The following is a 144,179-nucleotide window of genomic DNA, read 5'->3' as shown; positions in this document are numbered from 1 at the left end:
GAGTGGAAATATTTCCCAGCGCCCTTCAGTCTTTGCTAGTTTAGCCACATGGTTGAGTTTTCACCTTGACATCATGACACGTCCATGCCTATTATCCTAGGGAAAATGTGCACTAAGTGACATTTATTTGTAGACCCCCCAAAAAACATTAGGATTTTGTGCTAAACATCCGTGTATGTGACCTACATTCAGACAAATAGCTACTGACATTTTCTTCCAGAAAGCTCTTACTCCAAGGACGACAGTCAGCAACCGCAGCTCTGACGATGTTTCTGAAGCACAGAGCTTCACTTTCTAAAGAAGATCTTAGTTTTCTGCGAAATGCTAATTTTATCTTTCTAGAAAAGCACTTTGGCTCTGCCTTCATTTTTGGTTTCAGGCCTCATCTTTAGCAGCTTCAGCCATCGCTCTGGCCCATGGGTCCTGCCTTTAGAAACAAACCTGGGATTAGGGAGATGCGTCAGTGGGTAAATTGAGTCACCAGAACTCAGGAAAAGCTGAAGGCCCAAGTCACATGTCCGTAAGCCTGTTGAACTCAGGGCACAATGAATGAGAGGTGGAAGTAAGAGAATCTCCTGATATTCTGGGGCCAGCTGGACTGGTGGACAGAGGTGAACAAGAAGACGCCCTGTTTCAGCCAAGATGGAAGGTGAAGAACCAACACCCAAAACTGTCCTGTGACCTGCATCCCTACACTGTGGCTTGCGTGTGCCTGTGCACACACATATCATATACACATGAAGGAGGAGGAGAAAAATCTTTTTAAAAAGAGGGGGGAAAAAGTTCAGGAAATCAGTTAAAGGGACTTGAAATTATAAAGATTTTCCAACTGCTAACCAGGATCGTATTTTATTTTATTTTATTTTATTTTAAATGATCTTTAATATTTTTTACAATCTAGTCGTTATTCCTCTCCCAGTCCACATTCCTCATCCCATTCCTCTCTCCCCTCCCGCCCACCCCCACGGCCCCCTGTCTCCAAGAGGGTGTCCCTACCATCACCCCCCACCCTGCCAGGCCTCTCCACTCTCTGGGAACCTCAAGTCTCTTGAGGGTTAGGTGCCTTTTCTCTCACTGAGGCCAAATCCTCTGCTGTATATGTGTCGGAAGTCTCACATCAGCTAGTGTATGCTGCCTGGTTGGTGGCTCAGTGTCTGAGAGATCTCAGGGGTCCAAGTTAGTTGAGACTGCTGGTCTTCCTATGGGGTCACCCTCCTCCACAACTTCTTCTAGCCTTTCCCTAATTCAACCCCAGGGGTCTCTGGCTTCTGTCCATCAGTTGGGTATAAGTATCTGCATCTGTCTCAGGCTAACCAGGACTTTAAATACTAATCCTTGCCCCATAGTTGATCTCATAGAAGTTGACCCAGAAGTAGAAGCCTAAGGATTGTCCTCTACCTCAAATGTCCTCTCCAACAAGCCTCAGTGTGTGTTTGCCCCAAGCATGTCAGCTGAGCTCATTTTGGACTACAGCTAAAGTTGTAGAGACCAGTATCGGCTCAGGACACCCCAAGACTAGGTTCTCAGCAAAGAGGAGGAGATTTATTTGCCCCATGGGGACAAAACAAAGACAGGAGACAGAGGACAAAGAAGAAAGGGAAAGGAACAAGGAAGAGGGCTAAGGGGTATTTGTACCAGAAGACAAAGGACTGCCTCTGGATAGAGAGGAGGCAAGTTTAGGCTTATAAAAGTACAAGGAAAAGTCCTGTGTTAAGATGAAGAGTTTAATTTTAATTGGCCACATTAATTAGGTATGTCAAAGGGAGTTTTTGGTTGCTCGACTTCAATACTTTGATAGCTGGGTCTTGGTAGTTAGCCTCTGAAGGAGGAAGTGGCCAGATAAGGGTGGCTAATTTTAAGAAAGTAATCTAATGTTTTTTAACAAGGCAGAGGGAATAGGAGGATGGCAAGGCCTGCCAAGAGACCCTTCAAAAGCTACAAGCAAATCCTGGAGAAACCCAGTTAGATAATGCAGCCTCAGACAAACAGAGCCAGAGGCAAGGGAGGCTGGACATGCAGTATTTTGTTGTTGTTCTTGTTGCTCTTCTTGGTTTTTCCTCTCATTTGTAAATGTTTCATTGTTGTTGTTACAATGTCTGTGTCACTTACAGGATATGTGACAGTCTAACAGGGGCATCACTACCATGGGGACTTACGTTTTAGTGTAGAGTAACAATGTTTTAAATAAAGCAGAGATCTATTGGTGCCATGCAAAGTTTTGGTAGAACCTAAGGTTCCAAAAGTAAAAAATATCCACCCTGTGTGCATGGCTTTTCATGTTTTTAAAATGTTTATTAGAAGGCCTGTGTTTGAAATTTTTATGTACCTAGAATTTTTCTTTTCTAAAGCAGACTAAAAATACTTAACTGATATCATGTCATGTTTAAGTATTTAATTCATATCCAGAACATAATTTATTAAGAATCTGCCTTCATGGCTTTAATGGAATCAAACTCAACGATATTAAAACCAAAAGCCATTCTTAAGTACACACAGCCATTCGATGCGTTAGACAACACACAGCACACCTTCTGCCTTTCACGCCGACTCTAAAACAGCTTAGTACAGTTCTGGCTCAGCTGTGACCTCTGACCCCTAGCCTGACACATTTGGAGGATTTTGTAAATGGCAGCAAAGTCTGCCTGCTACCTGATAACGTCTGACTCCTTGGGGCTCCTGTTGCAGCTCCTTTGGGTGTTGTCTTTCTTCTCATAGGAAGGTATCACTGTCAGGCTGACTTTTGCAGATAATGTCCCTAGAGGACAATAAAACAAACTTATGATCTCACAGCAGCCATTATAAATCCACTGCATACATCACTGATGTCCTAGGACTCCGGTATGGCCTCCTAAATCAGGGTTTACTGTCTGAGAGTTACCATGTCCCGAATTCTTCCAAACTGGGCATCTGCATAACTTTTGACAACGTCCATTCAACAAACTCCTCTGAGCAACACATCCCTACTAAATAAAGCAAACCATACCTGTGTCCACAGTTACGTTAACCAGCCTCAAAGCTTCAGAGTATCAGAGGTGTGTGTGTGTGTGTGTGTGTGTGTACACATACACACCTATGTGTGTGTGTATATATATATATATCAATTGCTTCATAGCAGTACTGTATACTTTTTGTGACTTTTCACTTACATTTGACACTCTGCAAAATTCTACAACTAGATGTGTCTCTTATAAAAATCAATCTACAAGCTTTGCAAAGGGGTTTGTTTTGTGGTTGTTGAGACAGGGTCTCGAGGAGTCCAGGCTGGCCTGGACGTCTTTATATAACCAACCTTGAATTTCTGATCCTCCTGCCTCTACCTCCCAAGTGCTGGGACGACAGCCCTGGACCACACCATGATCAGTTTTATTAATTGCACAGTGGTGATAGTGATGGTGATGGTGATGATGATGATGTAAGTGTGGTTGCATATATGCCGTGACACATTAGTAGATGTCAGAGGACAATTTCAGGGATATGTTCTCTTCTTCCACATTGTGATCTGGGGATCAAACCCAGGTCATCAAGTATGCACAGTGTTTTTAATCACTGAGCCATTCCTCCAGTTGAGTATAGTGCTGGGGGTTAGGGAGAGTAGATAGGGCTTCCTATACATTCTGAACGGAGCCACCTCTGCAGCCCCCAAATTTGTGCCCTGACCTGCATTGTTTGGGGATCGCCTTAACGGTTATAAAGGACCACCAGCAGAAGAGCTGGGATGGAGGGTGCGGTGTTCTCTGGTGGAGATGTACCAGCAGCCCAGACATTCGGTTCTTCTATTAAACACAGCTGGGTGAGGCTGGATGACAACTCTGGGTAGCAGGGAACCAGTCTCAGGCGCAGTCATGCTGGAGGACGAACCAGTGATTGACATACTTGCAGGATCTGTCAACATCCAAACTCGGACCAGGGAAGGCCTTGCTATCCTCATGGGTCTGAGAAAGCGGGGTCCTTGCCGTAACTGCACTCGTGTCTACAACGCACATTCATTCAGTTTCTTCCTGTCCGCACAAATTGGTATTTTTTTAAGCTGGTGATTGTCTGTTCCAGTCATCTCTTTCCTTTTTCCCTAGATGAAGCAATGGAGTCTGGAGCAGTGACCGCTCACACATTCGGTCACTCAGTGCGTGAGAGAACCGTGCTCGTCAGTCTCCCATACCGGACCCAGGGCTCCTTCTCTCTGCCAAGTCACTTCCTCCAGCCAGTATGCAGCCCAACAAAGTAGGATTCTAGACAGACAGGTGAAAACAGAAAGCGGAAATGGAAGTTTGTAGGTGACAAGGACAAAAAGGACAAAAGGGAATACAAAGGATGTATGGGGGTGGGGGGAGTGAATTTTCTGTAAAGGCAAAAGGCAGCCCCAATCACAGCGGCAGCGCTATGGACGAGCAGGCCTGCCGCCATGGTAGTTTGAGTTATGGGATCACAGGGCTGGGAACGGAGCAACTGTCAGCACAGGCAAACATCAGAGTGTGGCCAACCTGACCAGAAGTGAGAAAAATTAAGCCACAAATATGGCCTAATCAGAATCAAGAAACAGATCAACACCGGGGATAGCTGCCACTGAGAAGACCCAGCAAGGGGCTGGAGAGATGGCTCAGTGGTTAAGAGCTCTAACTGCTCTTCCAAAGGTCCTGAGTTCAAACCCCAGCAACCACATGGTGGCTCACAACCGTCTGTAATGAGATCTGATGCCCTCTTCTGGTGTGTCTGAAGACAGTTACAATGTACTTATATATAAGAAATAAATAAAAATCTTTGTGCCTGTGAAAGCAGGGCCAGAGTGAGAAGGAAAAAAGGAGAGAGAGAGAGAGAGAGAGAGAGAGAGAGAGAGAGAGAGAGAGAGGATGCAGCAAAATCATAAGTAAAACAGACTACATGATTTCTTCAAAAAACCCAGGCAGCGAAAATAAAAGTGTTCTGAAGACAGATACTGGTACCAGTTTCACAACAATATGAATATTTAATGCTGCTGAATTACACACTTAAAAGATGGCTAGAACTAGAAACTCCTTATATACGTACTTTAAAACACAATTTTAGAAATGTCTTTAAAAAAAAAATCAAGAGAAACTCAGGTTGACCCCTTCCCTCAACCTCAGAGGCAAAATCTGTTAAATCAACAACAGTCAGAGACTTCAGGCTGCTCAAGGTGCTGAGAACAAATGACAGTTAAAAATGCTCAGTAGTCCTGCCGGGCGTGGTGGCACACGCCTTTAATCCCAGCACTTGGGAGGCAGAGGCAGGCAGATTTCTGAGTTCGAGGCCAGCCTGTTCTACAAAGTGAGTTCCAGGACAGCCAGGGCTATACAGAGAAACCCTGTCTGGAAAAACCAAAAAAAAAAAAAAAAAAAAAAAAAAAAAAGCTCAGTCCTAACTATGACATTTATACTATTACCCTCTTCTAGAGCCCAGGGAATAACCCAGAAAAGAAAGGCTGTGGCAGCCTTTGCACTCACAAACTCAACTCACAACAGCTGAGGTCACCTGCACTGGGCCTGTACAAGACTGGCCTTGTCAACAGCCACTCACAAATGAAGGAAGGGCTTATGTGACCCTGCTCCTTCCTGCTGAGCTACTGATAGATTGTGGGTAAAGGGGAGCCGTTTCTTCTGTGTATCCATTGGTGAACCCACCAGGCCCCAGTTGATGGTCACATAGATGGGGCTGGTTAAACTCAGGAGGTCACAAAACAAAACAAAAAGACATAGAAGTGTGAAAAGGACTTGGGCGTGGGAGTTGCTGGAGTAGGAGGGATGCGGGAGGATGGGAGGAGGGATGTGGGAGGAGGGATGCAGGAGGAGGGATGTGAAAGGAGGGATGCGGGAGGAGAGATGCGGGAGGAGGGATGCGGGAGGAGGGATGCGGGAGGAGGGATGCGGGAGGAGGGATGCGGGAGGAGGGATGTGGGAGGAGGGATGCAGGAGAAGGGATGCGGGAGGAGGGCAGAGAATAGCCAGCATATATTATATTACATATATGAAGAAATGAGATAACAAATTTAGCTGATTTTTTTTAAAATGTGTAAACTTTGTAATGAAATAGCATATATGAGACAAAGACATAAACTAGCGATTGAATAAGACTTGAGGAGTATTTTTAAATGTCTGTTTAGAATAAATTAGGAAAAGGGTGAAAGGTGCTGAATTATACACTTAAAAATGGCTGGAACTGGTAACTTCCTTATGTATATACTTAAAAGCACAATTTTTTTTTTGTAATTTTTTTTTCCATTTTTATTAGGTATTTAGCTCATTTACATTTCCAATGCTATACCAAAAGTCCCCCATACCCACCCACCCCCACTCCCGTACCCACCCACTCCCCCTATTTGGCCCTGGCGTTCCCCTGTACTGGGGCATATAAAGTTTGCGTGTCCAATGGGCCTCTAAAAGCACAATTTTAGAAACGTCTTTTAGACATCAAGAGATAACTCAGGTTGACCCATTCGTTCAACCTCAGAGACAAAATCTGTTAAATCCGAACGGCAAAATAAGAAGACAGAGAAATATAAACAAACAAAAAACCCACCCAGCAGCTAAAATGACTCTACTCACATATTGTGTATCTGAAGAAGCTGTAATAAACATATATATTTTAAAAACAATCAACATCTGCTAACTCAGACCTATAATTGAGATAAAGGTGAGGGCCCTCCTAAAGGGGACATTTTGTAATTTTGAGTCTGGCAAACATAGGACATTGTTTAGCTTGTGAACCCATTTCATTTATTTATGGATTACCAACCTCCTTTTTAATAATACACTTGGCGGCCTCCTTCCTTCACCCGCATGAACTATGCATGCCCCTCTCTCCAAACTAGCAAGTTCAGAACCCCCTAGGCCTCCTGGCTACACCACATTCAAGCAATAGAAGTTTCTCCACCCATGGTAACAACCATATGCAGGCAGTTTCTTATCCAGGTATGAATAGCCAATCTAGCTTGGACTGGTTTTATATGCATGCACAGCAAAGCCAAATTGATTTTTTTTTATTAATCTGTTAGTGAGAATGCTGCTTATCATTTTATACCTATGCATAACCGGGCATGCATATAATTAAAATCAGATGCATTGTGGGGAAAGACATGCATAGTAGGAAAAGTATGACCTAATCTATAAATCAAAATAGAGAACCACAAACTGTGGCTCTTATTAAGCCGCACGTCTGTCCTATTGGTATCCTTTCCTTCCTTTAGACTGTATAAGAAATCAGGAACCAGAGCATAGGCCCCTTGAACACTCACACTCACGTTACATACACAGTGTTGATCTTGAGAGTGTACCCCTTTATAATATGTACTATTGCCTTGCTCCAAATAAAATTACCTTCTTTTGCAAATCTTTCTGCCCCTGTCTTTTCTTTCTTTTGTCTTTCTTCTTCCTTTCTTCTCTCTTCCTTCCTTCCCCTTTTCTTTCTCCCTTTCTTTTAAAATGTGCATTGGTTTTGACCTGAATGTGTTTGTATGAGGGAATTGGATTCACTGGGATTGGAGTTACAGAAAGTTGTGAGCTGCTGTATGGGTGCTGGGAATTGAACCCTGGTCCTCTGGAAGAACAAATAATGTACTCAACCATTTCTCTAGCCCCATGCTTTCTTATTTTCAATTCTTTGAAAAAGAGGCCTGGAATGGAGAAACACTTGGAACAGCCCCTGACCATTGTGTGTGTGTGTGTGTGTGTGTGTGTGTGTGTGTATAAATATATATGAATACTTATATGAATACTATTATATAAATATGAATACTAGAGAGAGAGAGAGAGAGAGAGAGAGAGAGAGAGAGAGAGAGAGAGAGAGTTTGGCTCTAACAATGACTAGGCATAACCAGCTAGAGTCAGGGCACTAGAAATGTCCAATAATATTTAGTGTAATTCTGAAAACAAAGAGCTGTCATGGGTTACAGACAAATCATGACTGTTGTATACCAAGACTACCAGCCCAGAGATGGTCCCACCCACAAGGGGCCTTTCCCCCTTGATCACTAATTGAGAAAATGCCTTACAGCTGGATCTCATGGAGGCATTTCCTCAACTGAAGCTCCTTTCTCTGTGATAACTCCAGCTGTGTCGAGTTGACACAAAACTAGCCAGTACAACCTCTTTCCCTACTTTCTCCTTGAACCTAGTATACTGCCCTTTAAAAGTATATGTGAGGTTAGCTTACACTTTTATTTGTTTTACTTTAGAGAAAGAGTATTTTTGAGAGAAAATACTTGCAATAAAAGTGTTGAGACTGCAAACATGCATGTACACCTAGCTAAGATGTCTTGGAGTTCATAGCTGCTGGGGTTTTCCTAAACACTGGGACAATCTATATGTTCTACTTCATACTAGAGATTACCCCTTGCTCTGGCCTTCTATATCCTTTTCCTGCTGGTCTCAAAGTGCAACTTTATCCAGACAAGTTAGAAATCTTGTCATCTCTTCCAAGAAATGTGCAGGGGCCAGGAGTGATGGCTCGGCAGTTAAGCACACTGGTCCCTCTTCCAGAGGACTTAGACTTGATTCCTGCCATCCATCAGGGAGCTCACAACCATTCCTAACTCCAGGGGATCCAATGCCCTCTAGAGCAACCTCCACAACTTCCCATGGACATTCATGTGGTACACAGCCATACAGTAGGCCAAACACTTATACACGTAAGAATAAATGCATAAATCCTTTTTTTAAAGAAGAAAGGTAGAGCATCTTTGCTGGGGAGGAAGGAGTTCTAATGCTTGAAACTCTTGGAAGGAAGAGTCAAGGGCAGACAGGGCAGATACTAGCACAGAGTGTAGTCTGCAGAAATATGAAGAAGAGGGCAATGGTCAGTCAAAACAAGATAGTCTATCCCTTCCTATCCCCAAAAGTTGCTTCTAAATTAAGGAAAAGGTTTAAAAGATGAATGTAAAAGATTCATTGCACACAGTAAAACAGGAAGTTGGATTTAACTACAGTTGCACTTATTTACAAGGCGGATCAATCCCTAAATCATTCTGGAGAGCTGATAACATTTTTATGCCCCCTTGAGAGGCATTGAAAAGTCATTAAAGCAAAGGAACCCCATTAAGAAATGTGGTCCCTGTCCTTGGCGAAAATGGAGTGGCTCAACTCACAGATAATTTCCATACTTCTTTGTAATAGCCATGCTAATTTTCTTTAGTATTGCTTCCCTCCAGTATACACGTCCTTATACCTTCAAATGAAAAAGAAAAACCATACATTTATTTCAGAGCACTTTATAAACATCCCTATTTGCATAATCATCTTTTAACTATAAAGCATATCCAAATTTGACTTAAGAATCAAACTGTACCATGAAAAAAGCAACAGATAATTAGGGAATTTAAGTTGTAATTGTCTCATTGCAGTGTGGTCTAGAACAGTTAAAAATGGGAAATGGGGCTGGAGGGTGGCTCAGTGGCTACAAGCACTTGTTAATCTTCAGTTCTTAGCACTCACAACCCCTGTAACTCTGGCTCCAGGGAAACTTGATGCCCTCTTCTGGTCCCCACTGATGTATGTATGCATGTGGCAGATACACAGATGTACGCATCCACAGGAATGAAATATAAATCTTAAAAAAATTGGGCAGGCAGTGGTGGCACATGCCTTTAATCCCAGCACTTGGGAGGCAGAGGCAGGCGGATTTCTGAGTTCGTGGACAGCCTGGTTCACTACAAAGTGAGTTCCAGGGCAATACAGAGAAACCCTGTCTTGAAACAAACAAACAAAAAAACCAAAAATGGAAACAATTGGAAACAGCTTGACTATTCTACAACAGGAACACAGTTCAAGAGAATACAGTGTATTTGTAAATAGAAATCTTCAATGTCCAGACTGATCCTCTAGAGTTATTATTATTAGAAGAAGATATATAGTATATACTTCATTATGAAAATATTACCCAACTTATTGTACTTGATATTAGCCAAAAGGCTACAAATTGAAACACTACCCAACTTATTAGGGAATATGTGTGTGTGTGTGTGTGTGTGTGTGTGTGTGTGTGTGTGTACAGACACTAGATAATAAATGTTAAAGTTAGCTTTCTTAAAGTCTAACCAAATTTTCTAACTTTTCTACCCCTCCCCACCCCTTTAAAGAATTTTTTGTTGACCCTGTTCAGCCAGAAGTTATGAAGAATCATCAGCCCAACACCCTAGGTTTGGGGGTCTGTTAATGGTTATTTATAAATTATAGAAACATCATTTTAAGGAATAATTTGGGGATGGTCATAATTTGAACAGGGAGGAAATAGGTAGAATTTATTGTATAGCCATAATCGTAATTGGTAGAAATTTTTATAGTTGATACAAAGTTGAGGTTATAATTTTTACATTGGTACAAAATGTATTTTGATACAGATTTAAAGTTTTCATTGGTATAAATTTCTTATATTGATATAAAATTTGAGAATACTATTACTCTTAGACAGGCATTGTGCCTATGCAACTCATTTAAGAATACAAAGCTTAGATCCTGTCCTTCTAATAACTGCTAGTACAAATTGTTTTTAGATGATTAAACAACATGAGTTAAGGGCCAGATAGCAAACTCATAGTTATGTTAGATTTTGATTTAATTATAAAAGGGTCTTTTGAATATATTTCAATGAGAAGTAGTTAAGAGTAGTCAAGTTTTAACAGTTCAGAGTACCAGATAGATAGATAGATAGATAGATAGATAGAGTCTTCAAAAACATCACAAATCCATAGAGTGTGACCTTTAATGTTATTTAATCATTTGACAATGAAACATATCTCTTCCTGGCAGCACCCCCTTCTTGGTGCAAAGAAGATATTGAACATCTTCACCTCCAGGTAAGGTTGCTTATCATGGCAATGTAGCCACAGGGCAGAAATTGCCTATTTCATCTCCAGACAAAATACTGTCCAGGAAAAGGACACAATACACAGAAGAGTCGACTGCTGACTCTGCCAATACAGGGTAAGTAGTCCTTTAGGGGTGGGGGTGTCTGTCAGATGATCCTGGGCTAGAAGGCTAAAGACTGATGCTCTAACGTTTTAAGGACTGTCCAGGTAGTCAGCTGTCTCTACAATTGTTTAAGTTTGAGAAGCTATGGTTGTTACTTCCTATATACCCAAGTGAAATTGAACAACTGTGTGTCTGTCTGTGTCTCTGTGTCTTTTATCCAAGGATTCAAGAAAGTTAGGAGGGGGCTGGTAGCACAGCCACTTCCCAGAGCAAAGGTGGGTAAAGCATAAAATTACACACAACATATATACACCAAAATGTTTCATATCAATGTAAAATTATTTTGGTAACAATTTTGAAATGGGGCTTGTTTGTGTTATTCTAATTTTATGCAGATATATCATCTTACAATGGGAACAATAGCCTTTACTAAAATTAAAATCATGTTGGATTCCTATCGATAAGTATCATTTTCTCTGTGTTTTGCTCTTCTTTTCTTTTTTGTTTTGTTTTGTTTTGTTTTTTCGAGACAGAGTTTCTCTGTGTAGCCCTAGCTGTCCTGGAACTCACTCTGTAGACCAGGCTGGCCTCAAACTCAGAAATCCACCTGCCTCTGCCTCCCGAGTGCTGGGATTAAAGGCGTGCACCACCATGCCCGGCTTCTCTGTGTTTTTCTAAGGCCACAAAAAAACCTAAGCAAGAACAATGAGGTAAAGAGCTAAGCTGGGTTTCTTTGCCCGTGGTGATCAGCCTCTGAGGTTACTGCTCCTAATGCACACACTGGTCCCTTGCCAGTGCTCCCTGTCTTATGAATGACATCTCTTAACTAGCTGTCCAAGTATGTGTCATTTAGCCCCCTAACCCAGGTGTCCAACTCCATCTAGTGTTTCTCCACCACAGCTCCCACGGTGACCCCTTCCTCCCACTTTACTGCCCCTGCCTCATGGCTGCAGCTAGCCCCTGAGTAGCCTCTCAAATGCCAACCTTGCCCTGGCTGACTTACTCATGGTGCTGTCCAAATGAGGTTCTTAAAATTCTCAGCTGCTATGCCACTCTCTGCTTAAACTCCTTCCTGATCCTCCACCAAACCACAAATGGAGGAATGTTTGAAGCTTCTAGTTCATCCCTTGCTTGTGGCTTCCAATCCTGTCTCTTATTTGTATCAGACCTGTCAGTCACAGAGAGCTAATTCTTACCCTTCCAATACTCAGTGCTCTCTCATCTTGAACATAATTTCTCCTGCCTCCAAATGCCTTTTCAGTCCCTTACCTGACTCTTCATTTCTTGAAAATGTACCACCTTCACATACTGCCCGGGAAAGCTCCTTTGGCCATGAAGTACCTCAGATTGCAAACTCCATGCATTCAAGCTAAGTCACTGTGGACCTCTTCTACCAGAGCATACTGGGAAAACCCATAGGCTAGAGTCAAATCAGCCTGGAACTGTTGCACTGTTCTGACTATCAAGGTGGGTCTGGGCAAAGTATTTTAATCAGCACATCTCACATTTATTCTCATTGTTAAAATGGGAATAAAACTGCAACCTCACAAAGTTGGTCTGAGATCAAGAGCTGACATATTCATGTGTGTGAGTGTGTGTGTGTGTGTGTGTGTGTGTGTGTGTGTGTATCTCCACCCCACCCCCATGCTTTATATAATTTCCTTTTTATCCTGCTCTGATTTTAAGCTAACCATCCCTTCCTTCTTTCTTTACAATGTAGTATGACAGACACACATGAGCAGAAATGCAATTGCGGAGCTCCTGTCCCCTTAGGGATCCAGAGTTTATTGCCACCTCCAGAAAATCCCTTCCTGGGCCTCATGCAGATGAGCCCCGGTGAGTTCCCATATCAGCTTGCATACCTCAACTCTCACCTGGTAAAATAATTGCTTCCTTCCTTTGCTGCCTTTTCTGACTCTTTTTTTCTCAAGGGAATGAACCTTGTCTCCTTTTATTTGGCATCAACGGATCTTAGGACAGTGCTCTCAATAAACATTTACTGAAGGAACGAATAAATGGCTGCTGACAACCCAGGTCTCTCAGAACTCACTTAACTTGCTTCTGGGCAAGTCTAAAGTTTTCACATTGCAAACAGTGTCATCATGTACAGAGTTCACACTTGAGACTCACACAACCAAGTTAACCACTCCCCAAAAGAAACCTCTAAAAATTCATGTTTAAGTTTACAATTTGTGTTGTGCCACATCCATGGCTTTCCACAACCTCATGTGACCACATGCAATAGGCCACAGGTTAGACCTTCCTGAGTTAGACCTGTCCTAAGCAGGGAGGTGGAGAGATGGCTCAGCAATTAAGAGTACTTGCTGCTCTTGCAGAGAATGTAGGTTTAGTTTCTGGCACCCAACCAGAAGCTCACAAGAGTCTATAACTCCAGGATCCAACACCCCAACACCCTCTTCTAGTCCCTGTGGCACTACACTTACATGGGACATGGACAGACATGCAGGCAAAACATCCACATGCATAAAATTAAAACAAATAAATCAGAAGAAGAAAAAGAAGAAGAAGAAGAAGAAGAAGAAGAAGAAGAAGGAGGAGGAGGAGGAGGAGGAGAAGGAGAAGGAAAAGGAGGAGAAGGAGAAGGAAAAGGAGGAGAAGGAGGAGAAGGAGGAGGAGAAGGAGAAGAAGAAGAAGAAGAAGAAGAAGAAGAAGAAGGAGGAGGAGGAGGAGGAGGAGGAGGAGGAGGAGGAGGAAGAAGAAGAAGAAGAGGAAGAAGAAGAAGAAGAAGAAGAAGAAGAAGAAGAAGAAGAAGAAGAAGAAGAAGAAGAAGAAGAAGGAGGAGGAGGAGGAGGAGGAGAAGGAGAAGAAGGAGAAGAAGAAGAAGAAGAAGAAGAAGAAGAAGAAGAAGAAGAAGAAGAAGAAGAAGAAGAAGAAGAAGAAGAAGGAGAAGAAGGAGAAGAAGGAGAAGAAGGAGAAGAAGGAGAAGAAGGAGAAGAAGGAGAAGAAGGAGAAGGAGAAGAAGGAGAAGAAGGAGAAGAAGGAGAAGAAGGAGAAGAAGGAGAAGAAGGAGAAGAAGGAGAAGAAGAAGGAGAAGAAGAAGGAGAAGAAGAAGGAGAAGAAGGAGAAGAAGGAGAAGAAGCCAGGAGGCACAAGGATGTTTCAGACTGGCACCTGTATTCTTGTTCATGCTCTTTCCCAAAAGAACCCAGCCTCTCCCATACTCAGAGAAGTTGCACAAAGTTCAATCCTATTCTATACTTTCCCCCTTCTATAATCCTTCAAACTGTCCCAGCCAATAGCAACCTGTTTACTTCCAAATTCACTTAGCACCTTGACTCTGTACCACCACTGCATACGACCCGGCACCTCTCTCATATGCGTGCTCAGCTGTTTCGCAGCCTTAGGTTAGGGGTTTACTTTCTTATGGATAATGAATGTAATCCCTAAGTTGCATCCAAGTCTGGCTTTATTCCTATCCAATGGTGATTTGCATGTATATCATATAGCCCACACGCCTGGGTACCTCAGCCTATTCGGAAAGCTTTTCTGAGCTTCCCCTCCAGATCGCGATGATTTTTTGGCCAGGATTCTTTTGCCGCCATATTTGAATTTTGGTTCAGCCAACAGTAAACAAACAGGAGGTAAGTAGGTAGGGAGACAGCGGTTGGGAGCATGACCAGTTCTGCAGTGATCAAGACCTTCTGAGACCGTGGCATCTCCAGTGCGTCCCGTTCTAGGGCTTTATCTCTCTACTGGGCTCCACTAATGTTATTACTTCTTTTCCCTTTTCAGGCTTTGTATCCCAACATCCTTTCTGATGCCCTTGTCTGAACCCACACATCTGTAAAATGTCCCTTCCTTAGAGTCTCCTCAGAATCCCTTAGAGACACCTCAGAATCCCAGTAGACTGAGGCCTCTCTTGTTGTCATCCTGATAGACATGGGTGTTTTCAGTTTCATTGGAATAAGACTAGAGCAACCCTGTCAACTAAAATTATTCAAACTAAGACATTTCTGAGAGTAAAAAAGTGACCGATGCCTGGTTAAACCATCACAGCAGGCATTAAAAAACAAGAACTGTCCTGGGTGATCTAGAAGGAGTGGATATCCAAGCTAAGCGAGACACATAAGAAGTTAATTGTTATAATGAAGAGACAAAAAAAAAAAATGTCTCAAAGAGATAATATTACAAGACAGGTCTAGATAAGAGCCAAAGGGTGGAGTCAGCTTTCAGGGCCTCGCCATTCCAAGAAAAGAGCTCATTTCTCTGGGGAGAAGACATCTGAGATCACTGAGCTGCTCAAAACTTCTTTTCCAGCTTAGATGAAGTCACGCTGCCCTCCTGCCCTTGGCCTATTTTGTGCATTTTCTATCATTCCTGGTCCAACCTTCTCCTCCACTCCTCACATCTGAGCATGAACTTTTTACCCTGTCTTCCTATCACCTAACTCTAGCTTCTACAGAAAAATCAAATTAAGCTAAATCTCAATCAATCAACTACCCTTTCCAAAGATATCTAGCACACTCTTGTTGGGGTTAGCTTGGGTGCTGCTACATATTCAAATGCTAAATTCTGTACCCCCAAGATCTGCTTGCCCCAAGACTACTCCCAGTACACCAGGTTTTGTTGTGTAAACCTTGCCCCCTAATTTAAAACTATTGGTTAAATAAAGATGACTATAGTCAGTGACTGGAGGGAAGAGAGGTAGGTGGGTTTTCAGTTACCGGGCTGGGGTCACAGGTAGGGACAACTAAGAGGAGGAGAAAGGAAAAAGAGGAGAGTGAATGAGGGGAAAGATGTAGAGAATACGAAGTCTCCATTAGACGTGGGGGACCAGCAGCACAGGACATAGTGAAATGACCCCCCCCCCCCGCCCTCCAGCCCCGGACAGACTGCTCGAACAGAAATAACTTGGAAGATTCAAACAGCAAGTTCTTGGGGAGCATGGCTGGGAAAGTAGACAATCTAGCAAATAGGAAATTAGACTAGGAGTATTTATTTAGCTTTTGCACAATTTCCTCAGTAATTGTGCAAAAGCTAAATAAATAAATCATAGCCTGGTTGCATAAACTTGGAAGCAAGGTGGGGACAGGTATAATTCATTTAATTTACACACTCCTAATTTATCATTATGGCTATCATTATAGATATCTGGCCTCCTTCCCTGACTTTTTTTTTTTTTTTTCCCTAACAAGACAATTCCTTGCTATGTGGTCTGAGGCTGGCCTTGAACTCACTATGTAACTCAACATGGCCTCAGACTCTCAGCAGTCACCCTGCCTTGTTTTCTCATGTTCTGGGATTACAGACCTGAGCCACCACCCCTAGCTCTCTGTCTGATTCTTTGTACCTTGTTTTAGCTTTGTTTTACAAAGTTCTCTAGGAGGTGATTTTTAAGTTTTACTTGCAAACTCAGACATCAGCATTACCAATAACATAAAGACTAACAAGGAATCTAGAAACCAATGTTTGCTTTGCCTCTTAAAGGGGTGGACAATACCACAGTACTCTAAAGCAGGCGTGTCCGACCTTTTGACACTGAAACATGACATTACCTCCTACAAGGCTCATACTCGTGTACAAGAACAAATGCCAAAAAATACCTCTCGCGTTTAAAGGACATTTATGACTTTGTGTCAGGCTTCACGTACGGTTCTCCTTGGTGACATGTGCCCCGCGGGGGACACATTCTTTAGGGCAGTAAGCCTACCATTCCCAGCAAAGTGAACCCAGACTCATTGCTCTCATTTCCACCTGACTCAAAGCTACTTAGTGGGGGACTGTTTCTAATCCTCCCGTTGCTACTAGGAGCAGGTTGCTATGAGCTCAGTGTGTGATTCCAGGCCTGCTAAATCACCGCTTTGTTCAGGCATTTCATACTCATGGGAATAGTTCACGGAAAAACAAAAAAACGCCCACACCCCAACCCAGGAGCAGACAGCGCTGTACACAGGGGCGGTCAGAGCTGCTGCTCCCTCCTTCTCAAGCCAGGATTAGATCAACAGAGTTTGGGGCTGAAAGGTTCCCTGTTACGAAAGTCAAAAGGAACCCTGCAAGGACAGCCGATTAGGAGAGGGAGGCAGGGACAAGATAAAAAAGCAGGGCAGACAGACAAATCGGACGCAGGAAAATGGTTCAAATTGAAGCAGGCAGGTGGGAGCAAACAGGGAAGGACTGTAAGTGATGCCGGTCACGTGGGCAGCCTCTTCTGCCACGCTGGCAAGCCATTAAAATCTGCAAGGAGCAATGCATCCAGGACGATTTTAGCAGGGTGCCTGTCATAGGCACAAGAAAGGGAAAGCTGCACAGCGGCTTAGAGACCAGAAAAATGAGAAAATGACCTAAGAGGTTTTACAAATCTATTCACATTCTTAAAAGGTACTTTCGGGCTACTGCCTACCTATCACCGGGGAGTATCTCCAGCTGCAGCCCTGATGGATGGGGGAAGCTGTCTCTCTAGTACTAGGAACGTCCAGAGTTCTGTAGGAGGGAAGGGAGTCCTGGAAACTCCCCGATGAGAATAATCTGGATCCATATGGGGTGTAACATTCTATCAGCTTGTGAATTTTAAAAACTATCCTAAGGCCCAAAACTAATCCTTCCATTATGGGCCGCTGCCTGCTGTGCTTCGCATGCATTATGTGAAATGGATTATAGCTAGTTTTTCAAAGTCAGCAGATTGTTATTCACCCATATGTTGACAATCAGTTTGCTGGGCTCTCTTTGGCTTTCCTAACAGGGACCCTTCAACCCCCAACTCTGCTTCCTAATCCTGGCTTGAGAAGGAGGAGAGCCCTGGCCGCCCCTGTGTACAGCGCTGTCTGCTCCTGGGTTGGGGTGTGGGCGTTTTGTTTTCGTGAACTATTCTTATGAGTATGAAATGCCTGTGGCTATTCTGTCAGGGCCTCCATGGAGAGCAAACATTCTCCTCACTCAAAAGTCCCCACCAGCAACACCATTACCTTTTCCATTTACAAACTGCATCAGATACTTTTTATTACAAATAAAATGTTATAGTATCTATAATTTAAATATCATTACTTTTATAGGATCTATAATTTATCTAGCTATAGAAACTTATATCTAAAATGATAGATTATGTGAAGTATATTACAGATTTCCAATTGTGTAATTTACATAAATTATGTGTTACATATAACAAATACTATATATCATAAAATCATAAGAAACTAATTTTATAATATATATAATCTTCATATAATTTATGATACATATAACTTTTAAAAATTAAATAGCCTCTGAACTTTTGACAGGTTTTACTCTTAGCTTTTTAACTATTCTTTATTTTGTTGGGAGAGTTTGAGCACACTACAGTACAAGTGGGAGAGTCCAGTCTCTCTTTCCATCATGCGGGTTCCAGATACTGAACTCAGGTTGCTAATCTTAATGGCAAGAACCTTTGCCCACGGAGCCATCTCACCACACCATATATAATTTTTAAAGTAAAAGCCAAGAGATATTAATATATCTGTATGTAACTAGTACTATTGATTTTTTTTTATCTAAAAGGTTCTTACATAGCATTTATATGGAAAGATGTACATGCACATTTTAGAAACCTATTGAAATAGTTCACTAAAAAGTAATGGCACAGGGCTGGAGAGATGGATCAGCGATTAAGACTGACTGCTCTTCTGGAGTTCAAATTCCAGTACCCACATGGTGGCTCACAACCATCTGTAATGGGATCTGATGCCCTCTTCTGGTATGTCTGAAGACAGTGACAGTGTACTCATATAAATACAATAAACAAATCTTTAAAACAAACAAACAAACAAAAAAAGTTAAAAAAAAAAAAGTACTGGCACTCTGACCAAAGAAACAGGTAGGCTAACTGCAGAACTTCCCCTATCCCCACCCCTCTCCCAGTCCTTCCCTACCTCAGCAGCAGACCACCTGCCAAAGCCTCATTTCCTCACCCTCACACCATCTCCAGAAGATTACAAAGATCTTCCCCTCCTAACCTCCCTCACCCACAACTCCAGCAGGTTCTTCCTGGGAACCACAGGTCATTCCTGCCTGGGAAGCAGGTAGGCCACCTACGGATCTTTGCCTCACCCTCTGTTTCCCCAAGTCCAACCTTCTAGTCCCATCCCCAACTCTGTAGCAGCCTTCTGCTGTAGCCTCCCTTCCTCTCTGCCACCTCTAATGGATCCCACAGAGCTATGCTTCCTAACCTCCTTCCACCAATTACTTTACCCCAGCCCCAAAATCCAGCAGGCACCCCCTTGGAACCCATAGGACACTCTGACGAGGAAAGCAAGCAGGCTAACTGCAGCCCTTCGTCTTTCCCTCAACCTCTCATTCTCATTCCTAGCTCGGTTGCAGACTGCTATGGCCTCTCCTCACTCTCTGCTTTGGATCCCAAGGCACTACACAGATCCTCGTGGAACATCCTGCTTTCCTCACCCATGTGAACCCCACCACCACCACCACCACACTCACACACCACAGCCCATGCCCATACCTAAATGTCACCTCCCAATACCCAGAAATGCATTTTACCTAGAACCACAAGGGATCACACCCATTAGGACCCAAGAACAATTTCCTACCAGGCAACACGCAGCCACCACAGTCTCCTAAAAATACAAGGAAACAAAAACCAAGGAACACAATACCCACATACCAAACAAGGAAAAGATAAGACATAAGAACCTACAATCACAGGGGCTGGAGAGATGGCTCAGCAGTTAAGAGCACTGACTGCTCTTCCTAAGGTCCTGAGTTCAAATCCCAGCAACCACATGGTGGCTCACAACCATCCATAATGATATCTGATGCCCTCTGCTGGTGTATCTGAAGACAACTACAGTGTACTTACATATAATAAATAAATAAATAAATAAATAAATAAATAAATAAATAAATAAATAAAAAGCACTGACTGCTCTTCTGAAGGTCCCGAGTTCAATTCCCAGGAACCACATGGTGACTCACTTCTGATTCCCTCTTCTGGAGTGTCAGAAGACAGCTACAGTGTACTTACATATAATAAACAAATTTAAAAAAAAAGAACCTACAATCACAATCTTCCCAATGCTAGATGTCTAGATACCAGCATAAAAACACAGTAAGAGCCAGGACAATATGTCTCCATATAGGCCCAATAACCCTGCCATAGCAGGCCCTGAGTATTCCAACATAGCTGAAGCCCAAGAAAAAGCCCTTAAAACTACCTTTATGAATATGACAGAGGTCCTTAAAGCAAAAATGAATGAACCCATTAAAGAAATCTATGGAGACACAAAAAGTGGAAAGAAATAGACATAACAGTTTAAGACATAAAGGGGGAAATGGAAACAATAAAGAAAACCCAAAGTGAGGGAACTCTGGAAGTGAAAAATTTAGAAATTCGAACAGAAACTACAAAGAATAGAAGAGATGGAAGAGAGAATCTCAGGTATTTGAGACTCAGTAGAAGAAGAAAAATGTTAAATTAAATTAAAAAAACTCCAGGCACAAACCATCCAGAAAAATCTGAGACTCTATGAAAAAAATCAAATGTAAGAACAGTAGCAATAGAGGAAGGAGAAGAAACTCAGGTCAAAAGCACAGAAAATATTTTCAACAAAATCATAGAAGAAAAATTTCCTAATCTGAAGAAGGAGGTGCCTATGAAGGAACAAGAAGCATACAGAACACCAAATAGATAGGGCCAGAAAAGAAAGTTCCCTTGGCATATAATAAGCAAAATCCTAACTCTAAAACAACAATAACAACAAAAAAAGAATATTAAAAGTTGCAAGGGAAGAAAAATAAGTAACATATAAAGGCAGACCAATTAGAATTATACCTGACATCTCAGTGGAAACTCTAAAAGCCAGAAGGGCCTGAACAGATGTACTGCAGACTTAGGAGACCACAGATGCCAGCCAGACTTCTATACCCAGCAAAACTCTCAATCATCATAGATGGAGAAAATGAGATATTCCATGATAAAATAAAATTTAAATAATATCTATCTACAAATCCAGACCTGCAGAAGGTGATAGAAGGAAAACTCCAACATAAGGAGGTTAACCACACTCATGACAACACAGGAAACAATTTCACACCAGCAAAAAAAAAAAAAAAAAAAGGGAAGTGTGAACACACACACAAACTACCGCCACCACCACCACCACCAACAACAACAACAACAATATCAACAACATAACAGGAATTAATTAACAGGAGTAATCAATTGCTCATTGATTACTCTCAACACCAATGATGATTTCCATTCCCCAATAAAAAGTTACAGCCTAACACAATGGATGGCAAAACTGGATCTATCCTTGATCTGCATTTGACAAACACACCTTAATGTTAAGGACAGATATCACTTTGGGGTAAAAAAGTGGACAAAGCTATTCCAAGCAAATAGGCACAAGAAGCAAGCTAATATAGGCATTTTAAGTTCTGACAAAATAGACTTCAACCCAAAACTAAGTGGAAGAGACAGAGAAGGACATTACATACTCAAAGGAAAAATCCATGAAGAGAGCGTTGCAATTCTTAACATCTATGCACCAAACACAAGAGCACTCAGTTCACAAAAGAAACACCACCACAACCTAAACCACTGATAGTGGGAGACTTCAGCACCTCCTCTCAGCACAGGCAGGTCATCCAGACAAAAACTAAACAGATAAATGCAGAAGCTGACTGCTGTCATAAACCAAACGAACCTAATGGATAGTTACAGAGCCTTCTACCCAAACGTGAAAGAATATATGTTTTTCTCAGCACATCATGGGACTTTTCCCAAAAGTGGTCACATACTCTGATACAAAGCAAGTCTCAACAAATACAAGAAAATTGCAATAACACCCTATCTGTATCCTATCTATCTGACCAGCAGGGTCAGATATCAACAACAGAAAGTTTACAAACTCATAGAAATCTAACAACTCATTATCAATTGAAAAAAATGGATCAAGACAAAAATTATGAAAGAAAAATACTTTCTAGAATCAAGTGAAAATGAATATACCATATACCCAAACTTATGGGACACATTATAGGCAATTCCAAAAGGCAAGTTTAGAGCAGAAAGCTATGAACATTAAAAATTGGAGGGCTCTCATATGAGCAACTTAAGAGCACACTTGAAAGCTTTAGAACAAAAAGAAGAAATCACACCCCAAAGGAGTAGATGACCAGAAGTAATCAAACTGAGGGTTGAAATCAATAAAATACAAACAAACAAAAAAGTTGGTTCTTTGGGCAAATGAACAAGACTGACAAACCCTTATCCAAATTAACGAAAAGGTGAAGAGAGAATATCCAAATTAGCATAATTAGAAATGAGCAGAGGGCACATGACAACCAACACAGGAAATCCAGAGAATCATAAAGACATGCTTTAAACACCTGTATTCCACAAAAATGAAAAATCTGTAAGAAATGGTTGGTTTTCTCAATGCACACCACCTGTCACAGTTAAAGCAAGATCAGATAAGCAATTTGAATAGACCTATAAGCCCTAGTGAAATAGAAGCAGTCATTAAAAGCACCCCTGGCCCCCAAAAAAACCCAAGGTCAGAAGGTTTTAACAAAGAATTCTACCAGACTTTCAGAAAGGAATTACTGTCAATAGTCCTCAAATTATTACACAAGATAGAAACAGAGGTAATATTACTGTAGTGGTTTGAGTGAAAATGGTCCCCATAGAGAGTGAATTAGGACAAGTGGCCTTTTTGAGGGAGGTTTGGCCTTGGTTGGAGGAAGTGTGTCACTAAGGATGGGATTTGAGATTTGAGAAGCCCAACCAGGCTCATTGACTTCTTCCCCTCTCCCCTCTTTCTTCCTGCTTCCTGTGGATCTGGATGTAGAACTCTTGACTCCTCTTCCAGAATCATGTCTGCCTATATGTAGCCACGCTTCTCACTATGCTGATAACGAACTAAACCTCTGAAATTAAACCAGCCCCAATGATATATTTTCCTTATTAAGGGTTGCGGAGGTCACGGTGTCTCTCTCTTCACAGCAGTAGAGCATTGACTAATGAATATACCTGCAAAAATTCTCAATAAAATACTTGCAAACAGAATCCAAGAACACATCAGAAAGATCACCCACCATGATCAAGTAGGCTTTATCCCTGAGATTCATGGATGGTTCAACATATGTAAATTGATAAATGTAATCCACCATTCAAGCAAACTGAAAGACAAAAACTACAAGATCCTCTCATTAGGTACAGAAAAGACCTTTGACAAAATCCAACATCTCTTCATGGTAAAAGTCCTGGGAAGATTATATATATATATATATATATATATATATATATAAATTACCTCGACATAATTTATAACAAGCCAGCATCAACTTGAGTAGAAACTCCACTAAAATTAGGAACAAGACAAGGTTGTCCACTTTCTTCATACCTCTTCAATATAGTCTTAACTAGTAGTCTTTTTTTTTTTAAGATTTATTTATTAATTATATGTAAGTACACTGTAGCTGTCTTCAGACACACCAGAAGAGGGAGTCAGATCTCGTTATGGATGGTTGTGAGCCACCATGTGGTTGCTGGGATTTGAACTCAGGACCTTCAGAAGAGCAGTCAGTGCTCTTAACCGCTAAGCCATCTCACCAGCCCTTAACTAGTAGTCTTAACTAGATAACTGAAGGAGATCAAGGGATACAAATTGGAAAGGAAGAAGTCAAAGTATCTTTATTTGCAGATGAGATGATACTATACATAAATGACCCTAGAAATTTCAATAGGAAATCCTTATATCTGATAAACACTTTCGGCAAAGTAGCTGGATATAAAGTTAACTCACGAAATTCAGTAGCTTTCCTATATACCACTGACAAATGAACTGTTAGGGGAATACCACTTTTCAAAGTAGCTTCAAATACTATAAAATATCTTGGAGTAACCTTGACCAAACAGGCAAAAGACTGGAAAGCCAAGACAAATGAAAAAGCCAGAAAAGGGGAGCTTATTGTTTAATAAACATTCACTATACTTTAGTAAACATTGAAATGAGAAAGGAATTGTTTCTGGTATGGAATTAATTGACACATTTTAATATACAGCATTTTACTATTAAACATCCATGAAACTGATCTTCCTATATAATTATTATATATACTTATTTCATATAATTTACTTATATATTTATGTGTATTCTGCCTATATATTAATTACAAGTATATAATATACATATATATTCTACCTTCAAGTGACAGATAAGGGGTTATGCCTTCACAAAGGTAAAACTGCCTTAAAAGTGAATTGCTTTATGGGTGTCAAAGTTTGGGTTTTGTAGAAGCAATTGCCAAGATGATGTGAGATGTTTGGTGTTCAGAAATCAGTACAAGGAAGAAAAAACAGAGAATTCTAGAATAAGATGTTTCTTAGACTGGACCACATCGGGCTGAACTGTCTGGGTTTTGCTCTCCAGTGCAAGTCATTGGCTATGACTATATGTAGAAGGTATGGCATCAGAGGGTGGCTCATTGTAGCTGAGACAGTCCTTATGGGGCCAACAGCTTGAGTGGCTGTAAACAGCTGAAGCGACAGTCCACATCTGGACAAGTCCTTTCTTGAAGAAGAACTGAGATGTGTATATTGTTCAACCACTTAGGGCCGGCAGCCATTGTCAAAAACACTCTAAGCTATGTGACATTCAAACGACAGTGCCTCAGCCAGCTCTGGTGACTAGCTGTTGAAACAGCACCTACATCAGCATTCTGAGCCATTTCTCTGTCGTTATAAATATGAAACAACTTCCAGTAGTAACATATATGTGTTAAAGTCACCTAGGTTTAGATGAACGACCATTTAATACCACTTTAAAAAAAAAAAAGTATTCTAAATTGAACAGCCCGGAGAAAAATGAATGAGGCAATCAATTATATTTGGTTATACATTGCATTTATGCCACTTGACATCTCCTCCTTTGCAAAACAAATTTCTCTGTGCCAGCTGTAATTAGGTGCTGAGATAAAGCTACCCTGCTCTTCTGCATATTTGATGAGGCCTGCCAGCAGCTGTCGGATCACCCGCTCTGTTCTCATGGACAATGGAAACATCAAAGACATCTGTGCTTTGCCCTAAAATTAGTGCCAGAGTTGGCCCTCTCTCCTGCATTGTGTAGCCAGCCCTGCTATTTGCATAAGTTACAAGGGAACCTGAACACACAGTTGCTGAGTCCAACTATCTTCCCACCATAAGACGACCTTGGACAGTGGCTGAAATGTACTATCTATCGAAAATCTCACATGCTCGAGGGCAGAGTCTCAAAGACCTAGGACTCGGTCCTTAATGTATACTGCTCATAACTTTGAGAAAGTTACTTGAATTCCCAGCAATGCCACCTTTCTTGGTAAAGTATGTGTGTGGAGGTGGTGGGAGAGAGATAATGTTTATTTCATGTTGTCTTGCTCTTTCTTTTCCTGGGACCAAACTCAGTATGAATGGCTGAGCCAAATCTCTGGCCTCCATAGAGTCTTGTTTTGTTTTTTAAAGACAATTAAGATCATGTTTGTAAAGCACTTAGCATGTGCTCAGAACTTAGACTGTGTTCATTAAATGTCACCCGTCTTTATAGCTTCACCAAGAGCCCTTCTCTGACTTAGTAACTGCAGTGTCTATAGAACATTCACTCACTGGGCTATGCAGCTCAGTTGATAGAGTATGTGTCCAGCACTCATGAAGCCCTGGGCTCAGTTCCTCAAACATCAGACATCTAGGTATGGTGCTGCCTGACTGTATTCCCACTATTTGAGGGATGGAGGCACAAGGATCAGAAGCTCGAAGGTGATGCACATCTTCATGGGAAGATGGTTCAGTGGTTAAGAGGGCTTAATGCATAAGTGGAAGGAACCAAGTCCAAATCCCAGGCATGCCTGTAACTCCTGCACTGGGGGGTCAGGAGCAGAGAGAGGGAGATCCTGCTGATCAGATACCTCAGCAGAAACAGGGAGTTCAGGTCCAGTGAGACACTCTGTCTTCAGTTGAGTGAAAGTGATAGAGCAAGACTCTCAACACGGATTCTGTGAGCACACACACACACTCACACACACTTACAAGTACACTCACATACTCACACACACACATACTCAATACACTCTCACATTCACACACACACACACACACACACCTTCACACTCATCTGAACACTTACCCACATATACTCAATACACACACATACACACTCACCCTCACATATACTCACACACACACCCTCCTCACCCTAACACATACTCACACACATAAATTCATACACACCCTCACAATACACACACACACACACACACACATTCACACATACTCTTACAGACACATACACACACACACACACACACACACACACACACACACACAGGTTAATAATAAAATTTAAAAAGAAGTTCAGGGTCACCCTCAGCTACCTAGTGAGTTAAAACCAAACTGCAATATTCTATCTCATAAATTTTTTTTTCATTCATGCTGGGTGGTGGCGGCGCATACCTTTGATCCCAGCACTCAGGAGGCAGATGAAGCAAAGAATGATAATCCTTGGTCCTACTGTTGACAATTCTGTGACAGATTTTAAGCCTCTATATCCTTCTTAAACCATGTACTTACTATTGAGTCACACTAACAGGAACTCTACTCAAAGTATCAGTTGTTGACCTTTAACTGCAGGTTGCAGGAAGCTTGGCCAGACTGCCTTACACGACAGATATTTATTATCTCACATAAGTCGTCTGCTGCAGCCGGTGACTCAGCAGTCAAGGACAGGCAGATCCCAGATCGCTGCTCTCTACCTTGCCTCTGCACGTGGACTTAGTTTTCAGGCTAGGTCTTACATGGTCACAAGATGACTGCCATACACAGTTATAGCCATTTTTCCTGTGTCTCTTTTTAAGAAGAAAGAAACCTGTCTCAGAAGCCCACCAGCCTATGTTTTCTCAAGAGTCGGCAGCCAGAGGAGAAACCCCATTCATGAACCAATCCATGGCAGTGCAATGGGACCCCAACCAACTCAGTGAAGCCCAGGGCATTGTCATAGGAGATGCTCACCAGCAGGGCTGCTGTTTCACAAAGGGGCAGGTGGAATCCACTGCTCGTCCACAGTATGAGTAGTTATACATAGCTAATTTTTAACTGAAAACCTTGTTTTCTTCAGGCCTCCAAAAGCTACTACACCAATATTTATTTAAAAAAAAAAAAAACAAGTCTTTATGTATAAAATAAGTGAATTTCTCAAATCCCAGGACTGATACTTAGTTGCACAGGTTGGTATGGCATAATGGCTGACATTTGTTCTAGAGGGGCACATGTGTTGTTCTAGCTGCTAAGTAGCATCACCATCACTATCACAAACCTATCAAACAGCATGTTCTCTTAGAACAAGTCACCTGCATGGCCTTGAGTGCCATTGTATCCTCTGTTGGACAGCAGGCAGCAGAGAGTGTTCAATAAATATTTGTTGAGTAAATGAATGCAAGCCTTGCTGCAGAAATGGGAAAATAATAAGACACCAGGTGTCCTGCAGCAGGACTCCTGCCCCCACCATCTTCTAACAGCACATGGAGGGTTGGCCCAACCCCCTTCTATAGCCTCAGAATCTCAGAATTAAACGCTAGTCTTTCTTCCTTCCTTCCTTCCTTTCTTTCTTTCTTTCTTTCTTTCTTTTTTTTTTTTTTTTGCCTCTATGGTTAAATACTTTTCTTTTTTTCCAATTTTTTATTAGATTTTTTTTCATTTACATTTCAAATGCTATCCCAAAAGTCCCCTATACCCTCCCCCCACCCTGCTCCCCAACCCACCTGCTCCCACTTCTTGGCCCTGGCATTCCCCTGTATTGGGGCATATAAAGTTTGTAAGACCAAGGGGCCTCTCTTCCCAAAGATGGCCGACTAGACCATCTTCTGCTACATATGCAGCTAGAGAAACGAGCTCTGGGGGTACTGATTAGTTCATATTGTTGTTCCTCCTATAGGATTGCAGAACCCTTTTAGCTCCTTGGGTACTTTCTCTAGCTCCTCCATTGGGGGCCCTGCATTCCATCCAATAGATGACTATGAGCATTCACTTCTGTATTTGCCAGGCACTGGCATAGCCTCACCAGAGACAGCTATATCAGGGTCCTTTCAGCAAAATCTTGCTGGCATATGCAATAGTGTCTGTGTTTGGTGGCTGATTATGGGATGGATACGCTAGTCTTTCATATGTTTATTAGGATTCTATTTGTTTTGTTTTGTTTTGATTTGAGACAGATTTTCTCTACCTCTACAGAACTAGCTCTGTAGACCAGGTTGGTCTTGAACTCAGAGATCCACCTGCCTCTGCCTCCCCAGCACCAGGATTAAAGGCGTGTGCCACCACTTCTGCCTCTAAACACTGTTCTTCACACAGAAGAGTAAATGATACTAAGCAAGAGCTTGCCAACTTGCATATTCAACCACAGTACTATGTTTTGGTTTGGTTTGCCTGAAGAACAAAGGGGGTTGATTAATGGTTGACACTCAAATCTGTCTCCCTGTCTGCTAACCTGACAATATTCAAGAAACTTAAGGTGTTGAGGTGAAAGGAAATAGAACTGATAGCTTTTGATCAAGAGTCGGAACAGTCAACCCCGGATACAAGGAGCCAGGTAGAAATCATAACTACCTTGTGTATTTATCTTGTCAGGGTTCTCTCAATGAACAGAACCAATAGAATTAATAAATACTAAAGAAGGGTTTATCGTATTGGCTTACATGATACAATTGGGTAGTTCAATAGTGGCTTTCTTCACACTGGAATAGCTGAGCACAAGTAGCTGCTTGGTCCATGAGACTGGATGCCAAGGCCTGAAGGATTTCTGGAGAGCCACTGGTCTCCAGTCCACATTGGAAGACCAAAGAAGTAGAGTTCTGACTTCAACAGCAGAGGCGGCTGCCGCACTGACAGAAACAGAATAGACGACCTTGGGAACATCTCACCAGGGAGATGCCAAGACAGGCAGGCAAAAAGCTTTTCCCTCCTCCGCACATCTTTATATGTGGGACCATGTAGAAGATGCTGCCCAAATTCAGTGGGTCTTCCCACTTGAGTTAAGGTAATTGTAGGAATGCCCACAAGTTAATCTAATTGAGATAATTCCTCACAGTCGTCTCCAGAGTCTTGCCTCTTCGATGATTCTAGATCCTACCAAGTCAATGGTATTAATTATAATACTTTATAACTCAGGAAATTCTGATCCTTCCATTTTCTTTCTGGCTGGTATTAGAGACTTCCCGAGGCTCTTTTGAGGTTTTTTCTTTCTGTTCTCAGGAGCTTCTTCGGGAGATGGGGTGTTTCCGTCTCAGAGGAAACTGCTCTACAACACTTCAAGCAGGGAAGCCTGGTGGCTGGACACAGACATCGTCCTGCAATCCGCTCAACATCTTCCACACACTCCTGAGATGCCCCAAGAACTGCGTGGTTACTTGCTCCTGTTTATCTGGATTTCGTGTTCTGTCTTTTGTACTATTGACTCTGTACTGTCCTTGCTCCTGCTGCCGGCATAGAAAACTACATTCCAGGCCTCAGTTGGAGCCATGATGAGGATTTCAGGACCCTACGTGGCTCATTCACCTCAAATTCTGCTTGGATTAATGTTGCTCAAACTCCCCACCAGTCCTCCCTCTGATCCTCCTCTCTATATAGCTTTCATCACATTGGATTTTTCTTTCCATGGTATGTGATGTCACTAGACCACCCTAGCCATTTCTAAAACAGGTATTTCTCACCAGCCAGCCCTCATAACTCTGACTCTATACCTAACTATTAATTTTTAATAAATCATTCTATTTTGAACCATATGTTAGAATTTTTAGGTTGCCGTTAAAAGTATGTATGAATATACACACAGAGATAGGCTACATAATCTTTAAACATAGGAGGGGAGGTGACTTGAACCCTCCTTAGTTACGGTATAAATCGTACATCCGTGACTATCTCCAAGTTCCCAAAACTTTCAGAAATGTTTTGCCTTGTGCTGCAGTAGTTCTCTGGCTCAGTTCCACTTCAGTCTCGCTAAAACAGAAAGGATAAGGCAGGCACCGATCACATCTCCTGCCAGCCTAGGGCTCAGCTGCAGATAATGGTTCAGAGCCTTCTGGAAGCTCAGGTGCCAAGTGGTGAGCTGAGGTTCCATTTGCTTTTGCAACAGCGGACTCAGATTCCATTATCTTCCCTTCCCACTCAGGAGCAGGGTTCAGTTACTCGTTAATTTTGAGTGGGTTTCCTAAGAGATGCAGGAAAAGATTTCCTGCAGATGTGAGCTGACAGCCTGGAAGCACTAACAAGGGACGTCATAAAATCCCTTCCTTGGGAGTCTTTATGAAAAGCGAAGCCACATGAGTCTTGTTGAAACGTCACGGAAGTACATAGGAAACGTGGAAGGGGTGAGATGTCATATAATTCAATTATTTTATAGCAACAGATGGACTATTAATTTAAAATAAGAAGCAACATCCAATTAACAGCAGAGTTGGTGATTCCCAAATTCCACAGGTCTTTGAACTGGGAATTGATGGAAACTTCACCTCACTTTCTTGCTCAGCCAAAGTTTTGGTCTCTGTGTTACACAAGCAACATGCTGCAATTGCTACTCAATATCAGAAGAGGCTGCCTGCCTTCTCCTGTGTGGTTCTGCTGCTTGGAATCACGTGGAGGCTTTCTGATGTGGGTAGGCTGTGGGATGTGGGTTTTTTATTGCTCAAGTTCGCCTCTGCTCACTCCCTCCCTGTATTTCTTATGCTGAAAGAGGATGAGCAATGAATACCTGTTGCCCAAGTCTCTCAGTAGACAAAAACAGAGTTCTGCTTTGGCACCAACGCAATCAGGTTCCACACTTGGCTGTAGTGATTTCATACTTCAACCATCTTGTCAACCAGAAGGCATAGCAACAGTCCACATCCTAAGCTGTGAGTTCAGATCCCTTTTCATTTGTCGGCTCATATAAATGCAGTTTCATTTATGGGTTGTTAATGGCAATCCCTCATTACATGAGCAAATGCCTGTGGAGAACACACACCATGCTCTTCTTAGGAAGTTTATTTAAAGTCACTAGGTTAATAGGGTGTCTTACTTAGGGTTTCCATTGCTGTGAAGAGATACCATGACCAAGGCAACTCTTATAAAGGACAACATTTAATCGAGGCTGGCTTATAGGCTCAGGGGTTCAGTCCATTATCATCAAGGCAGGAACATGGCACTGTCCAGGCAGGCACAGTGCTGGAGGAGCTGTGGGTGCTACATCTTGTTCTGAAGCAGACAGGAGAAGACTGGCTTCTGGGCAGCTAGGATGAGGGTCTCAAAGCCCACCCCCACAGTGACACACTTCCTCCAACAAGGCCTAACAGTACCACTTCCTATGGGCGAAGCACATTTAACCAGCCACATAGGACGTGGTTAATCAAACAGCTCAAGTTTTTCACTTGGCAACTGCTAAGACAAACCAAGCCTCCAGAGCCATATTCCACAGTCATCTTCCTTCACTGGTTCCTTAACCAGACCTCTTCCCAGTGATGCAACAGGTATATTGTCACTTACTACAGACTCGAGGGTTTTGTTTTATAGTTCATAGTCATGTAATATTCATTTATTAAGTGCCGCGTCTGCTCTCGACCAGCAAGAACGACACGACCACCAGTCCTTCTAACAGCAGTTTATTCAGCAAACTTCAGTCTTCATCTCTCTTCTTTCTCTTCATCTATATCTCCCTCTAACCCCGGGCCTCTCACTCTTATATACTCTCAGTTCCCATCCACTCACAACAGGCCATGTCACCACACCAGGCACGCAGCTTCAGCCAATCAGGTTGGCAGGGGCATGTCTCCACCAAATATGGACTTGTTTACACCGCCAGCATCATGGTACACCTGCGCAGTTCTCAAGATGGTCTTGGCTATTTTCAGGTGTATGAGGAAGTCAGGTACAAGTCATAAGACTTAGCTGCAGTCCCGGGCGCCATCTTGGGACTGCTGCCACACCCACTCCTCACAATTAAGCACTGGATTTAAACTAACAATGTTCACATGCTTTGTTTATATCTCATTTAAATCTCATAACAATACTATAAGAGAGAGGTACTATTATCCCCCAAGTAGGAAAGAGAAACAGAGACATTTAGTAACTTTCTTAAAGCCACCAGGGAGTGAGTACTAGACCCAGGATTTGTTCAGAGGTGTTTATGTTAATACCCATGGAACCTTGCTGCTCTCTGCGTTAGCCAGAGAATCACCTTTCTGCCGTGGGAAGAAGTTAATGTGATGGCTCACAACCTGCCAAAGTGCCTAGAATAAGTGACTGTTGAGACTCTGCACCAAATAGGGAACTTGTAGCAGTCCCACTCTCTGCCCTGCCAAGGCTCAGGGAACATGGCAGAAGAGGGGACAGAAAGAATGTAAGAGCCAGAGGATGGGAGAAGTACTATGCAGGCATGAACTCACTGCAGCTATGGCAACCTGCAGGAGACTCGCTCAAGATCAGGCTATCTGTCAGGATTCCAGCATTCATTGCTAACTGAACTCAGTAGATTACAGAAGTAACAAATAACTAGAGGATATGAAAGTGAGGGGAGGGGGTATCCTGGAAGTGATACAGGGGCACGGAGGATGGGTGTGATCAAAACACATGGCATACATGTATTACATTATCAAAGAAGATATTATTTAAAAGATTTTAAATAAATTAAAGATATCCTAAAAGTGAAAAAAAAAAGCTTTGTCTCAAGCAATTTTATAAATCTAATGAGTCAGATATTTATATTGGGATACCTAAATCTGTTTAAGCCCAGGAAGCAAACTATTCATAAAAGTGAGTTGATTACGTATTTGGTTATTGAATGTGTTCTTAGATATAACCTTATATTTTTCAGGTTTTGATTTATCAGTTTGTTGTTTTCATGTCTCTCTGAGCTCATAAATGTGTATACACAGGCTGAAGGGTCACAGTTACCCTTGAGAGCAGGGCCCAGCTTCTCAATGAAGCATGGGTTCATCTTCCAAGACTAAGGAAGTAGTCCCCATGTCTACACTTCCTAAGCCTATGCCCTTCCCTATCAAATGACTACGCAAGATTCCATTCCCCATAATCCTGTGATTTTTTTCAAAATACTTCTTCTTCTTTTTTTTTTTTTAAACACTGGGGACTTTCCAGGACACCAGGTTTTGATTCCCTTTTAAACTGCAAACTGTCTTATTTAGCCCTGGGTAATACTGGCATTTTAAATCTATCACTATACCCAGACTTCAATTTCCTCTGCAGATTTTCTTGTCTTCATTATCAAATACCATTTTTATGGTTACATTTCCCCTTCTCCTGACATCATGAAAGTGACCAAAATGTCACTAGCTCCTGCCTGTGACTAAGTAGAGTCAGGCCATTTTACAAAGGCATACCCTTGAATGCCTCAAATAGTACCTCCAATGTGTACAAAAATGTGTCGTCTGTTTAGTTTCTTTCTCTTCCCACCGTGAGTCCTCTTGAGGTTGACACCGAATGCCACCCTGTCTACTATCAGCACATTCAACATGATGTACAACAGTCTTCACGACACTATGCCAGGGCTGGAGGTACGATGCTGTATGACATTTAAGTTTTCCAAAGATCTCCCCTAACAAAAACTTAGCATGTCAACACGAAGTATATTTTCTGTGGTTTTTGTGGTAATAGTGGTTGGGGGCTCTACTGCTGGTAATCAACAGGAAAAATTATTGAACAAGAACACACACACACCCACATAAACTGTAGTTGCTTCAATGTGAAATCTCCCCCAGGAGCTCATGTGTTTGAACACTTGGTCTCCAGCTGGGGCGCTGTTTTGAAGGTTATTGAACCTTTCAGAGCTGGAGCCTTGTTGGAGGAAGTGAGTCACTGCGGGGAAAGGCTTTGATGTTTGTAGCCCAGCTCTATCTCTTTTTCTGGCTCTTCCTGACTATAGATGCAACTTGACAATCAGGTACCTGCCCCTGCCGCATTCTACCCCCATCCCCCATCTCCTAACACTCCCCCACTCCACCCCCAACCTACCCCTAACCCCGACAATGATGGACAGCATTGCTATAAACAGTAAAGCCAAAATAAACCCTTCATTCCTTAAATGGTTTTGTGAGCTGTTTTGTTACAGTATTGAGACAAATAAATACACGTACTATCTCCACGAGAACAAGGGAAAAAGAGAAAGAATGAATACCGGATTTTTCTTAAGTCAAATAGAAGAAAATAAAGATTTCCAAGGAATTCTTTTCTGCCGTGTGGTGCTGATAGTGTTTGTTAAATGTTGTTTGGACTTACAATGTCAGACTCTATTGTTTGAGAATTTCTGTTATCAGAGCCCGGACAAGTCAAACTTTAAACAAGGCTTTCCAGTAATTCTTCTGTACACAGAAGTCTGAGGACTACCTCTCTGAGGCAACACTAATAATGACATTTGTGGTACCAAGGGCAAGATGTCTCCCTCCATTCCAGTTCCATCCTATATCTCAAGGTGGTCACTCCATGCTGATGTCCATCCTAGGAGTGTTCTCAATAAACCCGACTCAATAAACCAGTAAAGAGGCCTGTGTAGACCCTACAAGAAAGCTATTGGATATTTGGAAAAAAATTAAAGTCCTTGATACCCAGAAAGTGGAGAAGTGGAAAAAAGACCTCATGTAGATTTGCTTTGGGGCCTGCAGATAGATTGGACACTGAGGACCTGGAAAAGGGCCAGACTAGAGACCTAAGAGCTTTCTCTAAGGGAAAGAGTGGGGGGGTGGGGGGAAAGACCCAGGATTCCTAAGAAATTACGTCCCAGAGTTGCTCTATCCCAGGCATCTACTCCTGATTTAAGGGGTCTCCACCACCACCACCACCACAAAGGACAATGAGAAAATTTTAATTTGCTTTGTGGTTGTACTTTACCCAAAACAAAGGAACTATGAGGTAAATTTACAGTGGTAAAATAGTGCATTCATCAACGTTAAAAAAACCAAAAACAAAACAACAGCAACAAAACAGAAGCAAACACGACGAATCTGAGTTATGACCAACGATATCCGTTCCATGCACTGAAATCTTTTTCAGGCAAGTGGCCTTTAAAAAGAAGAAGCACATGGTGGTTAGTGACGAGTTTTGGTGATGTGAAGCATTGGTATTGATGCTTCGAGCAGATGTCTGGCTCTACAGCAGAGGACGACAGAAATCTTATCATGTGTAACTTCTTACTCGGTAATACTCTCAAAATCCTTCCTTTATGTAGGATGAGTATTAGTAGGGTGACGGCCCTAGTTCACTGTTCCCATGATAACCCTCTGCTTGGCCTCTGGGCATTGCCTCTTAGCAGATGTCACCACTGGGCCACATATAGGGTTTTTATCTCCAAAGCCTGTTTTCTTCAGATCATCCTTTACCTTGGAGCGTTTCCTGGATACCAAGTTTGTGTTTAATAACCTTGCATCCTTGGCAACAGTTCTCCTGGAGACACCTGGCTCCGGCTGGGTCAGTTGAGTTGCTGCATGGGGAATCTGGAATTAGATAGAAAACATCTCTCTGTGTAGTTGAACTTGAAATATGCAAAGTCTGGAGTTGGGATCAGCCATGATGTCTGTGTGGGTTGGAAGCCAAGGAAACCTATCTTCACACACATAAGTGAACAGATGTTCCAAGATGACAGGAAATGCTTCCTGGACTCCAACAGCTGCTGAATTTCTGGCTGTTAGTTCTGTGGTTCACCCCTGAGACTTAAGAATAACAATAAATTCCTTCGGTAGAGCTTGAGTTGACTCGGAAGGTTTTCTGTTTTGTTTTTGTTTGTTTGTTTGTTTGTTTGTTTGTCTACTAAACTGTTCTAGCTAGAATCTCAGCGACAGACTCACATGCCTTGACTCCTTTCTTTCCTTAGTCCTCTATTCAAACAGTAGAAAGTGTGTGTGTGTGTGTGTGTGTGTGTGTGTGTGTACTTGATGGTGGAGACAAGAGGACAACTGTGGATATCATTCCTTGGGATCCATCCATTGTTTTATTTTTTGCACTTTCTTTTATTGGTATTTTATTTATTCCAAATGTTATCCCCCTTCCCGGTTTCCCTTCTGTAAACCCCCTATTGCATCCCCTCTCCCCACTGCTTCTATGAGGGTGTTCCCTCACCCACCCACCCACTCCTACCTCACCTCCCTAGCATTCACCTACACTAGAACATCGAGCCTTCGCAGGACCAAGAGTCTCCCCTTCCATTGATGTCAGACAAGGCCATCCTCTGCTACATATGCAGTTGGAGCCATGGGTCCCTCCATGTGTACTCTTTGGTTGGTGCTTTAGTCCCTGGGAGCTCTGGAGGGTCTAGTTGTTTGATATTGTTGTTCTTTCTATGGGGCTGCATTACAAACGCTTGACATGGTACTTGTTAGTTTTATGAGACAAGGACTCCCTGTGTATCTCTGGCTGTCCTGAAACTGACTATGTAGATCAGGCTAGCCTGGAACTTACAGAGATCCTCCTGTCTTTGCCTCCCAAGTGCTGGAATTAAAGGCAAGTGCCACCACATAGGTATTTTTCTTGTTATTGTTTTAAACATCTTGTGTGTGCATGTGCAAGCATGTAGAGGTCAGAGGACAGCTGAGGGAGACAGTCTCTCTTTCCAGGTGGATCAAACCCTGGAAAAAGCACCCCTTTACCCACTGAGCCACTCTTCTAGCTTCTGTTAGTTTTTGATTAGCCTTGATGTTTTCTTTGTTTGTTTGTATATTGTTTTGTTTGGTTGGTTTGGTTTGGTTTGGTTTGGTTTGGTTTGGTTTGGTTTGGTTTGGTTTGGTTTGGTTTGGTTTGGCTTTTAGGGTTTTTTTTCGAGACAGGGTTTCTCCATATAGCCCTGGCTGTCCTAGAACTCACTCTGTAGACTAGGCTGGCCTTGAACTCAGAAATCTGCGTGGGATTAAAGGCATGTACTACTACTACCCAGCAGCTTTGGTGTTTTGTTTTGTTTGTTTGGTTGGTTGGTTTTGAGACGGGGTCTGACTGTATAGCTATAGGTGGCCTGGAACTCACAGAGATCCACCTGCCTGTCCAGAGAGTGCTGGGATTAAAGGTGTGTGCCATCATGCCTGACCTCTGTAAAGTGTTTAGACAGGATCTTATCTAGGCCAGGTTGAATTTGAACTCTGTAACTGAGGATAACCTCAATCTCCTAATACTCCCTTCTCTCTCACTCTCAAGTGCTTGGATTGCAGGTCTGTGCTACCATGCTCAGCTTTTTTCTGTTTCAGAGTTGGAGGAACAGGAACTCAAAAACATGAACTTGTCAAGGTGTGGGGGAAAGTGGAACAGATCTGGAGTATAATCCAAATATGTCTGACTCCAGGATCCATAGTCTTTTTAGTATATGACTGCATCTCTTTGATTCCTAGGTATATTCTTATATCAGAAGGAAAGAACAACAATTGTGGTATAGTCTTTTAAACATATATCTTAACCTACTGTGCTATCCGTCCATGTGTTATTTTTGTAGTGAAACTGAGCACGTTGACTCCCACCCTGAAACATTGCTGTCTTTTTCAAAACCCTTCATAACATATTATATATATAAACACGAAATGTCAGTTGTGGGCTATTAGACAACACTTAGGGCAGCTTAACCATAAGCACAAATCTGAATTGTTGGTATAAGAAAGGGGCATGTCGACGTGATGAATACATGACTGATAAATGGTTAGATAGGTAGGTGGGTAGACAGAGACACTCACAAGACAAAGAGCCACACAGGACTTTTGTAACAGCTAATTAACTTAAATCTGAAATCTGTTATAGAATGTCCTTTGTAACCAAACTTAGAGTTCTGTAATCTTTTTCACACGTTGCTTTCTTCCAACTGGAACTACAAATATGATCACGTATGAAATCTATAGATTCAATGCGCACATTGCATTCAGATGATTAATTGTTAAAGCTTAAACAACCTAGGCATTATATTTAAATAAAAGAACCAGCTGGGCAGTTGTGGTGCATGCCTTTAATCCCAGCACTTGGGAGGCAGAGGTAGGCGGATTTCTGAGTTCGAGGCCAGCCTGGTCTACAGAGTGAGTTCTAGGACAGCCACTGCTATACAGAGAAACCCTGTCTCGGGAAAAAAAAACAATAAACAAAACAAACAAACAAACAAGTATTTCTTTATTCTTTAGCGATTTTTATTAGCATGCACTAATTGTATAAAACAGTGGGTCTCTCTATGACCTTCTCACATATGCATATAATGTATTTCAGTCGTTTCACTACCCATAACCCTCTCTTACTCCCTCCCAGGTATGCCTCTTCTTGAATCCTTTCAAGAACGAATGCTGCAGATTTATCATAATGATTTACACTGAAATGAAACATTCTTACCTTTGAGTACAAAATCAGGTGACATAAACTATTGAAAACATACACTGTGTCTTTAACGATAATCAGTGTCCTTAGCAGTAAGTGGAAGAGGAGTATAGTTGTTTTCTTTCTTTAAAAACTTGGCTAGTAGGCAAGTTCCTTGGCATAGTAATGTTAAAAGTGCCCGTCCTAACACACAAGGTTTATGTCCAGTCCTGAAGACGGCCTTTTGTGTCTTCGAAATCCAATGACAAAAGATGCTTAAAGTGCATTTTTGTTCTAATATTAAAATAAAGTTTCAGGTTATTTTAAAGTGGTGAAATATCTTTAGTTAAGCATGTTGATTATTTTGTGACAGCTGGTATTTTCTAATCCTATTTTCCTTGTACATAAGCTTCTTCCAGTGTACATATTCTGCTAAATTTGAGAGTCAAGAATCCCACTCCTGCTTCCTGCTGATAGCTTGAACTCCCAAAATAGCAGCAACCAATGAAGGCAAACATCTGTGAAGGCTTAGGCAGAGCACAGTTACTAGTAATACTTCCTAGCCTCGTTGTTTTTACTTTCAGAAATATTGTCACTTGCTTCTTCGAAGGTCTGACCAACATCCTCTAATACCTAAACTAGTCCCCTAGGATATACTGAAAAACAGCTTCCTTCAGTTTAAGTGGGCGCTAAGACTGCATGCAAAGGGTATGAGAATTCACCAATACAAACCTTTGTTTTCATGGTTTGTACATGCAAATATCACCCCAAAGCTTCATGTGATGTAGGCTTGCTCACCATCCTACCCTTGGGATCACTGGATCACGTGATCTTGGATCCTGTCATTGGATTTTATTGTTACCAACCATTGGATTGTGTGATCTCTGACCTATTAAGTCCATTGATGGATTCATAATTCGATGGCATTACTGAGAGGTAAGGTTTTGGGTAGAGGCAGCAGGTCCCCGGAGCATGCCTTTGAAAGGTGTGACTCCTCTCTGGTCCCTTTCTGTCTGGTTTTCTGCTTCCTGGTTGACATACGGTGGGTACTTTCCTCTAACGTCATGACATCATCTGCCTTGCCATGGGTCTGAAAGCAACCAAGCCAGCAGACTACAGATTGAAACTCCTGAAGCCAGAAGATAAAATAAATGTCTTCTGCTTTAAGTTGCTTTTCTCAGTCATGAAAACTGACTAATACATGGCCATCAGTGAATAAAAAGGAGAGCATTGCAGAGATGGTTCTGCATTAAGGCCATTGGCTGCTTGTGGTGGTCTGAATAAGAATGGCTCCCATAGGCTCATATATTTAAATGCTTGGTCAATAGAGACGACCATTATTAGGAGGTGCGGCCTTGTTGGAGTTTCAAAAGCCCAAGTCAGGCCCAGTCTCTGTCTCTCTGTCTCTCTTTCTTCCTCCCCCTTTCTCTCTGTGTGTCTCTGTCTTTTTCTCTCTGCCAGCAAATCCAGATGTAGAACTCTCAGCTACTTCTCCAGCACCAAATCTGCCTGCATGATGTTAATGCCTCCCTACCATGACAATAATGGACTAAACCTATGAAATTGTAAGCAAGACCCAATTAAGTGCTTTCTAGTGTCTGTATGTCTATATGATGCTAAGGGTCAAACACAAGACTCCACATGTGCTAAGTAAGCACCCTACCTATCAACTAGAAATGTTCGATATGTAAATGTCACTAGTCAGTGTGACATATTAATATTCAATACTAATTATTAATATACATTAACTATTCCCCTAAGAAGAAAGCTTATTTTCTCTGTCTGTCTCTCTCTGCCTGTCTCTTTGTCTCTGTCTGTTTATCTGTGTGTGTGTGTGTATGACAGAGGTCTTCCCTAACTACTTCTCTAGCATCTTTGGAGACAGGATCTCTCAGTGAACCTGGAGCTTAGGAACTAGGAACTAGGAACTCTCTTTTCTCTGTCTCTGTGCTCCATGGCTCTACAGATGTGCCCCTCCTCCTTTTCCTGTTCTGCTCTTTAATACCACATTAGGAATCCCAACCCAAGTGCTCATGCTTATGCAGCAAGCACGTTAATGACTCAACCATCTCCTGCCTCCTTTATTTCTTAGCTTTAAGGATACTGATGCAAAGATTGACTCCAAAAGACAACAATTCTTCCTTGTAGATTATTTTTTTCAGAAAAAATAAATTTAACTGTGAATTACATCACATTTTCCAACATAGATTCTGAATAGAAAGAAAAATTCCTTCCAAAAATACATTTGCAAAATTGGGTGTGGTAGTGCATGCCTCTTCCAAAAATACATTTGCAAAATTGGGCAAGCTAAGGCATGGCTGTACTCCCAATACTCAGAAAGTGAAGGTAGGAGGATTAGCCATTCAAAGTCATTCTCTGACACAGAGCAAAGTCAAGGCTAGCCTGAGCTCAAAGAGAGCCTGTCTCAAAAAAATAACAATAATAATCCAAAAATAGTGCTAGGGTAGCTAGGGTATGCACACACCTTTAATCCCATCACTCAGGAGGCAGGTGGATCTCTGTGAGTTCCAGTCCAGCATGTTCTACATAATGAGTTCCAGGATAGTCAGAGCTATACAGGAAGACCATGTGTGTGTGTGTGTGTGTGTGTGTGTGTGTGTGTGTGAGAGAGAGAGAGAGAGAGAGAGAGAGAGAGAGAGAGAGAGAGAGAGAGAGAGAGAAGAGATTGCAGGATCCTGGATGAAAGGAGACTCTAAAAAATAAAATAAAATAAAATAAAATAAGATAAGTTTTTTTTTTGGTTTTTCAAGATAGGGTAAAAATTTTTAAAAATCTAAAAATAAAGTAAAAGTCAGAGCAGTTCTGTCTTCCCTTTAGTATTAAGTGCAAGCTGCACCATACAGGTTCCAACACTGTCATAACATCTGTGGAATCCGCTTATTCATTCAGCAAATATTTATTTGAGCAATTGAATTATTATTGTTTTTTTAAATGTTGCAGAAAATCTTTCTCCCAACCTTGATAATTTACAACTGGATCTGGTTTCATCTTGTACTTCTAGTCAACGTACTAATAGTATTACAAATATTTATCCTACTTGAGAATTTATTTTGCCTAAGACCTGAAATCATACATTTGGATTTCGGTATCTCAGCCACACTTAGAGGCACCGGGAATTAAACAGTAAATACTCTTTGCTGTGTTTGTTTGGTCTCGATTTTGTTTTTGTTCATGGGCGATGGGTACAGGATCTCATGTATACAAGGCTTGCCTCAAACTGACTATGTAGCCACAGTGGATCTTGAACTTCTGATTCTTCTACCTCCACCTACTGAAGATGCAGGCAGTTATAGATGTGCATCAAGACACATGTTTTGTAAAGTGGCGGGAATCAAAGCAGGGCTTTGTGAATGCCAGGCAAGTGCTCTACTGTCTGTGTGAAGGACACTCGGTCCTTGTGCACACAGATGACTATTGAGAAGCTTGTCTTCTTTCTTTCTTTCTTTCTTTCTTTCTTTCTTTCTTTCTTTCTTTCTTTTCTTTAATGTAAGTACACTGTAGCTGTCTTCAGACACTCCAGAAGAGTGGCATCAGATTTCGTTATGGATGGTTGTGGGCCACCATGTGGTTGCTGGGATTTGAACTCAGAACCTTTGGCAGAGCAGTCGGCGGCGCTCTTAACCGCTGAGCCATCTTACCAGCCCCATCTCACCAGTGAGGAGGAACAGAGGAAGGGATGGATGGAGAGAGGGGGCAAAGAGGAAAGGATACTGATTAAAGAAATTAGTTCATATGAGTGTGGCAGTTGTCAAGTCAGCTTCGGAAAGCCAGGAAAACATACATGATATCCTCTTAAATCCAAATCAGGAGGCAGAAAGTTTTCCTTCCTCCTTGGGTGACTTCAGTTATTTTTGTCTGAAGGTTTTCAACAATTGGTTGAGACCTACCTGCATGTGGAAAGTAATGTGATTTGCTCAAAGTATCCTGATGTGAGTCTTAATTTCCTCTTTAAAATATACCATCATACGTGTGTGTGTGTGTGTGTGTGTGTGTGTGTGTGTGTGTATTTTTAAATACATAGCACAACCTTCTCCGTCTGTATAGTGTTACTTGTACATATAACAATTAAAGAAAAAGAGGCCACAGATTTGAAGGAGAGCTTTTGCTCATGAGAGTCTTTGGAGGGATGAAAGGGGAAATGGTATAATTACAGTATAGTCTCAAAGTAAAAATTAGTTTTAAAAAACACCTTCATAGCAACAACTAAAGTTGCATTTGACCAAACAACTCCACACCATAATCTGTCTGTCAAACTGTTACATAAAATTAACCACCTTACTGTCTGTTCAATCCAGGAATCCACTGGAAGTAATATGGGGAGTGTGGGTTCTAGTTCTCCAGAGAAAAAAAAGAAAAGATTTGAATGAAAGACACTAAGAAACTGAGCTGCAAGTTGTCAAAGAGAACAGAGAAAGCTGATGTGGTGTGTAGAAAAATCTTAATCTGGCAACAGGGCTGCTCTGGCAAGGCATCACATCCAAAAACCTTCTAGGTCTGTGTATCCTGCTGGATTACAGACACAGCATTAGTACACACACCTTTAATCCCAAGCAGTGAAGGTCATTTTGATTTGTAAAAGGAAGCAGCATGTTTGAAAATAATGTCTAATTGAGGGGAAGACAAAGTGGTGAATCAGAGCAAGATTTGACAGAATGTGTCAGAGAATGGATACACCAACTCTCCTGAGAACTGCACAGGAAAAAGATGGTGAAAAGAGTAGGAGAGGGGGGGAGGGGGAGGGAGAGGGAGAGGGAGGGGGAGGGGGAGGGGGAGACGGAGAGGGAGAGGGAGAGGGAAAGCAGTTTTACTGGGACAGTTTTACAGAGACAGGTTACAGATGAAGACAGAACAAGCCAGGGAATGAAAAGGAGCCAGAAGATTAGAACAGATTGCCAAAATTAGTTTGAGACCAAGCAGAGCAATTCAGTCAAAAGCTGAGAGCAACCAGTTTGAGTCAGTCAGCTTGGAAAGGAGTTTGGGTCAGAACAGCTGAGTTGAACCAGCCAGACAAAGTTCAGAAAGAGCTAGAGTTTATTCCACAGTAAGCCTCAAAGATGACAATTACATCTGGCAAATAAAAGTTACTTTCGCAGTGGTGGCTCACGCCTACAGTTCCAGTTCTTGGAAGATGGAAGCAGGAGGATTTGGAGCCAATCTGGGAAATGAAGTGTGTTAGACACCAGCCTGGGGCTAGAGTGAGGCTCTCCCTTCTCCCCCACCCCCAAAGATGGAGGCTACTGAGGAATGAGCTCTGGACTGTATTTGCTACTTTAAATGTTGTGAGGCTTTCAGGAAGTGTTTGTTGCATGCTCTGTCCTAAAATGTAGTTTTAACCCACAGATCCCCTCTATTTTTGACATTAAGATAAAGGTGGTATCCTGGTGAGTTCAGATTCCAGCCTGCTAAATGATTTATACAATAGACAGCTGCCAGGATTCCACCAATGCAACTACTGAGCTATGACATCAGGAAGCATAAGAAAGCAGGATCAACACCCAGATTCCAAAACCAGGGCGACTAAAAACGAATCCCAAATAAAAACAATGGTACTCAGGAACTCAAAGCAAGGACAAAATTAGAACTCTGCCTTCAAGGCTATAGTGGATAAGTAAATACTGCTCAACCAATCTAAGGTATCATCAGTAGAGGATAAAAACAGAGAAACTTTTGAGAATTGCTAGCAGGAATAAAAAGTGAAGGGTAAAAGCCTGGCCAGGTGGTGTTAGCACATGCCTTTAACTGCAGGCACAGACAACTAAGAAGGACAGAGGTCAGCCTTGGGTGTTGTTCCTCAGGGTCAATGCATCTTTCTTTTAGAGACAGGGTCTCTTACTGGGATGTGGGGCTTGCTAGTCAAGCTGGACTGAACAGTAAGCCCCAGGGATCTGCCTGTCTCCACCTCCTCAGTGCTGGAACTGCAGGCATACGCCAGCTCCGTACTTGGCTTTTACACGGGTGCTGGAGATGGATCTCCGGCCTTCATGCTTGCACAGAAGACGTTACCAACAAAGCCATCTCCCCAGCATTGAAGCTTCAACTTTTTGAGAGACCTTGGGCACAAATAGAGTTGCTTTACAGCCCAGGTAAGAAAGGATACATGTCCAGCGTCATAAACTAGATGCTACCAATATGAAGGTGTCATAGCAACCTTAACCTAGACATTGGCACCGAAAGACTCAAGTATTTTCATAACATCACACGTGTAATAGGTTCTTCAGAACAGTATATCACTGATTCAAAGTTTGATAATTTGGGAACATGAAAGATTATTTTATTTACTATTTTATCTAATTACTAAATTAGTTAATAAATAAATTTATTTATTTAAATAATAATGTTTGGCTACATGGTTATTTTATTTCAATTATATTATTAATATGAATAATTTAATAATTAATATAAATACGTAACATGTGATAAAGAAGTCTATGTATTACTTGTATCCATTTTCAATACCTTTAATTTCTTTTGCAATCCTGTATAGTTTATCGCATTCATTGAGCCATTGTTCTAAGAAGCCGTCAAAATTGTTTATTACAATTTACTTTGCCCAAGCCAAAATGCCTAACTTTAAAAGTGCTTGGGAATAATTTAGGGGAAGAAGATGTAGAACATATTAAGGCATTAATTTGAATCACAAGAGATAGGCCACAAAAATAATGATGAAAAGCAAGCTGTAAGCTGGAGCAGGACTCTGTTTGAAAGCCTTCCTAGCACTATATAATTTCTTACTGTTACTGTTCTGACTACTCTATAATCAGGCTGATAAATGACTAGTACAGGGCTCATCCAAACAGCCGAATTCTGCTTTTCTTTGGAACTCTATCTCCTCCTCTTTGTGCAAAGTCTTATAGAATTGTAATGGTCCTGCCTACCTGTGGGCCATCTAACCTCTGTATAGCTGACAAAAGCTTGGTAATTTTTCTCACCTAAACTACAGAGACTGGGTGTAGTAAATGACCCAGAAGCCTAGAGAGCATTTATTACCTCCATCATTCACTTTTTAAAAACTCATCTTCACAGCCATCACAAGCACACCAACTTAAAATTATACAGTGTTCTGACAATAAAATGCATGGCGTGAAAGAGGAGATAGAAAAAATTTAAGTCTGCCAAAATGTGTAAAACTTACCCTTGTAGGTTGTTGATTGATTATTTAATGAAATATAATTGTAATTATAGTGGACAAGGAAGGTGCTGAAATGGGTCAGAGAGATCTCAATTTGTCATAGTTTGAACCTCAAAGTAAAAACTAAACAAATGAATACATAAGACTTCTGGTGAAGGCCAGTCCCTCGTAAAGAGCTAATGGCACCAATGTCACTCTCCCTATTATGAAAAGCATTGACCGCAAGGATTCTCAACCTTCCTAATGTTCCAGCCCTTTAATACAGATCCTCGTGTTGTGGTGACCCCCAAGCATGAAATGATTCCACTGCTACTTCACAGCAGTAACTTTGCTAGTGTTATGAATAGTGCTGTAAATATCTGATAGGCAGGGTATCTGACATGCAACACACAGAGACTGAGACCCACAGGTTGAGAACTGCTGGCCTAACGCCAGGGACCATAAAAGCCCTGTAAGTAAACAGAGGGAGCTGACCCAACAGGCAGCAGGGAAAGCTGGTGTGTTTCCTTTCTCTTCAGATCCACGTGGTGGTACAAATGGGGTGAGGATACAGAGGTTGGTGAGGTCACACTTCCCCCTTTTATAACACAGCCTTCCCTCGACTGATCTGAAACAAGTGGTGGAGAACGTTAGGGACAATGGAATGCAAAGTTTGCATTTGAAGGCTGTGAAGAAGGAAACTCTTCATTCTCCCTGATCTCTCCCCATATACACAGCACAGGATCTCCACTGACTATGAGCCATTTCCCCAACAGCAACACTTTCAGGGATAATTCCTCTCTGATCATTATCTCTTCTTCCTGAAAATCAGGTCAAGAACATATCCATCCATACCTTAACACCCAGTAGTGATTTGTTTATTATTTAACCATGCAGACATTTGAAATCATAATCTACATACCTTTACTCGAAATGAAACAAAACAATCCTCCCCCCTCCAAAAAAACCCAGTAGATAGCATTTAAAAACTGATGTGCAGCTCAGCCTGTAAAGTGGTGTCTCACAAGGACAAAGGGCTCAACCCACAGCTCCACCTAGACCAGCTATGTAATCTTGGTCCTGGGAAGTGGAGAAGGATCAGATTAAGGTTCTCGCAGTGAGCTCCAGGACATCTTGGAGCTACATCAGATCTTCCCTTAAATTAAGAGAGAGACACAGAGAGAGAGAGTGGGTGTCTAAACAGGTACTCGTCTATGTTTATTGCTGCACTATTTGAAACAGTCAGGAAACAGAATCAGCCTACACGGCCATCTATTGATCAATGGATAAAGAAAATATCATGTGCTGCAGCCATAAAGAAAAGTAATATGACAATATTTCATGAAAATTTATGGATCTGGAAATCACTGTTACATAAAATAAGCCAGAAAATCAAACACTGTATTTTTCAGTTATATAAAGAAACTAAAGTTAGAATCATAAGTGTTTGTGTGTGTATCTATCTATCTATCTATCTATCTATCTATCTATCTATCTATCTATCTACTTACCTACCTACTATCATATCTGTCTGTCAGGGTGATCATGAAACTAGAGAGGAGAAACAGGTCTTAAGGAAGGGAGGAAAGACTCAGTAATGGATTACATACCATGAGAAGGCAGAAGGGAGAGTAACTGGGGGAAGACAGAAAACCAGCCCCTTTCTCAAGAAGAGAACTGGTGAAGAGGAGGCCAGTGGGTATGGGAACAAATGATCAAAGTATAACGATACTTATTATGAAGCTATCATGACGAAACCCCTTACTTTATATGCTATCCTAAAAATTAATTGCAAAGAATCATAAGCATCAACTCCCAGATGCTGAAGTCAGCTATTAGCAAATCTACTACAGCTTTCACCAAGCCCTTAAGAGGTAGGTGTTATGAAAACCATCTGAATCCTCTTTAGAGCCAAATAGTGTAGTTGAAGCTGTAATCCTATTTATCTCTTTGAAACCTTCCATAACATGTCAGCAAAGGAAATTAAAATCTTAATTACGCCCTTTTCATTAGATGTAGCAATGAACACAGCCCAGTCATACTAGCCAGAAGAATGTAATAAAACAACTACAGCCCAGGAAACTTCGCCCTGTCTCAGTCCAAGAATTACATCCAATCACTTCTTACGGTGAGACCTGGAATACCCCGTGATCTCATGCCAAAATCCAGAGATTATTGCTGGGCTTTGAACAACCGACGTGGTTTATTGTGCATCTGTCATGCCTTATCTGAGCCTTCATCAAACCTATTGTCTTGTCTACCTAGCAACTCTCTTCCAGGAATTGCCTCACTTCCTTGCCTAATTTGCCAGGTTGCACAGGATTTGCAATATTCCTGTGTGAGACTGCCCTTAGCTATGGTTAATTCGTCTGAAGGTGAATGCCTGACCTTATCTGTGTCTAGAGTTTCCTCCCTCGTGAGTTTTTAGCTGAGACCCAGAAACAGATACTCTCCCCCGAGGATGCTGGATCCCAAGTGCTAACCTGGTGACTATTCCTACGGACTGGCGCGTGGACGGCCAACAGGAAGATTACTGAGAAAGTAAGACTGAGCCTAAGAAAGTAGCAGAGACGTGGGAGAGCTTTTAGATTTGTTCTTGTGTAGCACCTGGCAGTCAATCTTTCTTCAATCCCAGTAATAAGGCCAGTAATTCTGCAATAAATAATCAATTTGTTTTTAAGCTCATTTGACTTGCACCTCTGTTCTGCCTAAAAATAAAACTAGCAATTTATACTGGTTTTTTCAATAAAATTTTAGTTATGTAATATTCAACATATAAATTACTTGCATTTTAACAGTTTGTAACTCAAATGGAAATTTTGTAAGCTTTTAATCTGATTCTTCTAAAGAACACATCATGGCAGAGTCAAGAATCCCTTTAGAGACTGGGTGTCAGTGGCATGTTCATACTAACCACATCTTTAAGATTTTTGCTTGTGGCCTCTATGTCAGTGGTTCTCAACCTTCCCAGTGCTGTGACCCTTTCATACAGTTCCTTATGTTATTGTGTCCCCAACCATAACAATTCCCATTGCTACTTCATAACTATAATGTTGCTACTGTTATAGATCGTAATGTAAATATCTGTTTTCTGATGGTGTCAGGAGACCCCGTGAAAGGGTCATTCGGCCCCCTCAAAGGGGTCGAGACCCACAGGCTGAGATCCACTGCCCTAAGGTCTCAGCTCAAGTCACATGTCTTAAATGTCCACTTTGAGCCAGACCATAAACAGGTTGATGTGTACTCAAAAAAAAAAAACAAAAACAAAAACAAAAAAAAGAAACGAAAGCAGGAACCTGACAACACTATGGAGGAGAAACAAGTAAATATCAGTATGAGACAAGAGGTATAAATAAAGTTATTTACCCCCTGGCTAGTAATGTAGATTTATCTTTCCTAGTTTTTTAAAAAATTTTTCTTCATCTTGTCCTCTGTATAGTAATGTGATTCCCACCCCCCACCCCATCCAAGAGAATTGAGTCTTCATGATCTTGGTGATTCCACACCCACTCTGGTCACCAGGACTAGGGGAAAAAAGATAACAACAACAACAACAACAACAACAACAACAACAACAACAACAAATCTAAACTTCGAGATGCTGGTACACACCTTTAATCCCAGCACTCAGAAGGAAGAGGAAGGCAAATCTTTGAGTTCGAAGCCAAGGCCAGCCTGGTCTACAGAGCAAGTTTCAGACAGCTTCAAAACAAACAAACAAACAAACACAACAACAACAACAACAAAACAAAAGGAAAAAAAAAACCTAAAGTAATCTGTGTAAATTCCAGTGCCTTGGAATGCAGACCCTGAAACTACTCCCAATGGTTCCTGGCCTATCTTTCATACCTGTGTGTAAAATACTTAAATCCCTTTACACTGAGTGGGGCTGAGCCCAACCTCTAATGGCCGAGCCATCTCTCCAGTCCTGGGGAGCTGATTTATGTAATAGTTAGGACACTAAGGAAAAGCAGAACATGACCACGATGGCTTGGTTATCACAGGCATTACATTTTTACCTTGCTTTTTCCACTGGTCATGTGGGACAGTGGTTCTCAACCTGTGGGTCATGACCCCTTTCTGGGTGAATGGCTGTTTCACAGGGATCATCTAGGACCACTGGAATCCACAGACACTTATACCACAATTCATAACAGCAGCAAAATTATAGTTATGAAGTAGCAATAAAAATAATTTTATGGTTGGGGTTCACTACAACATGAGAAACTGTATTAAAGGGTGCGCATTAGGAAGGTTGAGAACCACTGGTCTAGGAGAAATCAGATACCATCTCGTGAAAACATTCACGACATCTTATGAACACCCTCATGGAGAGGAACTGAGGATTCCTGCCGACACACATCACTAATGTGCAGAGCTGTTAGGGAGTGGCTTTAGAAACAGATCCTCTGACTTAGTTAAGTATTGATTACTGTCGTACAAACTCACAAACTCACCAAGCTAACCCATTCCTAAATACATTTTAATAGAGACTATATGAAATAGTAAGTGCTTCCTGTTATTTGAAGCTACTAGGTTTTAAGGGGTAATCTGTTATACAAGAACAGATACCATATTCTATCCTGCTGCACTACTTAATGGGTCCAAGGATGAGCAACTAACCCAACTTAGGGCAATGAGTAATTTCTACACACACACACACACACACACACACACACACACACACACACGGAAAGCAATCCTCATGCAGCCTTAGGCTGGCTTCAAACATGCTCAGTAGCTGAAGATTGACAGTGACATTTGCTTTGTTTTGTTTTTGATGAACTGTTGCATAGAACATAATTATTGTTTCTATGGAAAGGCTATAAATATATAGAATTTAAATCCCACAGTGAGCATGTGTCTACTGAATGAAGAAAGCCATTTGGAAGCAAAAGAAGAAGTTAATACAGAAAGAAACAGAAAGGCAGAAGAAGGCACGGTCACCATGCCAGGGTTCTCAATTCTAACATCCCCCAAAACTCAGCTCAATCTTGCCCTTTTCTTAAGAGCCTTTTCTGGAGACCTCCATCCTAAGACTGTTGCCTCAAGGCTTATGTATATACTGGACATCTCTCATTTACTATCATGGCTCAATCTCTTACCTCGGTTGCTGTGCAAAGTTCATCTCACCAGTGAGATTGCTCTCCCTCCCTAACACAAAGCATTTAGTGTCCGATAATTGTGCAATGGATCTTGGCTAGGTGGAATTCACTTTCTTATCTGCTTCCGCTAGAGTGGACCACAGGAAGGCTTCCTGTGAGATTTGTAGGGTTGAAGGGCAATAACAGAAAATATGTAACTCGTGTACATTGCTGCTGAGCTGATGACTTTCTTCATCACTGGGAAGCAGCAGCAGACCAGCAACTGCTCTATTGCTCCTTGGTTCTCCCTTCATCACCCCCAACCCTTCTCTAGTTTATGTGTTTTACCACAAAGGCTGTTGGCATTTAGCATCAACATCGGTTTTCACCTATCCTTATGTGAGCATACATGCGTATGTGTGGGATTTTAAAGATATATATATAATAGATATTATTTATGGGATTCCAATACACTTTTGAAGGATAAATAGTTTTTTATCAGAATGAAGTTAGTCGGGGGAGAAAAGTGTTCCCAAGCTAAGGGACATTTAAATCCGAAAAAGTATGATATGATATCTTAGAAAATTTGTTTTTCTTAAAGCACATACTGCAGAGATAATTGTAGGATGAAAGCTTAAAATAATATTGGATGCAAAGTACTTAAAGGTTTTATACATGCCCCTAAAGAAATTTAGACTTTAATCTCATAAGCATACACACATAAACACACACACACACACACACACACACACACACACACATTTGTTCTTCAAATTCCCTTCTAAAACTAAAAGTTAAAAATGTGGACTCCAAAGTCCTAGCCCCATTCAAAGTCATTAAGTCTATACCAGGATATGCGAATTTGCATTTTTAATATACCATTCAAATGATTTAGGTCAAAGGTGACTTAAGAAGTGCACTTTGCCGAACAGTGTTCTATGATGGAAGCTAGCAGAGGCATACAAGCTTGAGATGAGCTCTAAATCTCTTAAACGTCACTCTGCATGAAATGCATAAAAAAGGAAAGATTCAGAAGGAAGGGAACCTGCACACAGACTTATTAGGGTGTTATCATAATGATGTAAATGAGAGGTAGTGTCTGTTGATGCAGGCAGAGCCAAGTTATACCGAGAGGTGATGCTTAGAAAATGCTGTGGAGCCATGAGGTTCTTGGACTCCTTATCATCCTGCCTCTGCCCCATGAGTGATGAGATTCCAGGCCTGTGGCACTAGACCCAGATTCTATTTTTAAATCACATTTTATTTATTTTGTGGGCCATGACACACTTGGAGGTCAGAAGACAACCCTTGGAGGAATCAGTTCACACTTCTCACCACATGAGGTTCCAAGGGTCTGAGATTGAGGGCCTTGGCAGACTGCTGCGCCACCAAACCAACCCTCTCCTACTTGTTTTAATCAACTATCACTGGGAATTTCTTAGCACAGAGAGGCTTCTGGTAGGTGGATATGGGGGAACAAACTGAAGTGTGTGTAGCTCAACCCATTCTTTCCTCTTCCTTTGAGTGCTCTAGTCAAGAGAATGAAAATATTGTAAGTATATGCAAATCCCAAATACTGACGGAGGCTGGAGGGCAGGGCAGAAACTGTAAAGCTGCCTGGATAGCTGCCGTCTAAAAAAGGTGTTCTTCTAGAGAAGGTATACGAGTGAAATGGAAACAGTCTTTACACAGGGAGGGATAAGGCGGCTGAGAAGGACTCAGAGAAAGCCTATATCATGGTCTATAAGGCAGAGCCCATCACTTTAGCAAACAGTCTTTGGGGGAGCATCATTAGGCAGAGACAGAAGGGGACAAAATACAACAGGCAATCCCTGCCTTCTGTTCTAGTAGTAACCTCAACCTAGTGAGCCAGAACAGGGAGACGCGTGGAAGAGCTGGCTTTGAAGGCACCTGAACCCCTTGGATGATAGAGAAATGTAGAGTTGACTAAATGTGAGATCTGATTTGGGGTGGGGGTCCCCCGCAGGCTTTACAGCTAGCAGGGATATATATATATATAACAATTTAACTCAGTTTCATAAGGATAGCAGAATTTAAGACATGTTTACATTAAAAATTCCTTACAAAATACATCTGGCTTCTTTTACAAAGATGGGTACTGGTGAGTCAGAGATAGTGTCCTAGCTTTAGGGTCCAGGGAGAATGACTGAGAACAGTGGGCGTGAGTGTCAGGATTAGCCCTAAGATAACACAGAAGTCACTTAGGTCATTGTAAAGGACAAGTGACATCACTCATAAAGATGGATTTGATGGCCTAAAAACAATGCTCAAGATTTCGGTGGAAAGGATCTGGGATAAGTAAATTCTGGGGGATGGGGGTAGAGCCTGGTTCGTGGGTAGCAAAGCATCACCAGGTTGTAAGTTACACCCTTTCCCAGGAGTCCAGGTGGTAAACAGGTAGCCATCTCCTTCTTCTGAAGGAAGCCTGTGTTGTGTGCTTCACTTTCCTGGCTCCTCCAGTGCTTATCTGTGTGCACAGGGAGCTCTTGCCCTCTACATGTGACCCAGGAAGACCATGTCTGTAGAGTCAAGCTAATAAAGCAAACAGAGGACAGGGGTGGTGAGAAAATGCCATCTTTAATAGTCATTCCTCCAACAGGTTCATTCAGCCCAATCAATGGGCAATGTTCAAATAGACTTTTTTTTTAAAGATTTATTTTATTACTGTTTCTAAGTACACACTGTTGCTGTCTTCAGACACACCAGAAGAGGGCTTCAGATCTTATTACGGGTCGTTGTGAGCTACCATGTGGTTGCTGGGATTTGAACTCATGACCTTCAGAAGAGCAGTCAGTACTCTTAACCGCTGAGCCATCTCTCCAGCCCCCCCCCTTTTTAAACAAAGAGTTATATGGGCTAACAAAGGTAAATAATGCATTGTAAGATGACTAAGGACAAAATCCAGAAGGACGCCATCATTAAAGAGCCAAAAACAGGGAGAAGGGCCAGCCAGTAAGGACGAGTCACAAATACACGAGCCCAGCCAAAGGGTGCGGTAGAGGCTCAAGAGGAAAGCAGTGATTTGTGCCACATAAAAGCACGAGTGACCGATCCCGATGCACCACCAGCATCTGGATGGGCTGCGTAATTACACAGATCTCTAATTTCTCACGCTCAGCCTGATCTATCTGGGTGCTGTCATCTTCCCAGTCACCCCTGCTATAAACCTCTCAAGGGAATATTCTTGTTGTCTTTAAATGCCCAATTATCCTAAAGCCCCAAATCCTGAATGGACTAAACACAGTGCAGTTTACTTACTCTCCCATGCTTGGGACCTACTCTCCTCCTTATTCAAACTTAGATGGTCACAGTAGCAACGACTGCTAGCTACCCGTCAGTGTGGGTTTTTTTGGTTAATGGTCACAGGCCACCAAGAAAAATGTCTACATAACCTGGATCATTCTCTCTCTCTTTCTCTCTTTTCCTCCCTCCTTCCTTCCTTCCTTCTTTTAGAAAGGAGTTTCACTCTAGGCTGGCTTTGAACTATGTGGCTCAGGCTTGCCTCAATATCTCTTTGAGGTTGTGATTTTATGTTCTGATGAGACAAATAGTCAACCTCTTGAATGCTGGAACTACAGGTCTGTGTCATACTCCTGCCACACAACTTCGCTTTGCTTGAAGTCACACATGGCTTGCAATAGACTCTGACACTTTAAGCAACTAGCAGGATAAACCCCATTCTTTCTCTCCTCTCATTTAGCTAGCTGGAATATCAATGCTGAAGTGGCAGAGCTTATCTTAGGCTATAAGTAACCTGGCAATGGGGAGGCCACAAAAAATGGACACCGACATGTCCTTCCTAATTTGACTTCAGATGAAAGCTTTGGGAAGAGATGTCAGTAGGTCTCCTATAGCTGCCTTCCCTTTAGCTAGCTCGTCCAAAGTCTATTGGAGGGTGGCCTGTATTTTATGACACTGCAATGTAGGAACACAAAGGTCTGGCTATTTATACTAACTCAAGACAACTCCAAGTGGCTGTTTTAACTCTAGTTTCCTGTGGGGTTTGATATGGCTATTATTAAGTCTGCAAATAGTCTTATTTCCCCCTCTATCTCACCACTTATTCCTACTTCTCTGTAGAGCAGCCAGATAAGGTTTTGTGTGGCCGTTCCTTTAGGCAGCAGTACTCTTTGCCCAGGCAGTCAGAGAGAGCTTCCTCTTGCCTTTGCAGTCTTTGTCTTAAACTCTCTTTCCCTGTGAGTCTTCCATCAGGAGATTAGCTATCCCATCAGCACTCTTGATCTTCATTCTGCTCTGCCCCCCCCCCCAAGCCCTGTAATACAATCACTATTAATTGTTGATTTACTTACTTTCTCCTCTTACAGGGCCTAAGGACCATGAGGGATGTTGCTTACACACACTTATGCATCAAACCACTTTTGATTGTGACTGGCATGTGAATTTGGTGAATATTTGTTGAACGAATGAAGTGACTAATTCTCTGTGGAATTTTGCAGATATTCACTTGACAGTATTCTTTATTTAAAAAAAAAAAAGCAGCTGAAAAGGGCTCTGGCAGCAGATTCGCCAAGTGTTATAACTTTTATAGTATTCAAAATGAAAGATGACTCATGTATGTTTATAGGATATTTGAAATCTCTCTTTATAGTATTTATTCACACACACATACACGCCTATCTTATTTCACAATGAGGTTGTGATTTTATGTTCTGATGAGACATCCGTTGAAAAGAGTGATTTTCCTTAGAACTAGAAACTTTAAAAAGGCTAACCTGAAATTCTCAAGTGGGGTGACCCAGGACAACTTGCTGGGTGACATTATAGGGTACAGTTACTTCTAACCGGATCTGTCTGTTCCCAAGCACAATTCATTGCAACCGAGTTGCTGGAAAACGCTGTTTTTGCTTCATGTTATCAGCTTCTGAAAGAGGTCAGGATGGGTGAGGTTTCAAGAGTTGTCCTTTGAAGTTGACAGGCAATAAACATGAACTTGATCAACTGAGCACCCATGGAGCTGGCCTGGGGATTTTATTTTTGTAGTTTTGAAATCTCAAGGGGGGCCTTATCATCCAGGGGAAGTCCTTTCACTTCTGATTAGTAAAGGTTATGTAAATGTCACTCTCTCAATTAGAAAGTCAATTATGATATTATAACAAAGTATCATTCAAGACACTCATTTGGATTAAAACAAAATAATTCCAACATTATTTATAAATGTATTGTAAACATTATTTAAAAACACTGACTTGACAATAATACATTTTTATCACTATTAACTAATTAGCAATTTGTTTCAAATTATTAATATTTTGTATCTATTAACTAATCCTGGAAATTGATGTCAGCAGTTACTCCCTGACCAGCTAGATCCCCAAATAATCACAAAGGGACACTTTACTATTTCAAAGCTTAGGCCTTATCTGGGCAGACTTTCAACTAGCTCATTAAAGTTAACCTGACCACCTCACCCCATCCATCCACGTGGAAACTATACCTTCCAGACTCAGAGTCATACCTGTTTCTTCCATGTTTTCTGGGGGAAAGGCCTTCTTCTTCTTTCTTCTTCCCAGAGTCCCTTTCTCCCAGGAAGTCCCACCTATTTCTCTCTACTGCCCAATCATAGGCTTTACCCTTTTATTGACCAATCAATGTGGGGAGCAAGGTTTGCACACTGCTGTTTGTGAGAATTCCTTCTCAGGGCAAACAGATCTAGGGGTACAGGATTTAGCATTTGAATGCATAGCTGCACTAGACCATCCCCAATTGTAGTTTCTAGTAAGAGATGGTGAGAATAAAGATGGTAATGTTATTATTTATAATACTTTGGTTTGGTGTGATTGCTTTGAGCTTTGAGGCAAAGCCCAGCCTCTAACACAAGTGACCCTCTTGCCTCAGCTCCTGAGCTATACAAGTACAAGCATGCACTCCCATGCCCTGGCTTTCAACATCCTGTTGATAGGTTAGCAATTCAAGAATGAAAAAAAAAAAAAAAGGCAAATAACCCTCAAATGAAGTTTTGGTCTTCTCTATAGCTCCCCCCTTGCCCTCCCCACCTCCCCTTCCACCCCTCCTCCCCCATTCAGGAGCAATGTTGTTCTTAGTTAATCTACTCTTTACTCCTTGGGCTCAGGGAAGCAGAGTTTAGAATTTAATTTTAAAACATTAAACTTAAATTTCAAATGAAATTTATCTTTGGTCAACTTTTTTTTATTCTTTCAAGATATTTTTCTACTGCAAATAAAAAATCCATTAATAATAAAATTGCCTTCCTTTTAAATGTATTAATATGATCAAGTTTTAAGATACTCAATGCATCCATTTTGGTCCTTTGACTTTTTATTGGTGTCCAAGTGATTCGCTGTAGAACTTGATTATCATCACCAAATGGGTAACCATTTGATGGTAGACCCTTAGAGCTGATTGCAGTTGCCATAACCGGCCCTTCCTTGCAGAAGTGTTCTTTGTTGTCTCCAACAGGATTCTCTTGCTTCATTAGTATCTTCTGTTGTCTTGATATTAACATTCTTCTCAAACTCATTGGCCTCAGTAGTCTCTTAGGACCATAAATAGATCTCTGCCCTATTTAAAAAAAGCATACTATGGGCCAACGAGATATCTCCATATGTGCCACAGTGTGTGTAGGTATCTTACCACTCACAAAACAACTTCTGTAGTAGTCCTGAAATGGCTACACTGCACAGGCCTACCTTTAAGACGGAAGCGCTGATTTTGCTAGCCATAGCAGTTTAGTTACCAAGGGCTCAGAGGTGGATCATCAGGAGGAATTATTTCTCTTCTTTTCCCATGAGTACCCAGATCCAAAACCTGGCCCTTGGGCGGGAGAACAATGGCCTCACATCTCAGCTTGAGACACGTCTGAGAAAAACATCTTACCTCTAAAGTTCCCTTGGAGCTGGCAGAGGCGTTTGTCCCCACTGAGGCACTGTTGGACTGCAGTCTGATCCTGCTGCTTGCACTAATCCATAGATACTGATCCAAAAGCCACTTCCATATAACTTTCCTGCATTCTAATCTTCATTTCAGCATTTTCGCCTTTGGACTCTTGATCTGTGAGAAATATTTTTGTGAGTCAAATCGCTATCTCAATGATCTAAAAAAATCTCAAGTTAAAAACGTAAACTGTTCATAGTAACCTGTGTATTACTCACAGTAGTTCAATCTCTGTAATAAACACTCTCAACATGGTCAGTAACTCAATATAATACAATCTGCTCCGTAGTCAACCCATGGTGCCCTGCAGCCTAATGGGAGAGGCTTCACCCCTGTCATTCAGGACTCTGTCCTTACCCAAGAACCTGCCCTTCTGACAGACCAGGAAAGAAAATGTGTGTGTGTGTCGGGGGAGGGAGGTCTGGTGGGTGTGTGTGTGTGTGTGGAGGAGTCTCCTGGAGGCCGGATGGCTTGGAAGGGTGTATGCACGGATTCTGCTATTTTGTTGACTTCGCATTAGGAAGAAGAAGTCAGTCACATAGCCAGTCGAAACCAAGCAAGCCTGAAGAACACCCTGAGTCTCTGCCTCCCGCGTATACGATTGTGAGATGTTTCTCAATATTCCATTCATTACCCATGCCCTATGACATTTTGTACTTTCTACCACCCTTCAATTTACCAGATTAAAAAATTCCATCTTTATCAAAGAGTCAAGAGTCATGATGTTGCTACGTCTCTAGAGGGTTTGGGGACTTCTTTAGTTTTCTCTTGTAGAGTCCCTCTGTATCTTTTACACCTTTTTTTTTTTTTTTTTAAGAAAAAGAACATAATAACATTATAATGTTTAATAGAAATGATGCTTTTTAATGTATCAAGTAATATGCACATATATTGACAAACCCAAAGACCTGCGTTTCTTCGTATGTTTCCCCCTTCTCTTTGTAATTCTCTTAATTCCAGACATCTCCTGACATTTCTGTCATGCTGGTCCCAGCACAGGCCGTGCCTCTACTCCATCTTCTGAAACTGAAATGGCTCAGTTCATTTTCTGCTGTCCTAACAGAATATCTTTGTTTCTCACAGTTTGGAGGCTGAGGCATTCCAGAGCTTGGGACTGATGTCCCAGCGAGGGCCTTCCAGCTGCTTCAGGTCTTGGCTGAGGAGATCACCTGGAAAGGAGGTGTGTGAGGGAACACAAGGTCAGGTCCCCTCCCTTGTAGGCGCTGTGCTTGTGTGAATGTGAACTCTTGGAAAGATTTTGATGACAGTATACTTTTTTAAAAAATTTTATTTATTTATTTATTTATTTATTTATTTATTTATTTATTAGCTTTTGTGGGCTGTGGATGTAGCTCCACAATAGAATGTCTGCCTAATATATACAAGGGTTTATCTCATCTTTGCACATTGAAAAGTGGGCAAAACAGAAAGGGAAAGAAGAGGAGGGGAGAGAAGGGGAGGAGAGGAGAAGGGAAGGCAGGGGAGGGAAGGGGAGTAGAGAAGAGGAAGGGGAGGGAAAGAGAAGGAAAGGCAGGGGAGGGGAAGGGAGGGGAGGAGAGAGAAGGGGAAGGAAGGACTGGGAAGATGGTTCCTTAGATAAAAGCTCTAGCCATGTAAGCCTGAGAAGCTGAATTCAAACCCTGAAACCCATGTAAAAAATTAAATGAGGCTGTGAACATCTGCAGTCCCAACTAGGCCATAGCAAAAACAAAAGGGCCTCTGCCTCCACGTGGCGAGAGTGAAATCCTGCTCACACAAGTACAGGTGTGCGCGTGTGCCAACTCACAAATCTAAAAAGACAGAAAAGTGAAAAGCGAATGAAAGAAAGAAAGACAAAAACTTCCATCATAGATAAGGATTTCTTATAGATAACAAACGTGGTTATAAAATGTCATATTACCATCATTTGCTGTTAGTAATCATAATAACAATTTCAAAAAACCTCCACCTGCTATTGTATCATTAACTGCTACTTTAAAGTACTATCATAACTGTAAACTACTTCTTACTTCCATTTTGCTGATTGCAGCTTTAGACCACACCTTTTATAGCGATGGTAACATAGATTCTTTCCTACTTTGCATAATTGTATCCCCAAAACTTTCAACAATCGCTGACGACTCTCTTCAATTTTTAGTAATGAAATAGCTAAATGTATCACTCTTCTGTAATTTCATCTTTTCAAAACCTATTTTTAATGATGGTTTAACTGCCCTTGTGGTCCACCACCCACCAGAGATAGTGGAAAACAAAGGATGGGGGGGGTGCGTAGGGAGTGTAGCAGGGAAGTGGACCTGTTTAAAAAAGGTTCTTTGGGTCAGGCAGTGGTGGCGCACGCCTTTAATCCCAGCACTTGGGAGGCAGAGGCAGGCGGATTTTTGAGTTCGAAGCCAGCCTGGTCTACAGAGTGAGTTCCAGGACAGCCAGGCCTACACGGAGAATCCTGTCTCAAAAAACCATTAAAAAAAAAGTTCTTTGGAGCAATTCCCATCTGGGTTGTCTAGAAATCAGCAGCTCCATTCACTCACAAACACTTTACGGATATATCAGCAGTCCAGTTCCGTAGAGTTGGGATAGCAAACAGGAATCACTGCCCAGCAGAGACAGCCAGGCCTCAGCCTCGCCACAAGTCAGCAGGAGGGACCAGGGTCCAGAGACACACCAGGAAAAGTTCTCAGCTGTGCCTCTCTCAGCAACGGGAAGATCAGGAAAAAGTAAAACCAACAAGCATTTTGCCATGCCAGCAACCCAAGCTCAGCCTCTGTCACTGTCCATGGAGTCCAATTTATACTTCCCCCAAACATCACATGCCCTCCATGGGTCTTGCCTCAGGATTTGTGTCTATCTCAACCGACATCTCTCTGCCAATCAGCCTCAGAAGCGGCAAGAAACTAGTAGCACCTCACCACAAGTTTTTTTTTTTTTTTTTTTTTTTGGTGTGTTTCTCTCTATGGGGTCCCAACAAACAGACCTCAAGAATGAATGTATGTAAGGCAGATCAATTCATGTATGTCTTTAACAAAGAATCCTTCATCACGTGTCCTTTCATGTGTTTGCTTCAGCAGAGCATCCTCTTTCCTATGTCTGCTTCAGCCAAAACCTTCCTTTATGAGTCTGCCTTAACCTTTCACCTGCGTCCACTTCAGGAAGACATTCCTTCTCATGTTTGCCCCAGCAAAACACCATTCGACTGGCTTTCCAACGAACCCATAAGTTTCCACTCCACTTTTGGTTATCCTTCTCCTTCCTCTTTCACATGCAGTTTCCATCATCTCTCTCTGTCTCTGTCTCTGTCTCTCCCTCCCTCTCTCTCCCTCATGTTTTTGGTGCTTTTTATTATTCACGGTCACCATGTAATCCAGATGTCAATCATTTCCTGCCTGACTTCCCATGCATTTCCTCATCACTACCATCCTGACGAAAAAGCTCTCTTCCATTGACTATTTGGCAACATACTTCTCTACTAACATCAGCTGTGCCAACTGTTTTTCTTCAAGGACGTGCTCCAAGCCAAATGCTCTATCATTCTGTCACGGATCTAACTGTTTCCCTCTTTGAGGTGTTGTATGTATGTGCACATGTGCATGTGTGTATGTGTGGAGGCCCAAGGACAATGTTAGATGTTGTTCCTAGGATACTATCCACCTTGTTTCCTCTCTTTCTTGGCCTGACGTCCACTAGAACTGGCTTTCCGTGAACCCCAAGTATCTGCCTGTCTCCCAGTTCTTCCCAGTCTGGGATTACAAGGACATGTTCCCATGCTTGGCTTTTTTATGTAGGATGTGGGGCCTGAACCCAAGCTCTCATGTTTACAAGGCAATGCTCTTTACCACCTGAAATATCACCCAGCACCGAGAATTCCCATTTTACAGATGAAAATAATGTAGAGTAAGAAAAGTCAGCGACTTGCCCAAAGCCACACATAAGAAGCAGCCAAACTGGCCCTGGAAGCCGGGTCAGTGCCACTTGGGAGCCTGTGCTTCTTTTGTCGCATCGTGGTGCCATGACTTCATGCTATGTCTGGTCTTCAAGGAGTTCCCCATGGATGTTTTTATCAAGAGCAAGCATCTTTCTTTGGCTTCCACTGCCTGCCAGGATTACACCATCTCTAATGATTTCTTGAGCTACTCAATGGGTACAACTCTCATCAGGTGTGTCTCTCCAAGGTCCCTCCTAGAAACCAGATTGCCTTCGTTTTAAAATACTTTTAAGACGAATATAATTTTTCAAATAGTCTACACTAACCTAAAGGTCAATTAACATAAAGGGCATTAAAGTAGGAATGTAGTCCACAGTTGGACTAAGCTCTAGGGCTAAGCATCTGGTGATTACACATTTTTAGTTAGAAGGAAAATATCTTTACACTGTGATTAAGTATCTTAGATTAGCATCAGAATGGCCACATCGGAGTGATCATGAAAAAATACCCTCTTTTAGATTTCTTACTTGGTTTGGTTTGGTTTGGGTTTGTTTTGTTTTGTTTTTTTCCTTACCAACTGCCCATTTAGAGTCCAGTCATCCATGGAAGGCTGGCAGAAGCCACAGGAGCACTGGCTCCTTTTTTAAAAATTGGTCTTCTTCATTACTCATAAACAAACAAACAAACAAACAAACAAACAAACATAAAATGCATTTTAAGGCTTTAGCACCAAGAACTCTTGCCTGACTGTTCTAGTTCTCATTGGCTGCCTTCTAGCATATACTTAAAGGCGGAATCACACAATCAGCATTTAATTACAGTGTTTGCATTGTTCGTTCCCAGTGTGAGAGTAGGTGACAAGGATGTGGGTGGAATTGGATTATGGGGCTCTGGGACAGAGTATGGACTTACTGAGTTGATGAGCACAGAGGGACAGGAAGGGAAACAGCTAACTCTGAGAGAGTACAGAAAATGGTACTGGGAACTTAGACCATAGATCTGAGTAGAAATCTTGAGACAGAATTTATACATGAGCTTGAAGTCAAAGCAAAGCTGTAGGTGAAGACCAAGAATTTGCATAAAAAATTGTCTTAGTCTATTGTCAATGGCTATAAGAAAATGGCTGAGGCTGTGTGCTTCATTAAAAAAAAAAAGTAGTGTGGTTTGGATGTGGAACCTCTTCCATTGTGCCTGTGTTTAAGCATTTGTTTGGGAAGATTGTAGACCCTTTAGGAGACAGAATCTAGCTGGAAGGAGTGGATTAGTGAGGCATGTCTTAAGGTTTTTTTTTTTTTTTAAGATTTATTTATTTATTATATGTAAGTACACTGTAGCTGTCTTCAGACATCCCAGAAGAGGACGTCAGATCTAATTATGGATGGTTGTGAGCCACCATGTGATTGCTGGAATTTGAACTCAGGACCTTCAGAAGAGCAGTCAGTGCTCTTAACCGCTGAGCCATCTCTCCAGCCCCATGTCTTAAGACTTTATACCCTGGCACCACTTCCTGTTCTGTCCCTACTTCCTGACTGAAGATGAAATGTGACCAGCAGCTATACATTTCTGCTGTCATGAGTTCTCCATCATGGTGGCTTGCATTGCCTCAAACTGTGAAACAGGGGAAACTCTTCCTCCTTCAGTCTGCTTCTTTATAGCTATCTTGTGACAGCAGGAAGAAAAGGAACTGATATACTTGGCATGTAATACTGGCGTAGAAAGTCCAAAGAGCATGGTTCGGGCATTTGGTGTGGAATTCTCTGATGCACCATAGCAAGGGGAAAAGGAAACACATGTAGAAAGAGCTATTTATATAGGGTGGCTTTGCTTTATAACGGTCTGCTTTAAAAAAAAAGATTTATTTATTTATTATATGTAAGTACACTGTAGCTGTCCTCAGATACTCCAGAAGAGGACATCAGATTTCATTACCGATGGTTGTGAGCCACCATGTGGTTGCTGGGATTTGAACTCGGGACCTTTGGAGGAGCAGTAGGCGTTCCTATCACCAGCCCCAACCATCTGCTCTTAAAAGAACTAATTCAGTCACCTAAGACCCAACCCATTCTCTGGAGACAGTTGTTAATCTTTTGGAAGGTGGTATTCTCATGATCCAGTCATCTCCTACCAGGTCCCAGCTCAGAATTCCAACCACCACAATGACTTTAGTTTGGGGACCAACCACCAATCACAAGAATCTTTGTAGTGGGAAAACAAAACAAAACAAAACAACACAAAAAATCCCACATTCAAACCATAGCAAAGATACAGAAGGTATGATAGATGGAAACCAAAATGAAACCAAACACTAAACCCCACTAAAACAAACAAACAAACAAACAACAAAACCCCAAACTAAAAACCAATACAGGACAAAAAGATTGTTAACTCGGCTTAGTTCAAATACCATATGAAAGATTTGGTGGGGGACATCAAAATAAGTCAACCACAGTGGCACATAGATGCAACAAGAGCAGGTAGGAAAATGAGACAGGAATTAGGAATTCCAAGTTGTCCTTACCTCCATAGTGAGGATAGTTTGGGCTACCGAAGATCTCATCTCAAAAAGCCGGCAAATCTAGGGGATGAACAAAATGTAAACAATACAAAACCAAAGAGTGAAAACGGAAAAACAAAAATGTATCAATTTCTTTATGGTGGTGGTGGTGGTGGGGTTGTTGGATAAAAGCCCAATGTTGATACATTTCCACTTTGTTTTATAATAAACTATTTTTAATGATATTAGATAAATATGATGAGTATCATACAAAACACCCAAGCAAGTTTACTTCCTTATTTACTAGAAACTAACACAAATGAAGTCAAGCAAAAAACCTCAGAATTCTAACAGAAAACTGAATCCGAAATGCTTTAAGTACATTTATACTACTTAATGTTAACAGCATGTTACTTTGTGAAAGGATATTTGAAACTGTTTCTAGTTAGGGTGTGGCTCAGCCCTTTGCACACATTTTTAATCCCTCTGGCTGGAATACAGACATGCCCTTAGTATTCACCTTTAATCTCAGACAATGAAGGGAAAGTTCGTTGGGAGAAGGAAGCATCCGAGTTTGTAAGTGATGTCTCATTGAGAGGACAGAAAAATGATGAGTCAGAGAAAGATCTGACACAATAAGATCTGCCCAACTCTCATGAGAAGAGAGAGGAAAAGGAAGCCACTTGAGGGAGAGACCGAGAGCACAGGAGGAGGGGAGTGTGGTACAGGAACACAGTAGTTTGTGGAGAACAAGACAGAATTGAGAGGGAGAACAGAGCAGCACAAAAAGAGAATTGGAAAGAAGAGGGCAGTTTTCCTAGGACAGTTTTACAGAGACAGGTTGAAGAGAGAACAAGCTAGACACAGGTGAAGATAGAATGAGCCAGAGAATGAGAAGGAGCCAGAAGATTGCCAAAGATAGTTCAAGACCAAGCAGAGCAAAAAGCCAGACATGCAGAGAAGCCAGATTGAATCAGTGAGCTTGAGAGGAGTTTGAGACAAAACAGCCGGCCAGAGATCAGAAAGAAAAAGGAAGGGTGAGCTTAGTCGCTTAGTCGGCACAAAGTCTCAGGGGCTGAAAACACGCTAGGTCTAGATTAGATTGTAAGGAGGCTAGAAGCTCCTGGGACAAGGCACAGGTTAGCAGTCGGAAGCAGTAAGCCTCCGAGATGACAATTATTACAAGAGAGTAAAAGTTACTTTTATATTACTTTATGCGACCTATGTTCCATTGGCATTTCAGAACTTTAAACATGGAGGACAAATGACCATAATGCTATGGTTTGAATATGACACAGGCCCCATGGGGCTTTGGCACACACGGTCTTCATCCAGCTGGATGGTACTGTTTCGGTAGACTATGGAAACCTTTGGAACATGGGGCTTAGCTGGTAGATATTGACCAATGGACAAAACTTGAGGCTATATCTCAGCCCAGGGACCAGTCCCATTCTCTGCTCCCTGATCTTCCAACAGGTGAGGTACCTCTGTCACACACTCCCACTGACATGTCTTCCGCACCACAATGGACTGTATCCTTTGAATTCTGGGCAAAACTAAACTTCTCTCCCCTTAAGTTGGTTCTGTCCAGGATTATTCCATGCAATAAGAATTTGTGTGTGTGTGTGTGTGTGTGAGAGAGAGAGAGAGAGAAAGAGAGAGAGAGACAGACAGACAGACAGAGAAAGAGACAGAGACAGAGACAGAGACAGAGAGAGGAGGAGGTGATGAGGAAGGGTTGGAGAGAGGCCCAGTTGTGGGAAGCCACATGTGCCGTTGCAGAGTGGCACTGACTACTGCTGGCCACCACGCATAAGTTTGGACAAACAACCAATGTGTACATATGCAGTAAAGTTTTTTGCAAAGACACTGCCTGGCCCGGGCATGATAATGAGGTTCTGTAAGGTACTGAGAGTATAACCAATCAGATGTGAGACATGCAAATGAGGTATGATAATGAGGTTCTGTAAGGTACTGAGAGAGTAACCAATCAGATGTGAGACATGCAAATGAGGTATGATAATGAGGCTCTGTGAGGTACAGAGAGAGAGAGTAGCCAATCAGATAAGGAACATGCAAATGAGGCGTAGTGCATAACCAATCCGGGTGTGAGACACGCCTCTCCTAGGCCTATAAAAGCAGCACCAGTTCTGGGCTCGGGGTCTCTTCGCCTCTACAATCAAGCTCTCCCAATAAACTTGTGCAGAAGGATCCTGTTGCAGCGTCGTTCTTCCTGGCCAGTCGAGCGCGCGCAAGACCCAGCGATTAAGAGCATTAATCACTGGCTGCTCTTCTAGAGGTCCTGAGTTCAATTCCAGCAACCATGTGGTGACTCACAATCTCCTATAATGGGATCTACTATCCTCTTCTAGTGTGTCTGAAGACAGCTACAGTGTACTCATATAAATATTAACAAATAAATCTTTGAAAAAAAAGAAAAGTTCCTATGTATACATAGTTATAGATCAAACATGTCTATTTACAAAGTGATACTTACCACTTTGCAAGAATCCCTAGGCAGAAGAGTCATCTAGGCTGGAGTGGGTGGAGCAGGTTTTACAAAGACAGTAGGCTTTCAGGGCTAGCAGTTTAGCTCACTTGGTAGAACACTTGCTTGTTGGTGTTGTAGTTGCCTCTCTTTCTGGGATAAAGCACCATGACCAAGACAACCGACAAAACAAAAGTGTTTCACTGTGCTTATGGTTTCCTAGGTTTGAAGTCCATGATGGTGGAACAAAGGCATGCTGGCCTCAACACCTGAGCGCTCACCTCTTGATGCACAAGTAAGAGGTCTAGAAAGCTAACTCTAAATGGTGTCTTTTGAAACCTCAGCGCCTGATCCTAGTGAAACCCTTTCTCTAATAAGGGCACATTTCCTAATCCTTCCCAAACAGTTCCAACAATGGGGACAAAGTATTCAAGCACATGAACCATTCTCATCCACAATGCTCTCATCACGTACAAAGTCCTGGATTCTATCCCCAGTACCACATAAACTAGAAGTGATGGCTCACACCAGTAAGGCATTCAAGATTATCCTCACTACATAGCATGGTTAAGGCCAGCTTAGGTCAAATGACACCCTATCTAAAAAAAAAAAAAAAAAAAAGTAAATAACAAGTGAAAAATGTAGGGAGGTGAGAGGAAGATTTAAATAATCAGGGGGAAGGAGAAGAGATCATATTATCCTAGATCATGGGGGAAGATGAAGAAACCAAGATGCAGGAATGGGCAGGCAGGGAGTAACTGAGGAGAGTAGTAAGTCATTCTACAAAGAATTTACGACAAAGCTGGTGGAGGTTACACTTCAGTTTACACGCTTGTCTACCTGGCCCCCTCTGCTTGGCACTCTCCATGTTGCTGTAGTCAGCTCAGCCACATGACTGCAGAAGAGGCTCATTATTCAACGTTCTTCAAGTCTCTGCTCTGATTTTGAGTCATAGCTGCTGGAGTTAGAGACTAGGGCAAGTAAGCCTTGAGCTCTACTGAAGCAATAGGATAGCAGGACAGGCCCGCTGGTAGCCCAGGAGGGCTTCGCTTTGAATTGCAATGAGCTGGGAAGTAAAGGGCAAGGGGAGGTCTTCGTTCCTACTCAGGGTGGACGACACCCTTTCGACCCTCCATAATTGATGGGAAGCCTGAACCAGGCATGCCCCGGCCTTAATAAGGTTCCTCAAGGACCGGCTGCCCCGGAGTGGCATGCGATCTGACAGCCACAGAAATGCACTGAGCCAGTTCTTTAATCGGTCAGTGCCCCTCAGTCCCGCGCCCCGAAAGCCTCGATCCCACTCGGCCCTCAACCCGTTCCTGCGGCAGCGTGCACGCGGAGCGGGAGCTCTGGAAGGACGTCGCGAGTCGTTTCCCGCGCCTCGTAGGCCGCCGCGTGCGGAATCAAACCCGGCGCGGGTTCGTACCCGGCCGGGCCGCGCGCGCTCCCGTTCCCGTTCCCGTTCCCGCGGACGGCTCAGCCCCGCCCGCCGCCAGGCCGCAGCCGAGCTGGGCGGGGCCGCCTGCAGCCCGAGCGCGCGGGCGCACGGCAGGAAGCCGCGGGCCGCCGGGTGTGCGCAGGCGCGCGGCGCCCCGCCTCTCCAGCGTCCGTAGGGGCGGGCGGCGCGAGCCCTCCCACTCTTCCCCCGCGCCGCCTCACGGCTGCGGCCCTCGCTTCACCCGGACGCCCGGCGTGCGCGCCCGCCCGCCCGCCCGCCCGTCCGCCCGCCCGTCCGCCCGTCCGCCCGCAGGCCCGGGGCTTCAGCCCGCTCGTCCGCCGCCGCTCTCGCCGCGGCCCCGCTCGCGTCCACGCTGCCTCCCGGACCGGCGCGGACGCGGGCCACCGCTGCCCCTCCCGCCGCCACCCCGCCCCCTCCCCGCCTGTTTCGCCCGCCTGCCGCCGCTCCGGATGAGGTGATGGCAACGGCCAACTTCGGCAAGATCCAGATCGGGATTTACGTGGAGATCAAGCGCAGCGATGGTGAGCCGCGCCTCTGGCCGCGTCGGGCCGGCTGCCCCTTTGATTGCTCTACGGGTTGTGGGGGCGGGAAGGCGGCGGCCCGGCGCTTTTGTGTGCGGCGTTGTGCGGGTGAGGCGGGCGTGGGGTCCGCCCGGGCGCCGCTGCAGTGCGGGGCCCCGGCCGCAGGGCGGGAGCCGCTCCCGGGTTCGCGGTCCTCTCCCCCCAGGGGACTCCGTTAGGGTTGCCCGTGCCTCGCGCTGCCTCTACTCTGCCTTTTACCGGTCTCTGCCTCGGTGGCGTGGAAAGGGTGGTAGCGTGAAGATCGGGGATGTCGGCACCGAGAGACCCGACTGGCAGCCAGAGGCCATTGGGGAGCCATCCGGTTGTTGTTAAGTGCTATCCGGTTGTCAGGCCTCTTTGCCTGTTCTCCCCCAAGCATGCTGCTTTCTTCTGCTGATCCAAGTGCAGAGAAGGCTGCACTCGGCCATGAAAAGGGGTGGGGGAGTAACGGGAAAGAAATACTCGGTACGCTTCACCAAGGTGATGCTACTGAAAGGGAAGGAGAGGATGGAGAGAGGATGGACGCAGTCCACGGGAGACACTCCTGAGAGGGTGGGCGACCGGATGTTGATATTTTCACACCCTGGGGAGGTAACTGAGAGAAGTGTAAGGCGAGGGGAAGAGACATGTTTAATTCATTTAAAAAAAAAGACCCATAGGCTGCTTATGGATGTTGCTGTAGGTTCCTCGTAGGGGGGAAATATTTTTATCACTTCTAAGTGTAAAGTGAAAATCATCCATATTGTAAATGAAATAACTGAGTAGAAGGGGATGAATGAAATGCTAGTGTTAGGAATTGATTCTTGACTGCATCTCACTTGTACCCAATTCCTTTTACTTAATTGTGGCCTATTCACCATCCTTTACCGCAATTAATAAGGGCATGGCCAAAACACCCATTTCTTGGTTTCTACCAAATTTGATCAAGTCACATCAGTATACATGAGTAGATTGGTTTTCCTGTTATTTATGATGTGTTGGAAGTGGTTAGTGATTTTTTTTTTCTCTCCCTCTTTGCAGCTGAAGTAATTTGGTAACTGGAAGGATTATTTTGTGTATTATATATTTTTGAGAAAATACATTATAACTTGTAGAGCTTTAGAAGTTACCAAACGGAAAAGGGATACTTTCTTTACTTGGATTGGAGTTTGCTTTATCAATTCTCTGAAGATGACTTTCTTGCAATCATTATGCTGTCTAATGCCATTTTATTTTTTGGTGAATGTAGGTTGGCAGTATGTTAACAAATATAGGACTTACATGTTAATTCAAAACTTGAAGTATAATAAACTGTATATTCTTTACAGTCTTAAAGATCTTAACTAAAATCATTACAAAATAGCTCTATAGTCAAGTGATTTTATCTGAGATGCCATTTTTTTAATTATGCATTGAAGTAATTTTGGTTCTTTGGTGATTCTAGGATATAGGTTTATAATATTCTTTCAGTCTTTAATTTCAGCCTATAGCAGAAATTGTGATACACAAAAGCTTTGTATTTTCAAAAGTATTTTCCTCAGGAAGTAAGTGTGTACATTGTGTATTGTCCTAACTGATAGTGTAAATGCTTATACATCATGTAAATACTTACATAATGCCAGGGAGCCAAAGTAGGTAACTTTGTAAAAACAACATTTAGAATTTCTTAGTTTGGGAGACCTTATGATCTCGGGCTGGCCTTGAACTTGCTTTATAGCTGAGGACCCTGAACAGCTCCTGCTTCCTGCCAATTTGTGAGGTTTCCAGGATCAAGCATTCACTGATTGAACTACATCCTCAGCCCTGAAAATCGGGTGACTTTCAAAGGAAATCACTGGGATTAAAAGTGTTCAGTTCCGTCTCCATGAGACTCTTCCACGTGCTCCTTCTTTTCACTTTCAAGAGGCTGCTTTTGTTTTCCTTCCTTCTATAACAGATCTGTGATAGAGAAAATACTAGTGGTTATTGTAAAAAGTAAAATTAAATAAATAAACCTAGTTGTTGAATAAACACTGATATCCTGAAAACTCAGATCATAGGAGTAAATAAAGAAGGGCCACTTCAGCCTGCTGCTAACCAGGTAATAGATACTGCGCTGCATGTATGATCTTTGTCCCTGATTTCTCTATCAGTGACAGCCATATATTAAGAGATTCCAAAGGCCAAATCATGAACCAAAATGGGCCTATTTGTATCTTTGAGGATCTTCAAAAAATTCTAACCCCAGTAAGTCCTCACTGATGATTAAAAGCAGCTTACCAGTGGGTTTCTGCATTCCTAAGTCCTGCTGTCTCATCCATGAGACAGCATATTTCCTTAAGCATTGATACTCAGAACTGGACTGCTTTATGTTTTCAAACGATATGACTAAAGTAGACATTCACTGGAGAGCAGTGGTCCTCAGCCTGTGGGGGTTACAGATCAGATATTTACATTGTGACTCATAACAGTAGCAAGATTACAGTTACGAAGGAGCAATGAAGTAATTTTATGGTTGGGGGGGGCACCACACCATGAAGACATATACTAAAGGGTTGCAGCCTTAGGAAGGTTGAGAACCACTGGGATAGAGAGGGCAGTGGAGGCATGTGAAGATATCCACTCTCACTCCAACCACAGCCAGGATGTTACAGGATTACGATGCTTAATGGCGTTAGGAATTGCTTCAATACATCTGCATAACCCCCCACACACATGTGGGTGACAGGTGAGTTCATTGCTCATTATTGGATGTTTTGTTTTCAAACTTTGTTTAGGGCTGGTGAAAAGACTCAGCCTGATGATCTGAGTTCAGTCTCCAGGACATTGATGGTGGCAACAGAGGAGCAACCCAACCCCTTCCAATTGTTCTTTGATCTCCACATGTGCCCATGGCATGTGGATGTACACATGCACACACACACTCACAGAGGGCAGGGGTGGGGTGAGTTTGTGTGTGTGCATAAATGTAACTTAACAAAATTTAAAGACTTTTAGCCAATCATCTGGAATTTATCAGGAAGTGGAACCCCGTCTATCTCTGCTCATTTTGTACTTTCACCTTCACCTGGGGAATCTCCTTCCTCATGGCCTCTCAGGTCAGGATCCTCAGAAATGAGTAAAATTGAGGGATCTAAGGCCAGGTTGGTTTATCAGTTGTTTGGGTTTTGTTTTGTTTCATAATGCCTTTCCCCCTCAGTATTCTGAAGTCAGATATGGCAGAAATTTGGCTCTGAGTCTAGAGATTGCTGTCAGTCGCAGGCAAACTGGTATGAAATTGGAAGGTTTCTTAAATTAGAGACCTCCATTTTCTTGCCTTTGTCTTACTATTACTTGATTCCAGTCTATTTGGAGTTCATTGACTAAAACTTTCAGTTATATAGCTGCATAGCTAGATAGTCTTCATTGGGAAAAATACGTTTTAAAGCTGCACTATTAAAGTAAAAGTTGTCATATCAGTGACTGATTTCCCTAAAGGGGGCTGGGCAGAGCTGAATACCTGAAAAGCGCAGCTGAGGTGGTGGTGGTCAATGGAGGTCTCTTAGTTGATGTGTTATCCAATGGGAATTTTACATTTTTCAGCTAAGAAAGTCTTGGAAGATTATTTAATTCTCATTTTGTATAAATGGAAACTGAGTCATAGGTCAGCATGGGTAAACTGTCTAGATTGTGTATCTTGTCTGGGGGAAGTTAACCTGTTTTGCTAACAGAAACCTGACTGCCCAGAATCACATTGAAAAAGGAATTCTCTGTTCTTTAGATTTATACAGCTTCCTGCAGCCTGGTCAGTATGTAGAAGATTGTGTCTTGCTCATGGAAAAAGTACCACAGAGCATTGTCTAGAGCCACATTGTGTGATAAATAATAGTTACTAGAGTGTCACAAGACTTAAAACTGTGGGAGAAAAATATTCCTGTTTCTTAAATAAACGCTGAGAAAACAGTGTCTTCATTAAAGCATCTGAGAAGCAGAGGAGATGGGGATTTTAACTGCTGAGACATCTCTCCAGGCCCTGAGGTGGGGGGTTTAAAGGGCAATTAGGAATGTGGAGCTTGGGGCAGATAGTCTTACCAAGATTTTAAATGACCCAATTCTTTACATGCTTTGCCATTTATTCTGGTTCATCCTTACATACCATTTAATGGGCTTCTAATGAACAGTCACACTTCAAATGATAAAAGTGGACAATATAAGTATACAGTCATAATTATGTGACTTGTGGCAATAGGACAGAATGGGTGGTTTTGTAGATGGTCATTTCCTCTTGCAGGTGACTAAGGCAGTAATGCTTTGGTGGTGTTTTTATTAGGCATAGTTGTCCGTGTGCTTCTAAACATGTAATCGGGTTCTCACACGGCATAGGAAGTGAAGAGCAGGGAGGGAAGACCAGGGATGCAACATTTCATGGGTGTAGAATCAGGGTTTGCCAAGGTCACATGGTTCAAAGAGGACCTAGCCTGGTCAGAGGCTAACTTGTCTTTACTAAGTGTAGCAAATTATGAATATCTTCAGTTGGTATTTAGAAAAATACTTATTTTTAATTGGACATTTTATTTATTTACATTTCAAATATTATCCCCTTTTCTGGTTTCCCCTCTGGAACCCCCCATCCTATCTCCCTTCCCCCTGCTTCTGTGAGGGTGCTCCTCCACTCGCCCAGTCCTGCCTCCCTGCCCTGGCATTCCCCTACACTGGAGCATCGAGCCTTCACAGGACCCAGGGTCTCTCCAGCCATTGATGCCTGACAAGGACATCCTCTGCTACACTGCAGCTGGAGCCATGGGTCCCTCCATGTGTATTCTTTGGTTGGTGGTTTAGTCCCTGGGAGCTCTGTGAGGTCTGGTTGGTTGAGATTGTTGTTCTTCCTGTGGGGCTGCAAACCCCTTCAGCTCCTTCAGTCCTTTCTCAACTCCTCCATTGGGGACTCCATGCTCAGTCCAATAAGGGAACATCTGCCTCTATGTTTGTAAGGCTCTGGCAGAGCCTCTCAGGAGACAGCTATATCAGCTCCTGTCAGCTATGGAAGGTTTTTAAAAGTCACCTTTGCTCCCACCAGTATCATAAAAAGTATGTATCTATCGATTGATAGATTAATTGATTGATTGTCTAGCCACTCCATTCTGTGACAGATTGGGGGGAAGTTTGTATATTAACTTTCATTGTCAAGTGCATGTATTTTTTAATTTTGGAGGAAACAGGAAGGAGCCAGTTAAACTGTCCTTGCTGGAACACAGAAAAGCAAACTAGTGTGGAAACCCAGAATAGATGAGGCACTCAGGATGCATTCTTTGTAGTCACAGGTATACTTGCCTTTAATACAAAATTGACCAGCTGGTTGTGGTAGTTTATAATCTCTAGAATGCAGCACTCCAGAGGGAAGCTGAGGCAGGAAGATCTCTGCACGTTTGAGGCCAGTCTTGGCTGCAAGGTGAAGCCCTATCAAAACACAAAACAGCAACAAAATTACGGTAATCTTTGGCCAAGCTCTGCAATTGAACTCTGCCACTTTTTGATTTCACATACTCTGCTCTGTAACCTAAAGTGCCTGCTCTAGTTGTTTGCTTGTTTTGAGGTCAAAGCAAATTCTTTCCTTAAAGGATAGACATTTAAACTCTGGATAAAAACCAAGTTTTACTCCACTGGTCAACTTGTGGGGGAAAAAATGCAGTTTTCTTTCTGTCACACTCCAGCTTTTTAAGAAAAAACTAGGCTGAGAGTGATGGCGTACGCCTTTAATCCCAGCATTCGGGAGGCAGAGGCAGGCGGATTTCTGAGTTTGAGGCTAGCCTGTGCTACAGCGTGAGTTCCAGGACAGCCAGGGCTACACAGAGAAACCCTGTCTTGGGGGGAAAAAAAAGAAAGAAAAAAGAAAAAGCTAAAGTACTATTTCAGATGGAACATCTCTGATATGAGACTCTGCAGTCTGAAACTATAAAACCTGGAATTTTGAATACTTGATGTGATGTTGAAATTTGATATCTGGTCTTATATAAAGACTTACACTCAAAAGATGGGCACATTAAAGAACAATTATGTGTGTAAGATATATATGAAACAAGTGAACTTCAGGATAGGGTCTTCAGTATACCTGATGATGAGTGTGCAGATGAGCATTTCCATTGAGGCACACTAAGCCTGTTTGGGTCACAACTGAAGAGGAAGAAAGTGGCCAGTACTCTTGTGTTCAACTTGTGACAGCTTACAACAGGCTATGATTCGTTTCTGTGTAATGTGGCATCCTCTTCTAGCTTCCATAGGAACCAGGGCCCCCATACCATACCTGCAGGCCAAACACCCTTACACACAAAGGCACATTTTTAAAATTAAATAAAAATATCTTTAAGAATAGACATTAGTGTTTTTTCATTCTAGACATGTAAGTGCTTAGGAATGCATAGATGTTGTAAATGCCACACAGATAATATATAGAACAAAATAAATGAAGTGTGTGGACAGTGAGATCTGGCCTAATGAGAACACAGAATGAAACGGTATATCTACTCACTGTTAGTTAATTTTGTTAGCTTTTTGTTGTATTACATGTCTCTCTTAGAAGTCATACTTTTACCTCATTGGTAGAGTGCAAAGCCCTGGGTTCAGTCATAAGCACTGTTGACTTGTCCCAGGCCGAGAGCCTAGGTTCAGTTTCCCCACACTGGAAAGTCGTGTTTCTAAATAGGACCTTTTGTAGGCCTTTCTTATTTCTGATAATTTTTCCTCGTTACCCATTATAATAAAACTTACAAATTCAAACACTTACTAGAGTAAGAGGTATTTTGAAATATAGACCTTAAATGATTGTAGCATATCAAAATAATGAAATATCTATTTCTGTTTTTTATAACATTTCATTAAGTTATTCTATATCATACATTCAGATGTGTGTAGAAATTTAATGAATAGGATTCTAACAAAGAAATAAATCATTTACTGGTATGACTAATCCTAATAGACACATGCTATTTTCTGTGTACATCTGTGCTGTTTTGAGTTAGGCTCTGCAGTTACACTTCCTGTGTCCCTCATGCTATTGCTTTCCTCAAGGACCCATGTTCTGCTTCATACAGCACTGTCATTCTTGATAGCCCATGCCAGTTAGATGCATTGGCATTGTTTGCCACTAGTGATCTACTAGTCTTTATTTTCTACATTTTAACCTTTGTTCTGATTTCAAAAGGTGTAAACTGTACTCTAGTTATAGGTTTCTGCCAGCCTGTCATTGGCTCCTGACAGCTGTTTTTTCCTTTAGAGAACCTGGGTTGGAGTCCTTCTAGACACAGACTAAGGAAGTAGGACGTGGAAGCTGACAGAGTGTTCTGTCCACTGCTCAGTTGAGTGTGATTTGAGAATAGACTCCCTTCACAGGTGTTGTGCAGTGCTTCCCTTGAATACTTTATTTACTTTAAAAGTCTTTCCCTTAATTTGTAGGTTTTGGCATTAGTCTTTAACATGTCATCACTGCAAAAATATTTTTAAAGATAGGACCAAGAAGGAATATGTGTCTGGTTACATTTAGTGAACAAAGTGTCTACCTATTTGTTAGCTTCTGTCTTTTACACTTGCTGTTTACTTCAATTTCTTTCTTGAAAAGTTGACCCAAGCAGGAGGATCTGTTTAACATGGAGACCAGCCAGCTATAAAGTGAGACCCTGTGTCAAAGAGTTTTCAAAAGTCACTCGTTGCTTTGCTATCTGAAGACATTTATTATTGATGCTTTGTTAAATGTCTAACATACAGTCTTTGATTTTCACAACTGGCTGTAAGGTAGGCTGCATCTTCTCTACAGAAGAGGACCCAAGCCTCACACAAGTTCTAGTGTGGGCCAGGATTGTGACCCATTTTCGAAAAAGTTGGCTCTCCTAATGAAGGAGACCTGGCAAGACTTCATGGAGAGTAAAGTGTAAATAGTGGATCATGATTGCCTTGAGGGCTGGAGGAGGCAGCAGTCTGGCTCATGGCACAACATGAGAGAAGCCCCTGAGCTGGAAACACAGGGCTGTTGGTAAAGGGAATTTCAAATGTGGTGAAAGGGTGAGAGATGACAGGGAAGGGGGAGGGGTACCTAGAATTCCTTGTTAACGATTTGGAAGCAAAGGTAAGGTAAGGATCTTGGAATTAGTTTCTAGGACACTTGGAAAGTCCTGTACGACTTAATCTCCTGAAGTCAGTAATAGGAGTTAGCCAGTGATTAGTGATAGATTAGAGAGACAGTACTACAGAAAAAGACAATTGGGTTGGATAAGAATGCCTGGGTCTAGGAGGATGAACAGTGATTAAGAAGCAGATGAGATGAAAACATGGCAAGAAGAACCTTTGTTATATGGTGGGATCACTTGTGCGAATGAGTTTCACATTTGGAAACTCTTGAGTGCAGCCTGTAAATATCTTTACTTCTGTTTAATCAAGCTAATCCTATTCATGAATACAAGGCAGAGTACTATAAAAGCCTGGGTAGCTGTGACAACAAAGAGACTAACTCTGGCTGCTTTTTGCCATTGATATCTAAAATGAGCTTAAGATATGAGACACTTCCAATAATGTTTACAGACAGTAAGCTTTAACAAATTGCTTTGTGAGCTATCATGGGTGGAATTGAACCCAGAACCTCAGCAAGAGCAGCCATCTTTCCAGCCACTAAAAGATAGAATATTTTGATCTTGCAGTGGGACTGGATGTGTGGCTCTCTCGGTTGCAGAATGCGTGTTTAGCACCGGTGTTTCCTGAGTGATGTCCTCCGCTTCCATACACTGGCTGCCTCTTTAACCCTTTCTCTGCTCTTATTTCGGCTTTTGTTTTTTCTGTGCAGGTGTTTGCCTGCTCTCCTCTTCCTGGAGACTCTGAATACGTTCTGAGTGTTTAGAACATTGTAATTGCTATTTAAATGATTTAGAAAGGGCTGGATGAGTAGGCAGAGCACAGAGGGTTTGGGGGCAGTGAAATTATTTTGGATAATAGCATAATAATGGACATTTCCTAAAATCTATAGAAGTTATGTCACTAGGAACAAGTCCTATAAGCTAGATAATGACGTGTGATTATAGATTAATTGTAACAGATGTACCTGATGCAGGATATTGATGTCAGAGGGTATATGTGAAAGGGAGGCCTATGGGAAATCTTTGTGAATTTGCTGTGAACTTGAAGGGGAAAGGGACGTGCAAACTTTGTCGAGGCTTCTTTTGAAATCATGGGCCAATTAATGCTAATTACAATAATTTAAAAGTGAAGATGAATTAAAGCGTGGAATTTAAGTTTGTTGCTTTTTTTTTTTTTTTTTAAATTATACAATCTCATGTGTGCTAGGCTGGCTCTGGTTGAACTCACGCTGTAATGGGGATGACCTTGAGTTTGCCATCCTCCTGCCTCTCCTCTCAGGGCTGGGAACTGAACCCAAGGCTTTGTGTTTGCTAGGCCGTTACTTGCTGAGTTTTGTACATGCTAGGCAGTTCTCTATCAACTGAGCTATACCACAGCAGATTTTGTTTTTTGTTTTTGTTTTTAAATCGCACTAATTGTTTTTAAATCGCACTAATTCTAACAAAGATAATTTCAAATGAGCTATGTGTTATTGTGGGAAGGATTCAGATACGTTTAACAATTGGAAGAAATAAATTCTTTGATTTTAATCTGTGGACATAGTGAATTTATAGTTCACATACTATGATGAATGCCCAGGCTTTGTGTCTTGAAGCATTTTTCTTGAGATCAGACAATACTGAATATAAACCAGTTGAACAATTAGCAGGTCTCTGCTATAAGATAGCAGAAATCTGTTAATAACATGAAATGTTTTCTGTTTAAGTTTGGTGTGCAAACAGCTTTACAGTTGTGGACTTTTGGTTTGGGGGTTACTTTTACACATAAAGCCTGTAATATACTGTGGGGCACTAAATAGAAGTGGATATAAGGATTTACCTTTATTTAGGAAATGAGAAAACTTAGGGGCTCTTAGATAAATCTTGGAATTTAGTCACAAACAGCTTTTTGAAATACTGTTATCGGTTGTCTTAGGATTCCTGTTGCTGTGAAGAGACACCAACACCACAGCAACATATATAAAGGAAACCATTTAATTGGTCCTGTTTTAGAAAATTAGTCCATTAACATGGCCGGGAGTGTGACAGGATACAGGCAGACATGGTGCTGGAGGAGGAGCTGAGAGTTCTACATCTTTATCTACAAGTAGTAAGAGTGCCACACTGGGCATGGCTTGAACTTCTGGGACCTCAAAGCCTACCCTCTAGTGTCACACCTCTTCCAGCAAAGTCACAGCTACTCCAACAATGCCATACCTTCTAGTACTAGTGACACTCCTATGGCCAAGCATTCAGGCAGATGTGTATGGGGGACATTTCTATTCAAACCATCACATTGGTCAAAACTTGTATTGTTTCAATAAAAAAAAAAAATGACTTGTCAAACATCATCTATAGATTAACAGATAGATGCTTAGCAATTGGATTGTCTCTAAAGATTCTATAGTTAAATTCTTTTTCTATGCTATGCCTGTGCTAGGCATCAAAAGTCTAATAATTAGTTATATGTAATATTACCATTTTTCTTCTTAGGGTTTCGTTTGCCTTCTCCTTATAGATGTTGAAGGGGTTGGAGGGGCAGGGGAGTTTCTGTTGTTCGTTTGTTTTGTTTTGTTTTTCAGTTACTCCGACTAATATTTGGTGAATGACTGTGTATCCTTTTAGTCAGTGCTTTGAATGAAGGGAAGGGCTTTGGAAAAGTTTATCCTGTCAGCAGTAACAGAATACTAAACTGCTGTTGTGCTTATTTAAATGCTACCTAGCTCTGTGACGTCTTTCAGAATTGGGACACTAATCTCCAGTCCTTTAGGCCTTCCTGCTCACAGGACTCCCAGGCTTAGATAGGCAGATATAATCTGTCATATGAAAGACTTAATTGTCATAAATGTGCTCAATTACAGCTTGGAAAGAGTGCTGATAATTGATCAGTTCGGGTCCCTGGTCCCCGTCTAATTTCCATGGTCTTCAGTTTTTAAACCTATTGTTTTAGGATTATATGTAGATTTTTGATGCCCTCCCCCATGACCCTTCCCAAACAGTGGGTATTTTCTATGTTCTTTAAGTTGCAGTTTTATTTTGAGTGATACATTGCTCTTAATCTTACATATTCTTATGCCTTTATTAAGAGTCATTATTTAAACAAAGTAGAATTTCCCATTTTCCTGCTATTCCTCAAGTTTTTCCTTCCCAATCTTTAAGGGTGCTTTAGCTATTCTCTGAGAGTTGATGTATCTCAGGTTTTGCTCCTAAATCTGAAGTATTTCTCTCATTGGTCTCTCTATATGGGTAAGGTGAATTCTCTCTTCAGCCTAGGTAGGGTGGTTCTAGACACGGAATATTTGTATGTTATGTAATGGAGTACTGAACATATCTACCTGAGTGTTTCATAAATATCTCAAATTTAGTGAGCCCAGAATGGAACCAATCCCCAAATGTAGATGTATGTCACTCATTAATTTTCTTTATTCTTTTGCCTATCTCTGAAACCTAGTTGTCTTCAGTGGCTCTTTGCCCTGAACCTCATATCCTATCCTGAATTGTCTTAACTGCTCAAGTATCCCTTTACCTTCTATCTACCCTGCACTGTTACTTTGATCAGGTCTAATCTGTGTTGCAGCTACAGTTTCCTGAAGGTTTCTACCACCTTTACTTAGTTACTGTGTCTTGGTGAACCTGAGCAGTCTGATCCACCTGCTATCATCATTCTTGCCACTTTGAATCATGGGGTAACTCCGGTTTCTCTTTTTGGCATTGTTAAGCATCCTACCCTTCTTAATTCCTACTCTAGGATGAATCCCAGCTTTATGTGCTGAATTCCTTTTGTTTATTCTGTCAGAATGCTCATGAGAGCAGATTAAGGGTCTAATTTGGTCTGGTCTACTCTATCCCCACTGTCTTGCAAATGGCCTGTACACAAGATTGCCTATTTGCTAAGTCAGTGATTAAATGAAATAACTGTACTACTCTTTCTGTCTAAATTTAGACACTCTAAAAAAATGGTTTGTGTTGCTTATCTCCAGGCATAAAAACATATGACATGACAAAGTGGTATGTACTATTGCTCTTAATGCATACTTCAAACTTTCTTTTTAAATGTAATTACCTATTTTGATTAGCAATATGGTCCTGTAGTTAGCATTAAGAGAGCATGTGCACGTATTGAGAAGTCTCCATCCTTTGCCTACCCCCATTTGTCTTTTCAGTAGACAGTGTTACCAACTTCTAGTTTAGTTCAGAGCTCTGTGTGTGTCTGTCTGTCTGTCTGTCTGTCTGTGTATCTATATGCAGGAGAGATAAGTGTAATTATATACATCCCTACAGGATAACTGTATAAGATGATAACAATTTTGTTTCGTTTTCTTTCTTTCTCTCTTTCTCCTTTTTTTTTTTTTTTTTTTTTTTTTTTTGAGACAGGGTTTCTCTGTGTAGCCCTGGCTGTCCTGGAACTCACTCTGTAGACCAGTCTGGCCTTGAACTCAGAAATCCGCCTGCCCCTGCCTCCCAAGTGCTGGGATTAAAGACATGCGCCTAGTTTCATTTTCTGAGATGGACTCATTACTCTGCTGTGTAGCTCAGGCTGGCCTAGAACTCGTGATAGACCTTCTTGCCTCAGCTTCACCTGGCCTCCCTGCCCACAAGCAGTTGAATACATAGTGTCATTCTTTTTCATGATTACATTTTGTTAGTAACTGAATATACCAGTGTTTTATTTACTCATCTTTTATTGATATATACACTTAAAACCTTATTTGCAGTTACTGTGTGAAGGGAGTATATGCATGTGCTGTGGCGTGTGTGTGAAGGGAGTACATGCATGTGCTGTGGCGTGCATGTGGCGGTCAGAAGACAAATTGGGGAATCTGGTTCTGTCCTTCCACTGTGTATGTAGGTCCTGCAGTTACAACTCAGGTGGTCAGGCTTAGTGGCAAGTGCTTTGCTTTTATCTACTTTATCCATCTTGCTGGCCTTTTTTTTTATTATAAAAGATTAAATCAAAAAAAGAAAAAAAAGATTAAATCAGTAAGGATTAAAATCCTTGAAGAAGAATCAGTCGTCAAAGAATTGTTTATTGTCAGTTTGTTGAAACTTGCTCTTTTGCCTTCCAATAAAGCTAAGAATTTACCTTGCTATGTGCAAAGTGCCTGCTTTGTTAGATCCCCTCATGTGGCTTTTTCTTCTAGGCATTGTTCTTAATGCTAACTTGGACTGGAAGCAGAATTTCACTCTCCTTTTGAAATACCTTCAGTTGTGTTCTAAGATACCCCCACCCCTGGCAACTTTTGCCTTATGACAGTTGAAACCTACGACTTCTGTACTCACTCTTTCTGTCATAGTTGGCCTTTAGATGCTATGGGTATCAGTGATGATTGTTGTTACTTCACCCAAAGAGCCTTTTGATCCTTCTTTCCCTAGTCGCTCCCTCCCTCCTAGCGAATTGAATATGAATACCATTGATATCTGTACGTCTGTTGATGTGAGTGGCCCTTCAGAATGCCACAGACAACTATGATAGCTGATACAGATTCTTCTGAGAGACATGTTTTTCACTCCCTTTACAGCATTATCTTAATGGTGAGAAATTATGGCATATTGAGAAGCTTTCTCTTGAGTTGGGCTACTCCCAGAATACCAGCCGGCTTACTTGATAACACTATTAGATAACCTCAAACTTGATATGTATAAAACAGAACTCAATAGTTTGACTTTAGCCTTTTTGTCCACACTTGAGCTTCCATCAGTTCACTCTTCTTTTGTGTATCTAGATATGAAGAATTTTTTATTTTACTGGAACTATTTAAGAGCTTGAAAGAATGTTTTTTGTCTCAATTTGGCCAGACACTGAATGCAGAAATTTGAAAAAAAAAAAAAAATTGGTTAGCTACCCCTACCACAGGTTTCCATTGGTGGTATAGCAGGGATTGTAGTGAGAAATTGCTGGGGAAGTAGTAACTATAGTGAGTGTTAAAAAATACTACTTAAGACTCTCCATCTCATGTTAGGATATGTTTAAGCACAAGAGAAGATCCCTCTATGTAGCTAGGGCTTAAGTGGAGTTTCCTTTGAGTAAGAATTTGAGCCAGAAAGCGTAGATAAAATGGCTGAGAGTATTCAGCAGGACATCTGTGAAGACCGCTCTACACATTTTGAGCCATCAGCAGAATGTTTTAGCAACATTGGTGTGCAAAAATCTTTTTCCTTATCAGAGGTATATTTTGGGTATTTTACACTGAAGGAGATGTCCTTTAAAGTTCTTTATTGTTTAAATTTACTTAATAAACCTTATTTAGTTTGGAAGCTATGTAAAGTGAGTCTTCAAGTTTTTATGTATTGTGTGTATGGTCGAATATGTGCTACCTAGAGCAAGTTTGTAGGGCTCAGAGGACAATTTTGTGCAGTAAGTTGTCTCCGTTCACCTTTAGGGGTGTCCTGGAAGAAGAACTAAGGAATCATGCTTTCTTGTCACCATGTTAAGTGGACGTTTGGGTATTTAATAAAAAGTGGGTTCTCCCCCGCCCACCCCCCCCCCCCCGGTTCAGCTGCAATCATAATCATTTTAGGTATTAAACTTTTATATTCCCTGTACAGTTAAATTCTTAAATTTTTACTTACCAAACTCCAAATATACAAAACATTAGTGAACCACAGTGATTTAATACCCTTTAAAAGGCTTTACAATGAACCTCTTGCAAATGACTGTTCTACTGTAGAGTGGTTCCGTTATCCCAGAACAGCAGGAAACCCAAGTAGCCTTCAGCTTCCAGGTCGTCCCAGAGGAACTTTTAGTCCTCCTCAAAACAGTGGACTGAAGATGAGAAAAGACTGGAAAAAAGTAATTTGTTGTGTATCTCATTTTCTAGTTACCCTTTTTTTCATGAAAATCTAAGCTGTAGCATGTTTCCTTTTCCCCCTGGTATCAAATGTTAGGTTTATGTTTAAAATCTATGAAAGACTGCTAGGTCTTTTAAGTTTGGTAATAATGGTAGCATAAAGGTGAACCAAAATAGAAAGAACTCTTTGGCAAAATCCCATTCCCTAGGGATTTATTAACTAGCAACAGTACAGATAGTTACCAGTGTCAGCTGTAACTGTAATAGTGCTTTGTCCCAGCAGAGCTGTTGATGGTGGATTGCTTACAGCAGTCCTGATTGAGGGCTTTATCCATCACTGCTTAGATTAGTTAACAAGACCTGGATGTCAGTTTGTGAGTCTCACTTACGCTGCACCTGCCTATTCATCTGTGCCTATATAAGCTGAAAATTTAGCTGACTACTTTCAGGCCTTTTACTTACTAGGAATAAGTCTGTATTTTTGTTGTTGTTGAGCATAAACATCTGTTAGGCAGTTAATAGCTCAAGATGCAATCCATTGCTATTACTATACACTTAACAGTGTCTTTGGTTTTTTTAAATGATGCTTTTCATAGCATCCTTGATGTTTAGTCTTTCTGCTCTAAGATAATGTTAATATCTAGTAATCTTTTTTTCCCAACATTCTGACACTATATAGTTAATGATAATAGATCATTCTATTGAAATGTATTAGCAACAGGTTATCTTTAAGTTCCTGAAGGAGCATGCCTTTTAGGAGCCTTTGAATAAAGGAATATTATCTCTTAACCCCCCCCCAATCTTAATTAATATAAAATATTTTGCTGTGACTGGAAAAATACACTCAGGTATTTCAATTTATATTCCACACTGGCAGTTGGTTCTTGTAACTAAATATAAAATTCATTAGAATCAATATCACATATAATATAAGAAGCCAGACATGATAGTAAGTACTTTCACCTAAAACTCAGGAGGCCATGGCAGGAAGATTTCATGCTCAAGCAGCCTTGATTATGCAGCAAACAACAAACAAACAAACAAACAAACAGTAAGAAAAGGGAACAGGGAGAGAAAGGAAGAGACAGATGAAGACAGTGTTTAACAAGTCACGAGATTCAAGTGGCAAAGTGTTGATCAGGATTCTAACTGCTAGGGAAGGACTTTGAAGACTGTCCTTTCAGATACCTATCTACCAATGCTTTAAGTAACATTCCCTCTGGAAACACCCAGGCATTTAATCTGAGTATGTAACGGTAAAATTAAAGTTTCATACGAAAAGCTACTTTTTTGTTCTGAGAATGAATATTTATGTATGCTTTCCTGCCTGAGACACAGGCTATAATATAACTAACTAAGTTTTATTAGCTTAATTTTAAAAGTCCATGCAATAAAACAACAAAGTTGCAAGTAATATAGTCATATTGTTATTGAAAATTTGAGGAGATTGTGCAAGGTTTTATTAATAAATAAACTAGAAAAGTTAATGTGTGTGTGTGTGTGTGTGTGTGTGTGTGTGTGTGTTTTGCATGTGTGGAGGTCAGGACAACTAGTAGTTGTTTCCATTGTGTGGTTCCTGGGGTTAGAACTCTGGTCATCTCCATATCTAGCCTTGTCCAAGAATCTTAATTTAAATTTATTGGATCACAAGGTATATTTTTTATATTTTTTATTATATGGCTGTATATATGTGAATCACTGTGATTTGTTTTTTTAAGTATGTATATGATTTTTAAATCATTTAAAAATACAAATCATCAATTTTTGTCTTTTAAAATTTATCATACCTCAAGTACAACTGCTAGAGTTTACCAACTCCAGAGGGTTTGGAAATCACCATTATAAATAATTTTTATAATTCATTTTATTTTACTAATCATTTGTATTTTGAGTGTATAATTTTTATCTTATTTAGATACTAAGGTGTTAATAAATGAGACAAGAGAAAAGTTTATAGAAACATTTTAAGAATTCCTTATGAAATAGTGTTACTTTGGGGGAAGACTTGCCACTTATATTCTCAAGTATCCTCAACCTTATAATTTGAATAATCACACACGAAAACATTGTAATTCTAGGTACATAGGAAACAGCTTCTTAAGAGCTGCTGGAATCTCAAAGGATTTTTTTTTTTAATGTTTGTCCTTTTTAAAATAAAACACACATACCTGCTATACGTTACGTATTCTGTTTTTTGAGTGCTTGTCATGCAGTTTTGTCAGTACTCTTGATTGATTTATTTTGGCTCTTGCCTCCTGCATTTGCAACCAGATTATCCTTTCTATGCTAGACAAGATTTGTGCTAGCCTAACTGGTTGCTGGCATTTCTTAGCTCACAGCTGCTGTAGATTCAGCTGTACACTAGGGAACAAATCATAGGGTCCTGTTCTCAGAGCCCAGAATGCAGTTGTCAACATCTGAAACCTAGTTTCGACAGTTCGGTAATTATGTGAACTTTACAGATTAAAGATCACAGTACCGTAGGCTTGAAGGAGTCATACTGATTTTTAAGTAATTAGAACATTACTGTAGAGATATTTAAGTCAAGTGACTATAAAATGACATTGAAATATAGGTTATAATTTCAAAATACCAGTTATATTTTTATAAATTATCTCGATATTTAAACTTGTGGAATTTACTTTTCCATTAGGATTTTACTTTTCCATGAAGTTGCCTGCCTGCCTGCCTTCCTTCTTTCCTTTCTTTTATCTGATAACTGAATTTTGGGTTAAGGAGATGGCTGAATTGGTGCAAACACAGAGACCTGAGTTCTAGCCCTAGAACACATGTAAAATAAAAGCTGGGCATTGTGGACTTGTAATCTTAGTACTGGGCAGGCTAGAGAGGTAGACCCTGGAGCCTACCTGGCCTGTAACCTACCCTACTTAGTGAGTTTCAGGCAACTGAGAGACCCTGTATCAAAAGAAGGGTATTTCCTGAGAGATGACACTAGTGGTTAGCCTCTGGCCTTTATATATATGTGCGCACACACACACACACACACACACACACACACACACAGAGTTGCAGTAAATCTCCAACTCAATATGCTCTGGCAATGAAAACACAACTCAATTAATATGAATACATGTTGTGTGCCTAGATTGGGCAGATCTACCGCTACTCTACCATCTTCCACATCTGTGAGACCCCTTAGAACTTGAGGTTTCTCCAGGCCATGTGCTTCTGCTCTGCTCCTCCTCCTCATTGTCCTCTCCCTCTTCCATTTTCTCTTTTTCTCTCTCCACCTTCTGTTCCACTTTTCCTTTATCTGTCCAATCTTCAGCTCTCCTTTATTTTACAAATTAAGGTGGAAAGCAGGTTTACAGGAAATCACTCATTCCTTGTTTGCAGCCACTCACAGGAGAAAGGAATTAACATCAAATATAATTAGCCCTAGGGCTATCAGCAACAACACACACTCCTTGAATTTTGACTTTGTTATATTTCATCTGAGAATGAATAGTTTAATATATGTGAAAATGTTATTGGTTCTTTCTCAGTAGAAACATATGAGCCTATTTCTGGGCAGTGCATAAGCATGATCCATTGGAGGCCAATGAGCTATTCCTCAAAGTGATATATATGAAAATGCTGATGGGGAAACTGTACAGTTATTTAAAAGAGAAGAAAATTTTGTGTATTAATCATCAACCCAAATTCTAACTAGCTTCAGCAGTGTAGGTGATGCAGTGAGTCAGCCTCTTGTGTATAAACAATACTGTCGTCATGCTTGGTCAGTGAATATCTTAGGGTTACTGTTGCTGTGATGACACACCATGACCAAAAGCAAGTTAGGGAGGAAAGGATTTAAATTTGTCTTCCACCACAACATTGTAGTCTATCACTGAAGGAAGTCAGGACAGGAACTCAAACAGGGCAGGAGCCTGGAGGCAGGAGCTGGTGCGGAGGCCATGGAGGGTGTTGCTTATTAGATTGCTCCTCATACTGTGTTCAGCCTTTTTTCTGGTAGAAGCAAGGACCACCAGCCCAGGGGATGGCACCACTCAAAATGGGCTAAGCCTGTTCTAGTAACTCTCCAACCCCAATAAGCCCGTGTAAAAAAAACATACAACTCAATTATTATATTTATAAACTGTACACTTAAGTTGGACAGATCTACCACCACACTAATCTGTTACCAGCTATGAGGTCCCTTATAACTTGCGGCTTCTCCAGGCCATGTGATTCTGTCCCATCTTCCTTCCACCTTTTCTTCCTTAGTCCTTTCCCTTCCCTTTCTCCACTCTGTAAGATCTCCAGCCCCACCTTTCCCTTCTACTGCCCAATCACAGGTTCTAGCCTTTATTTGATCAGTTAGGATGAGGTGAAGGTTCACCTGTGTAGGTGAGCCACTCCTCCTGGGGGCAGCCCCTCTTGAGGAAGCAGAATTAAAATACAAACACCACCAGAGCAAACCACAAATTGAGCCCTCATCCATCAGCCACTAATTAAGAAGATGCCCTACAGCAGGATCTTAGGGAGGCATTTTCTCAATTGAGAGTCCATCCTTTCAGTTAACTCTCACTTCTGTCAAGTTGACATAAAACCAGCCACACAATGAGCAGTAAATAAACTCAAATTAGATTTATATGCAGTGTTTTTTGTTACTGCTTTCTGCTCAATCCCTGTATTTTCTCCCAACATTTTTTTAATGTTTTAGTGCTTATTCAACACTAAGCCAAACAAGGTGGTAAATAAGTGTGCTAGAGGCTTTGAAAAAACGCATTAAGGACCTGTATACCTTGCTAGAAAAAGTTTCACTTGAATATTCCCTCTTATTATACAATAACCAAGACCACAGAATTGACTAAAAATTAGGTCTATTTTATCCACATTTCTGGAGGCGTGAAAGGCCAAGATTGTGTAGATTCATCTGCCCAGGTTCTGTTAGGCTATACTACTTTATGCATGAAGGGAAAATAGAAGGGAAGGTGGGGACAAGGAAGTTCAGAAGCTGAACTTGCTTAATAATCAGTTCCAGTAGCTAAGTGAGGAGGGGAGTTCCTACAGATGGGATTCGATTATTTATTAGCACCCCACATCCCTTCTTGGGGCCCGGACGCCCTCCACTAGACCCCTACCTCTGAATGCTTTGCCTAAGGAAGTAAGCCTCAGTATGGGCTTGGGAGGTGAGAAGACAAACCATATTCAGATCATAGCATTCTTCACCTGACTGCTCATTGCCCCTTATACATACACATAAGGACAGTAATCCCATCTCATCTCAGTAGTCTGACAGCCTTAACTCCTTCCAACTCAGAGCCAGTAAATCAAACACGTTCTTCACTTGCAAGACAGAACGGTGGGCAAGTCAAAGGGAAAATAGTCCCAAATCAACAAGGAAGCCATTTTCAAAGCTCCCAAAGCACCAGGATAAGACCCATCTCCTCTCAGTGCTACTGGTGTTACCTGCAGCTTTCTCAGGTGTTGGATGCTGCTGGTAGCCCTACTTTTTCAGAGGGTCTAGATAGTACTGATTCCTCTTCCATAGGTCTAGTAGGTGCTGTCCTCACACAACACAGGCTCTCCTTAGAGTCCTTTCCTGCCTGGGCTCTCAAGTGGCTTTTCATTTGAAATTTAGGTGATCGCAGTCATCATTGTGCTTATGTTGTCTGCACACCTGCAGAGCTTGCACAGGAGACAGCACCAAGGATTTGGCCTATGCTCTTGAGAGTTGTGGCCTGAACTGCACTTGGGTACTTTATGCCCCTACTGGAGTTCTGGTGCTGTGATTGCATAGTGGAGACAGCTCTCAGGACTCTCACGTGAAGTTTAGATGGAAAAAGAGTGGCAGCCAGCTTTGTGTCACTGTGACAAAATACTTGAGATAATGAAAGATGGGTTTGTTTTGTTTTGTTTTTTTGTTAACTGTTTGAAAGTTTCAGTCCATGGTCACCAGGCCTTGTTGCTTCTGTAAGACAGTATTATGACAGGGAGGGATGATGTGGGGCAAAGGGACTCAACTAAAGACAAGGTGTGAGGCAGGAGGGGAAGGGAAGGGAAGAGGCCCCCGGACCAGTAGTTTCACCAACCTTAGGGTTGGGGACCATTTTATATTTAGACTACAACACCCACTGTCCTAATGACTAGTATTTAGCTTCCTGCTTTTTTGGAGATAATAAGTTTAGCTCAACTATACTTGTGGATGCTTCATGTACCTAAGATGAAAATTTTCTGAACTTTGATTCTCTATTTTCATTTTGACATTTCTTGCCAACGTTAACAGTATGATTAGAAAACCCCTTTTGTATTTGGTTTAGAAATTAGTTTGGCATTGTGGTGATGGACACAGTACATTCAGGTTCTTTGCAATGAATATATAGTAAGGGTGGGATTAAATAAAAGAGTAGGAGCTGGCAAGATGGCTCATTTACTAAAGTGATTACTGTGTTGGTATAAGCCTTAAGTAAGTCCTCAGCAGCCACATAGAAAGCTCCACATAAAAAGCTTGCAATCCCAGCTTTGGGAAGGCAGAGCTAGGCAGATCCTTGGAGCTTGCTGGCCTAGCATAACAGCCCCAGGTCCCAGTGAGAGACAAAAACAAGGTGGATGCCTCCCGAGTAACCCCATTGTCATTTAGCCTTAAAAATGAACACACACGCATACATGACATCATTGACATTTAGCTTTAAAAATGAATGCACATACACCCAACAATCTGCAGATTATATTGATGCAGCTTTTCTTTGTATACTTTTGTTTAAAATGTTAATTTCTTTGCCAAGCTTGGTGGTACACCCTTTAATCCTGACACTTGGGAAGCAGAGGCAGGCAGATATCTTGAGTTTGAGGCTTGCCTGCACTACAGAACAGATAGAACTACACAGGGAAAGCCTGTCTTGAAAAACAAAACAAAGTTAATTGCTTTGACATCTCTAAATGCAGGTCTTTTCTAAGTAAAAACTGACCTAAAACTAAGTTCATTGAATAACTGATTTGATTGAAAGTTGCTCCAGATTTGTTTTTCCTGGCTAAGTTTGTAGAATTTTTTTCTCAAAGGAAGCAGTCCAAGAGATCGAATGCTGAAAAGTCAAGGTATTCGTCTCCTGTGCACTAGGAAATCCATACCAATTATTTGTTACTTTTATCTCTTTAGTCGTCATCATACTTTTAGAACTCATAAACAGACTATCCAAAGAATTGCCGTGCATTGACAATTTAAGAAATGTTTCTATGTCAGGGTTTCTCTGTATAGCCCTGGCTGTCCTGGAACTCACTTTGTAGACCAGGCTGGCTTCGAACTCAGAAATCCTCCTGCCTCTGCCTCCTGAGTGCTGGGACTAAAGGCGTGCGCCACCATGCCCGGTGGCTTTTTTTTTTTTTTTTAATTCTAGGTTTTGTTTGGAGATTGGGTGTTACATAGAGGCTTGACCTCTAACTTGGCTATAGCCAAGGATGACCTTGAACCTCTTGATTTCCTACCATCACCTACCAAGCCCATTTAATTCCAGAGGCTAGGAAAGAGATCTGCCGTTATAAGTCATTCTGAGAGTTTCTGAGATGCCTCAGTGGGTAAAGGTGTCTGCTGCCACACCTAACAGCTGAGTTTGATCTCTGAGATCTACGTGGTAGAAGCAGAAAACAGGCTCCTGCAAGTTGTCCTCTCACTCCACATGGGCGTTGTGGCATGTGTGGATTTTCATGCATAAACACAAATAAAACGTAATAAAGCATTTTAAATGACTTTAGGAGGCCAGGGTAACTGATATCAAATTTTAATACAGTTGCTGTGAGAAAGGAGGATTGTTGACCTATGTCCAAAATAATATTCAGTTCATTTACAACCAGATTCTGTAATAGTTTGATGCTATTAATTTACTTTTTGGAATGGGAAAACTATACAAGCAAGCAAAAAGGCCAAGACAAACTCTTAAGAGCAGTTAGGTGGGAGAGACTGTTTTAGAGTAAAGTAAAGCTCTCATGACAATTGTCTTAGTTAGGGTTTTACTGCTGTGAAGAGACACTATGATCAAGGCAACTCTTGTAAGGACAACATTTAATTGGGGCTGGTTTACAGGTTCAGAGGTTCAGTCCATTATCATCAAGGCTGGAGCATGACAGCATCCAGGCAGGCATGGTACAAGCAGAGCTGAGAGTTCTACGTCTTCATCTGAAGACTGCTAGCAGAATACTGGCTTCCAGGCAGCAAGGATGAGGGTCTTAAAGTCCACACCCACAGTGACACCTATTCCAACAAGGCGGCACCCACTCCAACAGGGCCATACCTTCTAACAGTGCCACTCCCTGGCCCGAGCATATACAAACCATTACAACTGTGTACCTTGGATTCAGAGATAAGGAAGTCAAGTCATGCTTGTGTGCTTCAACTATGAGGAAGTGGTGTTGCAGATAGCCCGAGAAAGTGCTTTATAGGAAATGGTGCTGAACAAGTTGTTTTTCATAAGGACAGGAAAGGAAGTTGGTTACCATATACACCAAGTACCCAGAGATTTAGGACATGAATATGAACGGGTGTGTTATACTTTTGAAGAAAACATAAGAAACTGTCTTAAGTGATCTCAGTCTGCTGAAAAAGTTTATACAAAAGAGATAATTATAAAAAAGTTTGTTCTTAGAGGTATGTGTTGGTAAAAGTGATGAAAGCTTCAGATTGCATGGTTTCCAGTTAATCTGGTCATGTGGCAAAAAGCAAATATCACCTCATCTTGCTACATTTTACTTTCTCTAGAGTTTAGTGTTAGCTGGTGGATCTGGTTGGTTTTGTTTTGTTTTAAACTAGATTTATGCATTAAATTTTTTTTTAATGCGTACTTTGCCTGCATGTATGTCTGAGGGCAACTTGCATGCCTGGTGTCTTTGGAGGCTAGAAAAAGGTATTAGCTCCCCTGGAACGGGAGTTCCAGATGGTTGTAAACCACCATATGGGTGCAGAGCCATCTCTCTAGTCCCCACCTGGCTGTTTAGTATTTTAAGGCTTTCTGCATCTCTGCCTTGGCAATTGGGGTTTCAGATGTCCCAGTGACTTGAAACCAGCTCATGCTGGGTGTTCTTGATTTTCTTTATTTTCTCTTTATTGCCAATCAGTGTAGGCTGTTTCTAGAGGTTCAAGACTTTGCCACTGTGATTTATTGTATGAATACTTCATATTTTGCTTTATATTTCATCACACCTAGTTATTAGTGTAGAAGCCCCTCTTAAAACTTGGGATGTGGAGCCAGGCGTGGTGGCGCACGCCTTTAATCCCAGCACTTGGAAGGCAGAGGCAGGCGGATTTCTGAGTTCGAGGCCAGCCTGGTCTACAAAGTGAGTTCCAGGACAGCCAGGGCTATACAGAGAAACCCTGTCTCGAAAAACCAAAAAAAAAAAAAAAAACTTGGGATGTGGAAATGGTGCAGTAGGAATGGTAAGCAGTAGGAATATTTTTAATGGCATGTGTATTCCATTTTCAGTTGTGTTCATCATGGCATAATTTTACAGACCCAGTCATACTCCTCTGCCCCTACCATAGCCTCTCCACTTCCTGCTGGTTGTTCTTTGTTATCTTGCTCTAAGACAAGTTCTTGCTACATACATACAGTTCAGACTAACCTGGAACTTGCTCTATAGGTCTCAGTTGTAGTCTTCCTGCCTCTGATTTCTGAGTGGCCACTGTGCCCATCAGGGTGGGGTTTTTTCATCAGGGTATCTGGTATCCAGACATACTTTCCTGGGGCCCAGGTTGTTTCCTTTCTTGTTGTTGATGGAACACTGACAATGTCTCTTACCTTTCCCAAAACTTGTTACTATGATTAATGGTTATTATTTTATGAGATTGCCAGGGATGGTAGGGGCAAGGGTAGCTGCTGGGTCAGCCTGTACTCAGGTTTGATAAAGCAGTGATAGATCGTCCCAGGCTGATGGCGACTAGGTTTGCCCCAGGATGACTTCTCATGTCACTCTTGAGACCATTCTCCATTGTCACTTCTGGTTCAACTCATTTTCTGTTTTCATGATCTTGTTAGATGTAGTAGGCACACTGCTTTGGCATCACTAAGGAAGACCTTCTTCCATTGCAGGAGAACAGTTAACTGACGACCTGAGCTTATCAGAAGCTCCACAGTCCTTATCTTTTGGCTGAGTACTGAACATTTAATGGGAAACATGGTGTAGTGGCTATTCCTGGTTGTCAACTTGACTATATTTGGAATGAACTACAATCCAGAATTGGAAGGCTCACCAGTGACCCTATTCTGGAGGCTGGGAGATAGAAGTTTCTGATCTGGATCTTGGTATGGAGATCTTGAGGCATAGAGGCTTTGGATTCCAGAAGATTAAGACAGGGAGATCTTCGAGTTCAAGGTCATCGCATGCTTGCCTTGTGGGACTGAGTAACTGCTAGATCCTTGGACTTCCATTCACAGCTACTACTGAACCATTGTTGGGAATTGGACTGCAGACTGTAAGTCGTCAATAAATTCCTTTACTATATAGAGACTATTCATAAGTTCTGTGACTCTAGAGAACCCTGACTAATACACATAGGTAGCTAGTGTGCCTGTTTAACCCAGGGCAGGACTCCTCTAGTGTAAAGCCCCAAACTGCATTGAGCACAGTCCTGTTTGCTCTGTGGGGAGGTCTGAGGCTTCCTCTGCTTGTTGCTGCTGCATCATGTCAACAACCTTGGCTTCACAGGTGTCAGATTTCCAACATGGCTTTCCATGCCAGTCTTTCTCTTCCTCTTATGTTACAGTAAATCTCGTCTAATCTTTTCTTACTATGTCTCTCAGAGGACCCAGTTGATGCATCCTTCTCTAGTTATTTACCTCATTTCCTCTGATTGAAATGAGGATGTTAAAAAAAATTGCATTTAGTATATTTGTGTATGGGGGAGGCAACTTGTGGGAGTTGCGTCTTTCCTTCTATCATGTGGATCCCAGGAATCAAGCTCACGAGCTCAGGGCATCAGACTTGGTGGCAAGTGCCTTAACATGCTGAGCCATCTCCTCCAACCATTCTTTCTCAACTTGTCTGTTTTGGTTCTCCCCATTATTTCATAGTGATTGTCTCTCTCCATCTGGGAGTCCTGCTTCCGCTCTAGTGCCCACTGGGAGAGAATGGCAACGCCTACTCAGTTGTTTTCACACCGCTGACGTTTAAGTCCTTCACTTAGCGTTTTTCAGAGGAGAGATAATAGAGACAGTATTGTCTGAGATGAGATCAGTCAGTAGTCACTCTAGTAAGGGATAAATGAAGTTAGAGGTTATAAGATCAGGTAGTTTTTTTAAGGGGGAGGTGGTTATTAAAAGAGTTATTGGCTGGGCATGATGGTGCAAGCCTTTAATACCAGCACTTGGGAGGCAGAGGCAAGAAGATAAACTGAGTTTGAGGCCCACCTGGTCTGCATAGCAAGTTCCAGGCTAGCCAGGGTAACAGTAAGATGCTGTTTTATTAGTTAGTTAATTGATAGACTAACATTTTGTCCTTTACTCCGAATGGGCACTGTTGAAAGACTTTTGAGCAAAAATGTGACTCTGTGCATGTGTGCGTGTGTGAGGATTTGTGTACGTGTGTATGCCACCCAGTAGAGTTGGTGATTTATTTGGTAGTGTAAAGAAAGTGGAGACGATTTCACCCTCCCTCCACTTGATTCCCCAAAGACAGGGTCTCAGCCTGGACCTGAGCTTGGATCCAGCAAGCCTGCTACCACTCCATGGCCAACAGTGTTAGGTTCACAGGTACATGACCATACTTTGCTTTTTATATGAGTTCTAGGGATTTGAACTCAGGTTCTTCGGCTTATACAGCAAGTGCTCCAGCCTTCCTGTTTATTTTTGTTTTGTTTTTGTTTTGTTTTGAAATAAGTTCCTATCTGACCTGGAGCTCAGGCTGTTCTCAGACTTGCAGTAATCCCTGTGTGTCAGTTTCCCTAGTGCTGATACTACAAACATGCACTGCTATACTCAGCTATAATTAAGTTTAAACCAAAATCATGGTGGTTAATGTGTGGAGAACAGAATGGAGGGAAAAATGGTCAGAAATGGACACTAGTTGAGAGAGTATTACAGTCATATCATACAGTGATGCAAATCTGTCTTTGGCTGTTTTTGTCTTTTGGTAGCTTCATACATCCATACAGTGGATTTTGTTCATTCTCTTACACATCCCTTCTACTTTGCTGTCATCCTCCTCTACTGTTAAATCACTCTTCCCAACAAGTCACCTCCCCCTGTTTCCATGTCTTTCTGTGTGAATGACTCACTGAGTGAACCAGAGTTGTAACAAGACAGCGATAGCTACAACCAAGTAGTAGAATTAGAATTAATGCTTAGTATTGACCATAGAGAAGAATAAAGTCTTGCGGTTGGAAACCTAAGTGGAAGGCAGTTTGTTGTGTTTATCTTTTGTGTGTGTGTGTGTGACTCACACACACATGAGCACTTACAAAGTTGTCTGGAGTTGGAGTTACAGTTTGGAGCCACCTGCTATGGGTGCTGCAAGTGCTCTTAACTGGTGTGCTGTCTCTGTAACCCTTAATTACACTCAGTAAAGGAGTAGCTAAATCATGCTGTCTGTGGAACTGATAAAATGAACAGCCTAGCTTGTGTGTGTGTGTGTGTGGTGGAAGCAGCAGTTTGTGTGTGTTTAAAAAATAACAAAAACCAAATGTGGTGTGCATATTTCTGTAATCCTAGCACTTAAGAAGCACGACTGGGAAACTGGAGATCAGATATTCAGAGTCATACTCAGCTGCACAGTAAATTCAAATACCCTGTCTCCATCAGTGTATCAGTTGCTGTATTAGTCAGGGTTCTCTAGAGTCACCAACCATATGGAATAGCTCTATATTGAGGGAGTTTATTATGATGACTTACAGTCTGTAGTCCAACTCCCCAACAATGGTCAAGTGTGAATGGAAGTCCGAGAACCTAGTAATTGCTCAGTCCCACAAGGCTAGTTGTTTCAGCTGGTCTTCTGTAGAAGTAGATTCCAACAGATGTGTATAAAGGCTTAGCTGTCAATGTGACCATTTTTCAGGGAGACTTTGTTCTTAACAAATATTCTGAGTTTCTGGACTTGATGTTATGAACCTAATGGACAAAGTTTATTTTTGTAAAAATTCTTTGTAAGGATGGTAAGATCATACATACATGACTATGTTATGTGCATATATGTGTGTATGCAAATTGCTAAGTTGTATGTAGTTAACCATATCTTAAGAATGCTATCATTTATTGCTTTTAAAATATGTTTTTTCCTACTTAGGCCGAATACACCAAGCAATGGTAACATCTTTAAATGAAGATAATGAAAGTGTAACTGTTGAGTGGATAGAAAATGGAGATACGAAAGGCAAAGAGGTACAGTTGCTAAATAAACATCATTTCTAGTCAAGATTCTGAATACAAACAAAACATAGACCCATTAATTTTATATGATGTAGATATTCTCTCCTTTAAGAGCTTACAAATAGAAATTGGAGAGATGATCAATGGGTGAGACTAATGGAGAACCCTGGTTTAATTTCCAGCCCCAGCATGGTGGTTCACAGACATCTGTAAATAGTCCCAGGGGATTCAACACTTTTCTAGTGTTTTAGGGCACCAAATATGCATGTGGTATACAGACATTCACGCAGGCAAAACACCTATATATTAAAAACATTTTTTTTAATGCATTGTAAAAATTAGCTCAAAGGAAATGTCTGCTCTCTATGCATCATCTGTCCATTAGCTCAGGGCACAGAACTTGAAAGTTGCCATATATAAGTAACAGTTGTGTAGTTTTGAAGGACACGGATTACTAACAGTTCTTAAAATGAAGTATAGACTCTATGTGGACTGTTGTTCTGAACAGTCTCTTTTACCAAGTGTGTGGAGCTTAGGTGAGGTCATTCGCTCTATAACGTGCATGTGTTTGTTTATACAGATTGACTTGGAGAGCATCTTTTCACTTAACCCTGACCTTGTACCTGATGAAGATATTGAGCCCAGTCCAGAACTACCTCCACCCTCGTCATCCTCAAAAGTTAACAAAATTGTAAAGGTCAGTTAGGGGCGAGTGCGCATGTGTGCGTGCTGATTGATGCTGGTAGATGATGAAGAATATGTATAGTATGTGTTATGTATTGATTGGTTCATTTTTAAAAAGTTTTTTCCACCATCTGTATCAGTGCAGGTCATGTGCCTTCATAAATCAGGTTGTCCAGTTCACAATTCAGGACATTCTTTAGATCAGATCATGAAATATCTTGTCTAATTAGAATTTTTTTGACACTGATAGCTTCTCTGGAGAGATGAGTAAAAGCTATTTTCTTGTCAGTGTTGAATGAACACTTACTGACAAGATAGCTTTTTATTAAGAATAATAAATATTCTGGTTTCACTGGGCGTGATGGCGCACGCCTTTAATCCCAGCACTTGGGGGGAAGAGGCAGGCGAATTTATGAGTTCGAGGCCAGCCTGGTTTACACAGTGAGTTCCAGGACAGCCAGGACTACACAGAGAAACCCTGTCTCGAAAAAAACAAAAATAAAACAAACAAACAAACAAAATTCAGATTTCTAATTTTAAAGTGACGAGAAATGATGGTAAGCGTAGTTTGCCTACCTGTGTGTTGTTGTTGAGGAGAAACCTTAGAGTAATGCTGCGTCCTCCGTAGCAGCTGTAGCTCTGCAAAGCAAAGATCCATTAAAGGCAGCTCTGCTTCCTTCTCTTGAAACTCTGGCCTGTTAGTAGAGTGCATGAAACAACCAGAGAGTCCTGCCAAGTTGTTGAACCTGGACTCTAAACGTTTGATTAAATGGCATCTACTGACTTCTGCCTTGTGCAGGCACTGTGTTGGAATACACAGATGAGTTTGACCTGGCTTGCAAGTCTATAGGAAATCCATATTTTACAAGGAAAACATGCATAAACATGCAGATGTATTATAGAGACTTAACCATCTATTCTGTTTTGAAATTACATATGTGAGTGTAAATCAGCGCTTCTGTTTGTATAACAAGCAAAGTGAGAGTTACTGCATAAGGTCCTTAATATGCATGGAGTGTTTCCATAGACAGCTTCATAGCCTTCATGTCTTGGCATAGTTTTATCTGCCACTTCCCAGTCCATGTTAAATTCAAGCCCAATAATTCTCCCTTGTCTTGGCCTCCTACCACTGTACTCTCATATACCTCCAGGCCTTAGGGTGTGGTTAACCTTTGCTTTCCTTTCAAATTACTTGCTGAAGTTTAAAAATACTGGTTTCTGGGCTCCACTTTGGGAGATAATAACACTCTCCAAATAATACCTAATCTAATTTGAATGTGTGATTGAATATAACTAAATTATTTGCTGTGCGTTTGTTTTTTAAGTGAATTCACTCTTAGTATCTGTATAAATAGGAAATGAGTTGGTTGCCTTAATCTCTGCAGTAGTCAAGTCTTTGAAACCTGTAATGAAATCTTTTTTGGATAACTGGCCATGTTTGTTTCATAGTAATTTGACACTTGATCTGAATAAAGGAATCAATACTGATTACCTCCTTAGATCCAAAGATGTTATTTACCACCAGTCCCTCCATCCGAGAGCAAAGATGCTCCAGAATCCATGGTTTTCATTTTTATTTATTATTTTGTGTGAACATAGGTGTGTGCATGCCGCCATTCAGGCGGCTCTCAGAGGACCACTGTCAGTCGTTAGTTCTCACCTCCTACCTTGTATGCTCTGGACTCTCTGTCTTGCTGTAGGAGTGTTGGGATTGAAGGAACACACCACCACATCTGACTATTTTTTGTGGGGATAGGATTGACTCCATCCCTTTAGACTTTTGCAGAAAGTGACTTTACCCGCTGAACCATCTTGCCAGCCTCCAAATGCAATTTTTTTTTCTTTTTGAGAATAAACATTAGATCACAGAAAAGAAATCCCACATATGTGATGAATTTCAATCAAAATGAAGCTGCGTCAGAAATATTACACAAAATGATCTTCAGGGAAGTTGGAGATCTCTGAGTAAGAGCACCTCCACTGCTGTCATTGGATTTCAGTTCACATAACTAAGTAGAAAAAGCTGCTGTGTGTTCTGACCCTTGTAACTGCAGCTCCATGGGAGGCAGATGGAAGGATTGCTGGGGCTTGCTGGCTGTCAGCCTAGTTCCAGGTTCAAGTGAGAAACCCTGACTCTAGGAGTAAGGTAGAACATGACATCAGATGCCAGATGCCCTCCTGGGTTACACACACACACACACACACACACACACACACACGAGTCTTTAGGCTCTGTGTATTCAAGGTATATACGGAACATAAATGAATGTGCATTTAAAGTTGAGTCCTATCACCAAAATACCTGACTTGACACACATGTGAGCACATACACAAACACTCTAAGATGCGAACAAGTGCGGAGATTTCTGGTCTAGTGCTTTTCAGATAAGAGATCCCCCAACCTGTACATAGATTTGACAAGAGAGAATATGGTATAGTTACTTAGCCTCACTTCAGATTCTCTTCTGAAATGGCAGTCGCAATAAAAATGGCTTCTGACATCTGCTCTGATTGTAGAGGATCAAACCTGAGCATCAGAGGACCTTCCAGTGTGCTTCAATGATTATCTCTATAGCCTGAGAAGCAAAACTACAAAGTTTTCCTTCTTCCACCTCTCTTTCTCCCTACACTCTGTGGTGTGTGTGTGTGTGTGTGTGTGTGTGTGTGTGTGTGTGTGTGTGTGTGTGTGTGTTGGTGTGTTCATTTCTGAGTAATGATGAAAAATTGTATCACGGAACTTTTTAAATGGGATTTCTACATTTGACCTGAGCTTGGAATTAAGAAAATAATGATTCTGTAGAGTTGTGTGAAACTGAGATGAATAAGGTCTTTGGAGCAAAATCTTTCTCATATTCCTTAATATATGAGAAATTTGGATATATAAACCTCCTAAAAGACATTGGCTATTGATGAATTAGCATTTTTTTTTATTTATAGTTTTTTCCATTTGGTTTTATGTTACTATTGTCTGTTTGCTTTCATTTAATTAAAAGTAGCCAGGGTGATGATACTTGGTTGATGATTCCGAGGTGAGGGATGAGGGGGGAAGAGATGAGTAAATGCTGTTTTTTTTTTTTCTGTAGAACCGGCGGACTGTGGCAGCTGTTAAGAATGACCCTCCCCCGAGAGATAATAGAGGTAAAGTAAAACTATCCCTGAAGCTGTAATACTGACTTTTTAGCTTTGATAAGGCTTTGATAAGGTACATCAGAAGTTATTATTACCCTTGGCATTTGTACGTGGCTAATTTTAACATTAGTGTTCCTGATTTCCTAATATCTCAGTAGTATTAATAATCTTTCTCTAGTTTAAGAACTACGAACTACTCATGGTGAGGCATGCCTATAATTTGAGTACTCAGGAGGCCAAGGCAGGAAGATCCCTACAAGTTAGAAACTAATCTAGTCTACATAGGGGATTCTAGGTTAATAGGGCTACAAAGCAAGACTCAATAAAACAAATCAAAAACAATTTAAATATGTGGTGACTAGAGACTCGGCAAATATGTACTGTTTATTCAACTTACTCAATTTTGGAAAATCGAGCAGGGCATTAAAGAAAGAATGAGGAGGGGTTCAGGTGGTGATGGTGTCACAGGTGGATTTCATTATCACTGGCTTGAACGTCGTTTCTGACTAAGACTTTGAGAAAGTTTAATGGTTAACTTTGGAGTTGGCAAAAGAAAGTTTTTTTTTTTATTTTATTTATTTTGGTTTTTCGAGACAGGGTTTCTCTGTATAACCCTGGCTGTCCTGGAACTCACTTTGTAGACCAGGCTGGCCTCGAACTCAGAAATCTGCCTGCCTCTGCCTCCCAAGTGCTGGGATTAAAGGCGTGCACCACCACGCCTGGCTAAAAGAAAGTTTAAATGAGCATAAATTATAGTTGACTTGGAGTTTCACAGCCAAGATAAATAGACAAAACTAGCTTCTCTTACTGTTCATTAGTTCAGAACCACGATACAGTTGTATCTCTCTGTATGCATGGATAGTGGTACAAGATGGGCCGGAATCACCAGAGAAAGAAGTAGAGAGGAGAAAGCCCTTTCATCACTACCCTTCAGATCGTTTAAGAATTTATGTAACGTGGTAAATATTCTGAGCCTGGGTGCGTTTGAGACAGGTTCTCTTTAGCCCAGGTTTGTCTTGAACTTGATAGACATCGGAGAATGGTCTTGAGTTCCTGGTCTTTGTGACTCTGAAAAGTACTGCTATTCATGTGCACCACCTCACCGAGCTTTCTGTTTATATTTAAGTCCCTTTTGCATTGTTATGACCTCTACAGTGGGGAGATAGATACTCTACTGAGGATTTGTATATTGGGGAGAAAAGAATGGACTGTCAGAAAGATTGGAAGGACTTTTACACTTGATTTCTGTGTATCTGAATTGTGTATTTATTTTAAAAATGAGAATGCTTTTATATTGCACTATAGTCTAGGGAATGTTTACACTCTGGAATTTTAAGATGGGTTTTAGGTATTTAGTTTTGTAGCCAAAATCACACCAGTTTTTGTTTGCATTTTAAGACTATTATTTGTAACTTATTATGAAATCTGTGTTGACCACAAACTAAGAGATCTGCCTGCCTCTTTCTTGATTGAAATATTACTTTAAAAATATCTTTTAGTTGTGTCAATTTATTGAGTAGATTGACTACTTTTGGTAGCTTTAAGACCATTTGTAGAAAGGTTGGCAGTTTGCTAAATGTAATTTATTTAAATGATTGATTGATTGATTTTTTTTTTTTTTTTTTTTTTTTTTGTTCATTTGAGATAGGGCTTTTCTGTTTCACTTTGTAGATCTGGCTGTCCTCGAACTCAACAAGATCCACGTGCCTCAGCCTCACGAGTGCTGGGTTTAAAGGTGTGTGCCACTACCTCCCAGCATTTATTGCATTTTTCAGGCAGGGTCTCATTATTACCTATGCTGGTCTCAACCATGTATTGATTGTCCTGCCTCAGCCTACCAAGTGCTGGGTATAGGTATGAGCCATTGTGCCTGGCATGAGGGTACAATTTGTGTATCAGATTTGATATGGGGAGGTCTTTTTCTTTTACCATGGTTAGCTTTTAACTTCCTGAATTAACTTTGTTTTCTAGTGGTTGGTTCAGCACGCGCACGGCCTAGTCAGCTTCCTGAGCAATCGTCTTCTGCACAACAGAATGGTAGCGTTTCAGATATATCTCCAGTTCAAGCTGCAAAAAAGGAGTTTGGCCCTCCTTGTATGTAAATACTGTATCAAGGACTCAGTCATTTTAGGCATACATGTAGTCTCTCTTGGTCAGCCTTACAAGTTCCTATGTAGTAAGCAATCCAATACAAACTTGGATAAAGATTGCATTTTGCCAACAAATTTTAATTTGTGTTTAGTACTTTAGTCAGTTAATTGGAGATATATAACATTTTGTGTAAGGTTATAACAATTGTTTTGAACTTAAAATTCTGGCTAGGTTTTTTCTTTTTCTTTTTTTGTTTTTGTTTTGTTTTATTTTTTGACTTTTAGAAGAAAATTATACTTCTTGATCATTTCAATTCGAAGGTCTGTGATCCTAAACCAAGAGATGACATGTATCAGTGTGTTCGAGTCATTTCTCTTGACTCATCTGTTTAATGTCCTGTTCTTGCTTTTGTTAAAGCAGCAGCAATAAGTACAATTCACCTAGGTGTTTGCCATGCTTCATCATTGTGAACTGTGTGTGTGTGCGCGCGCGCGCATGTGCGCTGCAATTACTCATGAAATATCTATATGTTGAGTGTAATTATATAAATAGAAAACTCTGCTTCAGCTCATCTTTTTCCTTTTAGCACGTAGAAAATCCAATTGTGTGAAAGAAGTAGAAAAATTGCAAGAAAAACGAGAAAAAAGGAGATTGCAACAGCAAGAACTTAGAGAAAAAAGAGCCCAGGTTTGTAACGTGACTTCATAATTTTATTTATTGATTGATTGATTGGAAAAAAGATTAGGTTATATCAGTGAAAATAGTTGATTTTAAAATAAGTTTAAGGAATTCCTTAAGTTGATATATAAGAATAATGTAAAGTTTTTAAATAAATTATTGCTACAGATTTTTCATTGCATTCACTTATTGTTATAGTTTAGTATTATGTGTTAGCCCTAAAATTGGTTATCTTCTTGAAAGTAAGCATTTGTGTGTAGAATCATAAATTATGTGTTATAATATTGAAAACCTGTAGGCTTTTATTTAGAAAGATCTGCATGAAAATAGAAAGCTTTGGAAAACTACCCACAATAGATATAAATTTAAAATTGTTTGGACGTATCTTGGTTCAACTAGGTATGGTGAAATTGGACAATTTTGTATTTTGATTTATTGTAGATACAGCAAATGGGTCTCTATTGTGCTCTTCTTTCATTCTCTTTGGTTGTTAGCAAATATTTAGTAGCTGGAAAATCTTTACATATTAAAAATTATCATCTGTATCATGTTTATTATTTGTTTTGTTTCTATTTAATCATACAATGTTTCCTGTATAATGTAAAGCATCAAGCTGTTTTTTTAATAGTATTTTCAAGTACCCTTAATTGTGTTGAGCACAGTTCCTATGTTTTATTTTAGAATTATAAACCTGACATAGTATTCAACCTGAAAACGTCGTTTTACACCTTAAAGTTACCTAAGACTATCTACTGAAGTAAATACTAGAGAGCTAGGTGTGATAGTGCAGCGAGTGTATTCCCAGCACTTGAATTGGTAAGGGCAGGGAGATTTGAAGTTCACGGCTTCATAGCTACATAGTGTGAAACAGCTTAGGTTTACCTGAGACTGATTCCAGAAGACTAGTAAGTTTATTGACACTTAGCGTAGCGTTAAGTGCCACCTGCCGCTTCTTGGGGGAACCTCATAATACTTAAACACCCCAGTGAGCTCTTAATTCCTGCTTCACATTCTGCTTCCTACCTGGCGGGTTGCTGTCCTTTTATAGAGATGAGCTAAAGATACATTTTATTGACAGTTTAAAAATCTTCAGTGTAGTCAGAGTATGAATAGAAAAACCTGACTTGAGGATTAGTGATTTTTTTCATTGCAGGAAGGCATGACTGTGGCTTTTTATAATTTAAATGAAACCAATGTTGAATTTAAAATAAATTGCAGTCAGAATTCAATTCCTTGATTTTTTTTTTTTCTTTTTTCTTTTTTTTTTTTTTCAACCTTTAAAATGTTATCTTGGTTTAGAGCCGCTTAGCAAGCACCTAGGAGGGAGAGGCAGGAGGACAGAAGTTCCGGGTCAGCCTGGACTACATGAAACCCTGACTCAAAACAAAAAAGCAAACAAATTATGTTTGCTTGTACAATACACAATTTATCAGATGACATTATCCATATTAAAATAGCAAATGATCTTTATGTTCCGTATCATATTGACTTTTATTGTTTTGTTACATCTTGTCTATCTTAGAGTTAACAGAGAGGGGAAATAAATGTAAATAGATCCATATTGTAATTTGTTTTTAAGACTGTTTATAATTAAAAACAGGACATTTATATTCAACTAAACATGCTTTCATCTGCAGACCAAACTTGTAAAGAATCCTTTAGTGTGTTGAGGATAGCAGTGGCTTAGGCAGAGAAAAAAAAATAGTAGCAGTGCTTGGGGAGATCAGTAGTGATGGATGAAGTAGTTCTGAGGGATAGAGCATAGAATGCGCAGTTCCAGCCTTTCTAGGGGTCTTTGCCAGTGTCTTAGAGTGCTCTTCCATGGTTGCATTTTCTGACATAGTTAAAGGAGATAGATTATAGATGATTCTCTTAAACAGTTAAAGGGTAGTTTTAGTGAGGAAACGTTGGAGTTCACCACATAAATGCAGATTAACATAATTGTGTTATTTATGTGAAAGTCATTTTGAACACATTAATCTGAACTTGGAAATTATGTCATAGTTTTAGTTTTACTTGGAGTTTGGTTAACAAATGGCAGTGTCTGATTTGCAATTTTCAAAATTATATGTAACACATACTGTGTAATTAAAAGTTTCAAATTCTATTTTCCATTAGGATGTTGATGCTACAAATCCAAATTACGAAATTATGTGTATGATCAGAGACTTCAGAGGGAGCTTGGATTACAGACCCCTAACAACAGCAGATCCTGTAAGGTCCTTTGTGTATTATTACTCTGAAGGTGTCATACTGTAAATAAAAACGTTCATATTTACTAATTGTATAGTTTATTTACCTGTATGATGTTGTATTTCCTCATGAGGTTCAGTTCCCGTATTTTCCAAAATCATGACTCATCTATTTTTTTGTTCATCTTCATTAGTTTTAATATTAGAAGTGCTGCCTGCATTGCTGCTCCTTGTAGGCAAAGTCTCCTTGTTTTCTGATGCCGCTGCACATCAGCTAGGGAGTCCCTAAGGAGACCTTCACACAGGCTTTGAACTCATTTCTAAGCTTGCTTAACTTTAGTTAAATCATTCTAATTTACTATTAAACTAATTTGTTATTTTTAAATCCACATTATTGTGGGTTTAGCTCTTAAAGGGCTGTAATAGACCAGAATTCCAGTGCTGAGACTGTTCTGTAGTTTCATTACCTGCTGCAGAATGGAACTACTTTTCCAAGGAGAGAGAATATTTGACCTATTGTATATAGAATGTTTGGTTACCAAAAACACTGTGTTAAGCAGAATGTTATAGGTCCTGATAGATTTCTTATTCAAAAGTGTATATTCTTCTATATTTTAGACCTTGTTACACTGCCAGATATTTCAGCTGTTGCACCTCCTGAGCTCATGGTTTTAGTTCAGTCACTTGTCAAACTTTTTTTTTTTTTTTTAAAGAAGATTTATTTATTTATTTATTATATGTAAGTACACTGTAGCTGTTTTCAGATACTCCAGAAGAGGGCATTCAATCTCATTACAGATGGTTGTGAGCCGCCATGTGGTTGCTGGGATTTGAACTCAGGACCTTCGGAAGAGCAGCCGTTGCTCTTAACCGCTGAGCCATCTCTCCAGCCCATCAAACTCTTAAAATAGGACTGCTGATAGGAAATTATTCCAAGAAATCATGTATTGAAAGTAATTTATATCTTTAAAATTTTAAAATAAGCTTTGTCATTAATGGGGCTGGAGAAGTGGCTCATCTCCCAGTCTTAGAAGCACATTGGCTGTGTGAAGGACGCAGTTTGGGTCCTCAAGGCGTCCAGCAGCACCATGTCAGGCCCCACCCACTGTACTTGTAGCTCCAGGGGAATCCAGCATTCACTTGTACATAACTATAATATGTGCATATAATTAAAAATAAAATAGGTTTGGCTTTTTGTCATTCATAAAATTGTAGTTAATTTACTCAGTAATATGAGAGCGCTGGAGTTTTGCTTGTTTGTTTTGCTTTGTTTTTTCCTGTTATTGTTCTTTGCTAACAACGTGACCTACAATAAACATTTTGAAAATATGCCAATTTGTAGAATAGAAATGTTTACTTTTATTGTATCATCATGTCTTGAGATGAATTAATAAGAACTAGTGCTAAGAATAATACTTGGCTGGAGAGATGGCTCAGCGGGTAAGAGCACTGGCTATTCTTCCAAAGGTCCTGAGTTCAAATCCCAGCAACCACATGGCTCACAACCATTTGTAATAAGATCAGGTGCCCTCTTCTGATGTGTCTGAAAACAGCTACAGTGTCCTTACATATAATTAATAATAAATAAATAAATAAATAAACAAATCTTTAAAAAAAACAGAATAATACTTCTAAGAATTTTACTTACAAGTAATAGTTTATCAAAAAGTTTTCTTAGTGTTCAAAATTCTAGTAATAATTAAAAATTGTGCAATGCTAACTTGTTTTTTAAAGCTTAACCACAATAATTGTTAAGTAATTTCTAAAAACCATAGCTTATTTTTCATTGCTTTTTATAGCATTTATAAGTCAGTGAAAATCATGTTTTTTAATTCCTAGATTGATGAACATAGGATATGTGTTTGTGTAAGAAAACGACCACTCAATAAAAAAGGTATGTGGCTTTGTAGAGAACTCAATTTAGAACTCGGGCATGATAACACATTTCTGTGATCCCAACACTGGGGAACCTCAGGGAGATGGATTGTGAATTCCAGGATAGTCTGGATGATGTTGTAAGACTTGATCTAAAAACACATGGAAGCCAGGCGTGGTAGCGCACGCCTGGTCTACAGAGTGAGTTTCAGGAAAGCCAGGGCTACACAGAGAAACCCTGTCTTGAAAAACCAACAAAACAAAACCCACATGGAGCTGGTTTAGTAGGATTGCCTACTGCCAGTCCTGATGATCCCTGAGAGCCAGTGGTGGAGGATGGGAGCTGACTCTTAACAGATTTTTCTCTTATTTCCACATGCATACCACACCCTAGTGTGTGTGCATACAGTCACACACAAAATTAAAATAGTTTTTTAGAAACCTCAAATCATTTTTTTTAATTTCGTTCATTAGATTAACTGCTGTGAAAATTACTGAACATTGATTTTTGTTTATTCTTTTAGAAACTCAAATGAAAGATCTTGATGTGATCACAATCCCTAGTAAAGATGTTGTGATGGTCCACGAACCCAAACAGAAAGTAGACTTAACAAGGTACTTAGAAAATCAGACATTTCGGTTTGATTACGCCTTCGATGACTCAGCTCCTAATGAAATGGTTTACAGGTAAGTGAATTTGTTTTAAAGTAAAATTATTTTCTTACAATTTTATTACTTCCTTGACAACTTAATGTTGTTTTTAGCATAGCCCTCCAGGAGTGTAACATGCTTTCTTATTCTGACATTAGTTTAAGAAAATGTAAGAAACTCTGAGTTTTAACGTGTGATCTCTGTAATACAAAAGATTAGGTTTTTTGTTTTGTTTTGTTTTTTCTGGGAGTGGTGGCACTGAGGAGGCGAGGCAGAAGAAGGATCTCTTGTGTTTGAGGCTGGCCTGGTCTACATAGCAAGCTCCAGGAACACATAGACTCCTGAAAGTTAGTTTTTATGCTAATTAGTAGTTAATTTGCACAACTCATAGACATACATATGGATGTGATATTTCCAATAGGGGTTGAAGATTCAGTTTTGCATTGAGAACACTAGCCGTTCTTCCAGAAGACTTAGGCTAATTTCCCAGTACCAACGTAGCTGACAGCCACCTGGAGCCGCAGTCTCAGGTTCTCTAACATGCACGTCTGCTGTCCCTAAGTGCTGCACTCCTGTGACACAGAGAGACACCCATGGGCAAAACACTTGTATACATAAAATAAAAGGAAAGAAAAAATTCTAGGAAGTACTATCATAACTAATGGTATGTGGTGCACAGAAAACATAAATTTTTCCATTTAATCCTTGTACTAATAAATTTGAAACACTTATGTACTAATTACTAATTAGTCCAAATCTTTATCTAGTGTGTATTTACAAATATAAGTTTAAAATCTTGTGTAAAATCTACTTAAATTTGCTTATTTTTTTTTTAATCATCTTTAAGTTTGATGGTAGTTTTAGTGAATGGCATTTTTAGTTTACATTCAACTTATAGGAGTCAAACTTACACATATGAAGTATAAATTCTAAATTTTTATGTTATGTGATTTTTTGATATAAATATCCTTATTTTTAATAGTTATAACAGATTTTTACAAAATCGCTATTATACTCCATGTAGAAACATCTTTGCATTTATTTGGATGCTATGGTTTAGTTCCTAAACTTCATTATATAAAAATTCTCAGAAAACAAATTAGAGCTAATAAGAATTGTAAGCGTTGAAAATGTTAGCAGTGAAGTGCTGTTAGATGAGCGCCAGGGATCCTGCACCAGTAGCCTGGGATGAAGTGAAAGGGCATTGGAATGCTAAGTAGGCAAACTGGGTAATACTACACTGTGAAATATCTCTCTAAAATGGGACTTACAATTAAAGCTGGTCATTGTCTTTTAGCTTTCTTTAAATCTTTCTTCCCTCCCTATTTTTTAAAGTATAAGTCTAGTTTTTGTAATAGTCTTTGAGTGCTGAGATAGGTATTTTTGTAGAACAGATTGAATAAACATGTTGAGTTTCCCCCTGTCCTTACTTATACCTCACTTTACTAATACAGAGTCTTATCCTCTGCTTTAACTGTGTGGACTGAAGGCATCGCAGTTTTGACCTGCGCATTCTTCACATTCATTCAGTTCATTAAACTAGAACTTTTTCCTGCCCTTCTCCTTCTCTACCTTTTTCAGGTTTGCTTTGAATCAACCTAGCAAAGGTATATGAAGCGTTGTTTGTTTCTTAGCATGCTGATTCATGTTTTGCTCAATAAGGAAGCATTTCTTACCCTTTCACACTTTTCAATTTTAATTATATCAGTGACTCTTATCAATTGATTTTTTTTATTTTTCTTCGAGACAGGTTTTCTCTTAGTAGCCCTGGCTGTCCTGGAACTCAGTCTGTAGAACAGGCTGGCCTCGAACTCAGAAATCCGCCTGCCTCCGCCTCCCGAATGCTGGGATTAAAGGCATGCGCCACCAACGCCGGGCTAAAATTACAGCTTTTAAGAAAGATATTAAGCTAGGCAGTAGTGGCGCTTTAATCCCAGCACTCGGGAGGCGGAGGCAGGCAGATTTCTGAGTTAGAGTCCAGCCTGGTCTACAGAGTGAGTTCCAGGACAGTCAGGGCTACACAGAGAAACCCTGTCTCAAACAAAACAAAACAACAACAAACAAAAAGCTGTAATTTTTGCCAACTAAAAGCTCAGTGTTTTATTATTGATTTATATTCATTTTCCCACTTATAAATCAGTCTTCCATGTTCAGCATTTGAAGCAAATTTGGAAAGGTGAAAGGCTAGATGTTATAAGCTTATGAGGTAAAAAAAGCAACCACAAGAAAATGTTATTTTGAGCTTTTGACATCTGTTATTCTATGAAACTATGGACTGTTTTCCAAGCTGATTATGATACTCAGTTCAAGTGGTTGGACCAAGAACAAGCTCTGTTGAATTCCCTGAATCCAAAGAGGGACCCAAGAAAGCTCATGGTCTGCTCTGCTGCCAGTGACATAGACTACTGCTTTCTGGATCCTGGAGAAACCACACCTGAGAAGCTGCTCAGCAGACGGATGAGTTACAACAAAAACTGCAGTGCCTGTAGCCGGCAGAGGTCAACAGGAAGGGCCCAGTTGTCTATTATACCTGACACACATTATACATGAATGCCGAGAAGTTGAAGAAAATTGGGCTATAAGGTTTTGCCTCACCCACCATCTTCACCTGGCTTCATGTCCACCAACTGCCACCTTCTTAAGCATCTGGACAAATTATTGGAAGGAAACCACTTGCACAGCCAACAGATTGCAGAAAATATTGACAGGCATTTGTATAATCCCAAAGCAAGGGTTTATTTTAACACTGTAAGAATAGACAGAAAATGGCCCCAAAATATGTTGTCATGTTCCCTATTTTTCTTGGTAAATGTGTTTGGATTTAAAATTCATGGTCCAAGCAAGTTCGTGTTGTTTGTATGTTTTTACCAATCTAATATGTAAACTTCTGCTATATTTTGTCGCTTTTCTAAATATGTATTCAGACAGTATGTATTTTGGGTTGCTTGTCTAAATATGTATTTGTGACACCCTTTTTCCTTTTCCTTTTAAGGTTTACTGCTAGGCCACTAGTGGAAACAATATTTGAAAGGGGCATGGCTACGTGCTTTGCTTATGGGCAGACTGGAAGTGGGAAAACTCATGTAAGTAGTTTGATAAAAGTTGTATCCTGCTGTGATGCTATAGTCTCCCTCTTACAGTTTAATTACACAGCCTAAAGTTACTGGTCGTGTGTTTGTGAATGTAGAGGCCAGTCTACAACCTTAGGTGTTACCCTTCTGATGCTGTCCAGTTCGTTTTTTGAGACTAAGTTTCTCATGGGCCTGGAACTACCAAGTAAGCTAGACTGGCTGTCCTGGAAGCCCTGGGCATCTGTTTGTCTCCACTTTCCCAGCTCTGGGATTATAATCATGCAGTTACATTATGCGTGGATTATTTTACATGGCTTCTGGGAGATAGAACCCAGGTTCCCATATTTGTGTGGCAAGTACTACATGGGCTGAGTTATCACCCCAGCCCCGAGACCTAAGTGCTTAGAATCTATTCCTGAATAGGTCTGTTTTTTATTTTCTTTCCAAATGTAGACTATGGGTGGTGACTTTTCAGGAAAGAACCAGGATTGTTCTAAGGGAATTTATGCATTAGCAGGTAAGTGTCCTTTGTGTACATAGCTTATGATATTCTTGAATATTATTCAGGTCTGTTTGAATAACGGTTTTTATTTTTATTTTTGTATACACAAGTATACAATTAGTGTATTTGTGTACATAAATAATTATATACACAACATATTAGATCAACTGTTCGATTTCAGATTATTTGAAAAGAAATGTGAGGTCATGGTCAGGCATGGTAGCACAACCTGTAATCCTAGTACTTAGGAGGTGAAGGCAGGATCATCTGGGTTCACTGCCGTCCTCGGCTGCAGAGCAGATTTGAGTCCAGCCATGGCTATCTGAGATCCTGTTTCAAAAAAGACAAAGTCATAAAAGAAATGTAAGATTAAGCTCTTGGTGACAAAATAAAAATCTTAAATAAATGTAATCTATTAGAGATTATTACTGCAAGTTATGCAGTGGCTAATTGTTACTGGATCATACACACACACACACTCACAGCTCTTGAGATAGGCGCTCATGTGTTTTAAGCTGACCTCAATCTTCCTATGTGGCTGAGGATGACCTTGAATTTCTCTTTCTCTCCCTTAACATCCGAATGCTGGGTTATAGTGGGGTGTATCAGTGCGCCTGGTTTGTGCAGCGCTGCAGACTGACCCTGGGTTTTGTGCCTGCCAGCCAGACACTACTAACTGCGCTTCATCAGGAGCATCCTTCCATGGAATGTGAAAAAGAATAGCTTCTTTTACAACTTTATTTTTCAAACTAATGATTTAATATTTTTATAGACACTATTAACCTAATATTAACTGATTCTTCTAAAAATAGAAAAGAAATTTATAAAATTGCTGTATCTTAACAAACTTTGTATGTGAAATTTTCGACAGCTCGCGATGTCTTTTTAATGCTGAAGAAGCCAAACTATAAGAAACTAGAACTTCAAGTATATGCAACATTTTTTGAAATTTATAGTGGAAAGGTACGTGAGTTTTGTTTTCTTTTGTGTATGGGAGTGGGTATATGAGTGCGTGTATGTGGGTATGCATGTGTGTAGGCTACACATGTGTAATTGTAGAGGCCAGCAGTCAGCCTCAGGTGTTATGTCTCGGGAGCTGTACTTGTATTTTTGAGCTGTGGCCTGCAGCTGAACAGTTAGGATAGGCTAGATGGCCACTGTGCCTCAGGGTCTCCATGTGCCCAGTACTGTGGCTGGTGGACTGTTTTATTTTTGGGGATCAAACTCACGTTCTTGTTCTCGCTTGGCAAGCACTTTACCAACTGAGTTGTCTTCTAGTTCCCAGATCTTTGTAAAAAAACCAACCAAACAAACAAAAAGTGGGGACTAGAGAGATGGCTCAACGGCTGAGCACCGACTGCTCTTCTGAAAGGTCCTGAGTTCAAATGTCAGCAACCACATGGTGGCTCACAAACATCTGTAATGAGATCTGACTCCCTCTTCTGGTGTGTCTGAAGACAGCTACAGTGTACTTACATATAATAAATAAATAAATAAATACATACATACATCTTTTAAAAATGTGGTTTTATATATATATGTGTGTGTGTGTATATATATATATATATATATATATATATATATATATATACACACACACACATATATATTTAACATGTCTATTCATATATATTGGCCATTTTAAAGAATACAGTTTGGTGGTATTAAGTATACAGCTTTGCTTTGTGACCTCCACTACCACAAGATTTATATGATTGTAAATATAATAGTTGATGTCTTTTTAAGCTTTCAATGTTGGACATTGTTCTGAAAATAATAGTCTTATTACTTGTAGACTCCCTTTTGTAGAGGTGATTTCTTAAAGCTAGTTTTCTAATTCAAATATGGTTTTCTACAGGTGTTTGACTTACTAAATAGGAAAACAAAATTAAGAGTACTAGAAGATGGGAAGCAGCAGGTCCAAGTGGTGGGGCTGCAGGAGCGGGAGGTGAAGTGTGTGGAGGACGTGCTGAAGCTCATCGACATAGGCAACAGCTGCAGGTGAGCCTCACAGCAGCTCTGCCAGGTTAGCTGGTTTATCGTACCAGCAAAGCCAGAAGACAAGACTACGGAGAGAATGAAAATAAAAGTGTTGATGTGTCACTGTGTCCTTAATCACATTGTAGAACATCTGGCCAAACATCTGCAAATGCACATTCATCTCGGAGCCATGCAGTGTTCCAGATCATTCTAAGAAGGAAGGGGAAACTACATGGTAAATTTTCTCTCATTGACCTGGCTGGGAACGAAAGAGGAGCTGATACATCCAGTGCAGACAGGCAAACCAGGCTTGAAGGTGCTGAAATTAATAAAAGCCTTTTAGCACTCAAGGTAAATAAAATGTAATTATGAAAGGCCTTTTACTTCTGACCTTAAGTTTGATTACTCAGGTGTAAAAAACCTGTATTACCTTGTAAAAGAGGTTTACAAATTTAAATTGTCATGCTGGAAGTTACAGATATTATTGTATGTAGAATTTTTCCATGCACATGTTTTTATTGTTCTTAAACAAGTTAAAGGAAAAAAACCTGCCAGGCCATTTCTGCGGTTGCTCAGCTAGATTGTAAAAGGGCTATAGGCAGCCTGGCTTTTGTAGTGGGGCAAACAACTACGGAATTGAGCTAAGAAAAATTTCCCATTAAGACCCAAAAAGGAGGTCTCCAGTGTCCTGCCTGGGTCTTTCAGAGAAGCTCCTTCACCCTGCTGTATTTGCCTCTTAAAGGGGGTCGGAGAAGGTGAAAATGGTTTCAAACAAAAAATAAAAAACAGAATACTGTTCCCAAAAGCAAACAAGCGAAACTTGGGTCAAAGTGATTATTATGTTTTTTCCCTGACTAGAAAATGAGAAATAGCCGGGCGTGGTGGCACACGCCTTTAATCCCAGCACTCGGGAGGCAGAGGCAGGCGGATTTCTAAGTTCGAGGCCAGCCTGGTCTACAAAGTGAGCTCCAGGACAGCCAGAGCTATAAAGAGAAACCTTGTCTCGGAAAAAAAAAAAAAAAAGAAAAATAAAAAAAAAAGAAAATGAAAAATAGGAAGGATTACAATAAGGCTACTGTAGCTTTTAAAATCTCAACTTCTTACAACTTTCCTGTTTCCTGAAATTTGAACACTGGTCATGTTTTCAGGCTTTAGAATAATTGAGTTTTGTTTTTGTTGTTACTCATTTTCTTGAATTAATATGTAAGAAGCCATTGTTAAGTACTATAAAACTTAGAATTTTCAGAGCTCATTAGGCCTTAAAAAACCTCAGTAAATGCCGGGTGTGGTGGCTCATGCCTTTAATCCCAGCACTCGGGAGGCAGAGGCAGGCAGATTTCTGAGTTCGAGGCCAGCCTGGTCTACAGAGTGAGTTCCAGGACAGCCAGGGCTACACAGAGAAACCCTGTCTCAAAAAACCAAAAAAACAAAACAAAACAAAACAAAAAAACCCTCAGTAAAATGTTGCTTAAAATGATTCTTTAATAAGGCGTAATTCATAAGAAATGTTTCCTTATTTTTTTAGGAGTGCATCCGAGCCTTAGGTAGAAACAAACCCCATACGCCTTTCCGAGCGAGCAAACTCACTCAGGTGCTGAGAGATTCCTTCATAGGTGAAAATTCTCGTACCTGCATGGTAAGGTGGCTTTGGATTTGTTGTTGTTTGTTTGTTTGTTTTGGATTTGCTTTTATTTTTATCCTGAAGGAGTAAAAATTAAAGATATGGAAGTTTTAGATTTTTGCTAATTATAATTAATTATTCTTCTATTTAGATAGATTACATTTAAGATGTGTCCCTAATAATTTGGTGGAAAGTATTACATGGCAGCTAGAACACTTTTCACTTCTAACCCTGAATACTCCATTTAGGAGGTGTTAGCTTACTCCCAGGTTCTCACCGCCCTGGTGGGGATGGTGACAAATGTCTCTTCATGTGCTTCACTGTATTGCTTACAGTTTGCTGTATTCATGGCAAGCTAGACAGTCAACCAGAGGCTTGTGCGGTTATGTGTATAGTTAGAGCTTCTCCCTCAGTCGTCTTCTCTCTTTCTTATAGGACACTTTGCCTTTCCCAGGTACTAGCTCTCCACTTCCAAACAGCCATTCACCAAGGAACTGTCAACCTTAGTAGTCCTGTGTGACATTACTGGGGTGTTGACTCCGGAAGAATACTGTTCCGTTAGTAAAGTAAAAATATGTGGAGGGCCAGTCTGTGTTGTTCCTTTTTCTAAATGTTTGCCTTCAGTTTCTGCTGGATTTTAAATGACCTTGAGAAAATTTGTAACTAGATTCTATAATGGTCATACGTAATAAATAGATAGATCTTAGAGTTAGATACCAAAATAAACTTTTAAAGGTAGATTGTAAGATTAGTTCTTACTGAGCTATTCATCTGGATTATTGTCTGGATTATTTATGATTTTATCTTTGCTTCCCCTTTATAGATTGCCACAATCTCTCCAGGAATGGCATCCTGTGAAAATACTCTTAATACGTTAAGATATGCAAATAGGTATGAAAGCGATTCCTACATTTTAAAATTTGAAATCTGATACATTAGAGCAGTATATAGTGTGTCTCTGTGCCTGCTAGGAAAACCAGGCAGGGTGGCACAAACCTACAGCTGTAGCCTTTGCTGATACTGAGGCTGAGTGGTCACCAGTGCCATGCTATTTCTAACCTTTGACATGAAGTCTGTATCACAGATACCAGAGAACTCCATAGGGCAAGTTTTATCAGTTTCTTTACATTACATTCTTTAACATTATTCAAAATTGTTTTGTAAAATTGAAAAAATAAGTAGGAAAAATGTTGTATAATTGGATAAGACTGACATCTTTTATTAAAATTGACCTTTTTGTCCCAAAATGTGATTATATTTTTCCATTTCAACATGTTATGATTCATAATATTTTACTACATATCAGTGATAGAAATTCTTATATTATTAATTATTATATATTTGTATTATATAATAAATATTTTTATATATTATTAGAAATTAGGGACTTAATTTCTTAAACTCTGCTTTATCCTAGAATTATTTCTGATGTATCCAATTAAGTACACACACGTATAGGCATGCATGTATTATTGATGGGATAACAGTTCTTTCTGGTGCTGCCTAGGGATGATATGTTCTGTATACCAGGAACATTTCCAGCTTTAGTAAACAACTGAGTTGTTACACATGAACCAACACTGAGAACTAAAAGTGTTTATGCCTTATAGTTTCAGATGCCCTTAAATTCTGAGTTATGATAGAATTGCTATTTTGTAGTCCCTGCCCCCCACATATACTCTTATTGTTTGGAGTGATTACTTGCATAATTTTATAAATAGATTTATATTTGAGACTCTGATACATGTGTACAGTATTTTGATGACACTCCGCACGCACCCCTCCCCCAAGTCATCTGGGTCTACTCTTTGCTCCTGGAGTTTTAAATGTCTACAATGACGTTACACTTAAAATTTTAGCCTACAGATACATTTCTTTATGGCCTACTTCTAATATGGAAATTGTCTTAATTTTTCTTCAAAAGCATATTTTTTTCTTGTTCAGTTAAAATAGAATTAATTTTTCATCTTTTTAAAAATATAAATTCTTACACATAGAAAAGTATTTAAAAACTGGCCAAGCAGTGGAGATGCGCGCCTTTAATCCCAGCACTGGGGAGGCAGAGGCAGGCAGAGTTTATTATCATTTGAAAAATCGCTTCAGCTGAAGGCAGGTGTTGATGGTACTTAGTCCCAGCACCCAGGAGTCAGATGCAGGGGATCTCTCAGCTAGAGCTATAGACAAACTCTAGACGGAAAGCCTCCCCTCCCCCAAATCTCTTAAATTGAAACAGAAGAAGAATCTGAGAAGCAGCTCTTAAGTAGCTTCCAGAAAAGTTCTGGTGTGTTCCTTCAGAAAAGAAAATGGCTCAAACCTATTGCTCTTTACTTGGAGGTCACCTGAGTTCTTTAAAATAATTTTGTTTTTATTTTTATAAATGTACATTTGAGTAACATTAGTAGCTATATTTCGATTATTCTTTTAGACTTATATTGTGCTTCTTTTGTTTCAGCTGAGGAGATGTGTTAATGATAGTAAGGATTGTTAAGAAGCACTAGCTGATTGGCCGAGGGATGTAAATAACTCGGTGTTTATGACTGCTAGCATGAAGTAGGCCCTGGGTTCTCTTCTCATTCCATGGGGAAAAAATATACAAAAGTACAAAGTAGGGCTGGTGGTACACGCCTTTAATCCCAGCACTCGGGAGGCAGGTGGATTTCTGAGTACGAGGCCAGCCTAGTCTACAAAGTGAGTTCCAGGACAGCCAGGGCTATAGAGAAACCCTGTCTCGAAAAACAAAAAAACAAAAAACCAAAAGTACAAAGTATAATAGCCACTAAAAATACAAATTATAATAGCTACTTAAAAATATAGTAAAGCTTTAAGTAGGTTTAATTTTTAATAACTTTCAAAGTTTGAACATGAGTTCCTAGCTACAGACATTATTGTCTTTTAATTAATATTTTTAGTATGTAGGAGTTTTTAAAAATATTTAGATGCTTTTTCCAGAGTTACTTACGGAGGAATAGGGAATACTTTTTGTGGTAGATTCTTATTACAGAATCAAAAAAAAATTGTTTTAGATAGCTGATAGAATTAAACCCCTCCATGTCTTAGAACTTTAGCCAAAAAAATCCTATTAACATAAAGTTACTATATACAGTGAGATCTTAAGTTTTTCAGAGTTTTGACTACTGAGACCACGAGTTTGAGGTATTTTGCTAACCCAAGCTGTCCCCCCCATCTCACTGTGTGTCTGGGGATGACCTTAAATTCCTGCGTTCTTGCCTCTGCCTTCCCATTGCTGAACAGAGATGTGCACCATCGTGCCTTGCTAGGTATGGAGGGATTCTTACTATATACTCTGTTGTCCTAGAGATTGTTGTAGGGCCTTGACCATTCTGGACAAATGCTCTATAATAAGCTGCATCTCCAGCATGGAGTAGTATCTGCCTCCCGACTTCCTCTTTTTCTCATCTTTAGCATGGTGAGATCAGTGACCATGCCTGTATTAAAGCACTGTTGAGTACTGAGAGAGGCAATCTTCCAAAATGTTGACCACAGCACTTGGAAAATACTTCTTAGTCTATTTTAGTTAAAACTATATATTTTAGAAGTGTTTTATGGGAGTTTGGGGATAGTTTATAACAAAGCATATTGGAGTCAACAATCAAGATGGTAAATCCAATTGAGTCAACTTATAAAATTGAGATGCACTGTCAGGTATGTGGCACTTGCCTTGTAAGCCTGGCAGGTCAGAGGGGATGCAGGAGGATCAGGAGTTTACAGTCACCATTAGCTACACAGAAGCCTCGAGAAGAAAAAAGAAAGAACTATGGAACAGAAAGAATAGGGAGTGGCTGTTCCAAGAAGAAAAGCTGTCCTAGATGCTCGTGAATCGGTTTTCTGAAGCAGAGGCTATGCCCTCTGGGTAATGGAAGCGCTTACAGTGATTGATACACAGAATAGTAACTGACTGACAGCTTGCTTTCTCACTGTGTAGTTAGTATACGTAGTATAGTTTGGCTTGCACAGGCGGATTTGTAATAGAGGAAAATTCTGTGGGTGACTCTAAGAGTATTTCTCAGAGAGGAGATTCTGAAGCTTGTAAGAAATATAGACAGACAGACAGACACACAGACTGACTTACACATACATACATACATACACAGACAGACAGACAGACTTACACATACATACATACACACACACAGACAGACAGACATGCATACATACATATATACATACACACTTACATACATGGATGCCTCCAGTAACAGGGTAAAGAAACAATCTGATACTAAACCTTCCACAGTGAATGGATAAAAGTAGACGTTTGTGTGTGTGTGTATGTTCGCTTGATCTGTATGAAATTAATAATACTAACTAGGTTTTGGCTTATGAAGAAAGATATTTAGTTCAACCTAAGAAAAATAGAATTCAGATAGTATCTTAAATGGCACAGAAAGAATTTGGACTTGAGTAAGTTGTACTTTAGTTACACCATATTCTTTCTGAATAACATCAAGTGACATACTTATCTAAGTCAGTTTCTCATCTGTGAATTAAGATAACCTAAGATTCTTACCAGGTCTATATATTGCCTAGAAATTATAAAATCTAGTACTTCAAAAATAACGGCTACTATAAAATGTCATGTGATGCAAGATATATATAATTCAGTTAAATACAAATGTTATAGCCATTAGCAAAAACATGTTAAAATTCCATTCCTAAAACATTTACTTCCCACATTCATAGTCAGAGTCACCAAGCACAAACCATCTTATCCTTACCGTCACATGGAGGCTTCCTAGCTAATACAGCTCTAAATGGGTAAGTTCGAGTTAACACACTGCAAACCCTGAATACCCGCAGACATCATAGTGAACTTGATTCTCATATCTGGTTTGTGGAGCACTGTAAAAGCTGAGGTCTCAGGGCTGGGGAGATGGCTCACGTGGTAAAGTGCTAGCTGCTCAAGCATGAAGATCTGAGGTTGGATCCCCAGCATGGTTGTAAGAAGCTGAGCACAGCGGCAAACACTAGAGCTGGGAGACAGGAGGAAAACGGGTCAGCTAAGCAGGCCACGTTGTTGAACAGGCTTGGTTGAGTCTTGGTCTCAGCAAGTACAATGAACAATATTGTCATTCCACATCAACTCTTAACATCCACATATGTGTGTGCATATGACACTGAGATGCACATAGGCATGCATGTGCACACGCACACACAAACACACACAATGTTGATTCATTGAGGCTGATAAAATATGCTGCTGTCCACATGAAGAAATTAGATTGATTGGGTCCTGTAGTTAAAGCAAGGGACCTTGAGATTCAGGTAGTAACCTTACCATGAGAACTTTCTAGGAAGATTTATGAGAAAAGGGAGAAGTAAACTAGAAGGGAAAGATTTCGGGTTTTCTGTTTTGTTTTGGTTTTTTCCCTTTTTCTTTCTATTTTCTTAGGTGGGGATTAATAAAACTTAAGTGTCAACCTATTTATAAACACATATTCTAAAATAATACTCTTACAACAGTGTAGGTACTCTTTCTAAACAAAAGTTGAAGTGTGCATTGTGTGTCTACCGAGAGCTCTCTTAATTCTCCCTGTTTTGGTACTGCAGAGTAAAGGAGTTTGGAATTAGTCCTTCAGACATTCCCTTCTCCCAGGGTGGTGGCAGTCGCCCTGATCTCTCTCCTTCTTACGATTATGACGACTTTTCTCCTTCAATTACCAGGTCTTGCTTCATTCTGTACTTAAGATTTTTCTTTGACTAGCTTGTTTGGAATTGTGCTGCATATAAACATTTCATTTTTTTACTTTTGTTCCAAGCCATTTTCCATTTTCATTTAGCAGGTGGTGGTTGTACTGCATGGTCTGCATTTTTATGTCCTTTATTGATTTTCTTTAAAAAGTTTATTTAGAATTTAAAGTCCCATACTTGCGTTTTTCTTTTTAAAAGATGATGTCACTTTTGTATATTTGTCTTTATTGTGTGATAAATAGTTTCTTGTCTACAAGGAGATACCGATCCTTGTGATTCAGAAAGTATTTCCTTTCTAAAGTGTGTTAAGTAGGAAGTGCAGCTTTAAGAAATGACATAATATTCTCATGATCTTTAGGCACTGAGCTGGTCATGGTGGCACAAACCTTTAATCCCAATCAATACTTGGGAGGTAGATACAGGTAGATCCTTTAAGTTTGAAGCCACCCTGTGTGCTCTGCAAATGACATCCAGGCATACATAGTGAGACCCTGTCTTAAACTCTTAGCAGAATGAAATTATTTCTTACTTAGCTATTTTGGCTAAGCAGTATAAACTTCCCTGGTCTCATTAGTGGTTTCTTTATGGATCTTAACAATTTTTCTGTCATAAGATGTAATTATAATTATAGCTTATTTCTTTAAGGTATTTAATATGTATACTTTGCTAACTTTCCCTGATTATGAACAATAATTACAGTTGAAATGAGCGTAAAGTTGTTTAAGTAACCAAGCATTAAATAGACGCACAGACTTCAGATAACTTTGACCTACAAAGTGACATCATCAGTCCTGCTGTGCTACTGAATTGCTTTTGTGTTGAAATGGTTCTTTTCTGTTTGTGTGCATGACTCTTTGATAATTTCAGATATCCTTTGTGTATTTATAGGGTGAAAGAATTGACTGTAAATCCAGCTGCTGCTGGCGATGTCCATCCAATAATGCACCATCCACCGAGCCAGATTGATGACTTAGAGACACAGTGGGGTGTGGGGAGTTCTCCTCAGAGAGATGATCTAAAACTTCTCTGTGAACAAAATGTGAGTAACATAATCTCATTTTATGGATCTAACCCTAGTTTGCTTCATCCATAGCAGAGCATAATTGAACACTATCACCTAGCACAGGGAGCCACAAGTCCACCCTGTGCCCTCAGCAACCACCTGTGCAAATAAGTACAGTCTCACTGGAATAGAGCTGTGCTTTTCTGGCTGATTCTTGCCACAGTGGCAGTGACAGAATGCAAGCTAATGAATCCAAAATAATTCCCTGGCTTACTAGTGCTCTGATAACAGCCTATTTAGTTTTCATATTTTATGCCTATATTAAAGTTTAGTGACTAAATAGTTTAAGATTTTATATATATATATAAGTACATCATATATAAATCTTTGTAAAAATCTGTCAACATAATTATATGCATTAAAGAGATAAAGTAACTATTAAAAATTACAATGACCCCAGCAACACCCCCAAACAATGAGAAACAAATATAACCCCAACAAAAATACTAACATCCGGGCTGGTGAGATGGCTCAGTGGGTAAGAGCACCTGACTGCTCTTCCGAAGGTCCAGAGTTCAAATCCCAGCAAACACATGGTGGCTCACAACCATCTGTAACAAGATCTGACTCCCTCTTCTGGAGTGTCTGACAGCTACAGTGTACTTACATATAATAAATAAACAAATCTTTAAAAAAAAAATACTAACATCCATCAAATCTATATTTTTCTATATTTGAAATAATAGAACCAAGACTACCAGCCCAGAGATGGCACCACCCACAAGGGGCCTTTCCCCCTTGATCACTAACTGAGAAAATGCCTTACAGCTGGATCTTATGGAGGCATTTCCCCAACTGAAGCTCCTTTCTCTGTGATAACTCCAGCTATGTCAAGTTGACACAAAACTAGCCAGTACAGGGGCTAAGGCAAGAGATCGCTGCAAACTTGAAGCCATTCCAGGCTAACAAGGGCTGTAGTGTAATCTTCTGTCAAGAATAAGCAAGGTAGGGCTGGCGAGATGGCTCAGTGGGTAAGAGCACCCGACTGCTCTTCCGAAGGTCCGAAGTTCAAATCCCAGCAACCACATGGTGGCTCACAACTATCTGTAATGAGATATTACTCCCTCTTCTGGAGTGTCTGAAGACAGCTACAGTGTACTTACATATAATCAAAATAAATAAATCTTAAAAAAAAAAAAAAAAAGAATAAGCAAGGTAGACAGGCCTGGGAAATGACTCAGTGGGTAAAAAGCTTGAAGTAGAAAGACCATAAAAGACAAAGAACTAAAAATGAGATCCGAGCTTCTGCCCATCTTCCTAAATTTTGAAAGGCACCATGATTGTTCTTAATCTCTCAAAAAGCGAACCCTGACCTATGCCTAGATATGATCTCTTCCAAAGATAACCTAGAGGAAGCTAGAGACAGCCACTCCCTCTACTGAATCTCACTATGTACATAGGCCAGGTTTGTTGGTTAAGGTTTAGTTTTTGTGCATGATTGTTTGTCTCGTGTATATCTGTGCAGTGTGTACATTGCTGAAGGGGCCTAGGGCAGCAGATTCTAGAACTGAAGTTAGAGATGGCTGTGAGCCGCCATCTGGGTGCTGGGAACCAAATTCAGGTCCTTAGAAGGGCAGTCTGTGCTTTTAACCTCTGAGCCATCTCTCTAGTCTCAGTCCAGGGTTTTAAAATGCTACATCAGCTTTTATATATCCCGTGTTTCAGAGTGTGCAAATCTTTTACCTCTGCTACCACCAGGAAACTTACCTTGTGATTATTCATCAGTGTCATTATATTAAATGTTAGTGCATGTGTTAGAATATGTGTTGCATATTCTCCCAATATTCTCAGCAAGAGAGACTGAAAGGGAATAGACTCTAAATATGCCCTTAATATAAAACTAATATTAAGTAGGTGGTTAATGAAGTTCATTAGAATTCTACAAACATACTTGTTGTTTGGGAGTAAAGTGTCTGTAGTGCAGGAATTTGTATAGTTTCTGCTCCAGAGGAACCAGGATATCCTGGGCTGAAGATGACGTAGCCATGTGGGGGAAGTTGTGTTGAGAGTATACTCATGAAAGCGAGTATGGAGGGCTTTAGCATGCCCTGATAAAAGCAGATTATTTATTTCCATAGAAAAGATTAAAAAGGCCCTTACTAACTTGATTATATCAACCTTTAAGTACAATAGCTTAATAATGAAAGTCAATTGTCTGCTTAAATTTTTTCATGTATTTAGAATCTTGAATGATTTTTTTTGTAAATGTTCTACTCATATTTCTAAACAGATCTCCACATAGTTGTCTTTGCCACTAAAGCCAGACTATTAGAAAACAGAGTGAGTTAATAGAACAGTCAGGAAACTCCAGAATAAAGCTAAGCCTGATAAGTTTTAAGTTGCTGTTACTATCAAAACAAGCCTGTATTTTTATGTTTCTTTGTTGAAGTACAATTATGATTTGTCATTTGAAATGTCTATAAAGAAATTATCTGGCTACCTAGCCATGTGATATATACCTGTAATTCCAAGAGAGGCTCTAAGTAGGAGGATTGCTAAGAATTTGATGTTAGCCTGGACTATATACTGGCTTATCCAGGAGTGCAGACAAGTCTAAAAATACATCAAGTAGTTTGAACTATATGGGAATCTAAGGCAGGAGGGATGAATAAGTCCCGCAATTTGAAACCATTCTAAGCACTATTGAGAGATTTCTGTTTCTTTTTAAACAGAATTGTAATTTTTTACTGTAAAAATTAGTAAATGATTTATATAGTATAAATGAAAATTAAGGTCTTGTTTTTAAAAAAAGTTTAGTCCTTGAAAATACTGATTTAGATAGTAATTGAAATATATTGTACCAATCAAAGATTGTGTCCTTACATCTTTACTTTCATGAGAAGAAACTTAATCTGTGCATAGTGGCACACACCTGAATTCTCAGCATTTGAATTGCAGGGCGCCTGAGCTATATATATATATATATATATATATATGCAGTCTCAGGCTAGCCAGGTGACAGCAAGATCCTGCTCTTTTTCAAAAAGAAAAATTGAAGTACGGTGTCTGTGTGCATGTTGATTTCATGCTGTCATAAAGTCATGTGTATGAAAGAAATTGTTAGAGAAATCATCAGCAAAACTAGTAAAACCTGAAACAAAGTTAAGAGAAAAGCTGGACTGTTCCAAGAGGTATTTTTTAGGGTATGTCTGCAAATAATAATAAGTTCCTAAGTGAAAATTAATTTACTTATGAGTAGGTTGATTTACTTAATTAGACTTATATTATTTTGACCCAGAGAAAGACATTGTGGCGTTTCTTCTTCTATTATTTTAATAGTTTTTTTTTTCCATTTGTCCCCAAAGCCTTTCTAAAAAGACTGCAAACCTGCTTTTGAGTCTGGGCTTAAAGCTCAGTGGGTAGAATATGAGTTGTTTTTAAAGGCTCATGAGTTTCTGAGAAGGCTCCCAAGGAAGGAGAAAAGTAAAAATAAAACTTAATGACATTTAAAAATAATAAGCTCTAGGTCATATTTTTAAACTTTGTGTTTTAAGGAAGAAGAAGTTTCTCCACAGCTGTTCACTTTCCATGAAGCTGTCTCCCAGATGGTAGAGATGGAAGAGCAGGTTGTGGAAGATCATAGGGCAGTGTTCCAGGTATGTAAGAAAAGGCCTTCTGGCAAACAGGCCTTAAACTAATCAGAACTTTCCAAATACTTTGAAAATTACTTAGTTGTATAAGCATGTATTTGTAGGGCGTGTGGTAGTAAATATCTCTCTACAGGGTTTTGCTTTAGTATAATGAACAGACTGGGTGTTGGTGGCTCACATTTTTAATGCCAGCACTTGAGAGGTAGAGGCAGATAGATCTCTGTGAGTTCAAGGACAGCCAGGACTAAACGGGATAGAACAAATAAACAAATGCATACATAGGATAATAATAAATTTAAGGAACAGGTCTGAGGACGTAGTTCAGTAGTAGGATGCTTGCACAAAGCATGCCAGGGTTCATTCCCTAGCTAAAATAAAGTTTATGAAAATATTTCATTTGACTGAATAAAGATGACATGTCTACTAACATTTTTGAGAATATCAGTTTAAGTATGTTTGAGAATTCACAATGTGTAGGTCAGTCTGATAGGATAGATATTTGTAAAACAACACTTTACAAGTCTTTGTATTGGATTTCTGTTGTTAGGAATCCATTCGCTGGATAGAAGATGAAAAGGCTCTCCTAGAGATGACTGAAGAAGTAGACTATGATGTAGACTCATATGCTACACAACTTGAAGCTATTCTTGAGCAAAAAATAGACATTTTAACTGAGTTACGAGGTAACTTATTTTCCATCTTTATGTTTATTTGAACTTTGTGTGGTATTAGGATGTATAGTAATGAGGTTTTGTATGGTGACATACAAAGCAAAGATTGTTATAGATAATTTTGTCGCCTTCTTTCAAAGCGTATATAAAGATCATTGTTTCTCTTAAAACAATAATTAAAAAAACAGCTTGGGGGATGATTCAGTGGGTGGGAAGTACTTGATTTTTAGTTTTGATTTTTGTAACGCATGTAAAGAAAGGTTAGGTGCAGTCACACAGGTCTGTTGTCTCAGTCCTATGGTGAGTTGGGAGGGAGGCAGAGACATAAAAACCCTGCAAGTCCCAGAGTGGTGTATGCCATGGTAAACAACAGAGGCATTCTTTTAACATGGCTACAAAGGCTCCATGGAAAGTAACTGTCTACAGAGGCTGATTGGTTAGAATTTCCATGACAGGAAAAGTTGGAATGTTGCAGAGCCTCAGCCTCTTGACAGTTTTTCTAACCCCCAGGAAAGAGTCATTCCCAGTTCACTTCTGTGTTGGATCTAACTTTGTGTAACTAGTAAATAAAAGCACACCTAACATCTTGATAAACTGATAAAAACTTTTGGAATGTATTAATAACAAACTAATGAAAAGATAAGTGTTATGAGATAGTATCTGAGATCAACAGTGGAGATTTCTCCCTGGCTGAACCCCACCTTTCAGATGTTTCCACCATTGAATTTAGAAAATGGCTTCATGACTTTCTTTGTTCCATTACTAGAAAACCTTCATAAAATTATTTGTACTTGAAATATGTAATTTGGGGTAACCTAAATCTGTGTTCCTAGGCCATTGCCACTCACATTTGGCTCCAGAATACACATAGAGGCAAGGAACATGTACCTTTAAAAGTACCTTATGTATATTGATTTTGCTCTTGCTTCCCTCAGTTCATATGTGTGTGTGTGTACATGAAATCAGAATGAAATTCCTACTTTAAGCCACAGATTTGCAGCTTAAAATTTTAAAGCAAGCCCTTCATGAAGTTGGTGATTAGACATCATGTCAAATATGGCATTAGTGACTGTTTCAGAAAAATTAACTTTGTAAAATACTGTATTTCTTTTTTTGTTGTTGTTTTTTTGGTTTTTTGAGACAGGGTTTCTCTGTATAGCTCTGGCTGTTCTGGAACTCACTCTGTAGACCAGACTGGCCCTGAACTCAGAAATCCACCTGCCTCTGCCTCCCGAGTGCTGGGATTAAAAGCGTGAGCCACCACTGCCCAGCAAAATACTGTATTTCTAAAAGGGAAAGTTAAGCTTATCATTTTTTCACATGTAGGTCTCGCCACACAGTATTATATGTTGTGATGATTGAACCCAGGGCCCCCTGCACAGATACATTGCAGCAAAAGTAGAATTACATACCTGTTGTCATTGTTTAGAGCTCATGATGTTCCAAACATTGTTTGTTGAGGGATGCGGTGCTGTCCCTTACAAAATAAATTGAGTATTTTTGCTTATAAGCATTTATCCACTAGAGCACAGCATCATACCAGTTGTGATAATTTAAACACCTCTAGACATGACTAAGTGTTCCTGGGAAAAGCTACTTCCATTTGAGCATCACTAATGTAGAAAAATGTCTCTTTTCCATAATTCCTTGTAATTTAATAATTTATTAACCTATTGATAACCTGGTCAATAAAAGGTAGTAGATAGAATATGTGAGAGCAATTATGTGTTTGTTCTGTTAACTTCTCTCATAATCCCTGATGAGAAAACATATTATTTTTTGAAATCAGGTTTTAAATTTTCATACTAAAACTGGTATAGTAGGGCTGAGTAGAAATGTCATAATACTGGAAGGAGTGTCTGCTTTACATTTGAGTAAGACTCATAATTTCCCTTTTAGATAAGATTACATACTTAAACACTTAAATACTTCCTGTATTCTCAAAAGAATTAGAAACAGACTAAAACTCAATAGTCTATAAAATGTGTATAAGAGAAACTGGTTGAAAATCAGTTTGTACTCGGTAGAGTTACGCACAGCTCTGAGGTACTGGATAGATGCTGTAAAAGTTGTGCACTGTACTGCTTGTTTTACAATACTTACTCCCTTGTTCTTTTCTTATTCCAAGATAAAGTGAAATCTTTTCGCGCAGCGCTACAAGAAGAAGAGCAAGCAAGCAAGCAAATTAACCCCAAGAGGCCCCGAGCCCTCTAAGTTGGCGTTTGCTACTAAAGGATCCCCAGAATCCCCAATACTGTAACAACGGTGGTCCGACTGTAAAGGCCACTTGAACGTTTTTGAAATCTTTTTTTTTTTTTTTTTAACGTTTTTTGAAATCTTAAGTGTGTGGAAAATATCTTGTCCTTCATCTGAATGACATTTCAATTTTGTGAAACACTCCTTTGTCGACAAAATGCTTCTAGACCAAGAGGCACAACTAATAATTCGGACTAGTGAAGTATTTTGTTTCATTTGCCCAAATAAATAGTGATTGCTTTTGGATATCCTTGCCAATTTTATTTAAAGATTGTGGAAGTGATCCAGAAGTGGAAGATAGGGGAAGCCACAGAATTTCCTTTAACGCAGATCAATTTTCATAGCAAGACTGAGCAATTTTGAACCCTTTGCGTGCATGCATACCTCATGAGTGATTGTACATACTTTGCCTACTCCTAGAGACACTCGTGCTTACTCATCCTTCTGTGCCTTGGCTAAGGCTATTGACCCTAGATTTCTAAAACAGCCGAGATTAATTACATTCCTTGTTTGTGACTGTAAATTACCTTTACTGTGTGTACATTTTTACTGTATTTGAGACATTTTTTTGTGTGTGACTAGTTAATTTTGCAGGATGTGCCATATCAATTGAACGGAACTAAAGTCTGTGACAGTGGACATAGCTGCTGGACCATTCCATCTTATGTGTAAAGAAATCTGGAATTATGTGATTATAATTTTCTTAGCATTTTCTTTGTAAAAAAAAACCTAAAATATGAATTAGTTGGTGTATAGTAAAAAGTAAAGAAATTCTGAGAGGAGTTTTATTTTAGGATAATACATATATACATATGCAGTGTGTGTGCCAGTGGTGTTAACAAGACTAATAGTGGAATTTGGTCCTTAACAATGCCATTATTTAAGTTGAAGTGTTTATTAACTCACCAAAATTTAATGTACTGTTAAAGGAAACTGGCTTCTGATGCATGAACATTTGTATGTACACTGAAAGTAATCCCTAATACAAGTTAGATAAACCAAGCATAGACAGTATGTACCCCTGAGAAGTGTTGATGACTTATGAGGCAGGTTATTCCAAGCTCCATCTAAACCTAGTATGTGATGGTTTTTGAGAATCATATTTCGCCTGTAGATTGATGGCAAAATAGGCTACTCTATTAATGGCAGCACTCATTTTTAGCTGCTAATCTAAGAAAGAAAACTGGCCAATTTTCATGTAAATATTGTTTAAAGATATATATATGTATATCTCTAGGAGTTTTCCCTTGGTTCCCACTATCTAGTCCAGTAGGTTAACCAAAGAACCTCCCATGGATCTCTTAACTCTAGGGAGCCTACTGATGACTCAGTGTACCGAGGGGAAATCCATGAAGAGTCATGAGCCAGGTTCTTTACTTCACTGGTCATAAATGATGAGAGTAGCTCTGAGGAATCCGAACACCATGGTGAAAACTCTGTAAACATGAAATCTAAATCAAATGTAGATTTTTTCACAATATGCTTATTAATAAATGAAATTTATGAAACGAATTTAGAAATAATGTACTTCAATATAATTAGCTTTGTTTTGGAAGGAACTCAGGTTTTCTTGGAGTTTTATGCTATATTCTATTTGTGTTTGTTTCAAAGACGGGAGGAAGAATGAAGGACTATTTCTATTGACCTTGCAGCAGCTGTTTAAAGAAGGTAATTTTTGCTGGGTATAGTGGTGCATGCCCTTAGTTGCATCCAGCACATGGAAGCAGAGGCAGGTAGATAGATTTCTGAGTTCTGGACCAGCCTGGTATACATACTAAGTTCTAGGACAGCCAGAGCTATGTACAAAGACCTTGCCTCCAGTTCTGAGAATGTCTCATATATAGTGGGCAATAAAGACACAAACTTGCTCATAACTTACCTAACAGTTGAGCTTTAATGTTACTGGCATTGGACAGGTATTATCTTTGAAGGTCTTTATAGATACATGTTTCCTTATTGGCTTCGTCCTGATCTGTAGTCAGAGTACATCAATAAATATCTTGGTAGGTAAAATATGATTCAGCTTTACGGAGGGAAAGCTTTAGTTGGAAGAAAATAAGCTGAGAAAGCCTAGTCTAGCAGAATTGTTTCCCTAAGGTAGAGAATGGTACAAGTGAACTGTGCAAAGTTGTTCTGACAATAAACAAACTTTAAGAACAGTTCTGATCAATATGACAAAAGCTGCTTTTGCAGCTAAGCAAATGTTTTTGTTCTAGATTAAATATTCTTTAGAAATGTCTCAAACTTAAAGGCTGCTAACTATTCATAGCTACTATAATAAGTGTTTACTATATGACTTAGAAACTGGATTTTGAAGGAAAAACTGTAGGCGAGCAATTTATATTAAGTTTACTTAGCATTCTTTTTCTCAAGTAATTGGAGATATTCCTTTTAAGTTTTAAGTATAAATAGAGAAGCTAGTTTAGTTTCCTTATATAAATAAAACAGCTAATTTATTAAAATATATAAACAGCATTTATCTTTTATCTGACAATTTTTAAATAGCTTAAAAAGAAACACCAGGTAGTAGAATTTTAATTATCTAGAAGTCAGGAATAACCAGGAACCTGTAGTTTTAGTCTGTTCTTTTAAAAAGCTGAAAACTAAAACTGGAAAACTTACTTTGCACAAGTATAACCCCAGAATTTATTTAGGAGGCTGAGGCAAGAGTCTGAGATTAAAGTCAACCTCCAAAAGACCCTCTCATTCAAGAAAGGAAATGAATCATAAATTAATGAGACCACCTATTTGATTGACAAAACCCTCCAGAGTTTTTCTAAATCTGAAAATTGTAGATCTTGTCTCCCTTAAGGAAATATGTGATTTAACATGAGTTTTTACTTTCTAAGCTTCTGCATTTTACAGGTAGTCTTATGCAGAACTTGCCTGTACTGTCATTGCAGCAGACTCAGCTCCCAGAATTATGATGTTGTTTGTGTTGCAAGAGGCAAATAATAACACGTAGGGTGAAGGTGTGTGAAGAAAAGTCACATTGGGGGCTTTCTGACTAGTTGAGTGAGCTGTAGGCCTACGTGAACCTCACAGTCTAAAATAGTGAATAAAAGTAACGTCTTCATACAATAAATTGTTAGAAAGCTTAAGTGTATGTTGTGTGTGTCTGTGGCTTTCAAACTTAAAGACCATTATTTTTATATTTATATATAAAACACTAGGTCTACTACAAAGGGCAGGGTATTATTTATATATAATATAATACACATACATACATACATATATATATATACCCAACCACCTTTCACATACAGGATAATAAATGGTAAAAAAGTATTATTAAATAATTTAAATGATGTCCTGTAGAACAAAATTGGTTGTATTCTCAAATAGTAGGATTGTATAATTTCATTTTTTCTTGGTCTTGAAAAAATAGTTTTCAAATGGCTAGGAGAAGTGGATGCCTTCTGCATTGAATCCATGTAGCAACCTGAAGAGGAGACCAAGAAGGAATGGTGTTAAACTATAAACCCAACTTCTGACACATAATGTGCCTATTACCATTAATCCTAATACATAAACATGCCAACATACTGAAGACACAGTGCAAGCACTAGTCACTACACCTTAGTAAAAACCATGGCACGTTTGTCTTCTGTTGAAATCTACTGTTTAAGTTGGCACTGACTGAAATGACCTTAAAGACTTGCTGTCTCTGGCCTAAGCTCAACAGCACTTTCAGCATGGTCAGCTGAAAAAGAAATTGAGGCAAGGTGAGATGAGTAACTGGTCTCTGCCTGCTCTCGGGGCTGTTACCGAAGTTTAGTGAAATACACTGTACTTCTTTGTACTTATCTGACTTTTGTTAAACTGCACGCTGAGGAAGTGTGAAGTTTTTGAAATGATGTATTTGTAGCTGAGCTTATTTTTTAGGATGGCCTCTATATAGGGAGAGGTCCCTGTGGACTAACAGTCTGGAAAAGCAAAGGTGTTCACCTAGGAGGATTAACATCCAGACTCAGTCCTCCCGCTAGGAGCCAGTAACAGTGACTCTTGTTCTAGACAATTTAGTCTCTGGATACAAGTGGGGACACATCCTAGAAGTAGAATACCTGTCTAGCTCTGCAAGGACCTGAGTGCAGCCCCCAGCACTGTAAGAAAACAGTTAACAGAATGTCCAATAACTCCTGAAAGTTAATGTCAGTGAGTTAGTACAATTGGGTAATTAACTGAAACTTGCTTAAAACAAAATAAAAATGTCCACATTGCAGACATCGCTGTGGTGCCCTTTAACTTAACAGGCCACATAACTGCTATTGAATGAGTGATCAGGTGATGTGGTTCTGACTGACACTTCCTGCTTCTCTGTTTAACAGTAGGGGTTCTAAGTAAGGAAAAAATGGGTCATCAGCCCCAGCTGTGTGTTACCATGCTTTCTCTAGTGTGAGGAGGTGAGCAGACGCTATTAGAAGGTGAGTTTGGAGCAGGAGGAAGGAAACACTGCGCATACAAATACAGGCTCCGTTCTGGCACAGACTGTTTGTAACACCTGCTGCAGCTAACTAGCTGCCAGCCTTTACCCCAGTGGTTCTCAACCTGGGAGTCATGACCCCCTTTGGGGTCAAATGACCCTTTCATAGGGGTTGCCAAAGACTATCAGAAAACATCAGGTTATTTACATTACAGTTCATAACATTAGCAAAGTTACAGTTATGAAGTGGCAATGAGAATACATGATGGGGGGGGGTCACCACATGAGGACCTGTACTGAAGGGCTGCAGCATTAGGAAGGTTGAGAACCACTGCTCTACACCAAATAACTTTTCCACTCCATGAAAGTGCTATGCAATAACCCACCAGGTAGCTGCTTAGAAGCCTTTAAATCTCTATCTGAAGATACCACAGTAAAGAAATGTAAGCATTTAGAACAACAAGTATAATTACCTGATGAAGTCATCTATGTCCATGGAACGGGCCCGTTTGTCACTGAAACCTGTGCTGGTTAGGATTTGCTGTATTTTATCTGCTATACTGAAATCTTCTGGTATTACCTATCAATATAAGATCCAGAATAAATGAGCAATATATCCTTAATGAAGAGACCATGACTTTTTTCCAAGTTCAGTAATTATAGTCACCTTTAATCTATAAATGACAGCTGAGAAAACCTGACAGTTTGGGTAAGACTTTGATTTCTAATAAGAGGCTGATTTTTTTTTACATAATGCTTAGATTATTTGAGTTATCATGCTTGCATATATTGTCTCCTTTTCATCTTTAAAATGTAAAAAATTCAGGTTTCAGACTTTTATGAAATTTTAAACTAGTTGGTAGTGTTTTAAAAATTAATTCATACATTCTTGACACATATTCACCTAACCAGGTAATTTACTCTCCAGTTACTCTCAGGAGTAACTTCTCTTTTAAGTACATCACATGTTGCTGGGTATAATAGTAGTTCATCCCTGTAATCCTAGCACTTAGGAGGCAGGAGGACTAACTCAATTTTAGGGCAAGCTTTACAGAATAAGACAGTTTTTTACTTTACTTGATCCACAGCATTTATGCAAAGACCTTTTAAAATCTAACTTGGGTTTAAAAACTAGCCTCATCTCTTGTAGCTTTTGTCCAGATTAGAGAATGGAGATAGTACCATGGTATATTAAAGCAGAAGAGAATATGGGCCATAAAAAGTACAAAGGAAAATCCAGATAGTGATCCAGTATGTCCTTAAGCTTTTAATCCCCACATTTGGGAAGCCAGCCTGGTCAAGAGAGCTATTTCTGGGACAGCCAGGGCTACACAGAGAAACCCATGTCCAAAAATAAAAACCAAAGCCAAAGGAAATAGTCTTAATCTGTCTGCTGTCGAATTTAGAATGCTTAAAAGCCAACACACACACACACACACGTGTATGCATGAGGACTCCCACACTTGAAATCAAATCCAACTGTTAAGAGGCATGAGGCATATTACTGGAAATCAGCTATTCAACCTCCATTTTCCTATTATTATATGCTTTACTAGTATGATAGGTGACATATACCTTTAATCCCAACACTTGGGATAATTGCACATCCTCAACTATGTACAGTGGCAGCCTGGGCCACTATCTGAACAACAAACAGGATAATCACAATTTAGGGTAATGTGGCAGCTTAAATAGGTTTTGGGCCCCATATATTCATGTGTTTGAATGCTTGGCCCTTGGGAAGTTAGGAGATGCGGCATTGTTGGAGGAAGTGTGTCACTGTGGGGGTGGGTTCTGAGGTCTCCTAGTGCTCAAACTCCACCCAGTGTGGAATCAGAGCGTCCTGGATGCCTGCAAAGAAGACAGACAGTTCTCTTCTGCTGCCTGATCATAATGCAGAGCTCCGGGATCCTCCAGTACCAGGTCTGCCTGGATGCTGCCATGCTTTCCACCATGATAATGGACTGAACCTCTGAAACCAAGGCAGCCCCAACTAAACGTTTGCCTTTATCAGACATTAAAGATTAAACATTATTAAAGGTTTGACTTGGTTGTGGTTTCTCTTCACAGCAATAAAACCCTAAGACAGGCTGGGCTGTGGTGGCGCACTTGGGAGGCAGAGGCAGGCGGATTTCTGAGTTCCAGGCCAGCCTGGTCTACAGAGTGAGTTCCAGGACAGAAGAAACCCTGTCTCCAAAAACAAAACAAAACAAAAAACAAGAAACCTAAGACAGGTGGCAAATTACAGACATTTAAGCCAAGAAAACAATGTATATATTTGAGGAAATTACAAGTCAAATGAACACAACTCTTATTAGGGCTAAATATAAACTTTAAAGAGGACAGGGTTCATAGAATTCACGGTCTGTTGAAACTCAAACTCAGCCTAAGCTATATAGCGAGACCATTTCAAAGCTATAGAAAGAGATCTATACTATTTACAAATTATGTATTGGCTTTAAGTTACTACGGATTACTAAATTTAAATTTTTTTGTAAGCTTGAGGTAATTTTATCAAGGGTTTAAAATAGAAGCACTACAGAGCAGGCAAGCTGCATGCCTTAGCAGCTGCCCTGAAGAGAACAAAGGAGGGAAGGAAAGAGCTATGCTGCTTACAGTAAGCTGCCATCTCTATCAGCCAAGTGGCAGGGAAGCCTTGCTTAGAACAGATGAAAGTAAAGAAGGTTATGCTGCTGTCAGTAATCCAGAGGCAGACTTAGCCTAGATGGTTGTGTTCTGTACGAGACTGGTAAAGAGAATGCTTTAAAAAGTAAACAGCACTGAAAAATTCAAGCACTTAGCACTAGGGAGGCAGACGCAGAAAGATCTCTAAGTTTGAGGCCAGCCTGATCTACAGAATGAATTCCAGTACTATATAGAGACCCTATCTCAAAAAACAAATGAACAAAAATGAGTGGAATGATCTCTACTCACAGTATTCTGTACTGAACAGTGAATTCTGTAATTTTTTTCCAACAGTTGTTGTACTGCACTTGATCTGGAAATTATATGACAAGTATAAAATCAGATTATACATATTATATTTAGAGAAGACTAAATATATGCTCCATGACTATCAGGTAGTTCAGTGGTACAGGCACCTGCTGCCATGACCAGCAATCTGAAACCAAGCTCTAGAACCCACACAGGAAGGAGAGGACCACTCTTACAAGTTGTTCTCTGACATTCCCACGTGTAAAAACTCCACAAAACATCCTCTAAAAAAAAAATTGCTGGGTCTGGTGGCAGTGGCCTATAATACTAGTTGCTAGAAACGCTGAGACAGGCGGGGGAATTGCAAGTTCAAGGCCAGCCTGGAACTCAAAAGGTAACAATAGGTCTGAAGGAATCACTGAGTAATAAATAAGAGTACTGACTTAGCATGCTCAAGACCATATGCTTAATTCCTGGCATTGCCAGGAATAAAATGTTTAAGCTCTCTAAATTCAAAGCTTACCTCTTTTGCCTTTGGATACCCCCAAGTGATGTTAGATTTTTTTTTTCAAGTTAATAAAACAGCACAAGTAAAATATCCAATAAAAAAAAATAGTAATAAAAAACCAGCACAAAGGGCTGGTGAGATGGCTCATCGGTTAAGAGCACTGACTGCTCTTCCGAAGGTCCTGAGTTCAAATCCCAGCAACCACATGGTGGCTCACAACCACCCATAATGAGATCTGATATCCTCTTCTGGGGTGTCTGAAGACAGCTGTACTTAGATACAATAATAAATAAATCTTTAAAACAAAGACTAGGAAGTGGCTGAGCTACTAAAGGTATTTGCTATGCAGGCCTAATAAATAATCAGAGTCCCATTCCCTGAACACATGTAAAACGGGGGGAAAACCAAGTCCTCAAAGTGGCCCACTGACCTCACATGTGCACCATGACACATGTCCCCACTTACAGTGAAATGGAGAGAAGAGAACCCAGAAGCACAAACTTGAAAATTTGTGGCTAAATTACTTTTTTCTCTTTTGCAAAGAAAAACTAATTTGACTCCTAACTCCAATTTTCTTAAATTTTGCCTCTCAGACTAGTATGAAATTTGAAAAGGTGAAGTCTGTCTGACATGAGTAATGGTTGTACTTTAGGGTACCTGTTTATGATAAAGCAGCAAATGCTATGACAGTACTGAAACCTGGTTCCTCACCATCACAACTGTAGCTACTTACTTGAATGCAGCGGACAGTGTCTTGTTTTTCCGAACAAAAGTGATCCTTACTAAGCCGTCCCATTCCTGAAATATAATAACGATATTTTCTTCAGAATATCCAACTTCCTATCTACTCCTCCTTCATTTCTAACACACAAAGCCAGGGGAATGACAATGTCATACGTTTTGATCTAACTAGCAGATATGCAAAACAATACACATCTCTGCACTTGTGTGTATCTCTAAATATATTATCATTTTTTAGTTGAGTGGGGAAATTCCATTCATAATTGCTATTCTTTTTTTTTTTTTGGTTTTTCGAGACAGGGTTTCTCTGTGTTGTCTTAGCTGTCCTGGAACTCACTCTGTAGACCAGGCTGGCCTGGAACTCAGAAACTGCCTCTGCCTCCCGAGTGCTGGGATTAAAGGCGAGCGCCACCACGCCCGGCTTCATAATTGCCATTCATAATATGGCATTAGGATCACTTTCCAAATACAGTGGCACATGCCTATGATCCCAGCACTTAACAATCAGGAGTCTAACTAAGGTCATCCCGTGCATAGAGAATTGGAGCCACTCGAGACCCTATCTTAAAAAAACAAAAAACAAAACCAAAAGACAAAAACAAAACGAACTGAAACCTGAAACAAAACATCAAGTTTAAAACACCAACATGATTTAGGATGTCACTCGTCCAACAAGTTTTTCTCTTATGTAATTAGTTAAATTTTATATCAAATGGGCTAGCTTTTTTCCCCCTAAAGCAGTAGTATTCTAATTCAAACACGTTTGCCCCAAAGGCTGAGGATGCAGTCCAACTGGGGCACACTTGCTTTGGGTTATCATGATAACCAAACAGTGTTATCATGATACTATTCAAACACAATTATTTTAACTTTACAGTGGTTTTTTGCAACTATAATCTCAAGTTTTGAAATGCACCTATATTCTAGTCATTCTGCCTTTTACACACACTGTGTGTACTCAGAACTATTCAACATCAAGTTAGTCCCCATTCCTACCTTCTTCGATTTGGATATTTAGGTCGACTGAGTATTGTTTTGTTGCTTTGGAATGACATTTTACAACCTAGGTATTTTGGCCTCACCTGAAAATTGATTGGTGGTGGCGGATTCTTAGGTTCTATCCTGACCACGCTGGACTCCACCTTGGGGGGCGGTCTGAAGTTATTCTTCCCCACCTGTTAATCAGAACATGTTTAGTCCTCTCTGAGGCAACTTTATTTCCTTCTTGTTTTGGCACAAGGGCTGACCTTGTAGGTCTTGACTGGCATGGAACTCACAGAGATTTTCATCCCACTGCCTCCTGGTTGCTGGGATTGAAGGTGTATGCTACCATAACTGGCGAGGGTAACCTTAAGTTGTTAATCAAAGATGTTCTGTTGGCCAGATATAGTGTGGCTTAGGCCTGTAACTCCAGCATTTGAGAAGTTGATAATTCTAGGCTAGCCTGAGTTAAAGAACAAGACCCCCGTCTCAAAAAGAGGGTTGGTGGAAGGTGGGGTTTCAGAAGCAAGGCAAAGTGTTCCAAGATGAATTAAAATAAACCTCATACCTTCATTAGATGGTCCACGCGTGCTAAAAGCTGTGTGTTGATGGAGAGTCTACAGTATAATTTATCTCCAGGCTTGGCAACCAATCGAAGAGCAAACTCTCTCTGAAACATAAGTATAGCACATCTGAAAAGGAAGCAGAGGAACAAGAATCGTTCATTTTCAATTACTGGCATAGTTTCAGTTAAAAACTTTTGTTGATTTTTGTTTTGTGTGTCTGAGTGTTTTGCCTACTTGTATTTGCACTGTGTGCGAATTTGGTGCCCATGGAGGTCAGATGTGGATCCTTAGAATAAGGAATTAAAGCCAGTTGTTAGCTGCCATGTGGGTCCTCGGAGTAGAACCCCGGTCCTCTGCAAAAGTAACATATGCTCTTAACCACTGAGCAATCTGCAAAGTCCTTAGTTGTAATTGTAACTAGTTCATTGTCCTGGGAGGATGTATGGTTATTGACAATATGATCAGAAGGTAGAACACAAACAGATGGTTGTACTCCTAGCCTCAATGAAGATGACGTTCCCTTGGGGCTTAGATAAACAACTATGTAGTATTTAGATCTTATTATGTACTTAATAATCTAGATGCCTTCTGGGACCTCCTCCCCACCCCCCCACCCCCCAAATAAACAGTAAATTTGACTTCACAGAAGAACTATGTTTGCGCTGTAGTTGGAATTACATCTGAGGTATGGCCTGGTAGGTTACAATGTCCAGGGTTCCCTTGGTTTAACAATTTAAAGTGTGTAGACTTTTTCTTCTGCAAGCAATGGTAACAGTTTTTTTTTTCTTTTAAAGATTTATTTATTTATTATATGTAAGTACATTGTAGCTGTCTTCAGCCACTCCAGAAGAGGGAGTCAGATCTCATTAAGGATGGTTGTAAGCCACCATGTGGTTGCTGGGATTTGAACTCTGGACCTTCGGAAGAGCAGTCGGGTGCTCTTACCCACTGAGCCATCTCACCAGCCCTGGTAACAGTTTTAAATGTTAGTGAAGAAAAGAGCATTTTCAAAACTCTATTTGACTTTTTGTGTGTGGTATCCTGGGAACTGAAGCAAAGGCCTCACCCTGCAGGTAAATGCTCTACCACTGAGCTTTCTCTCCAGCCCTTCTGCTTTTGATTTTGAGATCAGGTCTCACAAAGTTGCCCAAGTGGGTCTTAAATTCACAATCGTCCTAGCTCAGCCTTCAGAATTTTCTGTAAATGTTTACATATCCCGAACAAAACTTTCATAAAACCGACATGCACTCATCTTCTAATACGATCTGTTCTATACCATTTAAAAGGGAAATGGGAGGAGGGGTAAAGACATGCTTCCAATCCTGAGTTTGATCCCTGACAGCCTTCAAGTTGTCCTCTGACCTCTGTAAGTATGGAGAAACACTCCACACAAACACACAACTTTTTAAAAAAGATGGTTATGGCCCCCACAATTTATGAACTTATTTTATAAACAGTAAGTAGTCTTAGCTTTAAAGTACTGGTATAAAACATACTGTTTTAATAACCAGTTAAGAAGTTACTCCAAGTATCTACACATAAGAAAAAATTTTAATATCTATTGAAGAGGATTAGAATTTAAAATGTAGAAGGGATGGCATGCACACACATTTATCAGCCCTAAGAATTTATCACCTAAAGGACCTCCCTGGAAATCAGTATTTTCACATGTGTGTGCACTCATGTGTGTTCTATCTCTGAGCAGGCTACTAGGTAACTTAGGCTGGCCCTGGACTAGCTGTGTGACCAGAGACGAGTATGACGTGATCCCCTGCTTCTCGTTCACAAGTGCTGGGGTACAAGTGCTCACCACCATGCTGAGTTTTCTGTGCTGCTGGAGACTGACCTAGGGGCTTTCTGGATACTAATAAGCACGCCACTTCAACAACTGAGCTACCACACTCCTGTCCCAGAAACTGTTACTTTCTACAAAGTTCTCCAGCAGTTTCTTGTTGTGGTTTTTTTTCCCCCCTGTGTTTCTTGCCAGAATTGTCTAAAGCTTAACAGGGACTGTTTTGCACAAACCTGAAAAATGGCCGGTGGAGCAGCAACTTGAAGACAAAGGGAGAGGAGATCTGAAAGAGAATTACAGTTAGCTCTGAGGAAGGACACACCAGAGAAATGCTCAGTGTGACGCTTCTGACAGCTTGAGAAATACCTGATAAGGCAAGTTTGCCACACAAGCATCAAAGAATGGCAAATCTGATTTCAGTACATCTCCCACCAGGACCTGGAGTTTGCTGGCCAGAGGCCTGAAAACAAGGAGAGAAATTGTAAGAGCTTGTTTGAGAAGACTGAAATGCCCTTTAGTTATTACATATACTCACGTGCCCTGAACTCTTTTGTGAAGTTCAGCTACTAGCCTTGGATCAAGTTCACAGGCAACTACCTAGATTAACAATAACAAAAAAGCTTGATTGTGGAGTATAAATGTTTTTTACCCTCCCAGTAATAACTCATAGGAGCTACAATGACTTAAGCTTTTTTCAGTCTTAACACAAACACCAGCTCTACTCTTTTCTACACTTAAAACAACATCCTGTCTGATCTGTCTCCATGCTGTGTTACTGAACAGATGATGACAACACTTTATGTAGTTAGTGGTTTTTAGACAGCATAGAAGGGACCTACAAGTACTCTCATCAACTGACATCCAGAGTAGAAACCATAGCACTCCAGGTGAATGGAAGTGGATAAAGCTGAACTATTTTCCTGCCACATCCACAGGGGCTTCACCAAGTGTCGTGACCACTTCTACATCGTAGCCATTTGAGTTTCTGATTCTGGTTGACTCCCTGACCCATTCTTCATCATCATCCTACCCTCTGAGTCTCCTGCTGAACTTGGTCCTAATGACTTTAACTTCACGGCTCTGTTCTTCCAGGCTTCATAATGGTTAGCTGCTGCCCTGTGGGTTATCTCAGACTTTCTATTTTATTATTACTCCTTTAAACACATGGCCCATTCCTATATTAGATCACCCACCAATACATCAAGTGTAGATTTTGTTTTCTTTGATAGAAAGATCTCATTTTTAGAGATAAAATTTCTAAGGGCCCACTAACTACTATTGGAACAATGCCAATTTATTAAAACATTCACATTTGTAAACCAGCTGAGCTAATTTGAGAGTAACACACGAAACCCCACTTTTACCTTTTTGGCCTTTTCTAACAGCTTGACAGTCATATTGCCAGTCCCAGGCCCAACTTCCAGCACCACATCGGTAGGTCTTAAAGCAGCCTATAAATAAACACAACTCCTTTATGCTCTGGCCCACTTGAACACAAAGTCTGTAAGTGACTGTTTCTGTTTATCAATGTACAGTTAAAGACATTTTACTCTGGCTTCATTTTTTTCAGGGTTTATGTGGTTAACAGCAGTAGTACCTCAAAGGCATTAGGTATAAGTGAAAACCTGTATTTCCTAACTTAGGGGATATACTCAGCTTCTGGAGCCAGAACAAAAGCAAGAGCAATCGGTTCTACTGGTGGGTTCCTGCTTTCTACATTGGCAATAATTCCAGCAAACTGTAACTAATTGTAACTTCCAAAGAGTTCAAATGGGAAAGAGTGCATTCAAATGGAAAAGATTTCTCAATTCTTAACCACTGTACAGTTTTAAGAATATAGTAACCATACAAAACGTTACCAGTGTGCATATGCTTATGAGTAGAATATTCGGTGAGACTGGAGAACTATACTCTATGGCTCCAGGATGCTCCCTGTACCGTCTGTATTTTACCTCCAGGCCCTCAATCCTCCATAAGCACAGCACAGTAACCCATACAGAAGGAATCCTCCAAACAGTTCATATGCAGTACCATATCTTTTCCTGAGGAACAAACTCAGTGTGATTTGGACGTAAATTTACGGTCTGGAATAAAAAGAGTAACGATGATGTACTTAGAAAGTGATCAAAATGATACACGCTTGCAAAGTGGAGTTCAAGGCTGGCTTTGACACACACCATGTTTGAGGCCACCCTGAATTACATGAGACCCAGTTCCAAAAACAAGATGGAGCCTCCAAAAAGTGGAAATAATCTGGAAATCACTGGGCAATTCTCAACCCATCCAACATATACATACAGAGCAACTATTCTGTCAGGCACCCTATCTTGGTTTATATTTTCTTAGTATGTAGGCTGCGGTCGAGCATATCACCCTGCCTCAGCTTCCCCAAATGCTGGGATAATTATGGGCATGCAACTTAGGCATACAGGCATTAAGTAGTCAGAAAAATACAATCCACAAACGCTCTGCCTTTCATCGTTAACACCCACCTTATCGATGATGCTGTTAACAATTAGAGGATTTTTCAAAATGTGTTGTCCGATCCCTGTGTTGAACATGAGTCCTGAAATAAAACACGAAGCAGCCTTAATTTCCCAACTTTTCAAGAACCGATCTCAGGCCGTCCCAGAGAAGCAGGATGGACCCGGGACGGTTTCTGCTCCAATGCATCCACAAGCGCCGCGCTCCCGGCCGGGGTTGGGATGTATCTTTGAGTCCATCCATCCCTCCTGCTGGCAAGGAAGACCAGGCGCGCGCGGGGAAGGGTCAGCGCTGAGCGCCCACCCTCCTCGGGGCGGCTAGAGGCGCAGGCCACCGTAGGGCTCCCCCGCCGCGGGTCAGTCCCAAGCATCCTCCACACCGCACCTCCAGCTCGCTTCAGCTCCCGGCGCTGCTCCTGACGATCCCGCCGGCGGCTACTCGCTGCGGACTTGGCCTTCGGCATCTTCTCGGAGGAGTCCCTGTGCCAAGCGAAAGCAGCCGGGAACCGCGTGGAAGTCGCCCTCAGTCGCCGTCACGACTAGGCGCCCGAGAGGCCCACTTCCCCGCCCACTGCGATCACCGACCCACCCAGTCAGCGGCAGGCCGGAGCCCAGTGGCTGCTGGGAATTGTAGTCTCTTATGGGCTCCTCCCGCGGCAAGGCGGACTCGAGCCCAGTGGCTGCTGAGATTGTAGTTTCTGTCTGGTGAGCTCCTCCGGAGGCAAGGCTGGCTCCAGCGGGTTAGCCACCGGATTTTAGAGTTTTAGCTGGAGCAACAACTTCCCCAAGAGCCCGATTTCCCAGAGGAAACCGCGCCGCTCAGGCAGGCAGTTAGGATTGGTTGGGTCTCGGCAAATTGGGTGCTTCATTTGGCACTGCCCTGGGACATTCTGATATCTGCGGAAAGATCTCTCGTGTCTCTCCTGTTTCCCTGCAGGTTGTGGGCTGAGAAGCCTAGGCTCGATGGACACGGAGCTTGGTGGTTTAGGGTAACATGTCTCTCCGTTGTGGAAAGCAGTTAGATTAGAATTAGCTCTCGTTCCAACACGGCACTTACTGGTTACTTCTCTATGCTTTTTGTTCATTTTCTCGTCGTTTTGCTGAGTTCCAGCACTGGAATGTCATAGTTAAAATATGCTGCTCTCAATGTTTATTTATTGAAAGATAAAGGCTATAACAATTTCAAAACCCTGTAAATGGGATTGATTACAGGTATGTGTTGGATATTGTAATGGGATTATACGCCGGGCTGTAACATACAGAATAAAAGATTCATGGCTGTTTTTCTTGCCAGTGTAATGTTTCGGTTTTAATTTTTCTGTTTGTGCGCTGAAGAAAGTCTTTGCAATCAACCACCAAAGGCTACTGCTAAGAACCTGTTCCGTAGCCTAGGTTTTTGTTTGTTTGTTTTGGTTTTTGGTTTGTTTTGTTTTTCAAGACCGGGTTTCTCTGTATAGCCCTGGCTGTCCTTGGAACTCACTTTGTAGACCAGGCTGGCCTCGAACTCAGAAATCTGCCTGCCTCTGCCTCCCAAGTGCTGGGATTAAAGGCGTGCGCCACCACCGCCCGGCTTTTTTTTTTTTTTTTTTTTTTCTCGTAGCCTAGGTTTTAGTCCTTCCTTTCTTTGCTGT

General features: G+C 40.6%; 2 protein-coding genes and 2 long non-coding RNA genes across 29 annotated transcripts in view; 1 reads left to right on the top strand and 3 right to left on the bottom strand.

Annotated features, from left to right (window-relative positions):
* The window catches only part of Gm31452, an 84,904-nt gene extending 58,335 nt beyond the window's left edge, over nt 1–26,569 (bottom strand). For 6 of the 16 annotated variants that reach the window (XR_001781044.2, XR_001781048.2, XR_001781046.2 and 3 more), the window contains exons 1-3: nt 26,350–26,566; nt 9,092–9,171; nt 2,650–4,226 (exon numbers count right to left, since the gene is read on the bottom strand). This is a non-coding gene — a long non-coding RNA (predicted gene, 31452). Of the gene's footprint in view, nt 97–186; nt 428–2,649; nt 4,227–9,091; nt 9,172–22,961; nt 23,001–26,349 lie in introns of those variants that run through there. The other 10 variants (XR_001781041.2, XR_001781049.2, XR_001781042.2 and 7 more) reach the window with 9 other exon arrangements.
* A 30,129-nt stretch (nt 26,570–56,698) lies between these two features.
* On the bottom strand, nt 56,699–67,647 carry 3830408C21Rik (RIKEN cDNA 3830408C21 gene). The gene is made up of 4 exons (NR_015471.1): nt 66,235–67,647; nt 63,762–63,818; nt 57,268–57,441; nt 56,699–56,952 (listed from the first exon to the last, which is right to left on the bottom strand). It is a non-coding gene; the product is annotated as an RIKEN cDNA 3830408C21 gene (long non-coding RNA).
* A 214-nt stretch (nt 67,648–67,861) lies between these two features.
* On the top strand, nt 67,862–131,221 carry Kif2a (kinesin family member 2A). 9 transcript variants are annotated; one of them, NM_008442.2, is made up of 22 exons: nt 68,103–68,205; nt 93,088–93,470; nt 96,275–96,369; nt 96,938–97,054; nt 100,125–100,179; nt 102,142–102,264; nt 102,848–102,948; nt 105,058–105,153; nt 106,971–107,025; nt 107,531–107,693; nt 110,650–110,740; nt 111,182–111,245; nt 112,102–112,193; nt 113,089–113,231; nt 113,357–113,561; nt 114,736–114,846; nt 115,655–115,722; nt 120,400–120,513; nt 121,429–121,579; nt 125,098–125,199; nt 125,741–125,876; nt 127,993–129,632. In NM_008442.2, the coding sequence occupies exons 3-22, from the start codon at nt 96,292–96,294 to the stop codon at nt 128,076–128,078; spliced, it is 2,151 nt and encodes a 716-aa protein (NP_032468.2). In that variant the 5' UTR covers nt 68,103–68,205; nt 93,088–93,470; nt 96,275–96,291; the 3' UTR covers nt 128,079–129,632. The 9 variants fall into 9 exon arrangements, with proteins under 9 accessions (NP_001361656.1, NP_001365866.1, NP_001365865.1 ...); NM_001374727.1 differs by lacking the exon at nt 93,088–93,470 and having other exon boundaries at nt 67,862–68,205; nt 127,993–131,221; NM_001378937.1 differs by lacking the exon at nt 93,088–93,470 and having other exon boundaries at nt 67,862–68,205; nt 102,142–102,207.
* On the bottom strand, nt 128,892–143,146 carry Dimt1 (DIM1 dimethyladenosine transferase 1-like (S. cerevisiae)). 3 transcript variants are annotated; one of them, NM_025447.4, is made up of 12 exons: nt 142,934–143,088; nt 142,558–142,631; nt 141,430–141,516; nt 140,601–140,662; nt 140,432–140,525; nt 140,299–140,348; nt 138,276–138,399; nt 137,809–137,901; nt 136,719–136,783; nt 135,478–135,541; nt 133,017–133,123; nt 129,993–131,562 (listed from the first exon to the last, which is right to left on the bottom strand). In NM_025447.4, the coding sequence occupies exons 1-12, from the start codon at nt 143,010–143,012 to the stop codon at nt 131,520–131,522; spliced, it is 942 nt and encodes a 313-aa protein (NP_079723.1). In that variant the 5' UTR covers nt 143,013–143,088; the 3' UTR covers nt 129,993–131,519. The 3 variants fall into 3 exon arrangements, 2 of the variants coding, with proteins under 2 accessions (XP_006517798.1, NP_079723.1); XR_003950461.1 differs by lacking the exon at nt 135,478–135,541 and having other exon boundaries at nt 128,892–131,562; nt 142,934–143,146; XM_006517735.4 differs by lacking the exons at nt 135,478–135,541; nt 136,719–136,783 and having other exon boundaries at nt 128,892–131,562; nt 142,934–143,144.
* Nucleotides 143,147–144,179: the final 1,033 nt, after the last annotated feature.

This window comes from Mus musculus, chromosome 13, assembly GCF_000001635.26.
Source record: "Mus musculus strain C57BL/6J chromosome 13, GRCm38.p6 C57BL/6J".
NCBI classification, from domain to species: domain Eukaryota; kingdom Metazoa; phylum Chordata; class Mammalia; order Rodentia; family Muridae; genus Mus; species Mus musculus.
This window is presented reverse-complemented; position numbering and strand designations above follow the sequence as displayed.

Bases quoted from the DNA above. Each gene is read 5' to 3' on its own strand.
- Kif2a (NM_001374727.1), top strand. From the start codon at position 68,142: ATGGCAACGGCCAACTTCGGCAAGATCCAGATCGGGATTTACGTGGAG. The intron at 97,055-100,124 runs GTCAGTTAGGGG...TTTTTTCTGTAG, and splicing joins AAGTTAACAAAATTGTAAAG to AACCGGCGGACTGTGGCAGC. The intron at 107,026-107,530 runs GTATGTGGCTTT...TTATTCTTTTAG, and splicing joins ACGACCACTCAATAAAAAAG to AAACTCAAATGAAAGATCTT.
- Dimt1 (NM_025447.4), bottom strand. From the start codon at position 143,012: ATGCCGAAGGCCAAGTCCGCAGCGAGTAGCCGCCGGCGGGATCGTCAG. The intron at 142,632-142,933 runs GTGCGGTGTGGA...GTTTTATTTCAG, and splicing joins GGAGCTGAAGCGAGCTGGAG to GACTCATGTTCAACACAGGG. The intron at 133,124-135,477 runs GTGAGTAGAGAT...TTATATTGATAG, and splicing joins ACTGTTCAGTACAGAATACT to GTAATACCAGAAGATTTCAG.